The 112,144-nt window shown below is 48.4% G+C and overlaps 1 protein-coding gene across 1 annotated transcript; it reads left to right on the plus strand.

Moving 5' to 3' along the window:
* Positions 1 to 12,346: 12,346 nt before the first annotated feature.
* atp6v0d1 (ATPase H+ transporting V0 subunit d1) lies at positions 12,347 to 83,004 on the plus strand. Its single transcript, XM_038806817.1, has 8 exons — positions 12,347 to 12,588; positions 65,451 to 65,622; positions 70,459 to 70,637; positions 76,349 to 76,428; positions 77,309 to 77,386; positions 79,367 to 79,543; positions 79,979 to 80,056; positions 81,633 to 83,004. The coding sequence occupies exons 1-8, from the start codon at positions 12,459 to 12,461 to the stop codon at positions 81,792 to 81,794; spliced, it is 1,056 nt and encodes a 351-aa protein (XP_038662745.1). The 5' UTR covers positions 12,347 to 12,458; the 3' UTR covers positions 81,795 to 83,004.
* The last annotated feature ends 29,140 nt before the right edge of the window (positions 83,005 to 112,144 follow it).

Below are 112,144 nucleotides of genomic sequence, written 5' to 3' on the forward strand. Positions count from 1 at the left end.
TACAGGGATATTCGCAGGATACCAGTACAGGGATGGCCGCAGGATACCAGTACAGGGATGGTCACAGGATCCCAGTACAGGGATGGTGGCAGGATACCAGTACAGGGATGGTGGCAGGATACCAGTACAGGGATGGCCGCGGGATACCAGTACAGGGATGGTGGCAGGATACCAGTACAGGGATGGTGGCAGGATACCAGTACAGGGATGGTGGCAGGATACCAGTACAGGGATGGTGGCAGGATCCCAGTACAGGGATGGTGGCAGGATACCAGTACAGGGATGGTGGCAGGATACCAGTACAGGGATGGCCGCAGGATACCAGTACAGGGATGGCCGCAGGATACCAGTACAGGGATGGCCGCAGGATACCAGTACAGGGATGGCCGCAGGATCCCAGTACAGGGATGGCCGCAGGATCCCAGTACAGGGATGGTGGAAGGATACCAGTACAGGGATGGTGGCAGGATACCAGTACAGGGATGGTGGCAGGATACCAGTACAGGGATGGCCGCAGGATACCAGTACAGGGATGGCCGCAGGATACCAGTACAGGGATGGTGGCAGGATCCCAGTACAGGGATGGTGGCAGGATACCAGTACAGGGATGGTGGCAGGATACCAGAACAGGGATGGTGGCAGGATACCAGTACAGGGATGGTGGCAGGATACCAGTACAGGGATGGTCACAGGATACCAGTACAGGGATGGCCGCAGGATACCAGTACAGGGATGGCCGCAGGATACCAGTACAGGGATGGTGGCAGGATCCCAGTACAGGGATGGTGGCAGGATACCAGTACAGGGATGGTGGCAGGATACCAGAACAGGGATGGTGGCAGGATACCAGTACAGGGATGGTGGCAGGATACCAGTACAGGGATGGTCGCAGGATACCAGTGATGGAACCATCAATTCAGCGAACAAGTGTAGTTGGATCTGAACAGAGGCTTTAATACACTTACAACAGAGCCAGCCTATTCGTCGTTGAACTTCAGATGAACTGGCAGGCTGGCTCTAAGGCACTGATCTTTATACATCGGTCCCAGGGGGAGGAGTCCTGGGCAGAGCCAAGGGAGGAGCCCAGTACAAACTCTCGCGTACTCCCAGAGCGACTCCCCCTGGTGGTCGGATAGTGCAACTGCACTTACAATGGTGGATAGTGAACATATATGCACGGAGTTATATTGGAAACTATATACAGCATTGATCTTACAACGGGTAGATAACGAACATATATACATGGAGTGATATTGGCAACTATATATAGTGTGAATCACATTCACCACATTCACACCCTGTTAAAAAAATCAAGTCCGGCGAGGGTGAAGGCTCAAAGAGTCAGTCTGTCCTGTGGACGAATTGACCGTTTTGATCTGCGGAGCACCGGGGTTGCAGCCTCTTGCGGTGGCTGGGCGGGCGTCGGGGTCTGGGGTACGGTTGCCGGCTCTGGGGCGAGTCTTGTCCGAGCCTCATACACCTCCTGGTCGAATGGAGATTTGGGGCGCGGGGGGCGGGCTGGTGCTGGCGCTCGGGACTGGTGGGGTGAGCTCGCAGAATCGGGGGCGCAAGGGGGCGCCCGCATAGGGAACGGGGAAAGGAGTTCCTCGGTGGGGGTAGATGGGGGGCTGGATCCAGCGGGTGCCAGGTCCCGGAGGGATACTGTGTCCTGGCGACCGTCCGGGAACTCAACAAATGCGTACTGTGGGTTGGAATGAAGCAGGCGCACCTTTTCAACAATGGGGTCGGTCTTGTGCACCCTGACGTGCTTCCTTAGGAGAAGCGGGCCTGGCGTCCTCAGCCACGCCGGATGTGAGACCCCTGTGGTAGTGATCCTGGAAAAAATGAAGAGCAGCTCGTGGGGGATTTGGTTGGTAGCTGTACACAGGAGGGATCTAATTGCGTGGAGTGCGTCAGGGAGGACTTCCTGCCATTAGGAAACTTGGAGCTTCCTGGACCTGAGGGTCAGTAGGACGGTCTTCCAGACCGTCGCGTTCTCCCTCTCCACCTGTCCGTTCCCCCTGGGGTTGTAACTGGTAGCCCTGCTCGAGGCGATGCCCTTGTCGAGCAGGTACTGACGCAGCTCGTCACTCATAAAGGACGCACCCCGGTCGCTGTGCACGTAGCTGGGGAAACCGAACAGGGTGAAGACACTATGCAGGGCCCTAATGGCTGTGTGGGAGGTCATATCGAGGCATGGGATGGCGACAGGGAATCGGGAGAACTCGTCAATAATGTTAAGGAAGTAAATGTTTTTGTTAGTGGAGGAGAGTGGCCCTTTGAAATCGATCGCAAGGCGTTCAAAGGGCCTAGAAGCCTTGACCAGGTGGGCCCCGTCTGGTCTATAGAAGTGCGGTTTACACTCCGCACAGATCGGGCTGGCCCTGGTGACCGCTTTTATCTCCTCGTTGGAGAAAGGCAGGTTTCGGGCTCTGATGTAGTGGGCGAGCCGGGTGACCCCTGGGTGGCAGAGGTCATCGTGGATGGCTTTTAGGCGGCTGATTTGCGCGCTGGCGCATGTCCCGCGGGATAGGGTATCCGAGGGCTCGTTGAGCTTCCCCGGTCGATATTTGATATCGTAATTGTAGGTGGAGAGTTCAATCCTCCACCGAAGAATTTTGTCATTTTTAATTTTGCCCCTTTGCGAGTTGTCGAACATGAAGGCGACCGACCGTTGGTCGGTAAAGAGGGTGAACCTCCTACCTGCGAGGTAGTGCCTCCAGTGTCGGATAGCCTCCACGATGGCTTGTGCTTCCTTCTCGACTGAGGAGTGTCGGAGTTCTGAAGCGGATAGGGTACGGGAGAAAAATGCAACGGGTGCCCTGCTTGGTTTAAAGTGGCTGCTAGCGCTACCTCTGAGGCGTCGCTCTCAACCTGAAAGGGAGTGGCTTCATCTATCGCCCGCATGGCTGCTTTGGCGATGTCGTCCCTGATGCAGCTGAAGGCCTGGCGCGCCTCAGCAGACAGGGGAAATAGTGTGGCCTTGAAGAGTGGGCGGGCTTTGTCCGCATATTGGGGGACCCACTGGGCGTAGTACGAAAAGTGCCCCAAGCACCGTTTGAGGGCCTTGGGGCCATGGGGGAGGGGGAGTTCTAAGAGGGGGCGCATGCGGTCCGGGTCTGGGCCCAGGACTCCGTTCTCCACGACGTAGCCGAGGATGGCTAGTCTGTTTGTGCGGAACACGCATTTCTCCTTGTTATATGTTAGGTTTAATTTTTGGGCCGTCTGGAGAAAACGGTAGAGGTTGGCGTCGTGGTCCTGCTGGTCATGGCCGCAGATGGTAACATTATCCAGATACGGAAACATGGCCCGCAGCCCGTACTGGTCTACCATTCGGTCCATTGCTCGTTGGAACACCGAAACCCCGTTAGTGACGCCGAAGGGAACCCGGCCATCGGCCTCGAACGCCGTGTAGTGGCGGTCCTCCGGGCGGATTGGGAGCTGGTGGTATGCAGACTTCAGATCCACCGTGGAAAATACCCTATATTGGGCAATCTGGTTTACCATGTCTGCAATTCTGGGGAGGGGATATGCGTCTAGGAGCGTAAAGCGATTGATGGTCTGGCTATAATCGACGACCATGCGGAATTTCCCCCCGGTCTTGACGACCACCACCTGAGCTCTCCAGGGACTGTTACTGGCCTCTATGATCCCCTCACTGAGCAGCCTTCGGACCTCCGTTCTGATAAATACCCTATCCTGCTGGCTGTACCGCCTGCTGTGGGTGGCTACCGGTTTGCAATCCGGGGTGAGGTTGGCGAAGAGAGGGGGGGGGGGGGCGATGCGCAGTGTGGCGAGGCTGCAGATAGTGAGTGGGGGCAGGGGCCCGCCGAAGCTGAGGGTGAGACTCTTGAGATTACATTGGAAATCCAAGCCTAAGAGGAGTGGCGCGCAGAGGTCGGGCAAGACATACAGTTTAAATTTGGAATAGCTAGCGCCTCGAATCGTTAGCGTTGCTGTAGTGCGGCCTTGGATTTGGGTGGAATGGGAGCCCAAAGCGAGGGCGATAGTTTGGTTGACGGGATAAATAGGGAGGGAACAGCGTCTTAACAGCTCTGGGTGTATGAAGCTCTCTGTGCTCCCGGAGTCGAAGAGGCACAACGTGTTGTACCCATTGATCTGGACCTCCGTCATCGAATTTCTCAGATGCTTGGGGCGCGATTGGTCGAGGGTGACCGCGTTGAGTTGCGGGCCGCGTGGTGGGTGCCCGGGGGAGTCGAATTCTTCCGATCGGGCGTCCTGTCGAGTAGATGCCGCTGCATTCTGGCGAGCTTGATGCAGGAACACTGCGCTGAGTTGCGGGCCATGTGGTGACTGCCTGGGGAGGTCGTACTCCTCCGATGAGCTGTTTGAGTCTGGGGATGCAGCTAGGGCCCGTGGATTGCACGTGGAGGGTGGTGATGAAGATGGCATCCAAGATGGCGGCCCCCATGAATCGCACGTGGCCGGCTGCATGGTGGAGGTTTGCCAAGATGGCGGCCCCCATGGATCGCACGTGGCAGGAGGGGGCGGAGCCTGAGCATAGGCCGCAGCGTTTCGGGCCCCGCGGGCCTGCTGGTGCTGGGGGCGATGTTTTTGGGCTGTTGGGGTGTTGAGGGCTGGGACCCTTCTGCCGAGGCACACTCTAGCATCGTGGCCTTTCTTCCCGCAGCTGCTGCAGGTCGCGGATCGGGCTGAGCAGCGCTGCCGCGGGTGCTGGCTTTGTACACAGAAGTGGCAGGTTGGAGCAGTTGAGTAACTGGTTTGGGGAGCTGAATAGTGGCAGGCTGGAGCAGTTGAATAACTGGTTTGGGGAGCTGAATAGTGGCAGGCTGGAGCAGTTGAATAACTGGTTTGGCGAGCTGAGTAGCTGGCTGGGGGAGCTGAGTAATTATCTGGAGCAGCTGGATAGCTTGAGTAGTTGACTGGGACAGTAGGGCGACCGGCTGTGGCCGCACGTTAGCTGGGGGGCCTTGCGGCACAGGCTTGAGGGGTCCTCAGGTCGGGGGCCCATGCGGGGTTAGCAGGGTCAGCGGGAAACGAGTTGAGGCTGTGGAAGGAAACTTCCATTGTGATAGCAGCCTCTACGGTAGTCTCTAAGCCCTGGGCCCCATTTTCTAATAGTCTCTGGCGTACATAGTAAGATTGAAGGCCCGCTACAAAAACGTCCCGCACAGCAAGCTCCCTATGTTCGACCGTGGTTACAGCCTGGTAATTGCAGTCATTTGAGAGATTGTTCAACTCGCGTGCAAATTCAGCTGATGTTTCAGTAGACCGTTGTCGGCGGGTCACGAACACATGGCGGGCAAAGACCTCATTCATGGGCCTAATATACATTTTGTCCAAAATCGCCAGCGCTGCGGTGTAGGAACCGGCTGGATTTAGTTGTGTGCAGTAGGCTGAGCTTTTGTTCCTCCGTAGTTTCAGCGGTGCTGATCTCGGCCAGGTAGGCCTTAAAACATTTCAGCCAGTGGCAGAAGGTTTCTTTCGCCTCTGCATCCTGCGGATCGAGTTCTAGACGTCCTGGTTTTAGAGCGGATTCCATGCTTTACTTCGGCAGCTTCTTAAGTGTATTAAATTGATGGAACCATCAATTCAGCGAACACGTGTAGTTGGATCTGAACAGAGGCTTTAATACACTTACAACAGAGCCAGCCTATTCGTCGTTGAACTCCAGATAACTGCAGGCTGGCTCTAAGGCACTGATCTTTATACATCGGTCCCAGGGGGAGGAGTCCTGGGCGGAGCCAAGGGAGGAGCCCAGTACAAACTCTCGCGTACTCCCAGAGCGACTCCCCCTGGTGGTCGGATAGTGCAACTGCACTTACGATGGTGGATAGTGAACATATATATACGGAGTTATATTGGCAACTATATACAGCATTGATCTTACAACGGGTAGATAACGAACATATATACATGGAGTGATATTGGCAACTATATATAGTGTCAATCACATTCACCACATGAGGGTCAGGCAGAAACGCACGTGGCAACTAGTTACCTGACAGAGCAATCAGCTAAAGTCCAAGGATGGGTTTGGGGGGAGGGGGGGCTCGAGATTTCTCTTTTGTGGGGCTGCGGGCAAGCGGGAAAGAGAAAGAAGCTCTGACGGGTCCAAACCGGGAGACTGATGGATAGTTAATGAATGGGCACACTTTCAGCCTGAAGCTGCATTAAGAACTGGACATAGAGTCCATGTTGGAGGAAGGGAAGCCATTCCAATGAAAACATTCATATTGAGATTGGATTATGGGAAAGAATCACACGAACTTTACCTTTCATCTTCAATTTGACACTGATGTGTCACCCAGTCACTGTGTTGACAATCTGGGGGGGGGGGGGGAAATACTGTTCTAGCGCTAGTTATTTATTTTGTTTTCTCTTATTTAACCACTTTCTGTGCTCCAGCCAAGCACTTTACATTGAATAGTCACAACATGTACTGGTGTCATGATGGTGCCAGCTCTCGGCAACAGCAGCTCAGCTAGTCTCACTCCCCCACCCTTCCCTGTGGTCCTGCAATTTTTTTCCCCTTCAGAAAATTGTATAATTGCCTTTTGAAAGCCAGATGGAATCTGCGTCCGCTACTCTCTCAGCTAGAGCATTCTAAATCCTAACCACCTCGCTGCGTAAAAAAGTTCCCCCACGTTGTTGGTGGGTCGTTTGCCAATCGCCTGAAATCGGGGGCGGGATTCTCTCAGCCCGGGACCACAGAGTGGAGAATCGGTGCCACTGGCGCTGGCGTGGTTGGCACGGTGCCGGTGGGGAGCCGCCCTACGCTGATCCTGAGGCCGTGTTGATGCCGTCGCCGACAACACTTAGCCTCAGGATCACATAATCCCACCCCAGCATCCTCCAGTTCCAAACCAACCTGCCTGCCAACCAAAACAGCTTCACTCCATCTAGATCTCTCATGGTTTTGAGTACCTTTATCAAATCTACTCTCAACTTTCCCTTCTCTGAGGAGAATAATGACGCTTCTCCAACTTACCCTTGTAACTGAAGTCTCTCATCCTTGGAACCGTTCTTGCCAATCACTTCTGCACCCTGTCTGCAGCCTGACCATCCTTCCTCAAGTGCAGTGCACAGAATTGCAGATACTACTCTAGTTGAGGCTGATTAGGTATTATTATAAAGGTTCACTGGAACTTCCTTGCTTTTCTACACTACGGGCAAGATTGTCAGGCCCCGCCCACTGCCAGGATCGTCTGGTCCCGCCAAAGGTCAACGGACTTTTGGCTGTCCCGCACAGAGAGGCTGGAAAATCCCAGCCTCTGCCCTAGTTTACAAAGGCTAGGACACACTGGGCGGGATTTACTGAGCAACCCACCAGATGTTTTGCGACAGTGGGAGGCAGCCGGCCATTGGCTGGTGGTGGGATCTTCTGGTTGCCCGTTGAATGCACACCTCTCCACCGGGAAACCCGCGGCCGGGACAGGTTGTCGGCAGGATCAGAAATCCCCGCCGGTATAAACGGAAGTTCTGGCCAATATGTCTATTTAACCACTTTGGCAACTTGTCCTTCCACCTTCACTCTTTGTGCGTGTATACACCTAGCTGGAGTCAAAATAATTTGTTTTCTTCAAGGGTTGTTCTATGAGAAAAATACTGCCTAACTTGATTTTCTTGTGGGTTACCTCTGGATTTTCAGGGGCTACTTTCTGATTTTCAGGGATTCCTTATTAATTGATGCACTATCAATTACGACGAGATGAGAGTAGAGAGTACTTGAGGCTTTATTAAGCAGAGATGTGTTGCCTCCTGCAGCTGCTACCGAAATGGCAGCAGCTCGGTGAGCACTCACATTTATACTCCACCTACTGGACGGAGCCAGCAGGCAGGGATCTACCCCCATACCTGTAGTACAGGAGCCTTACCGTATTACCTCTATATACATATTATACAAACAGTGGTGACTACCACATTCACCCCCAGTTAAAAAAAGAGCCCAGCACGGGTGGTGGAAAAACTATTTACATGGTATGTGAGAAATTTTTACAGTGTACAGTTTTGGTGAAAGTTTACAAATTTAGCCGGTCGGGTGCCTTGATCCTCTGCTGCGAGCGACGCAGTTCCGGTGGTGATGCAGACGCCGGCTTGGTCGGCTGTGACTCCAGGAGCGTGTAGTCCTCATCTTCATCCCCGGGTGGGACCAAGGGGAGGACGGATCGTCCTGGAGCGGGGACTGTGGTGAGGTGCGCTGGGGGGAGGATGGGTGACGCCGGGGTAATTGGGGGGGGGGGGGAAACCAGCAGGTGCCAGGTCCCTGAGGGAGACTGTGTCCTGGCGGCCGTCGGGGTACGCCCCGTACTGTGGGTTCGCATGCAGCAGCTGTACCCTTTCGACCAACGAGTACGCCTTGTGGATCCGCATGTGCTTGTGGAGGAGGATGGGTCCTGGAACTGCCAGCCACGTTGGGAGCGAAACCCCACAGGTGGACTTCCTAGGGAAGGCAAGGAGACGTTCATGGTGGGTTCCATTAATCGCAGTGCAAAGTAGCGATCGGATGGAGTGGAGGGCGTCGGGGAGGACCTCCTGCCAGCGGGAGGCCGGGAGATTTTTAGGCCGTAGGGCCAGCAGGACGGCCTTCCAGACCGTCCTGTTCTTCCTCACCACCTGCCCGTTTCCCCGGGGGTTGTAGCTGGTCGTCCTGCTCCAGACAATGCCCCTGCTGAGCAGGAACTGATGCAGCTCATCACTCATAAAGGAGGATCCCCAGTCCCTGTGGACGTAAGCGGGGAACCCGAACAGGGTGAAGATGCTATTGAGGGCTTTGATGACTGTTGCAGACGTCATATCGGGGTATGAGATAGCGAAGAGGAATTTGGAGTATTCGTCAACCACATTCAGGAAGTACGTGTTTCGGTCGGAGGAGGGGAGGGGCCCTTTGAAGTCCATGCTGAGGCGTTCAAAGGGATGGGAGGCCATCATCAGGTGTGCTCAGTCAGGCCGGTAGAAGTGCGGTTTGCACTCTGCACAGACCTGGCAATCTTTGGTGACCGCCCTGACTTCCGCAATGGAGTAGGGTAGGTTGTGGGCCTTTATGAAGTGAAAGAACCGGGTGACCCCTGGGTGACAGACACCATCGTGTAGGGCCCGGAGTCGGTCCACTTGTGCGCTGGCACATGTACCTCAGGATAGGGCATCGGGGGGCTCATTGAGCTTACCGGGGCAATACAAAATCTCGTAATTGTAGGTAGAGAGCTCGATCCTCCACCTTAAGATTATATCATTTTTGATCTTGCCCCGCTGTGTATTATTGAACATGAAGGCAACCGACTGTTGGTCAGTGAGGAGAGTGAATCTCCTGCCGGCCTGGTAATGCCTCCAATGTCGCACAGCTTCTACGATGGCTTGGGCCTCCTTTTTGACAGAGGAGTGCTAGATTTCGGAGGCATGGAGGGTGTGAGAAAAGAATGCCACGGGTCTGCCTGCCTGGTTAAGGGTGGCGGCCAGAGCGACGTCTGATGCATCGCTGCCGACTTGAAAGGGGAGGGTCTCGTCGACTGCGTGCATTGCGGCCTTGGCGATGTCAGCCTTGATGTGGTTGAAGGCCTGGTGGGCCTCGGCCGTACGAGGGAAAACTGTGGAGTGGGTTAGTGGGCGGATCCGGAGGCCAGGGAGATTCTTTGGGTAACGGGGTGTACCGCGAGGGAGCAGCGCTTTGCCGTAGAGGGGTGGATAAAGCTCTCCGTGCTCCCAGAGTCGAGAAGGCAAGGTGTCTTGTGGCCATCGACTTTCACCGTCGTCGTCACGGTTGCGAGGTTGTGCGGCCAGGACTGGTCGAGCGTGATGGAGGCAAGCTGCAGCTGGTAATGGTGGGTCCCGGGCTGGTCGGCGGCGATGAGCGGCCAGATGATGTGCCCGACAAGCAGGTGTCCTGAGGCGCTGTCCAAAATGGTGCCGAAGTTGGTGCCCACAGTGCGCACGTGGTGGGCGGCATTAAAGATGGCGGCGCCCACGGGCCGCATGAGGTCTGATGAGGGCAAGATGGCGGCGCCCACGGGTTGCACGTGGGGGGTGCAGGAACAATGGGCTTGGATACAGCGGCGATCGACCGGGCCTGGCACACCGCAGTGAAATGCCCCTTCTTCCCGCAGGTCTTGCAGATTGCGCTCTGCGCCGGGCAGCGCTGCCGGGGGTGCCCGCAGAAATAGCACTTGGGCCCCCCGGGGGTTGCTGCCTGCCGTGTGGCGCAGGCTTGGGGTTGGCTGGGGGCGGCTGCAGGTGGGGCCCACGATGCCCATGAGGGGGACGCCGTGGGGTCAGGGGCGTATCATTGTACATTACGGGAGGCTACCATTAGTGAGGTCGTGAGTTGCTTGGTCGCCACGAGGTCGAGCGTACCCCCTTCTAAAAGGCGCTGGCGGATGTGCGCCGACCCCATGCCTGAAACGAAAGCATCCCTGATTAAGAGTTCAGTATGTTCAACGGCCAAAACTGCCTGACAATCGCAGTTCCTCGCCAGGATGTGCAGGGCACACCATAAATCGTCCAATGACTCACCGGTAAGTTGTTGCCGCGTGGACAGGAGGTGCCTGGCGTAGGGCGCATCCCTGATAAAGGGAAAAATATCGGAGCTTACCTGTGAGTAAAGGATTTGGAGTTTCAGTGCTTCTGAGGGTTGTTCTGTCGCTGATCCGATGTAGGCTTCAAAGCAAGCTAGCCAATCGTTGAAGGCTGATGTGGCGTTGCCTGCTTGAGGGTGCAGCTGTAGGCGATCTGGCTTGATGCGTAGTTCCATCGCTGTAATATCTCTGCTTAATAAATTGATGCGCTATCAATTACGACGAGATGAGAGTAGAGAGTAATCAAGGCTTTATTATGATGTGGAGAAGCCGGCGTTGGACTGGGGTGAGCACAGTAAGAAGTCTTACAACACCAGGTTAAAGTCTAACAGGTTTGTTTCAAACACGAGCTTTCGGAGCGCAGCTCCTTCCTCAGGTGAATGGCGAGGTATGTTCCAGAAACATTTATATAGACAAAGTCAGAGATGCTGGACAATGCTTGGAATGCGAGCATTTGCAGGTAATCAAATCATTACAGGTCCAGAGATAGGGCGTGATCACAGGTTAAAGAGGTGTGAATTGTCTCAAGCCAGAACAGTTGGTAGGATTTTGCAAGTCCAGGCCTGATGGTGGGGGGTGGATGTAATGCGACATGAATCCAAGATCCCGGTTGAGGCCGCGCTCATGCGTGCGGAACTTAGCTATAAGTTTTTGCTCGGCAATTCTGCATTGTCGCATGTCCTGAAGACAGCCTTGGAGAACAAATTTATACATTTATGCACACATTTATACTCTGCCTACTGGGTGGAGCCAGTACTGCCCTGGTACCCTGAGCGACACTGCCTGTGCAGGCCTCCAAGCCCCACCACAAACCCCAAGCCCTGTAGCCAGCTCCCCACACCCTCTCACCCTACCTTTCAAGTGTCGCCACTCCTCTGTGAGCAACAGTGGCCCGTAGTGAACTGTGCGTTCACCTCCTAACTCCCTTTGGAGGTGTGCGCCGATTTCAAGTTTTTAAAAAGCAGTAGCGAATCACGCCGATGTGACATCATATGAAGTCCTGTTCATCCAGCATGCCTGTGACCGCTGACCTACATTGGCTCACAAGCTCGATTTAAAAATTCTCATCCTTGATTTCAAATCCTTCCATGACTTAGTCCCCTCCCTCCCTCCCTCTCTCTGTAATCTCCTCCATCCCATAACCCTAGGTATCTATTCTGCATGCCTCTAATTTTGCCCTGGTGAGTACTGACAGGTTTAATTCTTGCCCACGCCTTCAGTTCCTCAGGCCAGGAATATCCTCACAGGACCTATCCACCTCTACCTAATTTTCCTTCAAGTTATCATTAAAACCCATCTCAGTGACCTAGCTTCTGACCACATTCTGTCCACCTTATGTGGTTGGGTGCCTAATGTTGCTTTGTAATACTCCTATGAATTACCTTGAGACGCTTTAGTACGTTAAAGGGGCTGTATGAGGATATGTTGTTGCTACCGAAAATATATCCACCACCAGCACACATACACACTCAATGCCAACTATTAAGCATGCTCAGTGCCTGCTAGACCGGTTCACTGATGCTGCGCATGCTCGCTGCCAGCAGGACCGGCCAGCTGAGCTGGTGTTGCGCATGCTCTGTGTCTGCTGGCCCGGCTTGCAGACTGCGCATGCTCAGTGTCTGCGGGACCGGCTCACTGAGCTGGTGTTACGCATGCTCTGTGTCTGCCGGCCCGGCTTGCAGACTGCGCATGCTCAGTTCCTGCGGGACCGGCTCGCTGAGCTGGTGCTGCGCATGCTCGATATCTGCCGGCCCGGCTTGCAGAGTGCGCATGCTCAGTGTCTGCTGGCCCGGCTTGCAGACTGTGCATGCTCGGCGAAGTGCGGTCAGGTGACGGGTCAGGTGGTCTGCAGCCGCCCCGGTTCCTGATCCCTGAGACGGTTTCTGGTTCCCCTTCCCCCCCTTCGAAATGGGATCTTTCAACGAACTCTACTTCAATGTGGATAACGGCTACCTGGAGGGCCTGGTCAGAGGTTTCAAGGCCGGTATCCTGTCGCAGGGCGACTACTTGAACTTGGTGCAATGCGAGACCCTGGAAGGTGAGTGAGTCCCGGCCTTGGGGGGGCCTGCTGACTGGGAGAGACCGGGGCCTGCTGACTGGGAGAGACCGGGGCCTGCTCTCCGCTCCCGGGCCCTGCTCTCCGCTCCCGGGCCCTGCTCTCCGCTCCCGGGCCCTGCTCTCCGCTCCCGGGCCCTGCTCTCCGCTCCCGGGCCCTGCTCCCCGCTCCCGGGCCCTGCTCCCCGCTGTCCGCTCCCGGGTCCCCGCTGTCCACTTCCGGCTCCCCGCTGCTCCCGGCTTTTCGCTCCCGGCACCCCGCTGCTCCCGGCTCTCCGCTCCCGGCACCCCGCCGCTCCCGGCTTTCCGCTCCCGGCACCCCGCCGCTCCCGGCTTTCCGCTCCCGGCTCTCCGCTCCCGGCACCAGGACTAGCGCAGCCGAGGCCCTTTCTCTGGCATATGGCAGATTGCTGATTTTCCATGTGTGGAATGGTTGGTGTTTGGACTGAGCTGGGCGCTGTTGCTATAATCGGGAGTGATGTTTGGTGGGTGTTGTAGGGATAAAGGCTTTTACACATCATTTATTTTGAATCTTGACTGTAACATTCGGGGAACTCAACATTCGGTGATCTGGGCGTCCTCAGAATCGTAGCATGCTTTCAGCACAGAATGAAGCCATTTGGTCTGTTTAGCCCAGTACTGCCCCCTACAAGAGCAATTCAGCTTGTCCAATAACTCATTCCCTGGGTGACCAACTCTCTTGGAGAATGTTAAACGGCAGCCTACCATGGGTGTTGGGTGTGGTTAGTGGTACTGACATGGTGGGGAGGGGGTATGGTGTGTTGTCAGAATTGAGAGGGGGAGATGGACATGCTGTGGGAGTGGGGTGGGTGCACCATCATAGCTGTGAGTGGGATGGGCACACGCTCAGCTGTCAGAACGGGGTGGGCATGCACTTGCAGCTGTGAGAAGGGGTGGGCATTCCATCATAGCTGTGAGAGTGGGGTGGGCACACTATCATAGCTGGGAGTGGGTTGGGCACACCATCATAGCTGTGAGAGGGTTTAGCAGGCCATTGTAGCTCTGAGACTGGGGTGGGCATGCGATCATAGCTGAGAATGGGTTGGAAGGCCATCATAGCTGTTATAGTGGGGTTGACACACCATCATAGCTTCATAGCTGCGAGAGTGGGGTGGGCATGTCATCATAGCTGCGGGAGTGAGGAGGACACACCATCATAGCTATGACTGGGATGGGCATGCCATAGCTATGAGAACGAGGTAGGAGCACCATCATAGCTGTGAGAGTGGGGTGGGCATGCCATCATAGCTGTGGGAATGGGGTGGGCACACCATCAACAGCTGTGAATGGGGTGGGCACCATCACAGCTGTGAGTGGGGTGGGCACACCATCATAACTGAGTGGGGTGGGCACACCATCAACAGCTGTGAATGGGGTGGGCACCATCACAGCTGTGAGTGGGGTGGGCACACCATCAACAGCTGTGAGTGGGGTGGGCACGCACACCATCACAGCTGTCAGTGGGGTGGGCACTGCATCACAGCTGTGAGTGGGGTGGGCACGGCATCACAGCTGAGTGGGGTGGGCACGGCATCACAGCTGTGAGTGGGGTGGGCACGGCATCACAGCTGTGAGTGGGGTGGGCACGGCATCACAGCTGTGAGTGGGGTGGGCACGGCATCACAGCTGCGAGTGAGGTGGGCACGGCATCACAGCTGTGAGTGCGGTGGGCACGGCATCACAGCTGTGAGTGGGGTGGGCACGGCATCACAGCTGCGAGTGGGGTGGGCACGGCATCACAGCTGCGAGTGGGGTGGGCACGGCATCACAGCTGCGAGTGGGGTGGGCACGGCATCACAGCTGCGAGTGGGGTGGGCACGGCATCACAGCTGCGAATGGGGTGGGCACGGCATCACAGCTGCGAATGGGGTGGGCACGGCATCACAGCTGCGAGTGGGGTGGGCACGGCATCACAGCTGCGAGTGGGGTGGGCACGGCATCACAGCTGCGAGTGGGGTGGGCACGGCATCACAGCTGCGAGTGGGGTGGGCACGGCATCACAGCTGCGAGTGGGGTGGGCAAGGCATCACAGCTGTGAGTGGGGTGGGCACGGCATCAGGGTGGGGCTGGCTGGGGTGGGTGTGCCACCCTGTGTGGGGGCTGGCTGTGGTGACAGCATACCTAAATACAGGATAACCACAAAAGAAGGGCGGGTTGGTCAACCTGCCGCATTAATTCGCTGAAACCTTGTAAATGCTTTCTCAACTTATTCCAGTTTGAAAGCCGCAAATTGAATCTGTCTGTACAACACACCCAAGTGGTGAATTCCAGATCTTAACCATTTACCACTTGGAAAATCTTCATTTTGCCTTTGGCTCTTTTGCCAATCGCTTGAAATCCCTGCCCTCTGATTCTCAGCCTTTGTGCTGATGTGACGTTCTGTCTAGGCCCCCCATGCTGTTGAATAGCTCTACCAAATCTCAACCTTCTCTAAAGTGTACACTCCCAGCTACTCCAATCCGTTCATATAACTGGGACCATTCTCAAATTCTTTCTGCACCCTCTCTCTCACCTTCACGTCTTTCCTAAAGTGTGGTGCCCAAAATTCACCGCTACTCCACTTGAAGCTGAACCTGTGTTTAATCTTTAACAATCTTTATTGTCACAAGTAGGCTTACATTAACACTACAATGATGTTACTGTCGTTAAGTCATAGTCATAGATGTTTACAGCATGGAAACATGCCCTTCGGCCCACCTTGTCCATGCTGCCCAGTTTCTATCACTAAGCTAGTCCCACTTGCCCGCATTAAGCCCATATCCCTCTCTACCCACCCTGCCCATGTAACTGTCGAGCTGTTTGTTAAAGGAAATAACTGTACCCACCTCCGGCAGCTCGTTCCAGGTGCTCACCACACTCTGTGTGAAGAAATTCCCGTCTGATCTCTTTTGTGTATCTCCCCTCTCACCTTAAACCCATGCCCTCTAGTTCTAGACTCCTTTACCTTTGTGAAAATATGTTGACTATCTACCTTATCTATGCTCCTCATTATTTTATAGACCTTTATAAGATCACCCCTACGCTCCAGGGAAAAAAGTCCCAGCCTATCCACCCTCTCCTTATAACTCAGACCATCAAGTCCTGGTAGCATCCTCATAAATCTGTTCTGCATTATTTCTAGTTTAACAATATCCTTCCTATAATAGGGTGCCCAGAACTGAACACAGTATTCCAAGTGCGGTCTTACCAACGTCTTGTACAACTTCAACAAGACGTTCCAACTCCTGTATTCAATATTCTGACCAATAAAACCTAGCATGCTGAAGGTCTTCTTCCCCACCCTGTCTACCTGCGACTCCACCTTCAAAGAGCTATGAACCTATACCCCTAGATCTCTTTGTTCTGTAACTCTCCCAAACTCCCTACCATTAACTGAGTAGGTCTTGCCTGATTTGATGTACCAAAATGCATCACCTCACATTCATTCAAATTAAACTGTATCTGCCATTCATTTGCCCACTGGCCAAGATCCTGTTGCAATCTTATATAACCTTCTTCACTATCCACTATGCCACCAATTTTGGTGTCATCTGCAAACTTAATAACCATGCCTCCTCCATTCTCATCCAAATCGTTAATATATATAACAAATAACAGTGGACCTAGCACCAATCTCTGAGGCACACCGCTGGTCACAGGCATCCAGTTTGAAAAACAACCCTCCACAACCACCCTTTGGCTTTGGTTGCCAAGCCAATTTTGTATCCAATTGGCTACCTCACCCTAGATTCCGTGAGATTTAACCTTTTACAACAAAAGCCTCGCTAAAGTCCATGTAGACAATGTCGACTGCACTGCCCTCATCTACCTTCTTGGTTACCCCTTCAAAAAACTCAATTAAATTCGTGAGACATGACTTTCCCCTTGCAAAGCCATGCTGACTTTCCCTAATTAGCCATTGCCTGTCTAAATGCCAGTAGATCCTGTCTCTCAGAATACCTTCTAACAATTTACCCACTACAGAAGTACGGCTAACCGGTCTGTAGTTTGCAGGCTTATCCCTACAGCCCTTCTTAAACAACAACACAACATTTGCTCTCCTCCAATCTTCAGGCACCTCTCCTGTGACTGTCGATGATTCAAATATCACAGCTAGGGGGCAGCAATTTCCTCCCAATGTCCTGGGATACATTTCGTCAGGTCCGGGGATTTATCTATCTTGATGCACTTTAATACCTCCAGCACCTCCTCCTCTGGAATATGTACATTCCTCAAGACATCACTTTTTATTTCCCTAATTTTTGTAACATTCGTGCCTTTCTTAACAGTAAATACTGACGAGAAATATTCATTTAGGACCTTTCCCATCCCTTGTGGATCTGCACATAGATGATCTTGTTTATCTTTAAGAGACCCGACCCTCTCCCTAGTCACCCTTTTACCCTTTATGTATCTGTAAAAGCTCTTTGGATTTTCCTTTGCCTTATCTGTCAAGACAATCTCATGTCCCCTTCTTGCCCCCTGATTTCTCTCTTAACTTACTCTGACAAGCCCTATACTCTTCCAGGGATCCACTTGATCCCAGCTCCCTATGCATGTCATATGCCGCCTCCTTCCTTTTGTCCTTGGCCTCAATATGAAATGAAATGAAATGAAAATCGCTTATTGTCACGAGTAGGCTTCAAATGAAGTTACTGTGAAAAGCCCCTAGTCGCCACATTCCGGCGCCTGTTTGGGGAGGCTGTTACGGGACTATCGGGCTGCATCACAGCCTGGTATGGCAACTGCTCAGCCCAGGACCGCAAGGAACTTCAGAGAGTCGTGAATACCGCCCAGTCCATCACACGAACCTGCCTCCCATCCATTGATTCCATCTACACCTCCCGCTGCCGGGGAAAGTGGGCAGCATAATCAAGGATCCCTCCCACCCGGCTTACTCACTTTTCCAACTTCTCCCATCGGGCAGGAGATTCAGAAGTCTGAGAACACGCACGAACAGACTCAAAAACAGCTTCTTCCCCACTGTCACCAGACTCCTAAATGACCCTCTTATGGACTGACCTCATTAACACTACACCCTGTATGTTTCAACTGATGCCAATGCTTATGTAGTTACATTGTATATCTTGTGTTGCCCTATTATGTATTCTCATGTATTTTCTTGAATTCTGTTTAATTCCCTTTTCTTCCATGTACTGAATGATCTGTTGAGCTGCTTGCAGAAAAATACTTTTCACTGTACCTCGGTACACGTGACAATAAACAAATCCAATCCTGTGTCATCCAAGGTACCCTCCTTCTACCAGCCTTACCCTTCACTCTAGGAGGAACGTGCTCACCCTGAACATTAGTTAACACTTTTTTGAAAGACTCCCACTTACCAGCTGTCCCCTTGCTTGTAAACAAACTCCCCCAAATCAACTTTTGAAAGTTCACACCTAATACCCTTGAAATAGGCCTTGCTCCAATTTAGAATTTTATCATTTGCCAGAACTATCATTCTCCATAGCTATCTTAAAACTATGGTCACTGGTCCCAAAGTGATCCCTCACTAACACATCCGTCACCTGTCCTTATTCCGCAAGAGAGATCAAGTTTTGTCCCCTCTCTATTCGGGCCATCCACATATTGAATGAGGAATTCTTCCTGAATACACTCGACACATTTCTCTCCATCCAAACACCCAAGTGCTATGGCTGTCCCAGTTAATGTTGGGAAAGTTAAAGTCCCCAACTATTACCACCCTATTTTCCTGGCAGCTATCTGTAATCTCTTTACATATTTGCTCCTCAATATCCCACTGACTATTTGGGTGCCTATAGTACAGTCCTATCAAAGTGGTCTCACCCTTCTTATTTTTCACTTCTACCCATATAGACTCAGTGGGTGAACCCTTGGATATACTGTGATACTGTCCCTAATCAAAAGCGCAACTCCCCCTTCTCTCTTGCCTCCTGTTCTATCTTTCCTATAGCATTTGTACCCTGGAACATTGAGCTGCCAGTCCTGCCCCTCCTTTAGCCATGTTTCAGTAATAGCTATAATATCCCAGTCCCATGTACCTATCCTTGCTGTGTTTAGAAAGGTTCTTCATAACCACCTTGTTTTTGTTGTAAAGCTCAGGATTCCTTATGCCTGTATAACCACATTCTCACTTTTTGCTATGCCACCTTCAATGGTTTATGCACATAAACCTCAGGCTCTCTTCCTGCACCCGGTGAATAATGTTATATTTTGTCATCTTTTGTCATCTTTCTACCAAAGTGTATCACCTCACATTTCTCTGCATTAGATTGCACCTGCCACATGCCAACTTATTCTACCAATTGCCTGTTTTCTTAAAGTCTATCATTATCCTCACAGTTTGCAATGCTTTCAAGTTTTGAATGTCTGCAGATTTAGAAATTATGCCCTGTACACCCAGTCTAAGCTATGTTATGCAAAGCAGTGGTTCTTGTACCAATCACTTGGGCCCCCAATCTTCCTCCAGTCTGAAAGACAACCATTCATTACTGCTTAGCCAACTTATAATAATCATAATCTTTATTGTTACAAGTAGGCTTACATTAAGATTGCAATGAAGTTACTGTGAAAAGTCCCTAGTCGTCACATTCCGGCACCTGTTCAGGTACACAGGGAGAATTCAGAATATCCAATTCACCTAACAACACGTCTTTCGGGACTTTTGGGAGGAAACCCCGAGCACCCGGAGGAAGCTCACGCAGACACTGGGAGAACGTGCAGACTCCACACAGACAGTGACCCAAGCCAGGAATCAAACCTGGAAACCTGGAGCTGTGACGCAACAGTGCTACCCGCTGTGCTACCGTGCTGCCCACATATCCATGATGCTAGTGTTCTTTTTATTCCATGATCCTCACCTTTGCTGACAAGTCTGTTATGTGGCACTTTATCAGATGCCTTTTGGAAGTCCAGTTACACCATATCAACTGCATTAGACTCTAACATCTCTTGCCTCATCAAAATTTCCAGTTATTTATTAATGGTTTAACTATGTGCTGTCTTTCCTTAATCTGCACTTTTGCCTTGGAATATAATTTGTAAAAGCTTTTCTGCCATTGAGGTTAACTGGCCTGTAGCTGTTGAATTTCTCTCCTCTGGAATAACCCCATCACATGAGGATTGGAAGATTGTGACCAGTACCTACCCAATATTCACTGATAATGACTCTGTTCGAGAAATCCGAACCTCATTTTAACCAATAGAACTACGCCACAAGATTTCATGATTTTAAACAAAAGCACAAATTTTATATCCAACAAATTAAACAAAACAAATATGATTAAACTAACACTGTAGTTTGTAACTGTTATGTTATGCACTCAACTTTACTTCCCCAAAGAATTATCTTTTATATTTTGATACCTTGGACTGATTTACTTCTATTGGGATCACCCAAAGTATGCCACAGCCCTCTGAAACTACTTTAATTCTCCCCAGCGTCCCAGCTATTCTCAGAGGTATGACTTCACTTGAAATAACAACCTGACAGCTGTCATACACCAGCCCTTTTTCTACTTCATCTCCTCCATCATCCAGGGAATCCTGACCTTCATAGCCCTATCTTCCCCTCGTTGGGAACGTAGCTTGACTGTTCCGAACAATCTCCTCTTCAAAGACGGCCCATTGTTCAATCACAGCTTTGCCTGTGAATCCTTGATTCTAATTTAACTGACACAGATTTGTTCTCAACCCAGTGAAATTTGCTGTTCTCCAATTAAGTATTTTTACTCTACATTGGACCTCATCTTTTCCATAGCTAGTCTAAATCTTGTGGTGCAATGAACACTTCCCCTACTGACTCTTGATCCCCTTGACTCTCCTCATTCCCCAGAACTAGATCGAGAAATGATTCCCTCCTCGGACTGGAAGTATAATGTTGAAGATAATTCTCCTAAATACAATTACATTCTTCCCCCTTCTGTATTAATATCTGTCTATATTAGAGTAATTGAAGCCCCACACTGTCACTACTCTATAGTTGCACCTATATGATTGTTCCCTGCAAATTTACTCCTCTGCAGCTCTTCCATGGTTGGTGACTAATAGAATACAGCCAGTAGTGTAATGACATTTTAATTATTTCTTAACTTTAACCAAATAGATTCTGCCCTTGACTCCTCCAGAACATTCTCTCTCTCTGCACTGTAATACTCTCCTTAATACTGTCACCCCATCTCCTTTCTCTTCCTGATCTTTCCCACAAATCTGTATCCAGGAATATTTAGTACCCACTTCTCTTTTCCAAGCTAGCTCTCCATCACATCCTATGTCGCTCTGCAGTTTACTCTTATTTACCACACTTTGCTTTTGCTCCAGCCTCTGTTCTCCTCTATTTCATCATCCAATCCAGGCCACCAGATATAGCTCCTCGCTATGTCCATCATTCTCATATTTCCACAATGGGCCCTCATGTAATTGATTCAACACACGTCTTCTAAATGGTGGTGGAATGATGGCTCTCCTCCCCCAAAGGAGGCTTTCTGTCTGTACAGATAACTCAAATCTTTGAGTAGAATAAGGATTCAAATCAGGGTGTACACATAATAATCTTTATTAGTGATGCAAGTATTAATACTGCAATGAAGTTACTGTGAAAATCCCCTCGCCGCCACACTATGGCACCTGTTCGGGTACACTGAGGGAGAGTTCAGAATGTCCAATTCACCTAATTAGCATGTCTTTCGGGACTTTGTGGGAGGAAACTGGAGTACCCGGAAGAAATCCATGCAAACATGGGAAGAGCGTGCAGACTCTGCATAGACAATAACCCAAGTCAGGAATCGAATTTGGGTCTCTGGTGCTGTAAAGCATCAGTGCTAACCACTGTGCTACCATGCCATCATATATTACAAACTTCTAAATATAAATGAGATATTTCTAAATATCAATTATATTATATATTTCTAAATGGTCTGCTATTATATCCTTCATAATGGCCTCAAACGTTTTCACAATGACATGTTAAGCTAACTGGCCTTGTTTTTTGTCTCCCTCCCTTTTCTTTTTTTAAATGCATTTTATTACAAACATGTATCAAAGTAGGTTACAGCAAATAAACACCCCGGGAAACATACTTCCCAATAATCAGCTATACAGTTTGTACAGATTCTTCCCCTTTTTCACCCCCCCTCTCCCTATCACCCACCCCCATGCGACGAACAGCTCCTCAAACACGGTCACAAACACCCCCCACCTTTTCTCAAACTCCCCTGCTGAGCCCCATAACACATACTTTATCTTCACTAACCGCAGGAAGTCGTACAGGTCACCCAACCATGCTGCTACCCCCGGTGGCGATGCCGACCGCCACTCCAACAAAATTTGTCGCCATGCAATCAGAGAGATGAAGGCCACAACATCGACCTTCTTCCTCCTCCCATGAGCTCCGGCTTCTCTGAAACCCCACATATCGCCACCAAAGGGTCCCGGTCCACCTCCTCCTCCACTATCCTGGCTAAGACCTCAAACACTCCCGCCCAGAATCTTCCCAATTTTTCACAACCCCAAAACAGGTGCGTGTGATTCTCTGGCCCCCGCCCACACCTCTCACACTCATCTGCTACCCCCTGAAATAACCCACTCATTCTCACCCTAGTCGTATGCGCCCTGTGCACCCCCTTAAACTGTATCAGGCTCATCCTTGCACAAGAGGAGGTCCCATTTACCCTTCGCAGTGCCTCACTCCCCCAATTGATCTCCATTCCCAACTCTGCTTCCCATTTCTCCTTGATCTTCAACCCCCGCTCGCCTCCCTGCTCCCCCAGCCACTTGTATATATCCCCAATTCTTCCCTCCCCTTCCACATCTGGAAGCAGCAGTCGCTCCAGCAGGGTGTATCCTGGCAGTCTAGGGAATCCCTTACACACCTTTTGTGCAAAGTCCCTAACCTGTAGATACCTGAACTCACTACCCCTCGGCAGCTCTACCCTCGCCCTCAGCTCCTCCAGACTGGCGAACCCTTCCTCCAAATACAAATCCCTCACCTTGACCAGCCCACTTCCCTCCACCTCCTGTATACACTATCCATCTCCCCGGCTCAAACCCATGATTCTCGCACAGCGGCGTTAGCACCGACATCCCTTCCACCCTAAAATACCTCCTCAGCTGATTCCATATCTTCACCGTGGACTGCACCACGAATACCTACTGCTCCCTAAATACCTACTCTGAGCCATTGGCAATGCTGCCGTCACCATAGCCCTCAAACTAGACCCCTTAAAAGATTCCTCCTCCATCCTAACCCACTCTACCCCTTTTCCTTCCCACCACCGCTGCACCTTGTCCACATTTGCCGCCCAATAATAATGAAGCAAATCTTCCCCCTTTTTAAATATGTATGTTACATTGGCAGTTTTTCAATCCTCTGTGACCTTAAGATACACGTGCACTGTAAATCTGAAGTGGATCTTATTCTATTTTCATTAGTCTGACCTCGCTATTCCTTTCACTAGCGCTACCTGTCTCTGCCAATCCTATTTGCACTTTTTGCCTTTCAGTGCTACAGTTTAGTATCTACCCCTCCTGTCAATTTGGATTAAACCATCCCAGTAGCATTAGCAAACCGCCCTTGAGGATATTGGGCCCAGCTCTGTTGAGGTACAACTGGATGTTAATTATATTGCATTAATCATTTTCAGATAGTGCTGAAACAAATATCACAAAAATTAGGATGGGGGTAGGATTCAAAAAATAAACTCTCAGGTAGTGGCAGAAATATTGAATAGTTACTTTGCCTCAGGATTTACCATGGGGAACTAAAGGTGGGTCTGACATTGCAAGAAGTGAAAAAAATAGTCATTTAAATAAGTAAAATATTATGTTCTCTCCTTGTAAAGGGCAACTATTTCTTGCCCCAAACTTTATTTGTTTCAGAATACGGTGCAGTCTGAATAGTATTGGAAATTAAGGTTGAAGCAACATTTCTTTTGGGCTGTGTAACATGATCATCGGTTTCTTTTCACATTTCTTTCATAGAAAACAATATTGAGAAATCTGAATACTTGTATCAATTTTAGGAAAATGACTGCTCTGGAGTTGAGGTCGGTTTAATTGAAGGGTTTGATCTGACATTGCGAATAAGCACTCCATGTTAACTTGCCCAATAGTTAGTGGTTGTCTTTTACGAAGTGTTTTGCATTTGAAACATAATTGTATTTGAAAATTTTACTTTAATCTGCCATTCTTTACTTTCACCATTAAGCATGTTAACTTGCTCTCACTTCCTGTTTTTGGCAATCTCAGCTGATGTTGAAATTAAAGATTGTCAACTTGGTAGCAGTTGCATGTTGCGTGTCTGGCCAGGGCATAAATAGTGCATGAACAATGCTACTTAATTTGATTTATCTTGTTATAAGTCATTAATTGACAGGCAAAGTTCCTGTGAATATAATTCTATGTAAGTAAATAAATAATAATAAATAGTGAATAATAAATGGAATGCAGAACGAGCTGAAGTGAACTGGCAATTTAGTTTAAGGAATAGAGATGTACTAGTAGACATTTAGAGAGATATTTTAGAATACACACAGCATATACATTCCAATGAAAAAGAAAAGTCACTGGGGGACCCACCATCTGTGGTTAACTTAAAATGTTAAAGACACTATCAAACTTAAAAAGCTTATAATTGTGCAAGGGTGGGTGCAGGTCAGAAGGTTGGACAGAATATAAAAAGCAACAGAGAAATATTAATAAGGAGGGAAAAAATAGAGAATGACAGAAAGTTGGCTAGAAATATGAAAGCAGAGAGTAATAGTTTTTATAGATATTTTAAAAAGAAAAAAATAACCCGTGATTATTGGTCACATACAAAGTGAATGTGGGGAATTAATAATGGAAAATAAGGAGATGGCCAGATGTGTTGAACTGGTATTTTGGAATGATCTTCACTTTTTAAATTATATTTTTATTAGGTTTTAAAAATTCTTTTACAAATAATGCAACAAACATTTTCAATGCAAAACAGGTACAGTATAAAACAAGAATTATTGCAAATATAAGAACAAAAAGATTTTTTTTTTCCAATAATAACAAACAAAACAAAGAAAAAGCAAAGAACTTAAACTCTATACCCCAAATCCCTAACAGCTGATGGTGTTTAGGTCATTGAAAAAGGAGATAAACAGTTGCCATTTCGGGTAGAATCTCCCTGATGGTAAATTTAATTTTCTCCAAATGCAAAAAGGACATCAAGTCCCCTAACCAGCCAAAGGCACTAGGTGGGCCAGGAGGCATTCAACCAAGCAGTATCCGCCTCCGGGCTGTCAATGAGGCAAAGGCGATAACGTCCGCCTCTACCCCAGAGTGAACTGCCGGAAAGTCCAAAACCCAAAATATATGGCCATCAGCGGGGATGGCTGTACTTCTAATTGGAGAATATTAGACATAGTGTTCAAAAAGGAAACACAAAAGGTGGCGTGTCTGGGGCAGGACCAAAACATATGTGTCTGATCTGCGGAGGACAAGCGAACAGCGGTCACGTCTGTCCTCAACATTTGGGAGAAATCCGCTCAGCCTTGCCTTGGTCATGTGTGTCCTATGTAGCACTTTGAACTGAATTAGGCTCAACCAGGCACATGAGGATGTGGCGTCGGCCCTGTATAGGGGCCTCTCTCCAAGCCTCGCTTGTGAGTGTAGGGCCCAGTTCACTCTCCCATTTCGCCCCAGCTAAGCTTCTCCAGGAAGGTGGAGCTTAGAGGAAAGGAAGGGATAGCCATACGAGTAAAATCTCGAACTTGAAAGTAGCGATAAAGACAAGAGTTGGGTAGCTGAAATTTGTCTGCTAATTCTCTAAAGCTGGCAAACCATCCCTCCATGAACAGGTTAAGAAAAGGTGGTTGTTATAGATAGGGCCAGGGAATTGGGTCTGTAATATATAAAAGTAGATAATCTGCATAAAAAAATACCTGATGTTCCATCCCGTCCAATTAATGCCCCTCCATTGATTGGAAGCTCTCAAGGTTATACAGAGAGGCTTGCCAGGGTGAATAAAAGTGGAGAGAGTGGGCAGCCTTGCCTAGTGCCCCTATTCAGGGAGAAGCAGTCTGAATATAAAGTATTCATGGGGCATGCTGGCAGTAGGGCATTGTATCACAAACAGATCTATGCGAGAAATACCTGGCCGAATCCAAATCTTCCAAGAATCTCAAACAAATAGTTCCATTCTACCCTGTCAAATGCTTTCTCGGCATCTAAAGATACTATAAACTCTGGCTCAGGTGCAGGAGAGGGAGAATGTATAACATTCCTAAGGTGGCGTATGCTAGCTCGGTCTTCACTCTTGAGGATGCTAGTAGCATCCTAGAAATAGCTGTAAATAAGAAATGGAAGACGGAGAGGAAATCAAGAAAATTACAATCACCAGGGAAGTGGTACTGAGCAAATTGTTGGAGCTGTGGGTTGACGGGTCCTTGAGTCCTGATGGACTTCACCCTAGAGCAGTGCTAACAACCTAGGCTAGTGAGTGGCCCTTCTTCATCTCAGTGGGCCACAAGGTTAAAATCAGTTTGTTCACTAACCATGACTCTATGAATAGGATTGAATGCATTTGATACATGAATATGTCATAAGTTATAGAAAATGCTTAATCAGTCATATATTAATAGAACTGTCTTCAACTTCAAATGGTAAAAACAGATAGTTATGCTTTGATGCAGAGGGAGTGCACGGCTCTCACAGTCAATGCTGTGAGCAATAAGAATGCACCTCACTTCACTTGCCCTTGCTTTACGTGCGTGTCATTTTAGTCACGTGGACAACGATCAACAAATCGTCTTGTAGGCAGCACAGAATCCAAATGGGCCACAGGTTGCCCACCACTGTCTTAGCGTCTTTAAAGAAGTGACTAATAAGACAGATGATGCGTTGCTTTTAATTTTCCAAAATTCTTTAGATTCGAGGAAAGTTCCATTACATTTGAAGATAGGGATGTAATTCCTTTATTAAAAAAAGGGAGGGTGTTTGAAAGTGGGGAACTACAGGGCAGTTAGCTTAACATTTTCACAGTGACAGATGTTAGAGCTATTATCAAAGATGTTGTAGCAGGGCCCTTGGATACATTCAAGGTAATCAGGCAGTCAACCTGGTTTTGTGAAAGCGAAATAGTGTTTAACCAATTTATTGAAGGTGTTTGAAGAAGTAATGAGCACTGGAGATAAAGGTAATGCACTGTACTTGGATTTTCGGAAGCCACATCAAAGGTTATTGCAGAAAATAAAAGCTCAGGATGTTGCAAATATCTTATTGGCATGGATCACGGTTGGCATTAATAGATCATTTTCTAGTTGGCAAGATGTAACAAGAGGTGTGCCCCAGGGGTCAGTGCCAAGGCCTCAACTTCATACAATTTATGTGAATGACTTGGTTTGCTGATGACACAAAGGTAGGAAAGTAAGTTGTGAAGTGGACATAAGGAGGCTGCAAAGGGATACAGATAGGGTAAGTTATTGGCGAAAAATCTGGCAAATGGAATATAGTGTAGATAAATGTGAAGTTGTCCATTTTGACAAGAAGAATAAATAAAAAGCATATTATCGAAATGGTGACAGATTGCAGAGATCTAGGTGTTCTAGTGCATGAATCTCAAATGGTGAGTATGCAGTAACAGCAAGTAATTAGGAAAACTAATAGAATGTTATTGTTGCTGTGAGGGGAATTGAATACAAAAGCAGAGCGGTTATGCTTCAGTCATATAGCATATTGGTGAAACCACATCTGGAGTACTGTGTACAATATTGGTCTCCTTATTTAAAGAAGGATGTAAATGAGCTGGAAGCAGTTCAGAGAAGATTTACTCGACTAATACCTGAAATGGGAGGCTTGTCTTATGAGGAAAGGATGTATAGGCTGGACTTGTATCCACTGGAGTTTAGAAGAGCATGAGGTGGTGATTTGATTGAAACATACAAGATCCTGTCAGGTCTTGACCGGATGGATGTGGGGAGGATGTTTCCTCGAGTCAGAATCTAGAACTAGGGGTCACTGTTTAAAAATAAGGGGGTTGTCCAGTTAAAAATTTGTATCTCTCAGGATAGTGTCTTTGAAACTCTCTTTCTCAAAAGGCAGTCGAAGCAGAGTGTAAGAATATTTTTAAAACAGAGCTAGGTGGATTTTTGCTTTTGGGGATAGATGGGGAAGTGGAGTTGAGATTACAATCAGTCAGCCATGATCTGATTGAATGGTGAAGCAGGATAGAGGGGCAAGTGGCCTGGTCCTAGTTTGTATGTTGGTATGGTACCAGATATGTTCACGATGTCACTCACTTTGGAAATGCAGTAACTTAGCATGCGTTTATAATGAGGTAGAGAAAAGGAGCACTATTTTGAGATAAATCATGACAGCACTCCAGGGAGAAGGTACAGGCTGGTTAAAAGACAGTGTGACAAATGGGCAGAATGGTGTTATAGAGGTTGGAGGCAAAATCTCTGCAGTCTTGGTGTCAATACAGCTGATTTCTGTGGCAGGATGAGAGCAGAATGACATCTGTCTATACTTTGATGTTCCACGTTTATCTGAATTCAATGAAATTATGCAGCAGAAACTATTCTATGCATCCTGTATGTGTTGATGACTACCCATATGTTTGATCTCAGGAAATTCTGAACTTGTTACATCTTTTTACAGTAGCTGTATTTCATGAAATGGAGTATTGAGGATGTATCAGATAACTTTGTGACAAAATAAGTGTCAGGTCCACGTAGCAGATGGCCTTTTTGCTGGTGCTGATTTGAACATATCGCCATAAAAGGGGAAATATTTAATATGGCAAAAATGTCCACTTCACTCTTTCAGAACACAGTATATGAAAGAGATTCCATGTATTGTCAAAAATACAGCCACGGGTTTCCCTACCGAGACACTGCAGGCAGGATGTATTGGTCAATATAGATTTGAGTATTGAAGTTCCAGCAGACAAAACTCATTCTGCTTTCACTGCATGGGCTATTTACGGAATTGTTGACTCTTTAAACATAATGCTCTAACACGGCTACATGAGAAAAAGGTTCTTAAAAAAAAAAAAATGTAGTCTGAACAGTGCAAATCGTGCAATCTAGTTTGAATGTTTAACTCCAGGAATTTGTTAAATCCACTCCAGTGGTGGGGCATGGCTTTCATGTTGTCTGGGGTCTCAGGTTTGCAAAGAATCTGCATAGCGATGCAAATTTTAAAATAATTTTTCTGGCAAAGAATGAATGCTGTGGATTACCATTAATTCTTTTTCCTGCATTTTGTTTTTGCATCTCTACATGTATTTGAGGTGAACATTAAATGTGGAGAATCTCAACCCAGAGGAGTTACTGAGAAATTCAGCCTTAGGTAGTTAGTTAAAATGCCTGCAGTTTAAGTCCAAGTGCTTAATTATTACACTGTCAAAGAGCTTAATTATTACACTGTTAACGCAACTCGATCATGCTGTGGTAGGTTTGTTAAACACTTTATTTTTCACTGTGGCCATCACTAAATATTTTCAAGCAATTTTTGAGTAATGGATTAATTGCTAAACCTGAAGGAATAATTGAAGATTTAAGAGCTGCTCATTAACTGAAATTGAGTCGGACAAATACACAAGACTTGGGGAAAGTGGTGGGGGGAGGGAGGCGCTGCCTTTTATGTGCATTAGCTTGCCCCTCTCTTACCAGGTTAAACAATTAATCGAAGGGCATTCGATAATTTTTGTTTTGACAAATGGTTTGACCCGATGATTTCTAACAGACATGAAAAATAACACTAATCTCAAATTGTGTGCCTAGGTTTACATTGCCTCTTGCATTATGCACGGTAGCACAGTGGTTAGCACTATTGCTTCACAGCACCAGGGACCTGGGTTCGATTCCTGGCACTGACTGAGTGGCGTCTGCACATTCTCCGTGTCTGCTCCGTTTTCCTCCCACAGATCCCGAAAGACGTGCTTGTAGGTGAATTGTACATTCTGAATTTTCGCTCGGTGTACCCGAACAGGCACCGGAGTGTGGCGACTAGGGTTTTTCCACACTAACTTCATTGTAGCGTTAATGTAAGCCTACTTGTAACACTAATAAAGATTATTATTAATGGACCTTTAGCGGCACTTTGGCAGCGATCCCCGGTGGTGAGGCTCCCCCCGGCGCTGTATGGAGTGGACCAGGAGTGGGGCAGTAAAGAAGGCAGGATCGGTGAAATGAGGGGAACGGGCGTGAAACTGTGGTCGTGGGAGCTGCAAAAGTTCCTGAGAAGCTGCTTCATAGAGCTGAGGACGGAGATGCTGGCCCCAAAGCTTCCATGAAAGGATGGTGGAGACTCGAGATGTAGGAGAAGGCGATCAAAGAGGTAGGAAAAAAGGTCTCTTAAAATGATGATGAGATCTTGGACCTGGCGGTCAGGGTGGAGGCGCATGAGGCCCTGAACAAAAGATGGCAGGGGAAACTGGAAGACCTTGAAAATAGGTTGAGGAGGCAGAACCTGCGAGTCCTGGGCCTCCCCGAAGGTGCGGAGGGGTCGGATGCGAGCGCATTTGTGACCACGATGCTGGGGTAGCTGATGGGCGCGGGGGCCTTCTCGTGGCCCCTGGAACTGGACGGGGCGCACAGTCCTGGCAAGGAAGCCTAGGGTGAATGAACCGCCGAGGGCTATGGTGATAAGATTCCACCACTTCACAGACAAGGAACGTGTCCTGCGGTGGGCAAAGAAGGAGCGAAGCAGTAAACGGGAGAACTGTGAGATTCTAATTTACCAGGACTGGGGAGCAGATCTGGCTTAGAGGCGTGCGGGATTCAACCGGGGTCAGCTGATTTACGGAAGTGCAATGGGGGGAGAGTTGGTGTTAAGCGGTGGCTTGACATGGGAGATTGGGATTGAGGGGTGGGGGGGGGGGGGGTGTGTGGGAGGGATGGGATGCTGCTTTGCTGGCTGAAGGGGAGCCAACTTTCGGGAACAGACAGAGAGTCGGGACGGAGAGCCTCTGGTGGGAGGGCTTGAGTGAGCTGGGGGTGCGGGCACGTGCCTGGGCAAAAAAAGGAGATGGCACGGGGCAGGGGGGGTCAACACCCCCGACCAGGCTGATCACGTGGAATGTAAGGGGCCTAAACCGGCCGGTCAAAAGGGCCCGCGTGTTCTCACACTTAAAGGGATTAAAGGCGGACATAGCCATGCTACAGGAGACTCACTTAAAAATCGCTGACCAAACTAGACTGAGGAAGGGATGGGTGGGCCAGATGTTCCACTCGGGGTTGGACGCAAAGACCAGGGGTGTCGCAATCCTGGTAAGCAAACGGGTGGCATTTGAGGCGGGAAGTATTGTGGCGGACAAAGGGGGCAGGTACATTATGGTGAGTGGTAAGCTACAGGGGGCCCGGGTGGTGCTAGTGAACATTTATGCCCCGAATTGGGACGACGAGGAATTCATGAAGCGAATGCTGAGTAAAATACCAGACTTTGAGTCAAACAATTTGATAATTTGGGGGGGGGGGGAGGGGGGGGGGGGGGGGGGGGGGGAAACTTCAACACAGTCCTGGACCCGGCTCTGGACCGGTCTAAGTCCAGGTCGGGGAGGAGGCCGGCAGCGGCCAAGGTCCTGAGGGGTTTCATGGACCAGATGGGGGGAGTGGATCAGTGGAGATTCGCTCAGCCAAGGGCGAAGGAGTTCTCTTTCTTCTCCCATGTGCATAAAGTGTACTCTTAGATTGACTTTTTCGTGTTGAGCAGGGCGTTAATCCCGAAGGTGGAGGGGGTCGAGTATTCGGCCATTGCGGTCTCGGACCGTGCTCCGCACTGGGCGGACTTGAGGCTGGGGGTGGAGAGAGGGCAGCGCCCTCTCTGGAAATTGGACGTGTGACTGTTGGCGAATGAGGGGGTCTGTGGGCGGATTAGGAGGAACATCCAAAACTGTGACAACAAACGATACGGGAGAGGTAACAGTGACTACGGTCTGGGAGGCTTTGAAGGCAGTTATCAGAGGGGAGTTAATCTCGATCAGGTCCCACAGAGAGAAGGAGGATAGGGCTGAGAGGGAGAGGTTAGTGGGAGAGATATTCAGGGTGGACAGGAGGTACGTGGAGACCCCCGAGGAGGGGCTGCTAAAGGAGCGCCGGAGTTTGCAGGCAGGGTTTGACCTGCTGACCACAGGGAAAGCAGAGGCACAGCTGAGGAAGGTGAAAGGGGCAGTATGAGTATGGGGAGAAAGTGAGTAGGATGCTGGCGCACCAACTCCGAAGGAGGGAGGCGGCTAGGGAAATTGGGGAGTTGGGGATAAGGGGGATAACATGGTCCTGAGCCCAGAAGAGATCAACAAAGTCTTCAAAGAGTTCTACTGCAATCTGTATGAGTCAGAGCCCCTGGAGGGGAGGGAAGGGATGAAGCAATTTATGGACCGATTGAGGTTCCCAAGGGTGGACGAAGAGCTGGTAGAGGGATGGGGGCCCCCGATTGAGGAGATAGTTAGGGGCTTAGAGAATATGCATTCGGGCAGGGCCCCGGGACCGGACGGTTACCCTGTAGAATACTACAAGAAATTCTCGGAGCTGCTGAGCCCACTCCTGCTAAGAACCTTTAACGAGGCCAAGGAGAGGAGAGAGCCCCCCCCCCCCCCCCCCCCCCCCCCCCCCGTCGAAGTCGTGGGCTTCGATCTCGCTAATCCTTAAGCGGGACAAGGATCCGTTGCACTGTGGGTCCTACAGGCCGATATCGCTCCTAAATGTAGATGCCAAACTGCTGGCTAAGATCTTGGCCACCAGAATAGAGGACAGTGTCCCGGGGGTGATTGACAAGGATCAGATAGAGTTCATCAAGGGCAGGCAATTGAACACGAACATGCGGAGGCTCCTAAACTTTATTATGATGCCCTCAGAAGGAGGGGACGCAGAAGTAGTGGCTGCAATGGATGCAGAGAAAGCCTTTGATTGGTAGAGTGGGAGTACCTGTGGGAAGCGTTAGTAGATTTGGATTTGGTGAGGAATACATAGGGTGGGTCAAACTACTGTACCAGGCCCCTGTGGCAAGCGTGTCCACGAACCGACTGAGGTCGGAGTATTTTTGGTTGCACAAAGTGACGAGGCAGCGGTGCCCCCTGTCCCCGCTGCTATTTGCCCTGGCAATTGAGCCGTTGGCCATGGCGTTGAGGATGTCAAGAAACTGAAGGGGGCTGGGGGAGCATTGTGTTTCGCTCCAGGTAGACGACCTGCTCCTGTATATTTCGGACCCGTTGGAGGGGATGGAGGAGGTCATGCGGATCCTAAAGGACTTTGGGAGTTTCTCGGGGTACAAGTTGAACGTGGTAGAGGAGAAATTTAGTCTGCCCCCGGGGAATGCCTTTAGATACCTCCAAGTCTGCGCTTTTCTGAAGAAACAGGTGGTGGCATTCCCACTACTACCCGGGGAGACCAGGGTGGTCTCTGGCATCTGAATAGGGGAGCGGTAGGTGTCTGACATATACCAAGAACTGCAGGAGGCAGAGGAAGTCTCGGCAGAGGAGCTGAAGGGCAAGTGGGAGGAGGAGCTGGATGAGGGCCTGTGGGCTGATGCTCTAGGCAGGGTTAATTCCTCCTCCTCTTGTGCCAGGCTTAGCCTAATTCAGTTGAAGGTGGTCCACCGGGCACACGTGACGACAGCGAGAATGAGCAAGTTCTTTGGGGGTGGAGGACAGATGTGTGAGATGCTCAGGGAGCCCAGCAAACCATGTCCATATGTTCTGGGCATGCCCGGCGCTTAAAGAATTCTGGCAGGGCTTTGCAAAGGCTATGTCGATGGCCTTGGACACTCGGATAAAGCCAAGTCCTGAGATGGCGATATTTGGGGTGTCGGAAGATCTGGGAGTGCAGGAAGCGAAGGAGGCCGACGTCATGGCCTTTGCCTCCCAGGTAGCCCAGAGACGGATCTTGGTAATGTGGAGGGACTCGAAGCCCCCGAGTGTGGAGACCTGGGTTAGTGACATGGCGGGGTTTCTCAGCCTCGAGAAAATTAAGTTTGCCTTGAGAGGGTCCTTGCTGGGGTTCTCCAGGCGGTAGCAGCCGTTCCTTGACTTTCTGGCAGAACGTTGAAATGTCAGCAGCAACCCGGCCGGGGGGGGGGGGGGGGGGGGGGAGACTGTGTATGGAATGTGTACACTCTTATTTTGTGAATGGACTATAACCACCTGTTTGTTAAATTTTCTCCTTTTTGTTATTGGTTATGTAAAATTTTGTTTAAGAAAAACTTGAATAAAAACAATTAAAAAAAAAAAAAAGACTGACATTGATGCGGGGGAAATTCCAGAAGAGGCCGAGATGGATTATCCGGCACTTCTGGCTGAAGATTTTTGCGAATGCTTCAGCCTTGTCTTTTGCACTGATGTGCTGTTTTAAAAGCCAGCGATTTAGCCCTGTGCTAAACTAGCCCCTGTGTGTACATGTGGGTAAATTGTAATTTGAAGTCCAAAAATAAAATATTGTAACCCGTATAATTGCAATAATGTTGCAGTCAGGGGAAAGAAAATGAACAGGCAGACAGTGCAGGGATCCCTCGTGGCCGTTCCCCTTCAAAACAAGTATACTGTTTTGGATGCTGTTTGGGGGGATGACCTACCAGGGGAAGGCCCAAGCGGCCAGGTCTCTGGCACTGAGTTTGGCTCTGAGGCTCAGAAGGGAGGAGAATAGAAAAGCAATAGTAATAGGAGATTCAATGGTTAGGTGAATAGATAGGAGATTCTGTGGTCGCGAGCGAGACTCCCGGGTGCTAGGGTTGGGGATGTCTCGGATCGTGTCTTCAGGATCCTGAAGGGGGAGGGTGAGCAGCCAGAAGTCGTGGTGCACATTGGTACCAACGACGTTGGTAGGAAAAGGGGTGTGGAGGCAATAAACGAGTTTAGGGAGTTAGGCTGGAAGTTAAAGGCCAGGACAGACAGAGTTGTCACCTCTGGTTTGTTGCCGGTGCCACGTGATAGCGAGGCTAGGAATAGGGAGAGAGTGCAGTTGAACAGGTGGCTGCAGGAATGGTGTAGGAGGGAGGGCTTCAGGTATTTGGATAATTGGAGCGCATTCTGGGGAAGGTGGGACCTGTACAAGCAGGACGGGTTGCATCTGAACCAGAGGGGCACCAATATCCTGGGAGGGAGGTTTTCTAGTACTCTTCGGGAGGGTTTAAACTAATTTGGCTGGAGAAGGGAACCGGATTTGTAGTCCAGCAACTAAGGAAGCCGATATTCAGGACGCCTAAGCACGTAGTGATGCAGTGGGGAAGGTAATACTGACAAAGGAGAGTACTTGCAGGCACGGAGATGAGTTGGTGTGTATAGTTCAACACAAGAAGCATCAGGAATAAGGTGGGTGAACTTAAGGCATGGATCGGTACTTGGGACTATGATGTGGTGGCCTTCACAGAAACTTGGATAGAAGAGGGGCAGAAATGGTTGTTGGAGGTCCCTGGTTATAGATGTTTCAATAAGATTAGGGAGGATGGTAAAAGAGGTGGGGGGGGTGGGGGTGGCATTGTTAATTAGAGATAGTATAACAGCTGCAGAAAGGCAGTTCGAGGAGGATCTGCCTACTGAGGTAGTATGGGTTGAAGTCTGAAATAGGAAAGGAGCAGTCACCTGTTGGGAGTTTTCTATAGGCCCCCCAATAGCATCAGAGATGTGGAGGAACAGATTGGGAAACAGATTTTGGAAAGGTGCGGAAGTCACAGGGTAGTAGTCATGGGTGACTTCAACTTCCCAAACATTTGAGTGGAAACTCTTTAGATCAAATAGTTTGGATGGGGTGGTGTTTGTGCAGTGTGTCCAGGAAGCTTTTCTTTTTTTTAAAATAATTTTTATTGAGAAATTTTGATTTTATACAACAATAACCTTAGTAAAATACCGAAAATAACAATAATATTAACAATCATATACATTCGCCCCATCCCCATGAACAACCCAGCATTTTAACAACAACGCAAATTAACACACTATAAAGTTGCAGAATAAACACTACAATAATGCACCCCCCCCCCCCCCCCCCGGGTTGCTGCTGCTATTGACCCAGTCACCTATCTCTGAGCCAGGAAGTCCAGAAAAGGCTGCCATCGTTTATAGAACCCTTGTATTGATCCTCTCAGGGCAAATTTGACCTTTTCCAATTTTATAAATCCCGCCATGTCACTGATCCAGGTCTCCACGCTTGGGGGCCTTGCATCCTTCCATTGTAACAGAATCCTTCGACGGGCTACTAGGGACGCAAAGGCCAGGACACCGGCCTCTTTCGCCTCCTGCACTCCCGGCTCCACCCCAACCCCAAAAATCGCGAGTCCCCACCCTGGTTTGACCCTGGATCCAACCACCCTCGACACCGTCCCCGCCACCCCCTTCCAGAATTGTCCAGGAAGCTTTTCTAACACAGTATATACATTGTCCGACCAGAGTGGAGGCCATATTGGATTTGGTACTTGGTAATGAACCAGGGCAAGTGATAGATTTGTTAGTGGGGGAGCATTTTGGAGATAGTGACCACAATTCTGTGACTTTCACTTTAGTAATGGAGAGGGATAGGTGCGTGCAACAGGGCAAGGTTTACAGTTGGGGGAAGGGTAAATACAATGCTGTCAGACAAGAATTGAAGTGCATAAGTTGGGAACATAGGCTGTCAGGGAAGGACACAAGTGAAATGTGGAACTTGTTCAAGGAACAGGTACTGCGTGTCTTTGATATGTATGTCCCTGTGAGGCAGGGAAGAGATGGTCGAGTGAGGGAACCATGGTTGACAAGAGAGGTTTAATGTCTTGTTAAGAGGAAGAAGGAGACTTATGAAAGGCTGAGGAAACAAGGTTCAGACAGGGTGCTGGAGGGATACAAGATAGCCAGAAGGGAACTGAAGAAAGGGATTAGGAGAGCTAAGAGAGGACATGAAAAATCTTTGGCGGGTAGGATCAAGGAAAACCCCAAGGCCTTTTACACATTTGTGAGAAATATGAGAATGACTAGAGCGAGGGTGGGTCCGATCAAGGACAGTAGCGTGAGATTGTGTATTGAGTCTGAAGAGATAGGAGAGGTCTTGAACGAGTACTTTTCTTCAGTATTTACGAATGAGAGGGGCCATATTGTTGGAGAGGACAGTGTGAAACAGACTGGTAAGCTCGAGGAGATACTTGTCAGGAAGGAAGATGTGTTGGGCATTTTGAAAAACTTGAGGCTAGACAAGTCCCCCGTCCTGACGGGATATATCCAAGGATTCTATAGGAAGCCAGAGATGAAATTGCAGAGCCGTTGACAATGATCATTTCGTCCTCACTGTCAACAGGGATGGTACCAGGGGAGAGTGGCGAATGTCGTGCCCCTGTTCAAAAAAGGGAATGGGGATAACCCTGGGAATTACAGGCCAGCTAGTCTTACTTCGGTGGTAGGCAAAGTAATGGAAAGGGTACTGAGGGATAGGATTTCTGAGCATCTGGAAAGACGCTGCTTGATTAGGGATAGCCAGCACGGATTTGTGAGGGGTAGGTCTTGCCTCACAAGTCTTATTGAATTCTTTGAGGAGATGACCAAGCATGTGGCTGAAGGTAAAGCAGTGGATGTGGTGTACATGGATTTTAGTAAGGCATTTAATAAGGTTCCCCATGGTAGGCTTATGCAGAAAGTAAGGAGGCATGGGATAGTGGAAAATTTGGCCAGTTGTATAACGAACTGGCTAACCAATAGAAGTTAGAGAGTGGCGGTGGATGGCAAAAATTCAGCCTGGTGCCCAGTTACCAGTGGCGTACTACAGGGATCAGTTCTGAGTCCTCTGCTGTTTGTGATTTTCATTAATGACTTGGATGAGGGAGTTGAAGGGTGGGTCAGTAAATTTGCAGACTATACGAAGATTGGTGGAGTTGTGGATAGTGAGGAGGGCTGTTGTCGGCTGCAAAGAGACATAGATAGGATGCAGAGCTGGGCTGAGAAGTGGCAGGTGGAGTTTAACCCTGAAAAGTGTGAGGTTGTCCATTTTGGAAGGACAAATATGAATGCGGAGTACAGGGTTAACGGTAAGGTTCTTGGCAATGTGGAAGAGCGGAGGGATCTTGGGGCTTATGTTCATAGATCTTTGAAAGTTGCCACTCAAGTGGATAGAGCTGTGAAGAAGGCCTATGGTGTGCTAGCGTTCATTAGCAGAGGGATTGAATTTAAGAGCCGTGAGGAGATGATGCAGCTGTACAAAACCTTGGTAAGGCCACATTTGGAGTACTGTGTGCAATTCTAGTCGCCTCATTTTAGGAAGGATGTGAAAGCTTTGGAAAAGGTGCAAAGGAGATTTACCAGGATGTTGCCTGGAATGGAGAGTAGGTCTTACGAGGAAAGGTTGAGGGTGCTAGGCCTTTTCTCATTAGAACGGAGAAGGATGAGGGGCGATTTGATAGAGGTTTATAAGATGATCAGGGGAATAGATAGAGTAGACAGTCAGAGACTTTTTCCCCGGGTGGAACAAACCATTACAAGGAGACATAAATTTAAGGTGAATGGTGGAAGATATAGGGGGGATGTCAGAGGTAGGTTCTTTACCCAGAGAGTAGTGGGGGCATGGAATGCACTGCCTGTGGAAGTAGTTGAGTCGGAAACATTAGGGACCTTCAAGCGCTATTGGATAGGTACATGGATTACGGTAGAATAATGGAGTGTAGATTAATTTGTTCTTAAGGGCAGCACGGGTAGCATTTTGTCGATAGCACAATTACTTCACAGCTCCAGGGTCCCAGGTTCGATTCCGGCTTGGGGCACTGTCTGTGCGGAGTCTGCACATCCTCCGGGATGGGTGGGTTTCCTCCAGGTGCTTCGGTTTCCTCCCACAGTCCAAAAATGTGCAGGTTAGGTGGATTGGCCATGCTAAATTACCCTTGGTGTCCAAAATTGCCCTTAGTGTTGGGTGGGGTTACTGGGTTATGGGGATAGGGTGGAGGTGTTGACCTTGGGTAGGGTGCTCTTTCCAAGTGCCGGTGCAGACGTGATGGGCCGAATGGCCTCCTTCTGCACTGTAAATTCTATGATAATCTATGATTAATCCAGGACAAAGTTTTGGCACAATATCGTGGGCCGAAGGGCCTGTTCGGTGCTGTATTTTTCTATGTTCTATGTTCTAATGTCTATGTGAGCGTCCAGAAGGCATTTGTTGAAGCCCTTCATAGGTTAGCTAAAACTGAAGTTCATGGAATTGACGGCAAATTATTGATCTGAGCAGTAGGAGAGAGTGAAGATAATGGACAGGCCCTCTGATTGCTGGAATGTGATTAATTGTGATGAATTGCATCCACAGGAATCTGTTGCCATGACTATTGTTCTTGATCAGGTTCTTGCTGTTTTGGTAAAAGTATTAGTAGTGGATGAGTAAGCTGGAGCCCCTCACTTTAATTATAACATACTCATATGAAAGTGCTGCATTTAAGACTGGTCATGTAATGTTTTTATGGAAATAGTTAACTATCTGGTGGAGCAATTTGAAGGCAAATTTGCAGATGTAGATTCTGAGACAGACCAGGAAAGAAACAGCATATACTTGCCATAGAGCAAGTACAACAAAGGTTCACTGGATTTATTCCTGGGTGAGAGGGCTATCCTTTGATAGGTTGAGTAGAATGGGCCTATATGCTCCAGAATTCAGAGAAATGAGTGGTGATCTCACCAAAACAGGATATTCTGCATGGGCTAGGAGGGGAAAGATGCTTGAGATGTTGCTTCCCCTGACTGGAGAGTTTAGGACTTCAGGAGTGTCATTTTAAGAAAGGGCTCAATCACCTAAGACCAATGAAGGGAAATGTGTTCACTTTGAACATTTGTGAATCTTTAGAATTCTTTTCAAGAGAGCTGTAGAAGCTCGTTCTTTGAGTGTGGTCGAGTCTCAAGAGATATTTTGACTCCAGCGAATGGGGATATAGGGTTTCGGCAGGAAAGTGGAGTTGTGGTCAAAGGTCAGGTATGACCATATTGAACGCGGAGAAAGCTCAAGGGGCAGATGGTCTGCTCCTAATGCGTTCTTGTGACAATGGAGTTGCTTTTAATATAGTTAAAGATTGCCTTTAATAGAATATATATGCAATTGGTTCGCAGATCCCAGCAGCTATTGGTCAAATCAGTGTTAACATCCATCTCGCCCTATTTAGATGTTTAACGGGCTGAAAGCAGGTTGCTCATTTAATTTTTTTTTAAAAAGCTCTTCATATTCATTTGAGTTTTCTTCCCTCTGTTGAGTACTTGAATGTGTAATTCTCGGGAATTTCTGCTGATCTGTGAAGCTCAGCCATATTTCATTCAAGCAGTTTACAGTATTGCAACACAGTGGAAGATTTAAGTAAGTCAGACTGACTGCTTTTACACAAATAAAAGTGTGAAACATAGATTTGCCAGACTCATACCTTGTTTTCAAATGTTAAATTGGGAGGAGAAATTATGCAAACTTGGGCTGTATTTCCTGGAATTTACAACATTAGAGGCGATTTAGTCAAAGTTTCCCAAGATTTTAATTGAAACAGGAGGAACTATTTCCATTCATGGAGAATCGCAGAGTCGAGGTGCATCATTCAACACTTGGAACCAGGACTTTGGGGATTAAAATTGGGGAAACACTGGTAGATGTTTGGAGCACCCTTCCACAAATGGTAATTAATGCTGAATCAGTTCATTTTAAAAATGGTAGATTTATGTTGGCATCATTTCTCTCTTGATACTTTTGGGTAAGGTACATATGTGGAGCCAGTTTACAAAACAGCATGATCTCAATGAATGGCAGGACAGACTCGAGCCTAAATTGTCCTCTCCTGTTCCCATGTTATAAATGAATGAAAGATTAATATAAACAGTGAATGTTGGAAATATTCTGTAGGCCAGGCAGCAGCACAATGACACTTATTTAGTCTAACTTGATTACACCAAATAGTATAACAGTACCTTGCTCAGCAGAAATATGAGACTTGTTGCTGAAAACCATGGTGGCCAAAGAATAAGTCGTTACTAACACCAGCTGCTATTCATTTTTGCAAATAGATGGCTTGTCATCTTTTTCTTTGCTGTGTATTTCCCTCTTGCTCCTTTCTTTCCCGGACCCCCAGAAAGTCTCTATGGACCCTAGTTTGCGAGGCACCTCTGGGCGGTTAGCGGACCTGGTTTTGGAAGCTGATGTCGAAGGAGCTGCTGCAGTGCATCTTGTAGTCGGTACACAATTCAGGCATGTTGCATTGGTGGTGGAGGGAGTGACTTTCTAAGATGGTGGCTAGCATGCTGATTAAACAAGCTTCGCTGTCCTGGATGGTGTGCTTCTTTCTACGCAATTCAGGCATGGTGCATTGGTGGTGGAGAGTGACTTTCTAAGATGGTGGCTAGCATGCTGATTAAACAAGCTTTGCTGTCCTGGATGGTGTGCTTCTTTCTACGCAATTCAGGCATGGTGCATTGGTGGTGGAGAGTGACTTTCTAAGATGGTGGCTAGCATGCTGATTAAACATTGTCCTGGATGGTGTGCTTCTGAGTGTTGTTGGAGCTACATCCACCCAGGCAAGTAAATTTGGCAGCGTTCGCTTCCTTGATGAAGACCCATTTGCAACCTCACCTATGCCCTTTATGGAGTTTATAAAATCTTTATAAGAACAATAATAATTACCAGATATGAATAATTATATTACAGAAATGCGGCATGCTGAAATAAAAAGTGGGAAAGTGAAAAAAGTTAGTTTTGGAGCATTTTTCCTGCTTAATCGTGCGGTATAACATCACTTCTATTTAAGATTGACCAATATGTATAATTATAAAATAAAATCAAGATTGCATCAGGATTGTGTCTTATATCTTTTAGCAGACCCCCCTGTGACACTGACCACAAAGTCAGGACTAAGTAAATTTCCCACAGTTTGTTAGTGATGCTGGAGTGCAGGGATCTGTAAAACTGCTGGAGCACGACTCCACCTAGTGTTGGAATAATGCAGTTGCAGGCATGATTGTGGCAGAATGGTGATGTGCAACATCTGTTGTTGATTGTCCCTTCATGTGAGAATGACATCTACTAGGGATCCCGAATATCAGCCGGGGCTTTTCATGTGACTGAATAGGCCTATTCTCAACCCACGTAGCTTTGGACAGGATGTCCCACAAGATCGTGGAATCCAGAGTGTTCCTTTTCTTTAATTCTCTGCCCCTGCTCTGTCTCATCACTGAGATGTTGTGACTCAGGCATTATGCAGCTTCATGTACAAATGGCTGCCATTTTGAATATTTGGTAACAAGCCCTTCTTAGTCATTAATGTCAATGTTTCCCCATTTCCGGAAGACCGTCAGTGTTTTTGGAGAATTTCCTTTGTCCTCCCCTGCGTCATTTGAGAAGTGAGGAAAGCTGGGAAGAAACTTTTCAGCATCTAGGCATGATTTCAAAGTTGATTTTGCAGGAGTTTCACCTGAATGTTTGTGGAGCTGGAAGAGCACTGGCCTTTGTCAAATGGTTTTCCCATTGAAACCAGAGAATGTGATGGAAGCGTCACTGATGGAATTTCTCTAATACTCTTGGTGTTTGCTGATGCACAGTCTAGGTCTCGCTGCAGTGCAGGTGTGTGGTAACAACTATTCTGTACACCAGGACTTTTGTTGACTTGTGAAGGTCTTTGTTGTCAAACACGTACAAAGTTTCTAGAAAGTTGAGCTGGTGCAGCTGATCCAGTGTTTGATGAACTTGAAAATGGTCTTTTGAGAGAGGTGGCTGCCAAGGTATGAAAATTGTTCAACATCTTCCAGAGTGACTTCTGCAACATATGAGAGGTGGAATATTTGGCTGATCAGCTGTGGGTTGATACGAGTTTTGTTTTGGCAACATTCAAAAGCAGGTTGAGTCTCTATGCAGAGTTGAAGGGATCGAGAGTGGCTTAAATCTGGTGCCGAATGGGCGTTGATACTGCAGTCATCCATAAACTAGCGGTCATGTATGTCTCTGGTGGTCAGTTTAGTTTTAGCACAGAGAAGACCCGAGAGTTTTCCGCCCAGGCAGCATTTAATGTTGACACCTGAGGGCTGCCAATGTTTGAGGTGACCAGCTGCTGTCCGCTAGATTATAAATAGTGTGGGGCTATCACAAAACCGTGCTTGACCCTGATCCAGATTTTGAAGGTACCTGTTTCAGATCTCCCACTGCAGTCATATTATACTGAAGCAATTGTAGGATTGGGATGATGTTTTTTGGAGCACGATCCACAGCCTGGCGACTTGCCGAGTCAAATGTTTATGGCAGGTTGATGAAAGCAATGAAGAGTCCTGAGTGGTGTTCTCAACAGTTTTACTTGGATTTATCTGGCAACAAAGACTATGCCAGAGGTTCCTCTGGAAAGTCTAAAGCCACATTGTGGCATTGTGATGGGAAACCTAAGCTAATGAGTGGCCCGCCTTCATCTAAGTGGGCTGCAAGATTGTAATCAGGCTTGTTGACCAACCATGACCCCATGAATAAGGTTAAATATATTTAAAACACTAAATAGTTCAGAATGAGTTATAAAAAATACTTAATCATTTATATATTAATAAAATGATCATCAACATCGAATGGTAAAAACAAAATAAATATTTACGTTTTGGATCCACAGGGATCCCATGTCACTCAGTCAGTATTGTCTGCAATCAGCATCCACCTGACTTCACTTGCGTTACGTGCGTGTTACTTCAATCGTACCAGTAGGAAAAACTATCTGGACAAAATCAGTGGAATGTGGCAACTCTGATCGCAGGCAACAAAATGTCTCATGGACTATACTAAGGACCCAGATCAGCCGCATGTGGCACCTACGCTGTTCTGGAAGGATTTCCGCAACCACAGGAAGTAGTCATGAATGCGATTGCCCAAAGGTACCTCTACCCCAACATAGGTGTCCAGTGGCCTTCATTCATCGCCTGTCTGCAGATTCGTGACTCGGGACTCCCAGGTTCACTGCCCTGGGCTGGCTGCCAATCCTTCATCGCTTCAGGATTTGGCAAATGGACCCTGATAAAATCCTGCTTGTAATGTCGTTTAGCATTAGGAACCTGGGGGTGTTCTCATTGTCTGCATAATCTTGACGAGTGGTTGTTGGGTTTCGGTGACATGTCGAACCATAATGATGGGATCATCTTGCCACTGTAGCATCTTTCCACCTTCACAGCCAGAGCTGCACAGCTTTCCTTTGCCTATTCTGCTGTTGACAACCTTGGGCTACAGTTTGTCTGGAATTTCCCTCAAACCTTGCCATCACTACCAGGAGCAAGACCTTCTGACTGCATCACTGAAGGGATTGGTGAAGGGCACACGCTTTTCCACCATGAAACGGTGGCGATCCACAATGTACAATGTAAATATTGCAACATAGATGTTGCAGAGAAGTTCTGGACTGACTCCATGTACGGAGAAAATTGTACTCGAGTCTCTGATCTCTCGAGTTTGTGTATTTGGCAAGTAATTCCTAAATTGGGTGGTGATAGTTTGAAATGATATGGTCTGAAAAGGGTTCCCTAGACTGCCGGGATTCATCTTGCTGGACAACCGCTGCTTCTGGATGTGGAAGGGGAGGGAAGAATTGGGGATATATACAAGTGGCTGGAGGAGCAGGGAGGTGAGCGGGTGGTGAAGATCAAGGATAAATGGCGTAAGGCACTGCATAAGGTAAACGGGATGTGCCTAATACAGTTTAAGGTGGTGCACATGACTCGGGCGAGAATGAGTGGGTTTTCAGAGAATAGCAGATGAGTGTGGGCGGGGGCCAGCAAATCACACGCACATGTTTTGGGAAGATTCTGGGCGGGAGTGTTTGCAGTCTTAGCCAGGATAGCGGCGGAGGAGGTGAACCGGGAACCTTTGGTGGCGATATGAAGTTTCAGAGAAGCCAGAGCTCATGGAGAGGAGTACGGCTGATGTTGTGGCCTTTGCCTCTCTGCACAGCGGTGAATTTTGCTGGAGTGGCGGTCGGCATCATCACCGGGACTTCCTGCAGTTGGAGAAGCTAAAGTATGAGTTAAGGGGCTGTGCAGAGGGGTTTGAGAAAAGGTGGGGGATGTTTGTGACCGTGTTTGAGGGGCTCTGTTGGGTGGAGGGCTGGTGGAAAAGGGGGAAAATCTGTACCGTATAGTTGATTGCTGGGAAGTATGTTTCCCGGGTGTTTATTTGCTGTAACCTGTTTTGAAATATGTTTGTAATAAAATACATTTAAAAAAAATTAAATGATATGAACTGCATCTCCACAACATGGCCAAATGGGAACAGTAAAACATGCACTTCACATCTCGTCAGCTTTAATTGTCACCAACACACATTAGAATTCTGAACCTGAGGTAGGTGTGACTGACATCATTGACCCATGTTTAGCTGTAATAAATAATTTATCCTCTCGAAGTTAAATGGATCAGTGTTTCAAGATTTTTGTGTTACATTTCAAATCCAGCTCGATCCCATCTTCATGTGATTCTGAAAGCAACGATGCTGAAAATGACAGTAACCTCTGCTATGCCCCTGTGAACAGTGAAGAGTGATTGAAACCTTGGCTTGGAGCAAAAAAGGATCTGAATTGGCACTGAACCTCAAATGCAGAAACTATGGCAATCCTCTTAAACTAAAAAAAAAAAATTCCCAATCACCACCTCGGGTGAATAGTCATAGCATTTACAGTGCAGAAGGAAGTCATTCGGCCCATCGAGTCTGCACCGCCCCTTACAAAAGAGCACCCTACTTGAGCCCTATCCCCGTAACCCAAGAACCCCCAATTAACCTTTTTGGATAATAAGTGCAATTTAGTGTGGCCAGTCCACCTCACCCGCACATCTTTGGACCGTAGGAGGAAACCGGAGTATCCGGAGGAAACCCATGCACACACAGGGAGAAGGTGCAGACTCCGCACAGACAGTGACCCAAGCCGGGACTCGAACCTGGAACCCTGGAGCTGTGAAGCAATTGCTAACCACTATGCTACCGTGCTGCCCAATAGTCAAGATCCCGTCACTGGATCCACAAACCATAAAATATTTCTAATTCTTGGCTACCATTCCTTCCTCAGTCAGAACTTTTTGGGTTCTGAAGATATTGCGTCCCAGATTGTGTGCAGAATGGCCACTACATTTGTTGATCTGAAGACTGTAGACGAAGAACTGACATGGAATGAGATGCAATGCAAATGCAGTAATATTCTAGCTTTCTAAGAATTCCAGTAGAACTATTAAACACTTCCAATGTATGAAACATGATATTTCTGTGTTAAACCTAGTTCTGGAAGGCAGTATTGTATTCACAGTGGAAGTAATGCGTTATCTCCATGTCACTGGAGTTTCATGCAGTGTTTTCCAGTCATTGTAAAGACAATATACCTCCTCCAGGGGGCAGGAGTGCTGCAGCTCAGTCCAGCTAAAGTCAAATACAAACGAGTATTGAATGATTAAAGTATGTTCCACGCACTAGAACAAATTGCTTGTATACTGATGTTTATTACCAGAACGACGAGGATGTAGTGCCGCATTAATATTAATTCTCCTAGTGTCAGACATGGCTCAGTAGTAGTCTATTACATCAAAGTTTAAGCACCACTCCAGAGGCTTGGGGACAATTCAGAGCAGTACCTAGGGAGTGTGCGATTGAGACACTAAATCAAGGTCTTATCTCAGGTGGACATAAAAGATCTGGTGGAGCTATTTCATAAGAAGAGCTGGGGTTTTTCTCCAGTGCTGCAGCCATTCCCTCAATTAACATCATTAAACTAAAATCAATTCTGTAGTCATGAACACATTGCAATTTGTGGGACCGTATAACTTTGATGTTGTATTCCTATAGAAGTGACTACATTCCAAAGATTATCATAGAAATTACAGTGCAGAAGGCGGCCATTCGGCCCATCGAGTCTGCACCGGCTCTTGGAAAGAGCACCCTACCCAAGGTCAACACCTCCACCCTATCCCCTTAACCCAGTAACCCCACCCAACACTAAGGGCAATTTTGGACACTAAGGGCAATTTATCATGGCCAATCCACCTAACCTGCACATCTTTGGACTGTGGGAGGAAACAGGAGGAAATCCACGTGCACACGAGGAGGATGTGCAGACTCCGCACAGACAGTAACCCAAGCCGGAATCGAACCTGGGACCCTGGAGCTGTGAAGCAATTGTGCTATCCACAATGCTATCTTGCTGCCCAGATGTACAGGTTAGGTGGATTGGCCATGCTAAATTGCCCCTTACTGTCCAAAGATGGGCAGGCTAGGTGGGTGAGGGGAGTGGACCTGGGTACGGTGCAGAATTTGATGGGCCGAATGGCTTCCTTCTACATTGTAGGAATTCTCTGGTTCATTAGCTGTAAAGTGCTTTGGGGCAGTCTGAACATGTGAAAGACTTAGTACAAATTCAACTTTCTTTTCCCCGCACTGTAGTTTTCTTTTAACAAAACCGTAAGTAGACAACTAGTCATAAGGTTGCATTTAAACTCTTTTTAAAAAAAAAAACAAGACTAGCCTTCAAAGTATCTCAAATCATCTGCCTACATTTTGCTAAATGTGCGATAATGCAGTATCCCTGTTGCAAACCCCTTTTCGTGTACATGGGTTCAACTTGCCCATTTTACAATTCTATAAGCTACAGTGCACCAAATTATTAATAAAGTAACAATTTATCTGCATTAGTTTCTTGATGCATCACATCCAGTTTAAGATAGTAAACTAAATTGATTGAATTACAGCTCCTCACAATGTTTTAAATATTTCCATTAACTCTATTTTGTTGGTTAAGGCACCATTCTGTTTTCTATGGGGGCTTTGTCTTTGGGGTGTTCGGGTCCTTCCTTTTATTTCATCTTGTTCTCCTTTATTTGGTTTATTTTTATTTCTGGACTCTGAATCGGAATGCGCCTTTAAGTAGTGGAATTCAGCTGAGGCAGTCTGCCAGTCAGGACAGTGTGTTCCAGGATTTGTTTTTGGAGAGGAGAATGCAGACTCCTCTCTCTGCCTCGCTCTGTCTCTCGCGCCCCCTCTTGAGCTCTCCCCCTCACTCTGCCACTCCCCCTTGCACGCTGCCCCTCCCCCTCGCGCTCTGCCCCTCCCCCTCGCGCTCTGCCCCTGTCCCACCCCCTCGCGCTCTGCCCCGTCCCACCCCCTCGCGCTCTGCCCCTGTCCCACCCCCTCGCGCTCTGCCCCTGTCCCACCCCCTCGCGCTCTGCCCCTGCCCCACCCCCTCGCGCTCTGACCCTGCCCCACCCCCTCGCGCTCTGCCCCACCCCCTCACGCTCTGCCCCACCCCCTCGCGCTCTGCCCCACCCCCTCGCGCTCTGCCCCACCCCCTCGCGCTCTGCCCCACCCCCTCGCGCTCTGCCCCACCCCCTCGCGCTCTGCCCCACCCCCTCGCGCTCTGCCCCACCCCCTCGCGCTCTGCCCCACCCCCTCGCGCTCTGCCCCACCCCCTCGCGCTCTGCCCCACCCCCTCGCGCTCTGCCCCACCCCCTCGCGCTCTGCCCCACCCCCTCGCGCTCTGCCCCACCCCCTCGCGCTCTGCCCCACCCCCTCGCGCTCTGCCCCACCCCCTCGCGCTCTGCCCCACCCCCTCGCGCTCTGCCCCACCCCCTCGCGCTCTGCCCACCCCCTCGCGCTCTGCCCCACCCCCTCGCGCTCTGCCCCACCCCCTCGCGCTCTGCCCCACCCCCTCGCGCTCTGCCCCACCCCCTCGCGCTCTGCCCCACCCCTCGCGCTCTGCCCCACCCCCTCGCGCTCTGCCCCACCCCCTCGCGCTCTGCCCCACCCCCTCGCGCTCTGCCCCACCCCCTCGCGCTCTGCCCCACCCCCTCGCGCTCTGCCCCACCCCCTCGCGCTCTGCCCCACCCCCTCGCGCTCTGCCCCACCCCCTCGCGCTCTGCCCCACCCCCTCGCGCTCTGCCCCACCCCCTCGCGCTCTGCCCCACCCCCTCGCGCTCTGCCCCACCCCCTCGCGCTCTGCCCCACCCCCTCGCGCTCTGCCCCACCCCCTCGCGCTCTGCCCCACCCCCTCGCGCTCTGCCCCACCCCCTCGCGCTCTGCCCCACCCCCTCGCGCTCTGCCCCACCCCCTCGCGCTCTGCCCCACCCCCTCGCGCTCTGCCCCACCCCCTCGCGCTCTGCCCCACCCCCTCGCGCTCTGCCCCACCCCCTCGCGCTCTGCCCCACCCCCTCGCGCTCTGCCCCACCCCCTCGCGCTCTGCCCCACCCCCTCGCGCTCTGCCCCACCCCCTCGCGCTCTGCCCCACCCCCTCGCGCTCTGCCCCACCCCCTCGCGCTCTGCCCCACCCCCTCGCGCTCTGCCCCACCCCCTCGCGCTCTGCCCCACCCCCTCGCGCTCTGCCCCACCCCCTCGCGCTCTGCCCCACCCCCTCGCGCTCTGCCCCACCCCCTCGCGCTCTGCCCCACCCCCTCGCGCTCTGCCCCACCCCCTCGCGCTCTGCCCCACCCCCTCGCGCTCTGCCCCACCCCCTCGCGCTCTGCCCCACCCCCTCGCGCTCTGCCCCACCCCCTCGCGCTCTGCCCCACCCCCTCGCGCTCTGCCCCACCCCCTCGCGCTCTGCCCCACCCCCTCGCGCTCTGCCCCACCCCCTCGCGCTCTGCCCCACCCCCTCGCGCTCTGCCCCACCCCCTCGCGCTCTGCCCCACCCCCTCGCGCTCTGCCCCACCCCCTCGCGCTCTGCCCACCCCCTCGCGCTCTGCCCCACCCCCTCGCGCTCTGCCCCACCCCCTCGCGCTCTGCCCCACCCCCTCGCGCTCTGCCCCACCCCCTCGCGCTCTGCCCCACCCCCTCGCGCTCTGCCCCACCCCCTCGCGCTCTGCCCCACCCCCTCGCGCTCTGCCCCACCCCCTCGCGCTCTGCCCCACCCCCTCGCGCTCTGCCCCACCCCCTCGCGCTCTGCCCCACCCCCTCGCGCTCTGCCCCACCCCCTCGCGCTCTGCCCCACCCCCTCGCGCTCTGCCCCACCCCCCTCGCGCTCTGCCCCCCCCCCTCGCGCTCTGCCCCACCCCCTCGCGCTCTGCCCCACCCCCTCGCGCTCTGCCCCACCCCCTCGCGCTCTGCCCCACCCCCTCGCGCTCTGCCCCACCCCCTCGCGCTCTGCCCCACCCCCTCGCGCTCTGCCCCACCCCCTCGCGCTCTGCCCCACCCCCTCGCGCTCTGCCCCACCCCCTCGCGCTCTGCCCCACCCCCTCGCGCTCTGCCCCACCCCCTCGCGCTCTGCCCCACCCCCTCGCGCTCTGCCCCACCCCCTCGCGCTCTGCCCCACCCCCTCGCGCTCTGCCCCACCCCCTCGCGCTCTGCCCCACCCCCTCGCGCTCTGCCCCACCCCCTCGCGCTCTGCCCCCGTCCCACCCCCTCGCGCTCTCATCCACCCTCACTGCTGAAGTAAAGAACTTTAGTCTTTAGGAGCTGGTTTAGCACACTGGGCTAAATTGCTGGCTTTTAAAGCAGACCAAGGCAGGCCAGCAGCACGGTTCAGTTCCCATACCAGCCTCCCCGAACAGGCACCGGATGTGAAGACTAGGGCCTACTTGTGACAATACGTGATTTTCATTCATTTGGTTCTAAAACCAGTGGCTCAGTGATTGCCTGGTACATATTTAATATATAGTTGAAATGATCCTGAATTTTCCAAAAGAGTAGACAGGATTGCTGGAGAAATCCCCCTCACGCTTATAAGGAAGAAGCATCAAAGCAAAATCTTAAACTTCTGAAAAGATCGCAACTGAAAGTCACCATGGTTCATCGGAGATGTTTTATCCTTTTTACTTTACCATTATCCTTCCCTCTCCACCACCGTTTCCTCTATAGTGTGGGGAGTGTGTGACTTGTGTTGCTACTCGGGGTGAAGTGAGGCTGGAATTGACTCTGCGCTAGCCCCAGGGTGTCATGACAGTAGCCATGGTTTTTGTTGCCTTTCATTGTTGCTTTTTTTTGGCTCAGATTTGTGTACATGCTGTCTTTGAATTGCAGATAGAATTATCTACCATTGCTTGAATGCAGGAAAGCCCTTGATATGGATCAACTCTGAACTTGACTTTCTGAACCAAATCTCCTTTCCTTGGTGTGAGGGATCACCATTAAGGCTGTTCGTTGTCAATAGCTTGGTTGAATGAGCCAATAATGGTAACACTTAGAAACCATTAAATCTCGCTAAAATAATTATAAAATGAAACTTTTCTTGAGAAGATTTCTCTCACCTCCCCCCCCCCTCCCCCAAACTTTTCCCAAGACTGAAACTTTATTTCTAGTTCGATTTCACATTTTTGTATTATTTCTTATTCGGGTCATTTCTTGTGACCTTTGTGGCGATTTTTTTGACAGTTATGAAAACATCAATTTTCATTTTCTTCTAAAACTTCTCTTTTATTTAAGCCCAAGGAAAGCACTCCAATGGCATTTGTTGAGTGCCTGATACTGTTAAGAACCATTGGGTTTCCATTGTCTACCACAGGGGTGGGCAAACTTTTCCGTGCAAGGGCCACATTCAGAAATTCACAATTCACAATGTATATTAAGTAAAATAATTACTTCACCCGGTTATGATTCTGGGCGCCTCATATAGAACATAGAACAGTACAGCACAGAACAGGCCCTTCGGCCCTCGACGTTGTGCCGAGCAATGATCACCCTACTCAAGTCAACGGATCCACCCTATACCAGTAAGTAACCCAACAGCCCCCCCCCCCCCCCCCCCCCCATTAACCTTAAAAAAACATTTTTTTTTTAAATTAAAAAATTTTTTTTTTTTTTAATGACTTGGTGGGCCGCAGAAATACCTTTGGCGGGCCGCATGAGGCCCGCGGGCCGTAGTTTGCCCACCCCTGGTCTACCACCACAGTAATTGATTTCAATATATTTGTTGGCTGTAATAGCACTCTTAAATCACAAGGTTCTGGGTTCAAGTCCCACTTCAGGACTTGAGTGCAAATTCATGCTAACAGTCCAATGCAGGACTGAGGATGTGCTGCACTATCGTGGGTGCTGTCTTTCATTAGGGACGTTAAATAGAGGCTGCATGTGCTTGCTCTGAATGTAAAACATTCCATAGCACTGTAAAGAGGAACAAGGGGGCTATCCTTGGTATCCTGGTCAATATTTATCTGCCAATCAACATCACAAAAACAGATTTTCTGGCCACTGTTGTTTGTGCCACTTTGCTGTGAGCAAAATGGCTGCCCAATTTCCTGTGTTGCAATGGTGACTTCAGAAGTATTTCATGGCGCTCGAGATAGCCAGTGGTCATGAAAAGTGCTTTTTAAAAATGCACAACTATCTTTTTATAGTATCCTTGTGACCATGGGGTACAACAAAAAAATTGATCTCAGTTCTAAGAGGCAATTTTTGCTGTTGAAAACTGCTTTTCGACCAGTATATTAAATCTGATTTACTGCCAATACATTATATCTTGGGTGACTTTGTCCTGCTCGCATTGTAAATAGATAGTTGCTTGTCAATACTTAAATGATTGAAAGCCAGTCTACTTTTCAAATGGATTAACGGCTGTTAGAAAATGGAAAATAGTAATTCACTGAGTTCTAAATGTGATTTTTATTTATTATCTGAGGAGTTATGAAGCCAGGGTTTTGCTAGATATCATTTATGATTCATTCTATTTGACTGGTTCTCCAGGAAAATTACAAAATTAAATCCTGAAAATTCGGCACTTACACAAGTGTTAAGAACACGCTGTTCCCCATGTTTAATATTCTCCTGTCAAATACGTGATCGAAACCAAACTGGAATCCTCTGAAGGAAAGGTATGCATTTCTAATGAAAATGGTATCCAGATGTGCGGAAAGCTGTTTTAAAAAAAAAAAAACACTTTCCTATCCCTTGGCGCACACCATTTCTAGAATCTATGGATGTGTTGTAAATTTATAATGCATGACTAATGAAAGCATGATATTTTATCCATGTAAACTTTGTACATGATTGACAGTTCTTGGGAATGAAGACAGATTGACTTGAGTTTGAAAGTTTGGCATTTTATTAATTGTGTTCCAAAACAGTACTGCAAGAAGTATGTGAGAATGTGGAAAACTGCCCAGGTATGTCCTGTCCTTCAAAAGCAGGACAAATCTAACCCAGTCCATTACCGCCCTGCCAATATACTCTCGATCAACAAAACGATGGAAAGCGATGTCGGTAGTGCTATCAAACGGCATTTACTCAGAAATTTCCTGCTCACTGACACTCAGTTTGGGCACCAGGATGACTCCACTTCTGACCTCACAACTGTACTAGTTCAAACATGGGCAAAAGAGCTGAACTTGAGGTGTGTTGACTGCCCTTGGCATCAAAGCAGCATTTGACTGAATGTGGCATTAAGGGAGCCCTAGCAAAACTGGAGTCAATGGGAATCATGGGGGGAACTCTCCGCTAGTTGGAGTCGTGCCAAGCATGAAGGAAGGTGGTTGTTAAAGTTAAGTCATCTCAGTTCCAGGACATTGACTGCAAGAGTTTCAGGGTATTATTCAATGCCCAACCATCATCAGCTGCTTCATCAATTACCGTCTCACCATTGTAAGATTAGAGTCAGGATGTTTTTTGATGTTTGCACAATGTTCAGTGCCATTCGCGACTCCTCAGATAGTGATATAGTCTGTACCTGTATGTATGCAGCAAAACCTGGCAACATTCAGGCTTGGGCTGGTAGGTGGCAATTAACATTTGGGCCACACCATTGCCAGGCAATGACCATCTTCAAAAAAAGAGAATCCAATTGCTGGGTTAAAGATCTGGCGGCACCATGGATCTACCTACACCACATGGACTGCAGCAGTTCAAGCTGGTAGCTCACCGCCACCTTCTCGAGGGCAATTAGAAATGGGAAATAAATACTGGCCTGGCCAGCGACACACATTTCCTGTTAACAAATAAAAAAATCTTCAGTAAAATTCTAGTTACTTGGGCTGAAAGAAGATGGGGAAATTGGTAGCCTAAACAGTAGTGTTTGTCCCGTGCGTTTGTTTAAGAAATTTTCATGTATTAAACTGTGAAAATTACAAATGCTTCAATAAAATATATATATATTTTTTAAAGTGTTTAGGTATTCAAAAGTTGTGAAAGTCTAAAATGGGTTCCAGGTCCAGAGCACAATTAAATGCCAGTGTGTACTTTTAAATTAATATTTCTCCTTTTCTAATGCTTTTGATCTTTCCATGTTGTTATTTCTGCAGTGGCTGCAATATTGAGGGCAACTTTGAAGATAGCTTCTATATTCCCTTGATAAAATTAACACTACAAATAAGAGTAAATTAATAGCTGTATGAGGAAGTCCAGAACAACAATAAGTTGCATTGGTGTAGCACATTTTAATTTGGATAAACCATCCAAGGTGCATCGTGCAGATGTAATCACAATTGCCAGGCAATGACCACGGTGTTCTCACTCCACACTCATTTGTATTAATTGATCTTGTGATTTATCCAGCGAATTAAGCAGTAATGAACTTCGTGCAGAAGAAAAATGGACCTTTAAGTCTGTTGCTGAAATAAAAGAGCCACATATGTTAGCAACTATGTTAGCAGCTGGCTTCTGGAATCAGATTTAAAAGTAATTAACACTTAGCAGCAAAATGGAGACTTGTACTTGCCTGTGTGTTTTATACTGTGGAATTGCTGTGTATAGCAGTTTAAATATGGGAGAGAAAAGCAAGGGATTGCAGCGAGAAACAAGACCCACTTGAAGTTTTCAGTGGTCCAGACTAACTATTGCACTCTGATTGATCTCTTGATGTGAAGCTCAGTTCAGTGACACAACTAGCATAACAACGCACTTCCCCGTCTTAATCTGGTAATTACCTTGTTTGCAGAATGCTTGTTGGTAACATTGTAAATACGATGAAGATTTGTGATAAGGGATGGAAACGGAAAACAATTACACAATGGCTCATAACCTCCTTGTTCCCCTGTGTCGCATTTAGGGGGTACCCCAATGATGCGCTGGGGAATTGCTTTCGGAAGTTTCCAGGTGAGAGCATGCCCTGCAATTGCCCAGAAGTGTAACTTCCTCTGAACAATTGCACTGGGCTGGGAACCATCCAACAGAAGCAATTTAAATGACTAACTTCGGATGGTTCTGCCAGTTTTACTCTGATAGTTATTGTGAAAGAGTTAGAGGGGAAAAAATCACTTTGATTTCCAGAGTAACTATTTAAATATCCAGATTCAGATTTGCATGGGACAGCCCCCAGGTGAGCCACGCCCAGGACCCCCCCCCCCCCCCTCCCCGACTGACCACAACCCCCCTCCCGTCCGTCCGACCCACCCACAGGGATTTGAGGCTGTGTTGCTGAGGTCCTGGTTTCAGTAAGGTGCCAGTAGGACAAAAGCAAATTTGTTCACCAGCCAAATTGGAAGTTTCTGTTCTATTTGTGTGGCCCTTTGTTAATAATCGTACATTAATTAATCTATTGAATATGTAAATGAGCTAAAGGTGAGGGGAAAAGCAGAAACTACATGAGGAAAGGGGGGGAGACAATTTAAGCACTGCAGACAGAAGTCCAGCGCGATCACTGCAAATCTCCAGCCGTGTTCTTGCTGTGAGTTCCCCAGTATTACTGCTCGTGAAATTCCTGACTGTGTCCTTGGCTTTCTGGGCTTCACTATTGACTTGGTTGATACTGTGGCAGCAATAATCGTTTTACCTCCCTCCCCTGCATGTGCAGTTGATTGAATGTACTCTAGATCAGGTATTGTCAAATTTGGGGGAGCGACCCGCAGGTGGGTTGCGGAGTCGTCCGTCGTGGCGCTCCCGATTGCGCAAATCCGTGCTCAACAGCCACGGCAGCCAGCTTTTAATAATGCCGGCTGCAAGCAGCTTTCAAAATGACCACGAACATATTTTTAAAATACGGCCGCACTGCACATGCGTGCCCACTCATCGGTGCGCATGCGCAGAGTTTTGCGCGCATGCACCAATGAGCAGGCACACATGCGCAGTGCGGCCGCATTTTTAAAAATCTTTTTTTTTTTTTAAATAATTTTTATTGAAAGAGTTTTTCCATACAAACATTTACCCCTACTAATTTTTAAATTATTTACAACACAATCCCTCTAGGCAAATGTCCCTCCCTCGCCCGCCCTCTCGCGCGCACCAGTCCTCCCCCCCCCCCCCCCCCCCCCCCCCCCAGGCAACCTTAACAAACAAGGCAGCCTACAGTTTCAGACATGAGCAGCGAGCAGACTTGCCCGCGTTACAGTCGTGCATGTCCCCCCACGACCCTTGCTGCCCCCCCTCCCCTCCCCCCCCCCCCCCTCCCTCCCTCCCCCCCCCCCCCTCCCTCCCCCCCCCCCCCCCCCCCCCCCCCCCGGGTTGCTGCTGCCACGACCCCGAACGTCTATCTCTGATCTAAAAAGTCAAGGAAAGGTTGCCACCGCCTGGCGAATCCCTGTACCGACCCTCTCAGGGCAAATTGATCCTTTCTAGCTGAATATAGCTAGCCATATCGTTAATCCAAGTTTCAACACTTGGAGGCCTCGCGTCCTTCCATTGAATTAATATCCTTCGTCGAGCCACTAGGGACGCAAAGGCCAGTATTCCGGCCTCCCTAGCCTCCTGTACCCCCGGTTCTACCCCGACCCCAAAGATCGCAAGCCCCCATCCTGGTTTGACCCTGGACCCCACCACCTTCGACACCGTCCTTGCCACCCCCTTCCAGAACCCTTCCAGCACCGGACATGCCCAGAACATATGCACATGGTTCGCTGGGCTTCCCAGACAGCTGACACACCTGTCCTCACCCCCAAAGAACCGGCTCATCCTTGTCCCCGTCATGTGAGCTCTATGCAGCACCTTAAATTGAATGAGGCTCAGTCTCGCACACGAGGAGGAAGAGTTGACCTTCTCCAGTGCATCCGCCCACGTCCCGTCTTCTATCTGCTCTCCCAGCTCCCCTTCCCACTTGGCTTTCAGCTCCTCCCCTGATGCTGCTTCCGCCTCCTGCATTATCTTGTAGATGTCTGATATCTTCCCCCCTCCGACCCAGACCCCCGAGAGCACCCTATCACTCGCCCCCTTACTGGGGAGCAGGGGAAACCCCTCCACCTGCCGCCTAGCAAATGCCTTCACTTGTAAATATCTGAACATGTTTCCCGGGGGGAGCTCAAACTTCTCCTCCAGCCCTCCCAGGCTCGCAAACCTCCCCTCTATAAACAGGTCCTTCAGCTGCCGTATGCCCACCCTGTACCAGCTCTGAAATCCCCCGTCGATGTTCCCCGGGATGAATCTATGGTTCCCTCTTATTGGCGCCGCCAACAGACCTCCCATTTCCCCCCTATGTCGCCTCCACTGCCCCCATATCTTGAGGGTGGCCGCCACCACCGGGCTCGTGGTGTACCTCGTGGGGGGGAGCGGCCATGGTGCCGTTACTAGGGCCCCCAGGCTTGTGTTACCACAGGACGCCCTCTCCATTCGTTTCCAAGCTGCCCCCTCCCCTTCCATCATCCACTTGCGCACCATTGACACATTTGCCGCCCAGTAGTACCCCGAGAGATTGGGCAGTGCCAGCCCTCCACTGTCCCTACTCCGCTCCAAAAAGACCCTCCTCACCCTTGGGGTGCCATGCGCCCACACGTAGCTCATGATGCTACTCGTCACCTTTTTGAAGAAGGCCCTAGGGAGGAAGATGGGCAAGCACTGAAATAAAAACAAGAACCTTGGGAGGACCGTCATTTTGATTGACTGCACCCTCCCCGCCAGCGACAACGGTACCATGTCCCACCTCTTAAATTCCTCCTCCATCTGTTCCACCAGCCTGGAAAAATTCAACTTGTGGAGGGTCCCCCAGTTCCTTGCCACCTGCACCCCTAAGTACCTAAAGCTCTTTCCTGCTCGCTTGAAGGGGAGTCTCCCAATACCCTCTCCCTGGTCCCCCGGGTGTATCACAAAAACTTCGCTTTTGCCCAAATTTAGTTTGTACCCCGAAAAGTCCCCAAACTCTGCTAATAGTTCCATTATCTCCGGCATTCCCCCTTCTGGGTCTGCCACGTACAGCAGTAGATCATCCGCATACAGCGATACTCGATGTTCCTCCCCTCCCCTAGTCAGTCCTCTCCACCCCCCTGAACCCCTCAGTGCCATCGCCAACGGTTCAATCGCCAGTGCGAAAAGTAGGGGGGATAGGGGACATCCCTGCCTGGTCCCTCGGTGGAGCCCGAAATACTCCGACCTCCTCCCGCTTGTCACTACACTCGCCGTCGGGGCCGAGTAGAGCAACTTCACCCACTTAATAAACCCTTCCCCAAACCCAAACCGTTCCAACGTCTCCCACAGGTACTCCCACTCCACCCTATCGAATGCCTTCTCCGCGTCCAGCGCTACCACTATCTCAGCCTCCCCCTCCACTGCCGGCATCATAATTACATTCAGCAATCTCCGCACGTTCGTGTTGAGCTGCCGCCCCTTCACGAACCCCGTCTGGTCCTCATGGATTACCCCTGGCACACAATCCTCTATTCTAGCTGCCAGGATCTTTGCCAGCAACTTGGCATCCACGTTCAGAAGCGAGATAGGCCTGTAGGACCCGCACTGCACGGGGTCTTTATCCCGCTTCAATATCAGGGAGATCAGAGCCTGCGACATTGTCGGGGGCAGAACCCCCCCCTCTCGCGCCTCATTAAAGGCTCGTACCAGTACCGGTCCCACCAAGTCCACATTTTTCTTATAGAATTCCACCGGGAACCCATCTGGCCCCGGCGCCTTCCCCGCTTGCATCTGACCTATTCCCTTGACTAGCTCCTCTAGCCCTATTGGCGCCCCCAGCCCTTCTACCAGCCCCTCCTGGACCCTTGGGAACCTCAATTTGTTTAGGAAGTCCTCCATTCCCCCTCTCCTCGTCGGCGGCTCAGACCGATACAACTCCTTGTAAAAATCCCTGAAGACCCCGTTCACTTCTTGCCCCTTCTGCACTACCTTCCCGCCCCTCTCCTTCACTCCCCCAATCTCCCTAGCCGCATCTCGTTTGCGAAGCTGGTGTGCCAGCATCCTGCTCGCCTTTTCCCCATACTCATAGACCGCGCCCTGTGCCCTTCTCCACTGCGTCTCTGCCTTCCTGGTGGTCAGCAGGTCGAACTTGACCTGCAGGCTGCGCCGTTCTCCCAGCAGCCCCTCCTCTGGTGCCTCCGCATATCTCCTATCCACTTCCAATAGCTCCCCCACCAGCCTCTCCCTCTCCTGCCTCTCCTTTCTTTCTCTGTGCGCCCTTATGGAGATCAGCTCTCCCCTGATCACTGCCTTCAGGGCCTCCCAGACCATCCCCACCTGCACCTCACCCGTGTCATTCAAGTCCAGATAGCTCTCAATGCTCTTCCGGACCCTTCTACACACCTCGTCGTCCGCTAACAGCCCCACATCCAGCCGCCACAGCGGGCGCTGGTCCCGCGCCTCCCCCATTTCCACATCCACCCAATGCGGTGCATGATCAGAGATCGCAATGGCCGAGTACTCAGCTTCCCGCACCCTCGGGATCAGCCCCCTGCTCAACACGAAGAAATCGATTCTGGAGTACACTCTATGGACGTGGGAGAAAAAGGAATACTCCCTCGCCCTCGGCCTACCAAACCTCCATGGGTCTACTCCTCCCATCTGCTCCATGTACCCCCTCAGCACTTCTGCCGCTGCCGGCCTCCTATTGGTCCTTGAGCTCGATCTGTCTAGCCCGGGGTCCAGCACTGTGTTAAAGTCCCCCCCCCATGATCAAGCCCCCTGCCTCCAGTCCCGGAATGAGGCCCAATAGGCGCCTCATAAAACCCGCGTCATCCCAGTTCGGGGCATATACGTTGACCATCACCACTTTCTCCCCCTGCAGCTTACCCTTCACCATCACATACCTACCCTCCTTATCCGCCACCACCTCCTCCGCCACGAACGACACCCTCTTTCCCACCAGAATCGCCACCCCCCCGGTTCTTTGCGTCCAATCCAGAGTGGAACACCTGTCCCACCCACCCCCTTCTCAGGCGAACCTGGTCCACTACCTTCAAATGGGTCTCCTGTAACATTGCTACATCAGCCTTCAGTCCCTTCAGGTGTGAGAATACCCTTGATCTCTTGACCGGCCCATTCAACCCCCTCACGTTCCAAGTGATCAGCCGGGTCGCGGGACGACCCGCCCCCCTCCCCTGCCGATTAGCCATGTCCTGTTCCCTGCTCGCCCCGGGTCGACCCTCCCCTTCTGACCCGCTCCCCATGACGATGTCCCCCTCCCCCCACCTCTCCAGTCCTCCACTTCCCGTTTCTGGTCTTTTCAGCAGCAACCCGGTGTCCCTCCCTAACCCCCCTCCCCCCCCCCCCAGGCTAGGACCCCTCCTAGCCGCGATGTACCCTCCATCGTACTCCCGTAAGTCAGCTGGTTCACGCTGACCCGGCTGCTCCTGCCACACTCCGACTCCCCCCGGCTCGGGGGGGGGGGGCCTCCCCCCCCTTGCCACTCCTCCCTGGCCCCGCTCCAGCGCGGGAAAGGTCGCCATTGCTAGCCACGCCCCGCACTCCTCCCCTCCCCCCTCCTCTGCCCCGCGCGCGGGAAAACAGAGGAAAGCCCGCGCTTTCGCCCTGCCACACCCCACCCCACCATCTTCAGTTCCACCCCCGTCCCCGTTTATGCCTGTAAAAGAACCCCCCCTAGGAGCCCATATCCCCGATCTGCTCTCCCCCCCGTCCCACCTCCCCAACTTAACATTATAAATAACAGATAAATAACAAATAACAATGTACTTAACAGTCGCCCTCTACCAAACAGCATAAATAACCATAAATAACCATGAATAACCACAATAACAATAACTAAGGGAAGTTGGCAAAGGGGGAAAAAAAACATCAGAAGAAAAACCACAGCAAGAGTTCAAAATCCAAACAAAGAATTCAGCTGAAAGTACCCGAGCGGCTACGGCCGCCAAGTATCCCCTGGGTCTAATTCGAGTCCAGTTTCTCTTCCTGTACAAAGGCCCACGCCTCCTCTGGGGACTCAAAATAGTGGTGTTGGTTCCTGTAGGTGACCCACAAGCGCGCTGGCTGCAGCATTCCGAACCTGATCCGTTTTGCATGTAGCACCGCCTTCGTCCGGTTGTACCGGGCCCGCCGCTTTGCCACCTCCGCACTCCAGTCCTGGTAGACCCTCACCGTCGAATTCTCCCACTTGCTGCTCCTTTCCCTCTTGGCCCACTCCAGCACTCTCTCACGATCGCTGAGTCGCTGGAACCGCACCAGCACCGCCCTCGGGGGCTCATTTGCTCTTGGCCTCCTAGCCATGACCCTGTAGGCCTCTTCCAGCTCCAGGGGCGAAGGGACGGCCCCTGCCCCCATCAGGGAGCTCAGCATTTCTGCTACATATCCCGGGAGGTCTGACCCCTCCAGGCCTTCTGCCAGGCCCAAGATCCTCAGGTTCTTCCGCCTCATTCGGGTATCCAGCTCCTCAAAACGGCTCTGCCATTTCAGGTGGAGTGCCTCGTGCACCTCTACCTTTCCCACGAGGACCGTGGCTTCCTCCTCCCTCACAGTCATCTCCTGTTGCAGCTCCCGAATCGACGCCTCTTGGGTCGCCTGGGCTCCCATCAGCCTGGTGGTCGTCGCATTCATTGACTCCAAGAGCTCCATTTTCAGCTCCGTAAAGAAGCGCAGGAGAGCGGCCTGCTGCTCCTCCGCCCATTTCCTCCATTCCTCGGGTGCGCCACCGGCCGCCATTTTGGTCTTCTTCCCCCGCTTTTTTTGGGAGCTGCTGTTGCTTTCTTTACCACCCCACTCCGGGTACCGACCATAAAGTTGGTCTGGTTCTCTTCAGGGAGCCTTCCCCCACCGGGATTTGTCCTTACAGCGCCGTTGGGGCCCTCCAATCGGCCCGAAAACACCTTTGTAGCAGGAGCAGCCAAACGTGCGACTTAGCTGGTCATAGCCGCAACCGGAAGTGCATTTTTAAAAATCTGATCGCAGCCTTTTTGAAGTATGTTCTCAGCTGGCATTGTTAAAACCGGCTACAAAAGGTTTGGGGAGAATGATGTGATTGGTTGCTTTGTGAACTTTGATGCTGATGGAGTGGAAGTCTCTTACTGCCAGAATGGTAAGTGATCAATGATGGTTTCACCGCAGCTGTAACTTCAACCAAGAGATGTCAACTTTTTAAATATTGATTTTTAAACATTCCAAAACAAAGTGCCTGCCGATTGTATTTGGAAGCTTTATCAATTAATTGATTTTTAAGTGTCTTATTTTTTTACATTTTTAATTGTAATGTTTAGGTGAAATCTGGTGAACCTCCAATTTCTAGAGAATGAAAACATTTTCAGTTTCTGCATTTTTTTCCTGTAAAATTTTATCAAATAAAATCCCCCCTCCGAACTTGTAAACAAAAAAGCCGGCTGCTGCGGCTGTTTCCCGCAAATTTGCAAAATCGGAGCGCAGAAGATTAAAAAAAGTATTCTATGTAATCTTCCTGCCTGAAGGGAGGCTGAGAGCAGGTCACCCCCCCCCCCCCCCCCCCCCGAACATTGACATCACATGCTTTGGGCGCGATTGCAATTCCTCCATTTTGTCAGCAGCAAACAAGGTAAGCGAAAATGGCGGGTCGCGAAGACCAGCCGGATTGGGTCCCGAAGGTTGGCCGGTGGGTAAAAATGGGTCCCTGGAAAAAAAAGTTTAACAAACACTGGTCTAGATCACCCTGTTGATTCTGATTAGAACCATCATCCACCTGTCTATCATCCCCTTTCAAGGCTGAAGTGAGTTTTAGGAACCTTTCTTTACAACAACCCTCTGCTGTGAATCAGCTTTGTGGACCTTCTCTGCAAAGCCTGGATGCTTTCCTGTGAATCTGTAACTAAAACAGTTATAAAAATGAAATGTGACCCACAATGTTTGACCACGATGTCAATTGTGGCAGAGTGTGTACTGAAACATAAATGTCTTCAATTAATTGCAGGGCAATGCTTAGTTAAAGTCCAGTGGAACTGAAAGACTAGTGAAAATAAGTTTTAATCCTGATTAATGTTTGCAAATATGCTCTATTATGTAATCACATTTGGTTTGAAATTGGAACTACATCTTGCCATTATATTACAAAACATTTCTTTAACCTCAGTGGGGTTAACTAACTTGAAGACATCACTGACCCCGTTTCCTGTGAGCAAGTTAAAGTACTTGTATTGTTGAAATAGCTGGGTGAATGATTTGTTCTGTACTACACCATCAGATGATTCCCCCCCCCCCTTTTCAAAAGCACCTCCTGACTTCATGGGAAAACTCTGTTTTGTATGACTCCAGGCGCCAGAAGTTAACATATTTCTTTATGTTCAGTCATGTTCTACCAGCTGAATGAGTTACAGTAAAACTCAATGGTTGCTAAAACCACAGTGCACACTTTTTAAATTTGAACATTCACTTTTAGTGTTTCTCTTTTAGAATTCCTGACTACAGCAAAGTAGTCTCAAAAGAGAAGTTATAAGTGGCTGTTTCTTTTACATTCGTATGTGACTTGATTGCAATGACTAGCCATTTTTGTCAGAACGCTTCATATAACCAAAACTCCAGTTACATTTTCTAATTTGATTTTCAAATACTGTCGTTTGTTTAAACCTGATGTAAGCAACACCTACCTCTGTTAATGTTAATTGTATAGGAGTTCCCTTATCCAGATGAACTCCAGTATTAAGTTACATTGAGTAAAATAAAAATGCCAACGGCATTGTTTTATTTATTATCTTGTGTTGACCTGTGTCCAGTTATTGCAGCGTTAACATTGACTATTTAATTACTAATTCCTCAGCTACCTGCAAGCCCCAGGCTTTTAGATACAAGTTCTGGATCAATGGCTTCTTGCTATACCTTGCAATCTTGGAAGTCCAGTTGAAAATTAATTTATTTTTCTTGCACTTTGCTTGTACTTTACACACGATGCTTCTCCGATGGTTGAAGAGCAGAGGATGCTGGGAAAACTCAGCAGGCCTGGTAGCATCTGTAGGGAGAGAAAACAAATGTGAATCTGTCTGGCTCTTCAGAACGAAAGTGAGGGAGAAATGTGTTAGATATTAAAGTGTAGCTGGGAGAGATTAACAGCTACAATTTAATATCGAACACATTCCTCACTCTTTCGTTCTGATGAAGAGCCAAACTGTCTTGAAAGTTAACTCTTCCTCTCTCTACAGACGCTGTTGAGCTTTTCCAATATCCTCTGTTCTTGTTTCAGATTCCAGCATCTGCAGTACCTTGCTTATTTTAGCAGATAACTTGCTGAGCTTTCCATTGCTCTGTTGTTTACTGAGCTGGTTGAGTTGTCCAGTGAATCAAATGACTGAGACCATGGTTGGAATTACGTATAATGCCACACGTTGTATGGATTGTGTCATATTCAAATGATTTGGTTTAGACTTATAGTGGGGCTGGGATCCTCTGCATGCCATGATGAAATCGCCTGAAATAGGTTTTTGGTCACATTGTTTTAGACTTTAATCGGCTCCCCCCCCCCCCCCCCCCTTTCCTCAGCTGCTGCTCCCCCACTTCCTTGGTCGCTCCCCCCTCTTCTCCCTCTTCCTTGACCACTCCCCCCACCCCATCAAAAATGGGGAAAAAACTTAAATGCCGCTTTCCCACCCGACCTGTTTCCGCCAGCCTAATGATTGTGGCTAGGTGGAACAAAGCCCTTAAGCGGACACTTGCCTTAAAGGGTGAATGGGCAGATTCCGTTAGAAACCACCTTTGGGAGAACATAAAATACTGCCCAGAGACAATGTTTCCTCTTCTGGACAGAGCATAACAAGAGACTATCAATATGAAATAATCAGGGAAAAATCCGACAGGGAATTCAGAAGAAACTTCTTCATCTGAAGAGTGGCGAGAATGGGCAATTAGCTAGCACAGGGAGTGAAAGTAACAGTATAGATACATTTAAGGGGAAACTAGACAGGCATGTAAGGCAGAAGGGAGTTGATGGTTGATTTAGAAGAGGAAAGATGGATGAAGATTCGAATGGAGCATAAACACCCAACAGAGATTGGTTGGGCTGCATGGGGCGGCAGGGTAGCATGGTGGTTAGCATAAATGCTTCACAGCTCCAGGGTCCCAGGTTCGATTCCCGGCTGGGTCACTGTCTGTGTGGAGTCTGCACGTCCTCCCCCTGTGTGCGTGGGTTTCCTCCGGGTGCTCCGGTTTCCTCCCACAGTCCAAAGATGTGCGGGTTAGGTGGATTGGCCATGCTAAATTGCCCGTAGTGTCCTAATAAAAAAAGTAAGGTTAAGGGGGGGGGTTGTTGGGTTACGGGTATAGGGTGGATACGTGGGTTTGAGTAAGGTGATCATGGCTCGGCACAACATTGAGGGCCGAAGGGCCTGTTCTGTGCTGTACTGTTCTATGTTCTATGTCTGTTTGTGCCGTTAATCCTATGCAATTCCCTTCCTTGAGTCTGAATTAAGCCCAGAATGCTGGAATGAAAATGTGTCCTGGTTAATGATCTGTGTGAAGTATAGATTGATGTGTGTAACATCTGCAGCTTGCAGTGGGACAACTTGTCCAGGCTTCTTCAAACAGCAAATTCCAAGTTTGCAATTGCTACCATTTAGGGAAAAGACTGTAGGCAGACGGAAACATCACCTAAGTGACACATCATCCCAGCTTGGAAATGCAACATCATTCTTTCATTGCTGAATCAAATTCCTCAAACTCCCTACCTAACAGCACTGTGCGAGTAGTTTTACCGTATGGGACTGCAGCAGTTCAGGAAGATAACTCTTTACTTTCTTGAGGGCAACTATGGGTTGGCAATTAATGTTGGCCTTTTAAGTGATGCCCTTGTCCTGTGAATGAATAGGGAAGGAAGGAGTGTGCTCTAAATTCTTGGCCAGAAATTTATTTTCTGTCCTTTGCAGTTGTTTGGTGGTGATGTCGTTTTGATGGGGTTGAGAAGCTTTATCTCGGGTGGCGGGGGGGGGGGGGGGGGGGGGGGATATTTGGCCGTTCATTATGCTTACATCTAAGTTATATCTTCCAGATCTGAAGCTTCATCTCCAGAGCACAGACTATGGCAATTTCCTGGCGAATGAGGCCTCCCCACTCACTGTGTCAGTGATTGATGACAAGTTGAAGGAGAAGATGGTGGTCGAGTTTAGGCATATGAGGAACCATGCATACGAACCACTGGGCTGCTTCCTTGATTTCATCACGTGAGTAAAAGGTTGTATGAGATGGGGCAATGTAATATTGGAGAGCAAATACCGTCTTTCGGGACAGAATTTATATCATACTTACCTAGTTGCCTTGGCCAGCATTCGTCCCTCAACCACTCCACCAAAACAGATTGACTGCATATTCCACTCATTTACTTTTTGGGATCATGATTCTTGTTCACCTACATAACAGTGGTGAGCATTTCAAAAGTAATTAATTGGACACAAAATGCTTTGGAACATCCTGAAGATGTCATGAGGTGCTATAGAAATGCAAGATCTATTGTGGTGTTTTAGATACCAGAAGATCCTGTCACAGTATTTTGGGTGATGCAGCCCTAAAATTACCCGTGCAAAATGCTCCCAAGATTTTGCAGGCCACTTCAAAAGCAAAATTTGGGACTTGATAATCCAAGCTTCTAATTCTGCTGGTTGATATTCTAATTCAAACAAGAATTGTCAATTGAAATGCCAGTCAGCAAATAAGTATTTTTTGCACCATGAGTAACAATACATTTTTAAAAGCAAATATTGGGTCACCGCTTCCAAGGTCTGGAAATTGCGGTCGGATTAAAAACTCGTCCAAGTCGGAAGCTGCACATTTTCTGCCTGACCTCCTGACTCAGGCCTGGTGAGAAATGTACCTGGTTCCCGAGGCCTTCCAGTGTAGGGCAGCAATGTCGAGGAAGTAAATCCAACTTGAGGCTTTGTCCCTGTGTTTAAATGTGCTTTCAGAAATAGGGAAAGGATCAGTGTATAAGGTGAGTAAATAGGATTGTAGGGGAGTGGTGGTTGGGTGGTGAGGGAGAGTAGGGATGTTGGAGGTTGATGGAATGGGTCAGGAGGTGGTTGGATGGTGAATTGGCGGTTTCATGGGAGGCTGGGGATATGTAGAGGGCTGCAGGGGATTAGGAGGGTGGTCGGAGGGGTAGTTGAGGCTGTAGGGGGTTAGGAGGGTGGTCAGAGGGGTAGTTGAGGCTGTAGAGGGTTAGGAGGGTGGTCGGAGGGGTAGTGGAGGGCTGTAAGGGGTTAGGAGGGTGGTCAGAGGGGTAGTGGAGGCTGTAAGGGGTTAGGAGGGTGGTCGGAGGGGCAGTGGAGGGCTGTAAGGGGGTTAGGAGGGTGATCGGAGGGGTAGTGGAGGCTGCAGAGGGTTAGGAGGGTGGTCGGAGGGGTAGTGGAGGGCTGTAAGGGGTTAGGAGGGTGGTCGGAGGGGCAGTGGAGGGCTGTAAGGGGGTTAGGAGGGTGGTCGGAGGGGTAGTGGAGGCTGCAGAGGGTTAGGAGGGTGGTCAGAGGGGTAGTTGAGGCTGTAGAGGGTTAGGAGGGTGGTCAGAGGGGTAGTGGAGGCTGCAGAGGGTTAGGAGGGTGGTCGGAGGGGTAGTGGAGGGCTGCAGAGGGTTAGGAAGGTGGTCAGAGGGGTAGTGGAGGGCTGCAGAGGGTTAGGAGGGTGGTCGGAGGGGCAGTGGAGGGCTGTAAGGGGTTAGGAGGGTGGTCAGAGTGGTAGTGGAGGGCTGTGAGGTGTTAGGAGGGTGGTCAGAGGGGTAGTGGAGGCTGTAGGGGGTTAGGAGGGTGGTCGGAGGGGCAGTGGAGGGCTGTGAGTTGTTAGGAGGGTGGTCAGAGGGGTAGTGGAGGCTGTAAGGGGTTAGGAGGGTGGTCGGAGGGGCAGTGGAGGCTGCAGAGGGTTAGGAGGGTGGTCGGAGGGGTAGTGGAGGCTGTAGAGGGTTAGGAGGGTGGTCAGAGGGGTAGTGGAGGCTGTAGAGGGTTAGGAGGGTGGTCGGAGGGGTAGTGGAGGGCTGTAAGGGGTTAGGAGGGTGGTCGGAGGGGCAGTGGAGGCTGCAGAGGGTTAGGAGGGTGGTCGGAGGGGTAGTGGAGGCTGCAGAGGGTTAGGAGGGTGGTCAGAGGGGTAGTGGAGGCTGCAGAGGGTTAGGAGGGTGGTCGGAGGGGTAGTGGAGGGCTGTAAGGGGGTTAGGAGGGTGGTCGGAGGGGTAGTGGAGGCTGCAGAGGGTTAGGAGGGTGGTCGGAGGGGTAGTGGAGGCTGCAGAGGGTTAGGAGGGTGGTCAGAGGGGTAGTGGAGGCTGCAGAGGGTTAGGAGGGTGGTCGGAGGGGTAGTGGAGGGCTGCAGAGGGTTAGGAAGGTGGTCGGAGGGGTAGTGGAGGGCTGCAGAGGGTTAGGAAGGTGGTCGGAGGGGTAGTGGAGGGCTGCAGAGGGTTAGGAGGGTGGTCGGAGGGGCAGTGGAGGGCTGTAAGGGGTTAGGAGGGTGGTCAGAGGGGTAGTGGAGGGTGTAAGGGGTTAGGAGGGTGGTCAGAGTGGTAGTGGAGGGCTGTGAGGTGTTAGGAGGGTGGTCAGAGGGGTAGTGGAGGCTGTAGGGGGTTAGGAGGGTGGTCGGAGTGGTAGTGGAGGCTGTAGAGGGTTAGGAGGGTGGTCAGAGGGGTAGTGGAGGGCTGTAGGGGGTTAGGAGGGTGGTCGGAGGGGTAGTGGAGGGCTGTAGGGGGTTAGGAGGGTGGTCGGAGGGGTAGTGGAGGGCTGTAAGGGGTTAGGAGGGTGGTCGGAGGGGTAGTGGAGGCTGCAGAGGGTTAGGAGGGTGGTCGGAGGGGTAGTGGAGGCTGTAAGGGGTTAGGAGGGTGGTCGGATGGGTAGTGGAGGCTGCAGAGGGTTAGGAGGGTGGTCGGAGGGGTAGTGGAGGGCTGTAAGGGGTTAGGAGGGTGGTCGGAGGGGTAGTGGAGGCTGTAGGGGGTTAGGAGGGTGGTCGGACGGGTAGTGGAGGCTGCAGAGGGTTAGGTGGGTGATCAGAGGGGTAGTGGAGGGCTGTGAGGTGTTAGGAGGGTGGTCAGAGGGGTAGTGGAGGCTGTAGGGGGTTAGGAGCATGGTCGGAGGGGTAGTGGAGGCTGCAGAGGGTTAGGAGGGTGGTCGGAGGGGTAGTGGAGGCTGCAGAGGGTTAGGAGGGTGGTCGGAGGGGTAGTGGAGGCTGCAGAGGGTTAGGAGGGTGGTCGGAGGGGTAGTGGAGGGCTGTAAGGGGTTAGGAGGGTGGTCGGAGGGGTAGTGGAGGCTGTAGGGGGTTAGGAGGGTGGTCAGAGGGGTAGTGGAGGCTGCAGAGGGTTAGGAGGGTGGTCAGAGGGGAGGTGGAGGTTGGGGGAGATTCGTTGAAATGAAATGAAAATCGCTTATTGTCACAAGAAGGCTTCAAATGAAGTTACTGTGAAAAGCCCCTAGCCGCCACATTCCGGCGCCTGTCCGGGGAGGCTGGTATGGGAATTAAACCGCGCTGCTGACCTGCCTTGCTCTGCTTCAAAAGCCAGCTATTTAGCCCTGTGCTAAACCAGCCCCTTGAAGTGGGGTTTGTCAGGGTTGGGTTGGGGATTCAGTGAGGAGGCTGGCGGGGTCAGTGCCATAGCTACCCAGAGTTGGAAGTTATTTAAAGTTTTATGACTTTTCCTGGGTAACTTCTGCTAAGAGAGTCGGAACCATCCAAAATCTCTGATCAGATGGTTCCAGTGCAGGGTAGTTGCTCGTTGAAAGTTTTAACATCTATTTTTAATATATAAATTTAGTGTACCCAATTCATTTTGTTTTCCAATTAATGGGCAATTTAGCATGGCCAATCCACCTACTCGGCACATCTTTGGGTTGTGGGGGTGAAACCCACCCAAACGGGAAGAATGTACAAACTCCACACGGACAGTGACTCAGAGCTGGGATCAAACCTGGGAATCAGCGCTGTGAGGCTGCAGGGCGAACCCACTCCACCACCATGCTGCCGAAAGTTTTAACTTCTGAGCAATTCCCATGCAGTCCTTGTGAGGGAATTCTGGGAGATCCCCCAGCATATTTTCTGGGGTATCTCTGGTGTACACTACTCCAGAGATTAGAAGTTCTGGCCAATTTATAATGAACTTTGTTAGTGTCACAAGTAGACTTGTATTAACACTGCAATGAAGTTACTGTGAAAAGCCCCTAGTCGCCACATTCCGGCACCTGCTCGGGTACTCAGAGGGAGAATTCCGAATGTCCAATTCACCTAACAGCACGTCTTTCGGGATTTGTGGGAGGAAACTGGAGCACCCGGAGGAAACCCACACAGACATGGGGAGAACGTGCAGACTGTCCACAGACAGTGACCCAAGCCGTGAATCGAACCCGAGTCCCTGGCCCTGGGAAGCAACAGTCTTAACCACTGTGTTACTGTAAATACTGTCGAGTATAAATGGCACTGATGAAAGGAGAGTTTCACCATTGGACCATTTTAGGAATATTTGCAGGATTATAATTGCCTGAAGTATTGTGACATTTTAAAGTATCAAATTGAGGGAGAATAGTATAGTAGGCTTGCCTTTCAGCTCCAACTTCCAGAAACTTCAGCTCATGGAGAAATGTACTGCCTATATCTTACGCTCACTTTTGTCCGTTTTCACCTTGGAAACCACCTCCTACTTTATGTCCAGGTTAATCTTTCTACTGTTCCAACTTGGGCATTTTCCAAACCCTTTAGTTAGTGGCATAGCCTTCAACAATAATGCTCTTGCATTCCGAATTTCCTTCAAAAATGATCCGCTTTGGTACATCCCTTTCTCAAAAAGTTCACAATATACCATCTTAACTAGCTTCTCCTCGACTCCTCCAGCTCACTTGCATTTGATGCTCTGCTGTGTCAAATCCTCTTCACCCTGTCTGGTGAAGTGCTTTGGGATATGCTAAATTAAAGGCAAGCTATCATAAGTGAAAGTGGTTGTATTCTGATTTTACAAAAACATGATGCCGTTCTTTAAAAATATAACAGGAGCTTCAAACTAAACACCAACTCCCTGTATAAGCTGTTAATGTACAGTTTTATTTATACAGGTACAGCTACATGATCGACAATGTAATTCTCCTGATTACTGGAACATTACACCAGCGATCCATTTCTGAACTCGTTCCAAAGTGCCATCCCTTAGGCAGCTTTGAGCAGATGGAAGCAGTGAATATTGCCCAGACACCAGCAGAACTTTACAATGCCATCTTGGTTGACACACCTTTAGGTAAGGCATGGGTCTGAAGATTAAAGCATGAAAAAGTGTGTATGAGAGAAGTTCAACATTTGATTTGTATAACATTATGGTTGACCAAAGACTAATTCCTGGAATGAAGGGCTTATCTCATGAGAAAAGGTTGGGCAGGTTATATACCTATTGGGAGCTTAGAAGAATGAGAGGTGATATTATTGAAACATACAAGATCCTGAGGGGATTTGTTAGGGTAGATACTGGGAGGATGTTCCCAATTGTCGGTGAGACTCGAAGCAAGGGGTCACCATTTAAGAATGAAAGGTCTACTGTTTAAGTTTGTGATAAGGACAATTTTATTCTCTCAAATGATTGTGGAATTTTCTTCCCCAGAAAGCAGTCGAGGCTGGGTTGTTCACTTGAGACTAAATTAGACAGACCTTTTTGATAGACAAGGGAGTTGAAGGTGGGGGCAGACGGCAAAGTGGAGTTTTTTTTAAAAATGTTTTTATTCTCCATTTTCACATTTTCCTTCAAAATTTACACGCCACCCACAGACAGTGAACGGTAACAAATACAAAATCAATCCCCTTAACAATAACAACGATCCCATCCTCCCACCACCCCAAACAATGGCCCACCTGTCAATATAAGCATCCAATAAAACAGAACCCTCCCACAGTGGAAACAAAAAACAAAGGAGAAAAAGAGAAAGGAATCTGGGACCGCCCATGGTCACCCTAGATTCCACTCTTCTCCTCTTCCTCTTTCCCCCCCCCCCCCCCCCCCACCCACCCCCACACACACACTCAACGCCATCCAACCTCTGAAAGAGTACCGTACATGATACCCAAGAGTTGTAAACAACCCCCCCTCTCTAACTCCTCCCATCCACTGCCTCTTGTAAAACTCCTCCCCCAACCTCGGTTCCTTCCCCCCAACTTTCCACCCCGGCGAGACCACTCGGACCCTGTTCTGCCAGGCTCTGATGGCCGCAGCTCCTATCGCCACCTCACTCCCGTTCACAGGCCGGCTTAAACCGGCCAGCGTGGAGGCCCCGCCTGGGTTCCTTGCCCGGCCTAGGATAGCCCAGAAATCCCCTTTTAGCACACAAACCCCGCATATCCACCTACACCCCAAAGAGCCCTCACTTCGAGTGAAAGTCCCATCACTTCCCTTGTCCAAATATATACAACATTGGCTCCTTTAGCCCACACACCCTCACGCAGTGAAACAAAAAAAGAAGAAAATACGGTCCTGAGGTTACATCGGCACGTGGCCATTTCTCAATTCCTCAGTTCTGCATCAGTCCTTTTGCCTTCGCAAACTCCTCCGCTGCTTCCGCCGTTCCAAAATAAAAGTCCTTGAGCTTGTAAGTCACCCTCGGCTTCGCTGGATATACAATGCCGCACAGCACCTTGCTAATGTACAGTGCCCTCTTCACCCGGTTGAAAGCAGCCCGCCTCCTCGCCAGCTCCACCGTAAAGACCTGGTATACACGTATACCAGCTCTAGCCCACTGCACCACCCGCTTCTGCTTGGCCCAGCACAGGACCTTCTCCTTCACACTGTACCTACGGAAGCACAGAGTCACTACACTTGGTGGCTCACTCGCCTTTGGTACAAGCCTCCACGACAGATGAGCCCGATCCAGTTCATATCGGGAGGGATCCTCCCCCTCCCCCAATAGTTTTGCCAGCATCGCAGCAAAATACTCAGTCGGCCTCGGCCCTTCAACTCCTTCGGGCAGTCCAACAATCCTCAAATTCTATCGCCTGGATCTGTTTTCCAGGTCTTCCATTTTTCCTCGCAGATCCTTGTTCATCTCCAACACCTTCCGCATCTCCTTCGTCATCGAGGTAAGTTGATCACCGTGCTGCAATAATGTCTCCTCCACTACCTTCAGCGCCTCCCCTTGCTCCCGCACCTCCGGCACTGCGCTCACCACCGCATCGTCACCGGGGAAATTGCCCCCTCCACCAGCACACTCAAAACCTCCCTCATCTCCTTCCTCATTGTCTCCATGTATTTTGTAAACTGCCTTTCGAATTCTGCAGCCATCACCTTCGTTATTTCTTCAGCCGTAAGCAATGCGGCCTCCTCTGGTGCTCCAGCCTCCATTTTCCTTGGTGTTTTTTTTTTTTTTTTTTTAATTTTTTTTATTGGAATTTTTTGCAAAAAATATAACACAAAGTATAGCAAAAAGCAGTAATATGCAACTAACAGCCCCATAACACCCACAATTCCCCCCATACCGTAACATCACGTATCACATTCCCCCACCCCCCCCCCCCCCAAACAAGAGACCTTAACCATAAATTAAACTTAGATAAATCAAATTTAAATAAAATAAGCTAACATAATCAACGGCCCCCCCCCCCCCCCCCCCCCCCCCCCCCCGGGTTGCTGCTGCTACTGTCCCAGTACCCTATCGTTGAGCCAGAAAGTTGAGGAAAGGTTGCCACCGTTTAAAGAACCCTTGCACCGATCCTCTCAGGGCGAATTTAACCTTCTCAAGCTTAATAAAGCCCGCCATGTCATTGATCCAGGTCTCCACACTTGGGGGCCTCGCGTCCTTCCACTGTAGCAAAATCCTTCGCCGGGCTACTAGGGACGCAAAGGCCAGAACACCGGCCTCTTTCGCCTCCTGCACTCCCGGCTCTACCCCAACCCCAAAGATTGCGAGTCCCCATCCTGGCTTGACCCTGGATCCCACCACCCTTGACACCGTCCTCGCCACCCCCTTCCAGAACTCCTCCAATGCCGGGCATGCCCAGAACATATGGGCATGGTTCGCTGGACTCCCCGAGCACCTGGCACACCTATCTTCACCCCCAAAGAACCTATTCATCCTCGTCCCAGTCATGTGGGCCCTATGCAGCACCTTGAATTGGATGAGGCTAAGCCGCGCACACGAGGAGGAAGAATTTACCCTCTCCAGGGCATCAGCCCATGTCCCATCTTCGATCTGTTCCCCCAGTTCCCCCTCCCACTTGGTTTTCAGCTCCTCTACTGACGCCTCTTCCTTCTCCTGCATAAGCTTGTAGATATCGGATATCTTCCCCTCCCCGACCCAGACCCCCGAGAGCACCCTGTCACTCACCCCCTTCGCGGGGAGCGCAGGGAATCCCTCCACCTGCCGTCTAGCAAATGCCTTTACCTGCAGATATCTAAACATGTTTCCCGGCGGGAGCCCAAATTTCTCTTCCAACTCCCCCAGGCTCGCAAACCTTCCGTCGATAAACAGGTCCTTCAGCTGTCTAATGCCCGCTCTATACCCCATTTTCCTTGGTGACCCCGCGGTGACCTTTCCACTCCCCAACAGACCTTCAGCTGTTTCTTTTAACGGCCGTTTTTTTTTGCTCACCCTCGACATTTTCCTTCACTGTGCCTTCACTGTACCTCCTCCCCTGCACAGACCCTCGCAAGGCAAACTTTATCCTTTCCAGCTTGATGAACCCTGCCATATCGTTAATCCAAGCTCCCACGCTTGGGGGTTTCGTATCCCTCCACATTAGGGCTGGGAAAGACTTCAACGTTGAACATTGGGGGTGGGAGGGACGACGACTTTCGTTCTTGATGGGGGCAAGGTTGGTGTGTTGATGGTCGTGGAGAAAGAGGAATTGAAGGTTAGGTGATCTGTTGAAAAGACAGGATTGCTACAAAGAAATTAACACTTTTTTGAGCAGCAGCAGTAATGGAGCTTCAGAGAACAGTTCATGGGGGTCGATTTAGCTCAGTTGGCTCGGCAGCTGGTTTGTGATGCAGGGTGTGGTCAGCAGCAAGGGTTCAATTCCTGTACCGGCTGAGGTTATTCTCAACCTTGCCCCTCGCCTGAGGTGTGGTGATCCTCCGGTTACATCACCACGAGTCAGCTCTTCCCCTCAAAGTGAAAGCAGCCTATGATCATTTGGGACAATGGTGACTTTACCTTACCTAGGTCACAGTAGACATTACTGCTTTGGAACGCGCAGCCTCAATCTCATCTTGCATCCCTAATGGGGGTTGCAACCACGGTTTGTAAAGCTCTGAGCCAGACTAAAGTGCTGACGCAGATGTATAAATTGCAGTTTTTAAAGCTAGTTAATCCTCGCTTAAGAATAAAAGTGGGATTATTTGGGTGTGCAAATGTTGCGTATTATAATAATCTTCATTGTCACAAGTAGGCTTACATTAACATTGCAATAAAGTTAATGTGAAATGCCCCTAGTTGCCATATTCCATCGCCTGTTCCAATACACTGAGGGAGAATTCAGAATGTCCAAATTACCTAACAGCATGTCTTTCGGGACTTGAGAGGAAACCGGAGCACCCGGAGAAACCCACTCAGACACAGGGAGAACATGCAGACTCCGCACAGACAGTGACCCAAGCCGGGAATTGAACCTGGGACTCTGGCGCTGTGAAGCAACAGTGCTAATCACTGTGCTACCGTGCTGCCTATTCATTCTTTTACAGTGAATTTAATCAACCTGTTGGCCATAATTTGTTTAGCATTGAGCACAAGGGTCACTTGTGTCACTGTTTTGATTAGCATTGTTTAAGGGGTAATTGTAAGCTGTTTTCTTGCATGATGTTCAAGATATTTTAATACTGTGTTAGTAATAAAGTTTGTTTTAAAAACCATACCTTTATTTCTTTGTGAAATCACTCCTGGAATGAGATATCCTTTCCTCACAGTCATAGGGCTGGTTTTCCTTAGCAGGGCTGGTTTAGCTCAGTGTGTTAAACAGCTGGTTTGTGATGCAGAACAAGGCCAGCAGCGAGGGTTCAATTCTTGTACCAGCTTACCTGAACAAGCGCTGGAATGTGGCGACTTGGGGCTTTTCAACGTAACTTCATACTTATGACAATAAAAGATAGATTATTATTATATTATTGTTACTATTATTATTATACAAAATGTAAAGAAAATATTGGGGTTTCTGACCAGTATCCTAGCCACTGTTGGGGTTTAGTCCAGGATCATAATTATATACAATAATGTATTCAAGTACTATATCTGCAAGATCTTGTGCTAAATGATCCTCAACCCCTCATCCATTGCAAGATGTATAGTTACCTTTTAAACAGACAGAAAGCGACTAAGGAGCTTTGGATTTTCCAGTTTATCATCTTGTAATATAAAGCGGGACCTGAGGACAACACTTTGAGTTTGCACGACTCCGTTTTCTAAGAGGAAAAATGTCTAAGGGGAAAAACAGAGGGCTTCTATAAAGGTGAACATAACTACAAGTTTAGCAATTTTGTGAGGCTATTTTCACTTTGTGTAAATGCTAAATTAATAGGAGGGCTCATGTTACACCACTGTATATTGTACTCCATGGACAATCAATCTGGCTTACAAACTTTTGGACCCTGTGGACAATTTGGGAACCTTCCCGACCCTAATCTAAGGTTTAAAATGCCAATGATTCTCCCATTGAATGTGTTTTGGGGAGACATCTGCAGCTGCCTGTATCTATGTATCTGCAGAGTTAATGGAACAATTAGTGTTCCATCCAGGCATGACCCAGAGAGTAAACAGGGTTCTCTTTTTTTAAAATACATTTTCTTGTTGCAAAACTCTAGGGACCTTGGTACACAGTAACAATGGTTCTGTGCTTTGTGAAATATCGTAAGTGATATTCTGCTATAAAATGTTCCGTCAGAATTTTATTTTAGTGAATGCATGAGGTTGAGATTTTCAGTTTTTCATTATTGAATTCAATGTAATGAGTGCAATGAGATTTTTATCTTCATTTCAGCTGCATTTTTCCAGGATTGTATATCTGAACAAGACCTTGATGAAATGAACATTGAAATTATTCGTAATACACTGTACAAGGTAACTGCAAAGTAACTTGTACTTCTGAAACTTTAATGAACTCAATACTCAACAAAGTAAAAGATGTCATTGCTAAGAAATGGAACACATTCTCACCTTGGACAGCCAGTGTTAGCATCCAGTACGCATAGGTGGGTGTAACAAAGCCAGATTTGCAATAAGTGCCCTCTGAATTGTACATTATCTTGACACATCACTAACAGGACACAATGGATTTAGCATTTCTCATAACCAAACTGTACAGGTTCTCTGACAACTATTTGAGTCCTAAACTATCAGATCTTGGGCAGTTCGGTATATGAGCATGTAATAACTGAAAGACTTAAGGCTAGTCAAATTCACTTCAGTGTCAAACCTTCATTTTGGTGAAACTTGGCAGTATCTTGCTTCCACTGTGGGTAAAAATCAGGTGAATGCATTATTCTCCAATTGAAATCTGGGAATATATGTTGACAATACCCAAATGAAATCTGAAAGTTTTGCTTTGATTAGACAAGTGCATCATTTTATTTAATTAGTGTAAAGTTGTAACGTGGCATCTACTGTAATGAATTACTTAAAATTCTAATCTGCCAAAACTCACTGTAAACTCTTCAATATGGATACGAGCAGGTGATAAAGGGCTCTTGGTGTACATGGAACAGAGTGTCAGTATTAATCAGCACCTTTGATAGAAGAGGAGAAAATTCTAATGGGCCAAGTTGTAAGTCGGAACACTTTTTTTAGCTGAATGTGTCAAAATCTGTTGCAATTTAACCACAATAAATCTGCTACAATTCGCAGAAAAGGATTTGCTAGGCTGTTTCGACATGACTTTGGAAGCTAGTTGCTATGTAATTGACTTAACTGTTGTTCTTGTTCTCCACCACCAAACCCTAAGGCATATCTCGAATCATTTTACAAGTTCTGCAAGGCATTGGGAGGTACAACTGCTGATGCAATGTGTCCTATTTTGGAGGTGAGAATTTGAAGCTGCTTTGCTCACCATTCGGAAACATTTTAATACTTTAGCTTGAACTTAGCATATTAAGTTTGAGGATTGAAAGTCCACCATGGTTTAAATATTTTTGAGTGAGTACAAACCCTATAGATTCATTCATGTTCCCAAAGGTTTGTTCAAAATGTGGCCAGTTTGGATTCTAATTCCAACACACATGGCTGAAATGCTTCTTTGTAAATGGCTGAATTGCTTCATTGTAACAGCTGCAAGTTTACAAATGGCGTTGTTTACATTTGATGAGCTACAATTGTGATCTTACTGCTGAGTAATGTGAATCTAATGTGTACATAAACAGATGAGCCACCATGCTTGAGGAGCTGTTCGTCATAAGCGCAAGCATTTTTAAAAAATAGATCCCCTCCATGCAGCTAAATTTAACATTTGTCCTCTCTCCCAAACCTTGACCAACCTGTTCATTAGAATTTTAAACACGTCCCTGGGGAGGGTGAATTCCTCCTCCTCCTTCGCGAGGCTTAGTACAATTCAATTAAAGGTGCTGCATAGGGTGCACATGACTGGGACTAGGCTGAGCTGGTTCTTTGGGAGTGAGGATAGATGCGTCAGGTGTTCTGGGAGCCCAGCAAACCACACCCACATGTTTTGGGCGTGCCCTGCGCTGGAGGGTGTTTGGAGGGGCGTCGTGGAGACGTTGTCACGGGTGGTTGGTTCCAGCATTGAACCGGGCTGGCGGCTCGCAATTTTTGGGGTAGCAGCGGAGCCGGGAGTGCAGGAGGCGAAAGAGGCCGGTATTCTGGCCTTTGTGTCCCTGGTAACCCGGCGCAGGATTCTTTTGCAGTGGAGGGATGCGAGGCCCCCGGGCGTGGATTCCTGGATCAATGATATGGCTGGGTTTATCAAACTGGAGAGGGTCAAGTTTGCCCTAAGTGGGTCGGTGCAAGGGTTCTTCCGGCGGTGGCAACCGTTTCTAGACTCCCTGGCGGAGCATTAGAGGATGGTCAATTTCAGCAGCAACCCGGGGGAGGGGGGGGCCGGGGGGAAATGGGCGGGCTTGTTCTTTTTCCTTTATTGGGTATGTGCATTTGTTCCCATGTTAACTATTTTTGTTAATTCATTGCTTCTGTATTGGGGGGGTTACTGTTATTTCTCTTTTTCTTCTGTTTTTGTTGGTTAAAACTGGTTGAAAATTTGAATAAAAAATATTTTTTAAAAAAAAGAATTTTAAACACTTGCTCACTATGCCGAGGTGCAACATTTACATTAATTTACTATGTTTGTAATACTTTTAAAAGTAAGTATTTAATCCAGCCCAACTTCAATTTTCTTAAAATAAATTTAGCTTGCTGACTCTGTGCAGTCTTTTGGAAAATATAGTAGAAAACGATAGTGCCACGTCAGCTGTAAGCTGCAGCTAGAAGCTAACCTTGTGTGAAGAAGTGGTGCTGGATCTCGTGGAGAGCTTCAGATGCAGTGAAGCACGATTATACTTGTTGGAGTTGAGAGGGAAGAGATCAAATTTCAAGTAACACTTAAAGAATAGCTGCCTAAATCGCCAATTCACAACATTATCTGTGGTGCGGAGGCTATAAAATTGAGATACAGTGGTTGCCTTTCCCTGTTGGGTTTTCTAACCACACTCTCATCACCCCCATAGAATTAGTTAGTCTAGATTTGAGATGTAGTTTAGCTAGAAAAAGCATTTGCTTTGGCTCAAAATAGCCCTCACCCCCGTTAAATATTTCAATTAATATAGTTTTTAAAGCATTTGTATTTTGTTCTAAACTGCTATAAAATCACATGTTTAGCTTTGTAATTGGGAAATCTGAATGGATTTCCTCAGTGCTGGAACACTAATAACTGAGGTGTGTTATTATGGGTTCTTGTGCACTAGAGATACTGTGCAGCATTATATGTAGAAGAAACTGTTAAGTATTGTGATGATTGAACACTGGAATAACATTTTCCCTCTGTAACACTTAGTTTGAAGCAGACAGGCGAGCTTTCATCATCACCATAAACTCTTTTGGGACGGAACTGTCTAAAGAAGACAGAGCAAAACTGTTCCCTCATTGTGGAAAACTTTACCCGGAAGGTCTTGCTCAGCTAGCCAGAGCAGATGATTATGAGCAGGTGAAAACCGTGGCAGACTATTATCCAGTAAGTCGTGCTCATTTTTAGATTGAGGAATTCTGTAGTTATATTTGTATATACTAAAATACTGACTCAATATAAATAGCTTCTTTCATGTACTGTGATACATTTTTGATGTCTGTTCCATGAGAGAAAGTTCTGCATTATGTCATACGTAACATATGTCTTTCATGCTTATTAAGGAAACACAATGTCTGCTTTTGTTTCAAAAAAGTTAATTTAACAAGTAGCTAATGTGAAAACTTTAGCTTACAAGATAACTTTACCTCTGACTTTAGATTAGAGGTTGAATAAAATGCATATTCTAAATTTCTTGTTTTCTTTATTCTATGCATTTTTAGGCACACACTTAACAACTCCAACAATTTCACTACGTATTTCACATGTGATGATTGAGTTCAGTGCCAGATTCCTACTGCACTTATTGTTTTTATCCCTCAGGAATACAAGCTACTGTTTGAAGGAGCTGGCAGCAATCCTGGAGACAAAACTCTTGAGGATAGATTTTTTGAACATGAGGTACTTTATTTTTGTCACACTGTTCAATTGAGAAGTTGAGTATTTTGTGATGTGTTTCATTTTATTCTTTGCTTGATAGTAGACCGGGGGGTGGTGGGGGGGTGGGGGGGTGGGGGGGTGGAGTGCAACAACGTTCTTGGCTGTATTTTGCTGCATATTTGTTTTTGGAACTTTTGACGCAAGATTAAAGAATTATTGTACCCATCAGTTTAGCTGCCTTTTATAATAAACATCAAATAAAGTATCATTCAGCACCTGCACTGTTGATGAATTATGGATTATTATACTTTAATAAACAGGTAAGTTGGCACCCACCTGATAACGTCAAAGCCCTTCTCCGATAACCTGCGGCAATCTCATTATCCAAGTTAATCTCGACAGCTTGTAGGGTGACATTGTAGAGGAAGCAGTAAAGAAATGTGAGATGACTTGGAGATTATACGTTCTTTCTGTCCCAGTCCCTGTCATTGAGAAACTCTGAAGAAATGAAAATTCAGTAGCTATTGACAAAATTTAGTTCAGTGCTCCTAAAGTGACTCAGTGGTAAACCAGTAACTGTGGTGGAGTATATCCTCCAGTTTTGTTCATAACAATTGGGTTTCCTGATCAAAGCTGGAATTTTACCTCTGGACCACTTCCTTGGTGCTCACCCAATAATCTCCCAGTAAAGACTTGTCACTTTCTTTATCTATTTAGCCTTAAGAACTTGCACAAATGTAAGGCAATCTGTATATTTATGAACTTTCATATTCCAACATTTAAACTAGCTTGTTGCATTTTGATGCAAGACAAAAATTGCTAATCGCCTCATCCTGTAGATGTTCAATGATCTGTAAGTGTGGAGGTGATGCTCAGTATGTGTGGGTGACTCCTATAGAGTCTGTGCGTTCAAGGAGCAATGTCCAGTCATTTGCAGCCAAAGCTAGTAAACACAGTGGATGGAGATGGGAGACGATACTTTCATTCTTTATTCATCGGCTGTTCAGTATCTCGAATTTAGAAAATGATGCAGATAGTTCCCTTGCGATAGTTCAATTCTAAAATGGTGTACAAAGCAGTTAACCACCTTCCACACTGGCCTTGAAGTGATGTTTTGCTGCGTTTAAAACTATATATAATGCGTCCATTTGCTGGATTTATGACAAATGGCCACGGACTTAAATAAATCCAGCATCTTTAGATCGGGATTGTCCTCAAACACACGAGGTCTATACATCAGAAGCCAAACAAGGCAAACACCCCGACAGGATGATGTGATTTGTGAACTCATTTTAATAACTGAACATTCTGTGCAAGTGCAGAGAGGTGTTGAAATTACTCCAATTCATTGGTGAATCATCAAACTCAAGCTACTTTTCACACTATCTTATTGTTCAGACCTGTTGCAAAAGGCTGAGGAGCAACCTGTTTTATCTGTAGTTCCAGGTCTGGCTTAGAAAGAAGTTTAAAAATGTAAAAGATTCTGACCCTCCATTGCACTAGAGTTTGCTTTCATATACTAGATTTTAAAATACTTTGGGATCTACAGAATTTATGAATTCTACGTGGCTGGATTTAACTTTGGATTGTTTTACAGGTTAAGCTGAACAAGTTGGCATTCTTGAACCAATTCCACTTTGGGGTCTTCTACGCATACGTGAAGCTTAAAGAACAGGAATGCCGGAACATTGTTTGGATTGCAGAGTGTATTGCACAAAGGCACAGGGCCAAGATTGATAACTATATTCCAATCTTCTGAATTCCAGTTTTGCTCCCCCACCACCCCAATACATGAAATACTAATTGCATTTCCTCTCTTTACTGTTTCTAGTTGGAATGTTTTCTTTTGTAAAGTGTGCATTGAATTTCCTGGATGTATTTCACGTTCCACTTTTTTTTTTAAGAGGCTTTGCTGACGTTTTAACTTGTAATCTGCTCCTTGAAATAAGGCTAAAATGGTAAAACTAACTCCAGATCCTAATTGCCTAATTTATAATAATCTTTGAAGCATTGGCGAGTTGATTTACTACATTCATTAACATTAATTGTATTTTTAAAACTAATTTTTCCAAAATGAGTGGGAAGTTAGCTTTATGACCGTATATTTTTGGCAATATTGCAGTTCTGTCAGTGCTTTAACATCCTTAATGGAGATATATTTCAAATGTCTTAATTGCAATGTAAAATCAGGGTGAGCAGATAGATCAGAAGGTCAGCATTGCAACCTCCAACTATTTGAATGTCTTTTGCATAATGATCTTCTGTGATCGATGGTAGTCGTTTCTCTTGTAAGTGCAATGTTTTATTTTCAGAAAATGCTCCAAACTGCAATGGGTAGTTGAAGATTGTTTATATTGAACTGTAGCGTATGATGTAATTATTCTGCCACAATTGTTCCTGGAGCTTTCACTTCTGCATGAGGTATTTTAGTATTACTCCATGAATCACCACAAACTTGTTTACATTCAGGGAAGAATTGGCTGGCTGGGCCCATGTTCACAAGCAGTTTTGCTTGTTCATTATGTTGAAGCATAAAATGCGAAATTTGAAAATAAATGGTAGATTCATGACTAGGGACCGAGGAGTAAATATTTCTATGTGCAATTTGGTAATTCATGTGGCGTGTGTAGAAAGCTCTTAAGTCTTGTGTAATAATTACGATGTGATTCTGATTAATCCTTGATCTGAACCTTAAAATCCTGTGACTTGTTAACTGCTGTACATTGTATTTGTGATCAAGTCCTTTAATAAAGTGATGGCTGCTTCCTTGCAGATATATCCAATTAAAATTAAACATTTAAAAATGTGAAATCAATATAGAAGCAGATGTTCAATAATGCAATGTAAGTAATGGTCTTTAAAATTATCCACTGTACAGTTCAAAACACTTAATTTTAGTAACCTTATTTTCCGGTTCATCCTAAATAGGCTTCATTAAGGACAGGTCAATAAATCTTTACAAACTATCATAGATGGTCTGGATTTGCATTCATTCAACATTTCAAATGATTCAATTTAACTTTCGCAATTTGGAAGTTTACGTAGATTAGCCTCTTTCAAGTCAATGGAGTATGAAATAAGAGGAAAATATTCGGATTTAGCTGTACGGTGTTCATGCAGTTCATTCCCTTCGGGAATTAATGTTCTACTTGATTCATTGTCTTCTACAAAACTTATTGCAGGTATCTCCATGTATTTTCTTTGGAGTGTGCACCTTCTGCTTGTCAGGATTCTTTTAAAATGTTAGCTCTGGTAAACACAAGCCTTTTGGCTCTTTTCATTGATTTACTTTAGTGGGTTTGTAACATAACTGAAGTGGGCAAAGTAATAAAACGTTCTCACTAATGCAGTCTCATTCCTTCACATTTGAATTATTGGAATGCTAATCAAATTTAAATTTTAAAAATACCCTCTCCATCTTGGCTTCTCCCACCCTTTCCCATTTCCCTTTCTGTACATGATTTGGCATTGAGTTAAATATTCTAGTTTACACCTCTGATCCAAACTGTATATGTCTTAAGAATTCTTCAATCTTATTGGTCAGTTGAATGTCCTGTTCACACAAGCCATGCTCGAGTATGTCAAACTGAAATTAATTTAATAACGTAAGAAATAGGAGTGTGCCATGTGGCCCTCTTGGCCTACTTTGCCAATTAATAACATTATGGCTAATCCTCAACCATAACTCCACTTTCCCACCTGATTCCCATAATCATTCAATTGTGGTTTAAAAAAATCTATCAATCTCCGCCTTGAGTATCATGCACCCTCTGAGAAATTGAAAGATTCGCATTCCTCTGAGTGAACAAATTTCTCCTCAGTCCAAAATGGTTGTCCATTTATCCTGCGACTATGCATTCTAATTCTGGACTCTCCTGCCAGAGGAAACAGCCTCTCAGCATCTACCCTTTGAAGCCCCCTTAAAAGTCTTATGTTGCAATCAGACCAGTTCCCGTTCATCTAAATTCCATAGAGTATTAGCCCATTTTATTCAATCTCTCATCATATGACAATTCTCTCATCCCGATGAACCTTCATTGTGCGCGCTCTTCCGACAGGAGTCAATAACTTTCCATTTCCCCACATAACTATTTGCCATCTGCCTGTATCCCATAGCGTATTATCTGTGTCCTCCATACAGCTTACTTTCCCACCTGGCTTTGTATTGTCACCAAACATGGACACATTACACTCGGTCCCTTCAAGCAAGTCATTAATAAAGATTGTAATTATCAATTCCCAGCACTAATATTCAGCACCCCACTCGTAATAGGCTGCTATGAATTACCTATTTTCTGTCCTTTATCACATGCCTTTTGAAAATACCGTATCTACTTGTTTCCCCTCATTTACCCTGCTAATTACGTCCTCCGAAAACACTACTGGTTGCTTTTTAAAAATAATTTCAATTAAGGGGCAATTTAGTGTGGCCAATTCACCTACCCTGCATATCTTTGGGTTATGGGGGTAAGACACACGCAGACACGGGGTGAATGTGTAAACTCCAAGGACAGTGACCCGGGGCTGGAATCAAACCCGGGTCCTTGGTGCCATGAGGCAGCAGTGCTAACCACTGCAGTGCTAACCACTGCACCACTGTGTTGCCCCCACAATTGATTGTTATACACTTTTCATAAAATTGATGACTCTGTCTGATTCAGTCCGATACTATTATCTCCCAATTATTCAGGCTTTCTTAATTGATTCCAGCATTTTCATGGTGACTGATATTAGGCTAGGGAACAGCTGGTATTTCCCTATTTTCTCTTCCTCCCAAGCTTGGGAAAAAGAGACATGCTGCCAAAGCTCTTCGAGTTACACTCAGGTCAGACACAAGAATGTCATATTTCAAAGGGAACAACCATTTATTCTGCATGAGACTAGGGTGCTGATTGATTGGCAAGTAGACTCTGGACAAGGCATTGACATTGAGAATGCACTAGGGACCAGTTATGCCCATGTTAAGTACATTTAGTTGTGATGCTGGGTATACAGGCCAGACATCCCAACGACTGGTGGATTGTATCAAACAGCATATCCCTTGGGTTGTTCACAACTGTCAGAATGCTGACTGTAGAGTCTCCTATGATTTTTAATCAATTGAGTGAGGTCATTGCTCAGTTTGATCAAACTTTTTTTTAAATATAAGTTTAGAGCGCACAATACTTTTTTTCCAATTAAAGGGTAATTTATCGTGACATGGGGAGAATGTGCAAACCCCACACGGAAAGTGACCTGGGGCTGGGATCGAATCCGGTCCTTGGCGCCAAGAGGCAGTAGTGCTAATTACTGCGTCACTGCGCTTCCCTTGATCAAATTCTGTACCAGGATTGAACATGCCTGTGTGATTAGTATGAATGGGCTATCTGCACAGTACCTAGACAGGCTAGTGAATGAACTACGTAAATGGCCCTCCTTCATCTCAGTGGGCCATGACCCCGTGATTAGGATTGAATACATTTAATACACATTGAATATTTCATAACGAGTTAGAAATCATTTATACATTAATAGAAATATCATTTTCAAATGGTACAAACCAAATAAACATTTGCACTTTGGGTGCAGAGGGAGCGCACGACTCAGTCAATGTTGTGTGCAATCAGCAAGCACCTCGCTTCACTTGCCCTTGCTTTACATGTGTCTCGGTTCAGTCAAACGCGGGATGGAAATCTATGGAACATGGCAACTCTGCACGTGGGCAATGGTCAACAAAATGTCTCGTGGGCTACATGTGGCCCCTGGGCTGCAGATTGTCCACCACTGACCTAGATCGTAAACAAGATGGTCAGAATTCTGCGGTACTTGAGGTAACTCCCTGTAAGTACTTTACCCCAATTCTTCTGGCTGGCCAATGCATGTGCCATTAAACTTCACTGTCAGTCGGAGGATGACATGGAGTTGATCAAAGCTATTTTATTTGACAGTGACAAGTATGCAATAAGCTAAAACATGAAGACATGCACAAAAGTACGGTGGGGATTCTGAACTCAAAATCTGACCATGTTAGAAATATTCTGTTAATCTGACCGCATCTGTAGAGAGAGGAACAGTTAATATTTCAGGGCGGTAACCTAAAGCTCGGATGTTGATTGGATGAAATCTAAGTAAGTGAACATTTCAAACAAAATGTTGGCCGTGATATCTGCAATCTGAAGCAAATCTGCCTGAATAGCTTGGTGCTTGGTTTATAGGGACAGCTTCTTTGACCAGACTTGTATCTATAAGCCATTCATAATGAATTAATGTTTGCATTAGTACTTGACCGCAATCTTGTGGTTTAACCATAAGATGACACAGATTGCATAGCCTGCAAAATTCAGTCACCGAGAGACTCTCAAGTTTCTGGTCTGCCTTTCAGCCATTGTAGTACTGATCACTGCCAGAAATTGTTGAATTGTACCATTTCCTCTCGATCTGAAACCTCTCTAATGGTTCTTGTGTGCGCTCAGACTAGGGCATATGTCATACTGCCCAATATCCAGTTACATGACTGTGTAATATAATTAGATTACATTCTCTGACAATGATGGGGCTGCTTATGAATTAAACTGAATAATGTGTCTTGCATGCACCTTCGTATTTAAAAGGAAAAAATGGATGTTCACTTGTTCTTTGTTAAACAAAGCAGCTTGATCAGTCATACCTAGCTGAATATTTTTCCAAGTGGCACTCAAAAGCACTTACAACTTGCTTAATTCAATCTTGCTTCTATCTCCTCAAAACAGAAAAATAAACTGCACACACTGATCCTTTTGTAGGTTAATTCTTGTTTATGAATGACTTTTTTTCCCTTAAGGAACTTATGCTGGAAGCAATGATTATAGTTCATGGACAGGCATAATTGGAACTCGCTGACCATGTGTATGCCCTTCATCTGTTTCTAACCAGTGAGAGCTGTAATGTTGATTTCTTGCTGAATAATTGCAGTCGGTCTGACTAAAACCAGCTTCTTCTTCATTTCTGCCATTCTCAAGATGACCAAGGCATGGGCTAAGCGAGTCAGCCCTCAATATATCACGTTATGACATTTCACAAACTGACCTGTCTGACTTTAATGCACAGTTACGATGCCCATAGCTCTTAGGGGCTTGGCTCCTTGGGGTTTCCTTCTTTAAAAAAATAATCATGCTGTAGAGATTTACTGATTTTAAAATGAATTTGAACAGAACTACAGACACTGATCAAAAATACTAAAATGACATTGGAATAATAAAAATTATGCCACAAACCAGGTGGATTGGTATGCCGATGTTACTGCAATCGGAACTGTTATGGACTTAGGATAAAGTCATTATATTTATACCACTCTGTCAATTTAAGCTGGTTATTTGAGAACCTTCAAGTGGCTTGAGCTTCTCTGCACTCATTAACTTCCTCTGATTGTAACGTGGGGCGATCCCAGCTCTCTGGCAGGGGAGCAGGAGCCTCTTCATCCCTGTGTATGCCCACTGCCTCAGGTGCACTGTGGTGAAACCTGCTGCTGTGCTGTGCCGCTGAATTTTGGTCTGGTTTGGCACCACCACTTTTGCCTGACTCCTAACCAGTCAAACTCCTGTTCCTTGGTGGGGGGAGGGGCTGCGGTCATCGGAGCCTGGCAGAACGGGTTCCGAGTGGTCTAGCTGGGGTGGAAAGTTGGGGGGAAGAAACCGAGGTTGGGGGGAGGAGTTTTACAAGAGGCAGTGGGCAAGGGGAGGGGAGGGTTTACAACTCTTGGGTATCACATACGGTACGTTTTCAGAGGTTGGACGGCATTGAGTATGGTGGGTGGGGGGGGGAGGGGATTCTAGGGTGACCGTGGGGGGGGGGGGGGGGGGGGGAAGGAGGAGTGAACACTATGGTGACCATGGGCGGTCCAGGACTCCTTTCTTCTTTTCTCTTGTGTTTTTTGTTTCCACCGTGGGAGGGTTTTGTTTCATTGGATACATATATTGATAGGTGGGCCGTTGTTTGGGGTGGTGGGAGGATGGGATCGTTGTTATTGTTAAGGGGATTGACTTTGTATTTGTTACTGTTTGGGGGTGGGGGTGAATTTTGGGGGAAAATGTGAAAATGGAGAATAAAACATTTAAAAAAAAACTCGGGGGTGCGACTCGTGGGTGGGTGGCGGGAGGATCGCAGAGCCGTCCGTCGCAGCGCTCCCGATCACGCAAATCTGTGCGCAACAGCTGGCTGTTAATAACGTCGGCTGCAAGTGACCTTCAAAATGGCCGTGAACATGGTAAAAACAATGCACGCATGCCGTGATCGGGCACACATGCGCAGTGCGGCTGCATTTTTAAAAAACGGTTGCAGCTTTTTGTTTTACAAGTTCGGGAGGGTTTTATTCATTTATTTTATTCATTAAATTTTTTTTAAATTGGGGGGTTTATTTGATAAAATTTTACAGGAAAAAAAATGCAGATGGAGACTCCATACTTACTGACACCAGAAGGCTTCACCTTCATCCAACAGGTTCTATTGGAGGAGCGTGTACGAGGGCCAACGGGACCCAAAACCATTTCCTCCATTTTGGTCAACAGCAAACAAGGTAAGAGAAAATGGTGGGTCGCACAGGTCGGCCGCGTTGGGTCCCGAAGGTTGGCCGGCCGGTTGGTAAAAATGGGTCCCCGGGAAAAAAAGTTTGAAGAACCCTGGGTTATGTGGTCAAAGCTGACTTCAGATAACAAAGCTTGTTGCTCCAAGAACCAGGCAGACAGGTCCGTCTGGAAATCGTCAGGACAAGAGGGACAATTCCTCCACCTAGAAGAACAGAAACCGGCCTAACAACCAAGCAGCTTGAGGAGGAATAATTTATTTTCAACTGTACAAAAACTCGGGCATAACCGCGTCTCAAAATCCAGAGACTTCCAACCTCCACTGAACTCCAAAGAACCACGAGAAAGAACCCATCCAGGCCTACAACATGTGCCTTTAAAGGGCCATTTAACCACGTGATTTGCTGCTTGTTATTCTGATAATCCAGCTGCATGCTTTGTTCTATACGATCCATCCCTGTGTATTTTTCATAGTGTTTGGGATGCTGTGTGAATAAACATTGGCTGGGACTTTCCACACATGCCAACCATGGGGCCTTAAAACCCTGCCCGTTATCTTTTCTTCTGTATGAAGCTTGCCTGAAAGTCTATGATGTTTATTACTAAAAGTCACAACACTCAAAACACTCACTCTGAAACACACATCTTGTTGCAGACAAGGTGAGGAAAAGCAGATACGTTTTCCCATCACTTCTCTGCCTGTCCATAACACAAGTTTGCAGCATCCTTTTTGTTATGTACAACATGTTAATCTAACATCAAAACAGCGAAATTGGAAAAGACGACAAAAATTTAACTAAAGTTATGCAATATTTTTACTGATGCAACAGGGGCTTTAACATCATCTAAACAATTTATTTGTCTTCCACAATTTCTTTCTCTTGTACAACTGAGTGAGCTAGCTGAGCAAGTCACTGGTTGCCTGGGTATAAGGGCATTGAGGATTGGCAGACCTGTTGATATCAGAGCTTCTATAATGGGCAGTTGCTCCATGACAATCATGCTGAACTTGCACACGTGGTTCCTGAAGCTTTGGTTTATGATTTTGCGCATCATCTTGATCAATTCATCATAACAAGGAACTAACTGATTTTCAAAGCTCACATGCTAAACCTCACTGTCTCCAATTTTTCAAATGGTAATTTTTAAAAAAGAATTCCTACAGTGCAGAAGGAGGCAACTTGGCCCACCGAGTCTGCACCCAGGGCACCCCACCCAGGTCCACACCCCTGCCCTAACCCCATTAAGGGGTAACAGCATCGCCAATCCACCTAACCTGCACATCTTTGGACTGTGGGAGGAAACCCACACAGGCACAGGACGAATGTGCAAACTCCACACAGTCCACAGTCAACCAAGGTGAGAATGGAACCCAGGTCACTGGCACTATGAGACAACAGTGTTAACCACTGTGCCACCATGCCGCCCCAGAAAGGTTGATATCCAGATTTGCAAGACAGACCAGTTTTGCTGATTGCCGTATATCTAGCTGAGAAAAATTCAAGTCCCTCACTGACACTCAGAGAGAATTCAGTGTGTTCTTGAGATTCATATGGTTGGAATTCTAGGTTTGGATAAAGCCCCAGCTGCTTTGCTGCTGAAATTTTGAAGTTACATTTCTGAGGAACGGGCAATAGAATTGTGGAATATTGTCCTGTAACAGTTTAACCAATTTTGCAAATGCCACCAGAAAGATTACTTGCATGGTTCGGTTCATCCTTGGGAACATTCATTCCCGATGTGCATGAGCAGAGAACGCTGGGCCAACTGCTACGATGTGTCAGGTTAATGATGAAATTACAGATGTTGATTTCAACATTGTTGAACACATGTTGGCATTTCTAAAAGTTATTTATGGACACGGTGGACTCGTATGATAACAAAATAAAAGCAGTGCAAAATATATTTGTGGGAATAGATGGCATTTTCTTTATGTGTACTTATGCAATCAAGAGCCAGTGTCTTTGTGCATAGCCATTGATATTGGGATTGTGATATTAAGCAAAAAAGAAATTGTGGGCAACACCTCATGAACAGATCTAAATATTCTTTTCGGAATTAATTTTGGCCCTTTTCATATTCTGCACAACTGTTAGAGTAATTCCTCAGCCTTTCTTTAAATTGTGATTGTACATGTTCATCTGTAATTAGCCCAGCTATAATGAAATTTCTGCACAAAGGTAACCAGTTGAAAATAGCAATGTTGCCCTTCATTTCTAACTTTCTAATTGAAGAAAAGCTACACCAACTCTTCCCCAACACAGGAAGGCTAGAAATTAAGGGCAAAATATAACCCCATTAGCCAGCGGTTAGCAAGGTACAGACACAAGTAACCGCGTAGGGTTTAACTTGCCTAATCCAAAAGCAATGTAAAGGTGAAAGCGGAACTCAGCACTGCCAGCTGTACTTCACTCGAGGCAGAGACTAGCTTCAAATAAATATCCATAGCATTATCGTCCCATTATGTACAAACGAGTCTCCTTTGAGCAATGTCTCCAACATGAAATCCTTTCCTGTCTGAGGTTACTGGGATTAAAGTAAAGAACAAGCTGTTTTTCTGCAGCAACTGTGAATAAGCCATTGCTTATTCTGTCATTATTACAGTTTAACTGTAATGGAAGGAGTCCAAATCTTCAACCACAACAATAGTCCAAAGCACAAATAATTAATCCTTTGACTACATAGAAACACATGGAAAATAGAAGCAGGAGGAGGCCATTCAGCCCTTCGAGCCTGCTCCACCATTCATAATGATCAAGGCTGATCATCAAGTTCAATACCCATGGGCAGCACAATAGCACAGTTGCTTCACAGCTCCAGGGTCCCAGCTTCGATTCCCGGCTTCGATCACTTTGTGCGGAGTCTGCTCATTCTCCCCGTGTCTGCGTGGGTTTCCTCCGGGTGCTCCGGTTTCCTGCCACAGTCCAAAGATGTGCGGGTTAGGTGGATTGGCCATGATAAATTGCCTTTAGTGTCCAAAAAAAAAGGTTAGATGGGGTTGCGGGGATAGGGTGGCGGTGTGGACTTAGGTAGGGTGATCTTTCCATGAGCCGGTGCAGACTCGATGGGCCAAATGGCCTCCTTCTGCACTGTAAATTCTATGTATAAAAACACTGATCCCACCTTCCCCCATATCCCTAGATCCTTTTAACCCCAATAACTGTACCTAATTCCTTCTTGATATTACACAATGTATTCGCCACAACTACTTCAGTGATAGTGAATTCCACAGGTTCATTACTCTCTGGGTGAAGAAATGTCACTTCACCTCAGTCCTAAAAGGTTTACCCCTTATCCTCAAACTATGACCCCTAGTTCTGGACTCCCCACCATAGGGAACATTCTTTCTGAATCTACCCGGTCTAATCCTGTTAGAATTTTATAAGTTTCAGTTAAAGTTTACATTTGCACTGTTTCTTTGTTAAGCGGGGTTTTTTTTCTGTCAGGCAATTGTGTTGGGATTGTTTGTCATCTGAATATGTGTATGTGCCAATATCGAATTTGTGTATGGGGGGGGGGGGGCGACAATAGGTGGGAGAATGTCTGGCGCCAGAGGTGGGGGCCACCAAGCTAGCTGGGCGGGCTAGCTCACGGAAGCGTAGTGGGGGGGGTGAGCAGATGTTAGGCTTATCAAAGGGGTCGATTTACATTGTGCTGTTATGAGGGGGGAAAATGTTCTGCTGACGAGGGAGGGACTGTTGCTGAGGGACAGAGAGGAAGTCGGGGGCGGAGGCTGCCTGGGGGCGGAGGCTGCCTGGGGGTAGGCCGGTGGAGGCGCGGGGCACGGTCTGGAGACTGGCCCAAGAAAGGTGATGGCTGATCGGCGAAGGGGGAGGGCGATGACCCCCCCCCCCCCCCGGCTGATCGCCTGGAATGTATGAAGGCTAAATGGGCCGGTAGAGAGGGCACGTGTGTTCGCGCATTTGAGAGTACTTAAGATGGACGTGGTAATGCTGCAGGAGACACACCTTAGAGTAGCTGACCAGATTAGATTAAGGAAAAATTGGGTCGGACAGGTTTTTCACCTGGGACTGGACTCAAAGACTAGAGGGGTCGCGATCCTGATCAACAAGTGGGTGGTGTTTGAGGCGGGTAGAATAGTTTTAGACGTGGGAGGTCGGTACATTGTGGTCAGTGGGAAACTGGAGGGGGTGCAGGTGGTATTAGTAAATGTGTATGCGTGAAATTGGGACGATGTGGAGTTTATAAAGAGGATGCTGAGGAAGATACCGGACCTAGATTTGCATAAGTTGGTCATGGGAGGGGCTTCAACACAGTTATTGACCCTGGCTTGGACCGGTCAAGCTCAAAAATGGGCAGAGTGCCAGCAATGGCTAAGGAGCTAAAAGGGTTCATGGAGCAGATGGGGGGGGGGTGGATCCATGGAGATTTGGGCAGCTGAGGGTGAAGGAGTTCTCCTTCTAGTCACACATGCATGAAGTGTACTCCCGGATTGATTTATTTATTCTGAGCAGGACCTTACTGGCAAGGGTGGTGGACACGGGGTACTCAGCGATCACAATCTCAGACCATGCCCCACACTGGGTTGACCTACAGGTTAGTAAAGACAGTAACCAGCACCCGCACTGGAGGATGGACATGGGACTTTTAGCTGACGAAGGGGTGTGCGAGCGGCTGACGAAATGTATTCAGAACTACCTGGAAGTCAACAACACGGGGTAAATTTTGACAGTGGTGGTCTGGGAAGCATTGAAGGCGGTGGTTAGAGGGGAGCTGATCTCGATACGGGCCCACAGGGAGAAGGTAGACAGGGCAGAGATGGCCCGACTGGTAAAGGAGATGCTACAGGTTGACAGGAGGTATACGGAGACACCAGAGGCAGGGCTTTTAAGAGAACGGTGGAGGCTACAGGCGGAGTTTGACTTGTTAACCACAGGGAGGGCGGTGGAGCAGCTGAGAAAGGCGAGGGGGGCGATCTATGAGTATGGAGAGAAGGCCAGCAGAATGCTTGCACAGCAGCTTAGAAAGAGGGAGGCAGCCAGGGAGATAGGGAAAGTAAATGATGGAGATGGGAACCTGGTTGGAGATTCAGCAGGGGTGAATAAAGCGTTTAAGGAGTTTTATGGTAGGTTGTATGAGTCAGAACCCCCAACATGGCCGGAGGGGATGAGGCACTTCCTAGGGGGGGTTGAATTTCCCGAAGGTGGACAGGGAGCTGGTAGAAGGGCTGGGGGCCCGATTGGGTTGGAAGAGATAGTGGAGGGTCTGAAGGCCATGCAGTCGGATAAAGCCCCGGGGTCGGACGGGTACCCAGTGGAGTTCTCTGGGATATTGGGGCCGTTGTTGATGAGGATGTTCAATGAGGCAAGGGAAAGAGGGGTGCTTCCCCTGGCGATGTCACAGGCCACGATTTCGCTGATCCTGAAGCCGGACAAGAACCCGGAGCTGTGTGGGTCCTACAGGCCGATATCCTTGTTGAATGTGGATGCCAAACTGCTGGCCAAAATTTTGTCCTCCAGGATTGAGGATTGTGTTCTGGACGTTATTGGGGAGGACCAGACGGGATTTGTTAAGGGAAGGCAGTTGGTGGCCAATGTAAGAAGGCTATTAAACGTGATCGTGATGCCACTGGAAGATAGGAAGGTGGAGGTAGTGGTCGCAATGGACGCAGAGAAGTTCTTTGATCGAGTAGAATGGGATTACCTGTGGGAGGTACTGGGACAGTTCGGATTTGGCCGGGGCTTTATTGACTGGTTCAGGTTGCTGTATCAGGCTCCTGTGGCGAGTGTACGAACAAATAGGACAACATCGGACTATTTTAGGCTGCACTGGGGGATGAGACAGCGATGCCCCTCTCCCCACTGCTGTTTGCGTTAGCCTTGGAGCTGTTGGCAATTGCACTGAGAGCCTCAAGGGGCTGGTCCGGGGGTGGGGTACACAGAGTCTCGCTTTATGCAGACAACCTGCTCCTGTATGTATCGGACCCAGCAGAGGGGATGGAGGAAATCATGAGGATTCTGGGGGAATTTGGCCGGTTTTCGGGGTATAAACTAAATATGGGGAAAAGTGAGATGTTTGCGGTCCAGGCGAGGGGACAGGAGAGGCGATTGGGGGAACTGCAGTTTAGATTAGTAGGGGGAAGCTTTCGGTATCTAGGCATCCAAGTGGCGAAAATGGGAACGGCTGCACAAACAAAATCTGGCCCGACTAGTAGACCAAATGAAGGATGATTTTCGGAGATGGGACGCGCTCCCGTTGTCACTAGCTGGGAGGGTCCAGACGGTGAAGATGACGGTCCTCCCGAGATTCCTGTTTGTGCTTCAGTGTCTCCTCATCTTTATTCCGTGGTCCTTTTTTAAACGGGTCAACAACGTGATCACTGGCTTTGTATGGGCGGGCAAGACCCCGCGAGTAAAGAGACGGATGCTTGAGCGGAGCCGGAGAGAGGGCGGGCTGGCACTGCCAAACTTCAGTAACTACTATTGGGTGGCGAATATAGCCATGATCAGGAAGTGGGTGGTGGGGGGGAGGGTCGGCATGGGAGCCTATGGAGGCGGCTTCATGTAAGGGCACTAGCTTGGGGGCATTGATAACGGCGCCTCTGCCGTTCCCGCTGGCACGGTACTCCACCAGCCCCGTAGTGGTGGCGGCCCTGAGATTCTGGAGGCAATGGAGGAGGCAAGTGGGAGCAGAGGGAGCATCGGTCTGGTCCCCAATCTGTAATAATCACCGGTTTGCCCCGGGAAGGATGGATGGAGGGTTTCGGAGATGGCAGAGAGCAGGGATTGAGAGGATGGGGGATATGTTTATAGAGGGGAGCTTTCCTAGCTTGAGGGCGCTGGAGGAGAAATTTGGTTTGGCCAGGGGAAACAAATTCAGGTATCTGCAGGTGCGGGACTTCCTACGTAAACAGGTGTCAACCTTCCCGCTCGTACCGCTAAGGGGGATACAGGACAGGATAGTTTCCAGAGGGTGGGTGGGAGAAGGGAGTGTCTCTGACATTTACAAGGAACTTATGGGGTCAGAGGAGACGCAGACTGAGGAGCTGAAGCGCAAGTGGGAGGAGCTGGGAGGAGAGATAAAGGATGGTCTATAGATGGGCGCGTTGAGTAGAGTCAACGTGTCCACACCATGTGCCAGGTGCAGCCTGATACAATTCAAGGTCAGTCACCGGGCTCACATGACAGTGGCCCAGATGAGCAGGTTCTTTGGGGTAGAAGACAGGTGTGCAAAATGTGCGGGAGGGCCAGTGAACCATGTCCACATGTTCTGGACATGTCCAAAGCTTAGGGGATTTTGACAGGGGTTTGCAGATGTCATGTCCACGGTGCTAAAAACAAGGGTGGCGCCAAGTCTGGATCTGGAGGTGGTGATTTTCAAGGTGTCGGAAGATCCAGGAATTCAGGAGGAGAAAGAGGCAGACGTTCTGGCCTTTGCTTCCCAGGTAGCCCGGAGACGGATACTATTAGCTTGGAGGGAGTCAAAGCCCCCGAAGTCAAAGACCTGTCTCACTGACATGGCTAACTTTCTCTGTCTGGAGAAAATCAAGTTCGCCGAGAGGGTCGCTGTTAGGGTTCGCCCGGAGGTGGCAACCATTCATCGCCTTCTTTGCGGAAAATGAATCGTCAGCAGAAAGCAGGGGGGGGGGGGGAATAATTGATAAGTTTCAACGAGATCCCTCCTCACTCTTCTAAACTCTAATGAATATAATCTCTTTTCATATGATAGTCCCGCCAACACAGGAATCAGCCTGGTAAACCTTCACTGCATTTCCTCCATAGCAAGAACATCCTTCCTCAGATAAGTACACCAAAACTGCACACAATACTCCAGGTGTGGCCTCACCAATGCCCTGTAAAACATCACAATTCCTGGACTCAAATCCTCTCACTGTGAAGGCCAACATACCATTTGCATTCTTTACTGCCTGCTGTACCTGTGCGCTTGCTTTCAGCGACTGATATACAGGGACACCAAAGTCTCGCTGTGTATCCACCTCTCTCAATTTACATCCATTCACATAATAATCTGCCTTCCTATTCTTGCTACCGAAGTGTAATCTACATTTATCCACATTAAACTGCACCTGCCATGCATGTGCCCACTCACTCAGCCTGTCCAAATCACACTGAAGCATCTCTGCATCCTCCTCACAGCTCACCCTCCCAGCCAACTTTGTATCATCTGCAAATTTGGAAATACTGCATTTAGTTCCCTCGTCTAAATCATTAATAAAAAATGCGAACATTTGGGCTCCTCGCACAGATCCCTGCGGTACCCCACCAATCACTGCCCGCCAATCAGAAAAAGGCCCATTTATTCCAACATTTTGCTTTCTGTCTGCTAACTAACTTTTTATTCATCTCAAGGCACTACCTGCAATCTCATGCGTTTTAACTTTACATATTGATATACAGTGTGAGATCTTGCCCGAAGACTTCTGAAAGTCTAAATAAACCACATCCACCGGGTTAACTCTACTAGTTACACCTTCGAAGAAGATTTGTCAACCATGATTTCCCTTTCATAAATCCATGCTGACTTTGTCTAATTACACCACTGCTTTCCAAATCTGTGCTATGAAATCCTTGATAATGGACTCCAGCAACTTCCCTACTACCGACATTGTGCTCACTGGTCTACAGTTCCCTGTTTTTTCTCTATCACCCTTTTTGAACAGCGGGGTATATTAGCTACCCTCCAATCTGTACGAACCATCCCAGAATCCAAAGAATTTTGGAAACTGACCACTAATGGATTTACTATTTCTAGGACCATTTCCTTAAGTACTCTGGGATGAAGATTATCAGGCCCTGAAGATTTATTCGCCTTCAATCCCATTAATTTCCCTAAAACTATTTGTCTACTAATACTAATTTCCTTCAGTTCCTCACTAAAACTTGTGTTTATCAGAACATCTGGTACATTATCCATGCCTTCCTTTGTGAAGAGAAGCAAAGTACAAATTTAGTTCCTCAGCCATTTCTTTGTTCCTGTTATGAATTCCGCCATTTCGGAATGTAAGGGGCCTACTTTTGTTTTTATCAATCTTCTTCTCTTTACATACCTATAGATACTGTTACAGTCAATTTTTATGTTCTCTGCTAGCTTACTTTCATATTATATTTTCCCCTTCTTAATCAATCCCTTGGTCTGCCTTTGCTGAATTTAAACTGTTTCCAGTCCTTGGGCTTATTGCCTTTTCTTGCTAATTTGTATGCCTCTTCTTTAAATCTAGTACTATCTCTAATCTCCTTTGTAAGCCATGGTTTGGCCAGAGTTCCCTTTTTACTCTTGCGCCAAATAAGAAAAAGCAACTTTTGGAGTTCACCTATTTGTTCCTTGAATGCCTGCCATTGCCTGTCCACTGTCCTTCCTTTCAGTAATGTTCCCCAGTCCATCATAGCCAACTCATGCCTCATACCATCATAGTTACCTTTATTAAGATTCAAGACCCTAATCTCTGAATCAACTACCTCACTATTCACCTTGATAAGTAATTCTACCATATTATGCTCAGTCATCTCCAAGGGTTCTCTCACTACTCAGTTGCCAACTAATCCTTTTTCATTGCACAACACCCAGTCCAAGGTGGCCTGTTCCCTTGTTGGTTTCTGTAGCGCTAACAATTATACTCAAAGCCGAGAGACTGGTTCAATAGAGGCTTTATTGTTATACGATGTTGTCCCTCCATCTGCAACAGTAGACTAAGGGTCTGAGCAGCTCTCATACATTTATACATAAGCTCCCTGTGGGCGGAGCTAGCCGGCAGGGGCTTACCGGAGGAACCTGTATTACAGGTACAGGCATACATCCCCCTACTGCAGTACACATAACTACAGTGGTTATATCACCACAGTTTCTCAACGTATTGGTCCAGAAAACCATCCCGTACACACTCCAGAAATTCTTCCTCTATTGTACAGTGACTAATTTGACTCACCCAATCTCTTAGCAGATTAAAGTCACCCATAATCACAGATGTTCCTTTATCACATGCATCTCTGCTTTTCTATCTAATGATATTCCCAACATTACCACTGCACTTTGGTGGTCTGTATACGTACGAATGCTTTGTTGCCCCTTGATGTTTCTTAACTCAACCCAAACAGATTCCAAATCGTCTGTACTAATATCTTTCCTCAATATTGTATCAATATTTTCTTTAATCAAAATGCAACTCCACCACCTTTTCCTTTCTGTCTGTCCTTCCTAAAAACTGAACTGCTCTCAATGTTTAGTTCCCATCCTTGGTTACCTTGGAGCCATGTCTCCGTAATCCCAAATTTATCATAACCCTTTACGTCTATCTGTGCAATTAATTCATCCATTTTATTTTGAATGCTCTGCACGTTCAGGTACAAAATCTTAAGACTAGTCCTTTGAACATTCCTTGACTGGTTCCTACTATTTGTTACAGTGTCATTATCTGATACTGGACATGATTTCTCTGCCCATCACTTTTCATATTCTCTTTGCTGTGTTTTTGTCTTGCTTTTGATTCCCACTGTTCTGAATCCTTACATAGATTCCCACCCCCACCCACCCCCCTGCACTATCAGTTTAAACCCTCCCCAACTGCTCTCATACGTACTCCCCACATCCCAAGGACATCAGTCCTGGTCCTGCCCAGGTGTAACCCGTCCAGTTTGTGCAGGCCCCACCTCCCCAGAACTGGTCCCAATGCCCCAGGAATCTGAAACCCTTCTCCTCACATCATCCCTTCAGCCAAGTATTCTTCTGATATGTCCTGTTATTTCTACTCTGACTAGCACGTGGCACTGTTAGTTTATCATGTGATCACTACCTTTGAGGTCTGACTTCTCAACTTTCTTCCTGACTCCCTATATTCTGCTTTAAGGACCTCATCCCTTTTTTTTTTAAATATAATTTTTATTGGAATTTTTTACAGAAAATATAAAACATAACGACAAACAATGAAATGCAACAAAATAACCCATAATAACTGTGACACCCCCAGACCGTATCGGCGCATGTATCACATCCCCCCACCCCCCCAACCCTAATGAACAACAAAAGAACTTAAAAAATATTAAAATTAAATAAACAAACATAGTCATTGTCGGCCCCCCCTTTTCCCTCCCCTTTTCCCTCCCCGGGTTGCTGCTGCTGCTGTCCCCGTACCCTATCGTTGAGCCAGAAAGTCGAGAAAAGGCTGCCACCGCCTAAAGAACCCTTGTACCGACCCTCTCAGGGCGCTCATCCCTTTTTTTTAAACATATGTCATTTGTACCGATGTGTACCATGACCACTAGCTGTTCACCCTCACCCTCCAGAATGTCCTGTAATTGCTCTGAGACATCCTTGACCCTAGCACCAGGGAGACAACACACCATTCTAGAGTCTGGTTTATGGCCACAGAAATGCCTATCTATTCCCCTTATAAACAAGTCCCCTATAATGTATTTTCACACATTTTACCCCTCTCCTCTGCAGCATAACCAGCCATGGTGCAACAAATTTGGCTGCTGCTGCTTTCCCCAAAGAGGTCATTCCCCTCAACAGTATCCAAAGCGGAATATCTGTTTTGCAGGGGAATCGTCCCATGAGATTCCTGCACTGTTTGCCTAACTCTCTTATTGAGATACCCTCAATTACGACACAGGAGAGAAGATTGGTAATTCAAAGGCTTTAATCATCAGAGAACTGAACAGCAGCCGAGAAGTGTGCTCACCACATGCTGCCGAGTGAGTCTTAACTTATATACCGTTTCCTGGGGGCGGAGCCAGAGGCGGAGTCCCCCAGGGTTTCAAGCCTGGTCTTAAAGGGCCAATGTATTAAAGGTAAGGTACAGTTACAGCAGCTACTGATAGCATTCATCACATTCACCCCCTGTTTAAAAAACACATAGTCCGTCGGGGGTGAAGTGGAGTTATAAGTTCAGTCTTGTGGGTGGTCTGACCATCCGTGCTGACCTTCTCCGCTCCGGTGGTGGTGCCGTGGATACGGTCAGTTTCGATGGTGGTATATCCGGGAGCACGGTTGACTGAGCCTTTGCCCGCCTTGGAGTGGGGGGGGTATCCGGGGTGACTAGGGTGATCGGTGCCGGCGCTGGCTGGGGGTGCAGAGGGCAATATGAGGGGGGCGCTGTCGGGGTCGGCAGTCGGCGCGGGGAGGGGAGCGTCGGTAGGGGGGGGGGGGGGTCGGTGGGGAAACCGGCGGGGTCAGTGGGCGAGCCAGCGGGTGCCAGATCTCGCAGGGAGACGGTACCCTGCCTGCCGTCGGGGTGCTCGACGTAGGCGTATTGAGGGTTCGCGCGTAGCTGTTGGACCCTCTCGACTATTGGATCTGTTTTATGGCTCCTCACGTGCATCCGGAGCAGGACTGGTCCCGGAGTCGTCAGCCAATGTGGAAGCGAGACCCCAGAGGTGGACATTCTGGAGAAGACAAACAAACGATTGTGAGGGGCCTCGTTCGTGGCCGTACAGAGGAGCGACCTAATGGAATGTAGGGCATCGGGTAGGACCTCCTGCCAGCGGGCGATTGGGTGACTCCTTGACCGTTGGGCTAGAAGGACAGCCTTCCAAACTGTCACGTTCTCCCTCTCCACTTGCCCGTTTCCCGGGTTATAGCTCATCGCTCTGCTCGAGGCGATGCCCTTGCTGAGCAGATATCGACGCTGCTCATCGCTCATGAACGATGTATCCTGGTCGCTGTGGATATAAGCGGGAAAACCAAACAGTGTGAAGATGCTGTGCAGTGCCTTGATCACGGAGGCCGAGATCATATTGGGGCAGGGGACAGCAAAAGGGAAGCGGGAGAACTCATCGATAACAGTGAGGAAATAGATGTTGCAGTTGGTGGACGGGAGGGGCCCTTTGAAGTCCACACTTAGTCGCTCTAAGGGCCCAGAGGCCTTTAACAGGCGGGCCCTGTCTGGTCGATAGAATTGCGGTTTGCATTCCGCACAGATCTGGCATGCCTTAGCCATGGCCTTGACCTCCTCTGTGGAGTAGGGTAGGTTGCAGGACTTGATGAAGTGGGCAAGCTGGGTGACCTCCGGGTGGCAGAGGTCATCGTGGATGGCTCTCAGGTGGTCTTTTTGAGCGTTGGCGACGTGCCGCGGGACAGGGCATCCGGGGGCTCGTTGAGCTTCCCCGGGAGATATTTAATATCGTACGTGTAGGTGGAGAGCTCTATCCTCCACCTCAGAATTTTGTCATTCTTTATTTTGCCCCGTTGTGCGTTATCGAACATAAAGGCGGTGACGAGAGTGAACCTCCTACCGGCTAGGTAGTGCCTCTAGTGCCGCACGGCCTCCACTATGGCTTGTGGCTCCTTCTCGACTGCAGAGTGCCGAATTTCCGAGGCAGTGAGGGTTCGGGAGAAGAACGCTACTGGTCTGCCTGCCTGGTTGAGGGTGGCAGCCAGGGCGACGTCTGATGCGTCGCTTTCTACTTGGAAGGGAATGGCTTTGTCCACCGCGTGCATGGCGGCCTTGATGATGCCGGCCTTGATACGGTTGAAAGCCGACTGGGCCTCAGCCATCAGGGGAAAAACCGTAGTTTTAATGAGTGGCCCGGCTTTCTCCGCATATCTGGGGACCCACTGGGCGTAATAGGAGAAAAGCCCCAAGCACCGTTTGAGTGCCTTGAGGCTACGGGGGAGGGGGAGTTCCTTAAGGGGACGCATGCGGTCGGGGTCTGGGCCTAGGACCCCATTTTCCACGACGTAGCCGAGGATGACTAGCCGGGTTGTGTGGAACACGCATTTCTCTTTGTGAGGTTGAGGGCCCGGGCAGTCTGGAGGAACTTCCTCAGGTTTGCGTCGTGGTCCTGCTGGCCATGGCCGCAGGTGGTGACGTTGTCCAAGTACGGGAAGGTAGCCCGTAAGCCGTACTGGTCCACCATTTGATCTATCGCCCTCTGGAAAACGGAGACTCCGTTTGTGACACCAAAGGGGACCCTGAGGAAGTGAAACAGCCGACCGGCTGCTTCAAAAGCCGTGTAGGGGCGGTCCTCTGGGCGGATAGGGAGTTGATGATAGGCCGATTTTAGGTCGGCCGTGGAGAATACCCGATACTGGGCGATTTGAGTCACCATTTCTGCTATGCGGGGAAGTGGGTACGCATCGAGTTGCGTAAAGCGGTTTATGGTCTGGCTATAATCCACTACCATTCGTTGCTTTTCCCCGGAGCAGACTACCAATACTTGAGCCCTCCAAGGGCTGTTGCTGGCCTCTATGACCCCCTCTTTTAGTAGCTGCTGAACCTCTGACTTGATAAAAGTCATGTCTTGGGTACTGTACCGGCGACTCCTGGTGGCGACGGGCTTACAGTCGGGAGTGAGGTTCGCAAAGTGGGGGGGGTGGCGCAACTTTGAGTGTTGTCAGGCTGCAGACCGTGAGTGGGGGCAGGGGCCCGCCGAACTTCAGTGTCAGGCTCCGGTGGCTGCACTGAAAGTCCAGGCCGAGCAGCAGGGGGGGGCGCAGAGTTGAAGAAAGATGTAAAGTTTAAAACGGGTGTATTCAGCGCCTTGAATTGCGAGGTCCGCGACACAATACCCCGTGATTTGTACCGAATGGGACCCTGAAGCGAGGGCGATAGTTTGGGAGGCGGGGTGGGTGCGCAGGGAGCAGTGCCTTACCGTGTCTGGATGGATAAAGCTCTCCGTGTTCCCGGAGTCGAATAGGCAGGGAGTGTCGTGGCCGTTGATTTGTACCCGCATCATTGAGTTCCGCAGGTGCTTTGGCCGCGATTGAACGAGCGTAATCGCTCCTAGTTGCGGGTAGTCAGAGTCCTCGGTTAAGTCGCTTGGAATCACAAAATGGCCACCGCTGTCGGTCACACGTGTCGGGGTTCGAAGATAGCCGCCGCCAAGATGGCCGCTCCCATGATTCGCACGAGGTTGATGATGAGTCGGAAGTGGGCGTGTCCGGCCGCTGCACGGCCGCGTTGCAGGGCCTGTGAGACCGGGTGCTTGATTTCTGGGCCTGGTGAGGATTTTGTTTGTGGCCTTTGGGGCCAGCCAGGCAGACTTTAGCGAAGTGCCCTTTCTTCCTGCAGTCGTTGCAGATCGCGGAGCGGGCCGGGCAATATTGCCGTGGGTGCTGGCCTTGCCCACAGAAATAACATGGGGAACCCCAGGAGTGAGCGGATCGCCGCGCGGCGCAGGCCTGTAGCGTGGCCGAGTCTGGAGGGGATCGAGAGGGGTTTGCAAGGTCTGTGGAGTAAGTACGGAGGTTACAGTGGGCTGTTTCTAGAGAAGAGGCGAGCGTTACCGTGCGTTGCAGATCCTTTGCCCCGTCTTCTAGGAGCCGCTGCCGGATGTACGAGGACCTGATACCGGACACAAAGGCATCGCGAATATGCAAGTTCATGTGGGCTTCTGCCGTCACTGCTTTATGGTTGCAGTTCCTCGCGAGCGCAGTGAGTCTCTCCACATACTCGTCCAGAGTTTTCCCGGAGCGCTGGCTGCAGGTTGAGAGCAAATATCTGGCGTGTACCTCGTTAATCGGCTTTATGAAGCATTTCTTCAGTATCTCGACCTCAGTTTCGTAGGTCGTAGCGTTCTCGATCGTGGAGGAGAGTCGGTGGCCCACCCGGGCATGTAGTAATCTCAGCTTGCAAGCGCCGTCGACATCAGTCGCTGAGGAGTCAAGATAGTCCTCAAAGCACCGGAGCCAATATTTAAACATTTCTGGGGCTTCCGGCGACTGAGCGTCCAGGTTGAGTTTCTCCGGCTTTAGAGTGCTGTCCATCTTGATGCGTCTGATGATTAAATTGAGATACCCTCAATCACGACACAGGAGAGAAGATTGGTAATTCAAAGGCTTTAATCATCAGAGAACTGAACAGCAGCCGAGAAGTGTGCTCACCACATCCTGTCGAGTGAGCCTTAACTTATATACCGTTTCCTGGGGGCGGAGCCAGAGGCGGAGTCCCCCAGGGTTCCAAGCCCGGTCTTAAAGGGCCAATGTATTAAAGGTAAGGTACAGTTACAGCAGCTACTGATACCATTCATCACACTTACGCTGCCTGGTGGTCATCCATACCCTTCCTGCCTGTGGAGTTTCAGCCTGCAGTTTGGCCTCCTCTCTATATGTGCAATCAATGATACTCTGCCTCGTGGATGCTCCATGGGGTTTTTGTAAAAGATTAATTAATGGGATGTGGGCATCGCTGGTTCGGCCAGCATTTGTTGCCCATCCCTAGTTGCCTTCTTGAGCTGCTGCAGTCCCTCACCTGTAGGTACACCCACTGTGCTGTTAAGGATGGAGTTCCAGGATTTTGTCCCAGCGGCAGCGAAGGAACAGCAATATATTTCCAAAGCAGGATGGTGAGAAGTTGCAGCTGGAGACACTTTCTGCACACCAGTGGTCCTGGAAACTGGAAACGTTCCTGGTCTCCCACATGAAGCAGGAAGAGCAGACCACGCTTGGAGCTCCGCTGACATGTCTTACTCTTAAAATTAAGATGTGGAGATGCCGGCGTTGGACTGGGGTGAGCACAGTAAGAAGTCTTACAACACCAGGTTAAAGTCCAACAGGTTTGTTTCAAACACGAGCTTTCGGAGCACGGCTCCTTCTTCAGGTGAATGGAAAGGCTTGTTCCAGAAATGTTTATATAGACACAGTCAGAGATGCCCCGGAATGCGAGCACCTGCAGGCAATCAAATCATCAAAGATGCAGAGAGAGAGGTAACTCCAGGTTAAAGAGGTGTGAATTGTCCCAAGCCAGTTCAGTCGGTAGGCCTGAATCTGGCATTGACACGACTTCTGACGGCTTGAGCATACATGTCGAGTCTAGGGCAGCGGCCTTCCGGAGGGGTCCAATTTGACTCTTTCCTTTTCGGTTGCTGCACTGCAGATCTCGACATGTATGCTCAAGCCGTCAGAAGTCGTGTCAATGCCAGATTCATCACTCGCAATCACAAGGCAGCCTCAAACGTCACCCAAGCACAACGCAACGCCATCCGCACTCTCAAGACCAACCGCAACATCGTCATCAAACCAGCAGACAAAGGAGGGGCCACCGTCATACTGAACAGAACAGACTACTGCAAAGAAGTATACCGACAACTCGACAACCAGGAACACTACAGGCAGTTACCCGCAGATCCAACCAAGGAACACATCCGCCAACTCAGCAGACTGATCAAGACCTTAGATCCAGACCTTCAGAACACCCTACGTGCTCTCATCCCACGTAATCCCCGCATTGGAGATCTCTACTGCCTCCCGAAAATACACAAGGCCAACACACCAGGCCGTCCTATCGTTTCAGGCAATGGGACCCTGTGTGAGAACCTCTCTGGCCACATCGAGGGCATCTTGAAACCCATCGTACAAGGTACACCCAGCTTCTGTCGCGACACGACGGACTTCCTACAGAAACTCAGCACCCATGGACCAGTTGAACCAGGAACATTCCTCGTCACAATGGATGTCTCGGCACTCTACACCAGCATCCCCCATGACGACGGCATTGCTGCAACAGCCTCAGTCCTCAACACCGACAACTGCCAATCTCCAGACGCAATTCTGCAACTCATCCGTTTCATTCTAGACCACAACGTCTTCACCTTCGACAACAAATTCTTCATCCAGACGCACGGAACAGCCATGGGGACCAAATTTGCACCTCAATATGCCAACATCTTCATGCACAAGTTTGAACAGGACTTCCTCACCACACAGGACTTTCAACCGATGCTATACACCAGATACATCGATGACATTTTTTTCCTTTGGACCCACGGCGAGTCATCACTGAAACGACTACACGATGACATCAATAAGTTCCATCCCACCATCAAACTCACCATGGACTATTCTCCAAATTCAGTTCCATTCTTGGACACACTCGTCTCTATCAAGGACGGTCACCTCAGCACCTCGCTTTACCGCAAACCCACAGATAATCTCACGATGCTCCACTTCTCCAGCTTTCACCCGAAACACATTAAAGAAGCCATCCCCTATGGACAAGCCCTCCGTATACACAGGCTCTGCTCAGACAAGGAGGAGCGCAACAGACACCTACAGATGCTGAAAGATGCCCTCGTACGAACGGGATATGGCGCTCGACTCATTGATCGACAGTTCCACCGCGCCACAGCAAAAAACCGCACCGACCTCCTCAGAAGACAAACACGGGACACCACTGACAGAGTACCCTTCGTCGTCCAGTACTTTCCTGGGGCGGAGAAACTACGACATCTTCTTCGCAGCCTCCAACACATCATCAGCGAGGATGGACATCTTGCCAAGGTCATCCCCACACCCCCACTACTGGCCTTCAAACAACCGCGCAACCTCAAACAAACCATTGTTTGCAGCAAATTACCCAGCCTTCAGAACAGCAACCACAACACCACAAAACCCTGCCAGGGTAATCTCTGCAAGACATGCCAGATCATCGACATGGACACCACCATTACACGTGGAAACACCACCCACCAGGTACGCGGCGCATACTCGTGCGACTCGACCAATGTAGTCTACCTCATACGCTGCAGGAAAGGATGTCCCGAAGCGTGGTACATTGGCGAGACCATGCAGACACTGCGACAACGAATAAACGGGCATCGTGCGACTATCAACAGGCAGGACTGTTCCCTTCCAGTTGGGGAACACTTCAGCAGTCAAGGACATTCAGCCTCTGATCTCCGGGTCAGCATTCTACAAGGAGGCCTTCAGGAGACGCGACAACGCAAAATTGCTGAGCAAAAACTTATAGCTAAGTTCCGCACGCATGAATGCGGACTCAACCGGGATCTGGGATTCATGTCGCATTACATTCGGCCCCCACCAACAAGCCTGGACTTGCAGAGGCCTACCGACTGAACTGGCTTGGGACAATTCACACCTCTTTAACCTGGAGTTACCTCTCTCTCTGCATCTTTGATGATTTGATTGCCTGCAGGTGCTCGCATTCCGGGGCATCTCTGACTGTGTCTATATAAACATTTCTGGAACAAGCCTTTCCATTCACCTGAAGAAGGAGCCGTGCTCCGAAAGCTCGTGTTTGAAACAAACCTGTTGGACTTTAACCTGGTGTTGTAAGACGTCTTAAAATTAAGTTTATCCTTTTAATGTCAAATAATATTAATTAGTATTGACTAGGGCTCTTCTTCTCTTCTCCTCGTTATTATAGCATATATAAATGTACTCACCCAACCAGCTCTTTTGATTTCCTGGTTGTGTTTTCAGATTAATTTCTCCTTTGCCCTCTAGGATTGGTTCCCTAACAATTACCTTTTTCAGTTATTTAAGTTACAACTATTAAGACACAGTTCCTACTATCAGTTACTCACCAACCAATCCGCTTCCCTGTGATGTCCCTGTTGAGTTTTTTTGCTTCAAACAGCGCGCTGCTTGAACAACTCCTGAGCCTCGAGGAAGCTGTCCCTCGCAGGTCCAGTGCTCTCTACTGCCTGAAGGCGAGTCTGTGGATCCGGAAACAATCCTGTTCAAGGTATATCAAGTAGAAAAATATTTTATGTTTACACAACTTAACAGAGCAATCTTCCAGCACAGTATGTAAGCTCTGCATCAATAGCTTCAAAACGCAACTTATTCACCAGGGGCCTGAGAAAACGGCCCCTTGGTTATAAACGGGGTTGCTTAAAAAATAACGTGATCATTACTGCGGACCTGAGTTAATTACGAAGATCAATAGAGACAGGAGATTTGGCTTAGCAGTGAATTTTAGGTTTATTTGTGGGAAGGTACGTTTTTGATTTTGTTCCATAGATTTCCTACAATGCAGAAATAGGCCACTCAGCCCATTGAATCTGCACTAACCCTCGAAAGAACACCCTACCTATGCCCACTTCCCTCGCCCTATCCCCATAATCCCCACATAACCAACACATTTCTGGATACTAAGGGGCAATTTAGCATGGCCAACCCACCTAACCTGCACACCTTTGGACTGTGGGTGGAAACCGGATCACCCGGAGGAAACCCACACAGACATGGGGAAAAAGTGCAAATTCCACACAGTCACCCAAGGCTTGGAATCAAATCCAGGCCCCTGGTGCAGCAAGACAGCAATGCTAACCATTGTGCCACCCTTAATGCTAAACATTTGCTTATTTGTGAAGATCAAGCTGACTTGATTCATAGTGTAGCCATGCTGGCCACGCAAAATGGACACTGAGCCAAACTAAAATGGAAGGCTGCTGAGAAACAGACAGTTCAGCCAGAACAGCAGTCTGCAAAGAGCAGTTTGCATTCTGCAGCAGCAGAAACCAGTTTGGGCTCAGGTAAAGAGACCTTAGCTAGGTGCAAATGGCAAAACGCTTTGCATGCTAATGAGGCCATCAGACTTGAACACCCACACAATAGATACATTTGGTTCTGAATGGACACATTCCAATCAAGACCCAGACATCGAGGCACCAGAAACCTCCGAACAAAAGGACATAAGAAACGCCCCCTCCATCACGGAGACCCCCTCGCATTGGGGAATTAATCCAGTATCGATAAGAAATTGATCCAATAGGTAGAGCCCGCCCGAGAAGAGGGAAGGACAACGGAACCCCTATAAAAGATAGGGACCTCGTGTTGTCCGGTCTGTTAAAACCTGTGCTCCGGCCCCGACTGACACCTGGTATCCTGACTCCAGCCGTTGAGCACCAGCCGCCGAAACCGTAAGTTCAACGCTCGCTACGCGATCCAAGCCCACTAGACTCCCAAGTGCCAGAACGCTTGCTGAAGGCTGCAGACAAAACCAGGACGAAGGCCTCGTTCTCTGACCTTGCCTGTTCCTGTTAGATAAGTATTCTGTTTGCTTATGTTTAGTTGTAGCTTAGTCTCTTAGTGTGTGTGTGCATGAGTATTTATTATTAACTGTATAATAAATATTGATCGTTTGAACTTGACTAATCGGTGTATCGTCTTTATTACTTTGAAACCTTGAGGAACTGTGTTTCGTGCACATTTAGTGGCGACATCCGCCGGGACCCTGTTGCAAGTGGAAACACCACAGTGTCCAGGACCCTGAAATTTGAATTAGAACTCCAAATTGCAGAGAAAGAAAGAGATCACAAGTATTCAAGGTGTTCAAAATAATAAGCGAAATTCGGAAGTGTGTTTTAGTGCATGCGTACTAACAGGGCTGTAAGGTAAAACTGAAAGCTTTTTGCTGCGACAAACTTTCGGTAGTTTTGTAATCGGAAAATAGCGTAAGCCGTACCCTTTTCACGAAACACCACCCCAGCAACCCCCTGTTCCAAATTATAAAAAGAGAGTCAGAGAAAATGGCCATGCAGGCAATGGAACGTCTGATGGACCCAGAAAGGTTTGTGGTCGCAGCGACCAGCAGCAGTAGCAGGGTAGGCCAGTGTCCCACGTGGGAGCTGGAACTCCGCAAATATCTGCAGGGAAAGGGATGGCCCCTTTGGAAAGAGTTTTGTGCAAATGAGGAGACAGGTCCCGGAAGTATAGGTCATACTTGGTGGGAGAACCTCTCTCAAATACACAAAAAGAGTTTAGGTAAAGCACGCAAGCCGATGGCGATTGTGTCCTGCTTGGCACAGTTGCGAGGCGCAGAGGAGGTCATCAGGACGCTCCGGACAGATTTAGAGGAAAGGAACCGAATGAGTAAGGTCGATGTCAGGGACATCGAGAAAGAAAACCTGGATCTTAAAGGGAAGTTGGCAGAGAAGGGTAGAGAGGTGGATGATGCCAAGAGGGCTCACCAGTCTTGTCTAGCTCATCTGAACAGTTCCCAGACCCAGTATGAGAAAGCCTATCAGGACGTGCAACGTGCCGTTCTGATAAGACAGGAATCGGAAAAGCAGGTGGAGGCATTGCAGAGGCAATGTTCCGATCTCAAAGCAGCTTTGAGAGCACTCCACGCTGCAACGACCGAACAAAGACAAAGCACAGTTGACCACGCGAAATGCAGAAAACAGATTGCGGAACTGCAATCTCTGCTTTCGGTGCAGAATGGCTTCCAAAGCACCTTTGGAGCTCAGTTAGATGGAGAAAACGCCCCAGATTGGCAGGAATTAAGCGAGACAGCGCAGCGTTATGTTCAGGGAACATGTGCGCCCGCAGCTCAGCAGAAACGACAGGCACCCCAACCCCCCACAGCTCAGATCATAACCGCACCCATGAATCCCGTAACCACACAGAGGAAAGCCGAATCAGAAGGCGCCCCAGACATAACTTACACCACCCCTTTAACAGTAACCCAGCTAAGGGACGCTTGTGAAAAGATCACTCCGTTCCTCCCCACCGCAGACCCCCACCAGTTCTTTGCGAAAGTAAAACAGCAGGCTACCATGTACGGCCTGGATGAGAGAGAGCAGGTTAAGCTCACCGTGCTGAGCTTAGACCAGAGTGTAGTGGCAGCCCTCCCCGACCCACAAAACGTGGCAGGAGGCAGCCTAGAGGAGATGCACACTGCTATTTTAGATGCCATCGGGTACAATAGAGGTGACCCCGTAGAAGGATTGAATAAGTGCAGACAGAAGAGATCCGAACACCCCACAGCATTCGCAGGAAGGCTGTGGATTCACTTCAGCGCAGTTTTCGGACAGCTAGATAGAGCGCATTTAACCCGCGAAAACATGGTTAAGTGGACGCGCACAATTATCTCACACGCAACAGAAGCAGGACAGAGCGCTTGCAATAATTACGACCCCTCAGAAGAGGCCCATAACGAAAAATGGGTCCTCAAAAGATTGTCCCGCGCTTGGGAGCAATCGCTTCAGGCAAAAGCAAAGGTTAGATCCCCAGAAGAGGCTCAGGCTGCTGCAGATATCCAAGCAGTCAGAGAGCACCAGAAGCCCGCATGGGTAAATGAAGGCAAGAGCAGCCCTCAACAGAAAGGACAGGAATGCTATAACTGTGGACAGTTAGGGCATTGGGCAAAAGAGTGTAATGCACCCCAGCGATCTCAGAGAGGCCAGCAGACAGGCACTCTGAACCGCAACAAAGCAAAACCAATCCACAATGTAGCAGTACAGTCAGGACCCACCAACGTGGACGAGACGAACTGACGGTGTTCGGGCTCCCCCACTTGGGTCTGTGACACACTATGGGACTCATCAGGGAGGCCCGTAGTCACGGCGAAAGTAAAAGGGAAGCCCATAGAGTTATTGTGGGACACAGGAGGATCCCGCACCACCATTAACTCCACAACCACGGCACACGCAGACACGTGGCCGACCACCTCCACCATCACACTTAGCGGGTTCACCGGACACTCGCAGCAGGGACATATCACAGCACCCGTAGCGATCCAGCTAGGGAACATTTCCACAAGGCACCCCGTAGTTTTAGTAAATCTTCCCCGGACAGCAGAGCACATCCTGGGGATAGATTTCATGAACGCTCACAGCTTGTCGTTCGACCCAGTGAACCAGTGTGTCTGGCGAATGGCGAGATCAGACAGAGCCCCAGCCACCCTCACAGTAGGAGACTACGCTAATCGGATTAGCGCAGTGGGAGAGTACACATTCGACCTGACTACACTCCACACCGACCGACAAATTAAGGCCCTACTAAACAAACACAGGACAGCATTTGCAAGTCACCGTCATGACTGTGGCAGAATGACTGGACAAGTTCATGTTACCGGACAGGACCCCCGACCGCAAAAGCAGTATAGATTTCCCCTCGAGGCAGAGGTGGA

This window comes from Scyliorhinus canicula, chromosome 9 (assembly GCF_902713615.1).
Source record: "Scyliorhinus canicula chromosome 9, sScyCan1.1, whole genome shotgun sequence".
NCBI classification, from domain to species: Eukaryota; Metazoa; Chordata; class Chondrichthyes; order Carcharhiniformes; family Scyliorhinidae; genus Scyliorhinus; species Scyliorhinus canicula.

Excerpts from the sequence above, each read along its gene's own strand:
- atp6v0d1 (XM_038806817.1), top strand. The coding sequence starts at position 12,459 with ATGGGATCTTTCAACGAACTCTACTTCAATGTGGATAACGGCTACCTG. Across the intron at positions 65,623-70,458 it reads TGCTTCCTTGATTTCATCAC|GTACAGCTACATGATCGACA; the intron begins GTGAGTAAAAGG and ends TTATTTATACAG. Across the intron at positions 76,429-77,308 it reads TTCGTAATACACTGTACAAG|GCATATCTCGAATCATTTTA; the intron begins GTAACTGCAAAG and ends CCAAACCCTAAG.